Consider the following 144,179-nt stretch of genomic DNA (forward strand, 5'->3'; position numbering starts at 1 on the left):
AGGCAATTTATTTCTTGTTACAGGCATACTTTTAACTCAAGCATATATTGTTTAGGTAAGAAATTGGGTTGTTGGTTGACTGGGGTGTGAGCACTGGTCAATCAACAACCACAGTCCCTTGCAGGGCAAACCATACAAAGTCACTTAATTGTCCTGTTCTTAACCCTGTTTATCTTGGTACAAAAAGCTGTCAGGCTTAGCTTAAAGGCAATGTGGAAAGTATTTGTTCAGCACACAAACAGTAATGAAGTGAAAACACAACACTAGAAAAATTACAACCTAATTTAGAAAACTAGAGTAAATTGTAATAAAAGATTTGACACCAAAATGATAAAAACCCAATCAGTAGAACCGGAGTTATGATTTTTTACATTTTTTTAGTAAACACTAGTGGCTAAAAGATCAAAGCACCAACCAGCGGGCATCTATCGCTGACAGCAGTGGAGTACAGTTCAAACACAAGAAGTGGATTGGGCCCGGTCAGCACTTATCTTCAGACTTGGAAACATTTCAGAGCAAAATGTTCTGAGACAGTACAGTTGAGCCGGGCAAGGCTGCAGGACGTGTCCGAGGAGGTAGCGTCGTCATCTTGTAGCCTTGGGTCGAAACCGCGGTGAAGATTTCTACATTTGAACTTAGTCTCTGAAATGGAAGTCAAAATTCTCCAACGGGACGAGGTAGAGGGATGTAGCCAAAGACAGTTCCACACGGCCAGATACCCCTTTGGCAAAGAACAGCTGAAACGGATGTGCTGCTGCAAAAAAGAATGTACCAGGAGAAGCTGCAAAGTGAATCCGTGCGGCATTGCACCTGGGGTGGATAGGCGAGCAGGTTGTTCTCGGTCTCCTCCTGGTTCTCTGAGCACTTTTTAGGCAACAAATTTCCAAGTCCCTGCTTTTGGATTTTGCCTATTGTGAATGCAAATTTTTTGCTAATAAATATTCATTTATTCTGAACGTTGATTGTAGCACGACCTAGAAAATGTGCATACTTGAGTGGTACCCAGTAATGACAAAGTGTCCTTATTAATTGCTTATTAATGTGATATGACGTGCTCATGTTTAGAGAAATGTAGTAGTAGGTTATATTGATGATTATGTATTTGCTTTATTAATTGTAGCCCTTAAGTTAGCAAGGTCTTGGGCCGAGTTGCACAGCCTCATGTTAAGTTGCACTGTTTAAATAATTCACATAAAATGGCTGGCTAGAGAAATGAATACTTGCATTGTTCCACTGTGTTGACCAAACTCATGTAAATGCTTTCTTTCCAATGAGAACTGCTTGCTAGAATATGCTGTATTATCTATCAATACATTGTAGAATTTAGTGTGTGTGAAAGCATTGTTCCCAGGAGCTAACAATGGATGCATTAACTGAAGGACAGAGAGATATAAAATTGTTACCTGACGAGTCCGACGATGAGAACAGGAGAAGAGGAGCCAATCATCGACATGTGAAAAACAGTTTAGTTATATCTTAGATTTTAAGTTCTATTTTCATTGGACTAAATGTAAACATGCGATTCTTTGACCAATAGCAACATGGAAAGAGTTCATGAGAAATTTTTTAGCCCGACTGCAGAGAGAGAGAGGAGAGCTTATTTTTCTCTTTAATCCTTTGCTGAGAAGCGCCATCATGATTATTTTCATCTTACACACATTCCGTTTCGTTCTTCACCGATGGGGTGTACTCGTCTTGATTCCTATACTTAGAGAATTCAATCTTTAACTTTATTGCTTAGATCTTTTAATGCTGAATGCTGATCCTTAGACTTTGCTTTTGAAAATGGTTCAGATAGTTAGAGTACACTGTTCTGAACCATTCCCTTTCATGGCCCGATGCTGATACTGACCGAACATATGTCCAATTGACGAAGATAATTGCAGCTTGCTGATCCATACTGAGGAGAGGTATAACAAAATGTTATTGTTCTTGTTGTATTTTGTCTTTTGTTCCTAAGTACCAACTGCTATTTTATAGAAGCCATAGTTAGATGTTTTCCAAATTTATGTTGACTAAATTGACTAAATTGTTTTGCATGAAGCACAAACATGCTATTCTAATCAGAAGGTTAGGAGACTCACAGAAGATGTTTGCTAATTATTAACAATAGTTGATGGAGTTTCTTTGCTGAATCTAAGTGCATGCTATTTGTATTGCACTGTTATTCTTGCTATTGATTTGTACTGTAATCCTAGAATGCGTAACCATACATGCTTTGATTAAATTGAGATTCTTTAGAAGATTTGGTCAACCAGTGTTGTTTCTGTATGTATATCATTTGATTTTGAGATTAGGTTACGTGATATTAGCATTGTTAATATAGGGAAATAAACATTATAACTTTTACTTAAAGGTGTGGTTATTCATGGCCGAAGGGATCATGGTGTGTGGAAATTACTGACTTCCAAGATTATTGATTCTATTGATTGATAATGAAATTGAGTGCGATGGTGGGATTTACTCTAAGCGCAGTCAAAAAGTGCATCGAACCTCTAATGCGTCCCCTAATAAACTAAAGATAAGAAACCAAATAAGGTCAGATGCACTAACAGAGATGGTAGCAGAGTATGATGGTTAGTCTCCTTAAGAGCCCATCATAAAGTTCAGACATAGGTAGAAGAGTAACATGGTTACGTTTCCACAAAAGTTTCCCCTTTGGAAAATAGATGGTACCCAGAGATTGTAGTAGGGTAATGGTTAGTCCCCTAAAGAGAGAAAATAATTCGCATATTGGTTAAGAGAAATTGGTGAAAGTTCAGATTTCTAGATTCGATGATACAAAGTGGAGAGGAAATGTGTCCTTAAGAGCCTAGAATGACTTTCCCAGAACCTTGAAGCTTGCCAATGATTGTTTGAAGATGTTCTCGCCATTCTAGTGACAATGTGAATGGAACAGGTTTTGCGCTTGAACAGCTTAAGCAAATCGCAGGTGAATTGTGATGTTTGAGAGGGTTTACGAGGTCTGCGTACTCCAAATTAAGTTGTTGAAGAAGCTTGCGTACTCTAAATGAAGTAGTTGAAGGAGTTTGCATACTTCGAAATGTGATAGGAGGGAAGACGGCGAACTTCACATGTGTGTGGTGCTTTGTGCTTAAAAATTGTCCATGTGGTTGTTGGTATACCGGCCCGGCACTCCGGAGTATACTGAAAAGTGTATGAGACACTTGGTTTTTGTTGTAATTTGTCTGGTTTAATAAGTCAATGGGGCGTGGTTGAAAAACTCGAGAGTGTGTGTTAAAATGAGTAAAAGGTTTTTCGACTGAGATCTGGCGAGTCCTATATGCACCATGACAGACCCACTGATCAGTTGAGAGTAACATTTCGGGTCAAATTGTGTTTGCGAATCAGGGCAACTGAGAAAGAAAGACTAGCTGCTAGAGCAAAAGGCCGTCAGAGAAAAATCTGTAAGGTTTCTGAAGCAACTGTGTTACCCTCCCTGTAGTAAACAGACAAATTGGGTTTTGATTTTTAGTGCTCGCAATAATTTTGCATTAGTTTAGTGTGAATCGGAGTTGAGGGGGACAGGCTGAAAGACTTTGTCAGCTGCTGTACATATGAGTGTGACGTCATTAGAGCCATGCTGGAATAGGTTGCTTGGTGAGAACGGTCCTGCACGGATTGGCGGACTACCATGAGGCGTCATTGGTTGAGAAGGTCGGCGAAAGGGATTTTGGGATTGAAAGTCACTTCCTGATTGGATTAAAAGTAGTGTAAAATAACTGAAGATTACATTTTTCAAAGCTTTAAAGATCGCCTTTATGTGAGATCTGTATATCTCAATGAGTATAGGAGAAATTACACCACCAGAAGATACACCCACATACATTGTATTAGAAGAGAAGGGTGCTGCACCATGCCTTTGGCTGAAAGAATTGTGCGAAGTGACAGAGAAAGATGGGAGTTTAGCGTTCCCTTCTCATGGAACATTTAATTTGAGGAGCTTAGAGACTTTGAGGAGGGTACTATATGATTTGAAACCTCCTCAGAGACCAGCACAGTTCGAGGCTTTAGCAATTTGGGAACTAGTGGCTTGACAGCAACAGCAAATAAAATTTGAGAGGAGAATTCGAAAAGCTGTGAAGACACTAGCGGAGGCTAGATGGGACAGTGACCAGAAATTGTGGAGAACCAAGACTTTACAGGGAATTACATTGTTTCCTACAATTACACAGAAGAATGAGAATGAAGCTAGAAAGAGCACTAGAAAGAGGGATTCGTATCCTTCTAATACACAGAGTAGAAATCTGCAGGATCTAGGAAATCTTTGACACAAAGTAAAGAGACAGATGATGATGAATTCATTTTACAGTTATTGCGAAATCGTCCCCTGCCACATGCAGCACATGAGAGAAGCTCAAACACCAGTGTAGATCCTACAGCCCCGATATCAGTTGAATCAACCCAGAGCCAGATACAGGTTAGCCATAATTCTCCAGTTACTTCGGCAATTAAAAGGCCTATGCCACAAATTGATATTCCAATAATTTACCCAGATGTACCCATTGTAGATACTGCAACAACCATGATAGTGCAGAAAGGACAGGTTTACCAAAAGCCAACATTGGTCCAAATAGAGTCCACCCCGAATTTGATTTCCCCGATACAGTCACAGACAGTTCTGAGATACACCCCTATCCCTATGTTTGCCCAGGGAAATAATGAGAACAGTGAGCAGAAGTCTCTGAACCCGAGTGTAGAAAGGGAGAGATACAACGCAAATGCTAGAATGACAACTCCCATGAGACCAATATTTGATGGAACAGGTCTGGTAATTGATTTAAGTCCATTCAGGACTCCTCCAAACAATGAGGAGAGATCATACATAGGTCCAAATCCAAGCATGGTGACACGAGAAGCCATGAATCTGACAGTACAGCAAGTGCCAGGTGTGAGTCACAATAATGTTACTTTACAGGGTTTGACAGCTCAGCAATTAACTGAATGGTTAAAGAGATTCAGTAGTACTCAAGGAGATCCTAACAGAGGAAGTGCCCTGAATTTGACCAGACTTAGACTAGAGGCAGAAGACGTAATTGAGCAAACAATAGAGTTAGACAGGATTGATACATTCAAGGAAGATGAGTTGCGTTACCTATGGAAGCTGATTACTAACAAAGCAGGAATAGTGCATCAGAAATTAGCAGACCTAGTAGAGAAATATGACATAGAGGTTGAGAAAAGAAAGCACTTGAAGAGGAGTTACAGATTTGATTTTGATTCGAAAGATTTTGAGAACATGAGTAAACCAGGAATGAAAATTCACCCTAGGGAATCAATACAGAGTATCCAAACATGGGGAGCATTAGACAAATGGGAAGGCACATAAGTGAAGAAGCGACAAGAAGAACAGGGACTCTGCAAATGTGTAGCAGAATGAGGACCCAGTGAAAATTCTACCAATGAGAGAGATTCCAGAAGGGAATTTTGTCCATGTCCCTTGGAGCAGAAATGATATTCTGTCATTTACAAATGATGATCCTAGGTTGAGAGAGAAGCCAGTAGAATGGTACCAACAGACCGACAGGTTTGTGAAACTCGCAAAATCCCTGTGGAGGATTTGAACACCCTGTTAGAGATAGTAGTTCCAGGAGTCTTATGGGTTGAATGCAAGAGGAGCGTAGATTGGCCAACAAGAGAACCTCGGAGAGATCCAGCAACAGGAGCACCATCCCCTGAAGTAATGAAATAGTACTACCAGGTGATTGGATTTTTTAAAATGAGAATATCACCCAAGAACATTGACTGGCAGTGAATAGACAGGACAGCCCAGGAAGCAAAAGTGTCAACAAATGCATATTATGAAAGATTGTTGCAGGTGTTCAAGCATTACAGTGGTACAGAAACAATTGAGCCGAAAGACATTAATCATTTTGTGTTCAGATTTGTTGAAGGATTGAGTCCTGAAATTAGCCAGATGATTAAGAGTAATTTGATTTGCTGGTAAGCAAAACTGATTGATGAGGTATTGCAGTATGCAAAGTAATGTAGTGACGAGACTGAATCGAAGCAGAGAAAGTTGAAATAAAAGGCAATGGTGATGCAGATTAAAGCAGCACAAACAGGAATACAGGGAAATTGTATGCAGCAACAGCAGCAGGGAAATGTGTTTCAGAATCAAGCAAGAGGTAGAGGTCGAGGAGGAATTGGAAATGGAAATCGTAGTCCTGATTTTAATACTGTAGTGGTTCAGAATGATGTGCAGGGAATGAAGAGATTGTTGCCATGTCATGCTTGCGGAGAGCTCGGACATTGGAAGCGGGAGTGTCCGATGTTAGTACAGGAAAGAATTGTTCAGCAAACAAGCAACATTAATTCTTTGCAAAACATGAGAGGACCGAGAATGAGAGGTTATAATCCAAATTTTCAAAACAATGTGAATCAGATGCAAGGTTTTCAGCCCATGCAACAGGTGCCGATGCCCCACTCGCAGTCAATGCAACAGCAAGTTCAAGTGGTACCTAGACAGCAAATTCAAATACCTTAAGCCCAAATGGAGCAGTAGCATGTGATGCTTCCTCAGTGGCTCACAGGTCACAAGTCAAAGGTTTAATCAGAGTAATAACACAGTGCACCAATTTCAGCTACACAGTGAGAATGGAATGTACGATGATTGGGTGAGTGAGAGTTCAGATGAGGAAAAATGTGTGCTTGCAGCTTCCCTAGAAGTAGATCAGAAAGGTCCTTATTTAAAGGGAAAAGTAATGGGTCACAAAATGTCATTTTTGATTGATGCAGGAGCTACATGCTCTACAGTAAGAACTGCAGAAGTTCCAAATTTGGCCCTTTCATGGAAAACCATCCAGATTGTAGGAGTTGTGAATCAATATTTGACCAACCCGATTACAGAACCGGCTTAGGTTAAAATTGGCAACTTTAAAGGATTAGACAAATTAATAGTTTGTGACTTGAGTCCAGTATCCTTACTGGGAAGGGACTTGTTGTGTGAAACAAGATGCTCAATTACTTGATCAAATTATGTAATTGAAATTCAGACAAACGGTGATGATGAAGATTACCCAACTCCAGAAACAGATTGTGACACAATAAATTAGGTGTACGCTTTGATTAGCTTCTTTCCAGTTTTCACAGTGAGAGATCTTCCTTCTGACTTACAGGGAACAGTTAAAATGAAAGTATGGGATTTGACAGGAAAAGACATAGGTCTAATAAAAGGAGTTGAGTCAGTTAAGGTCCCAGTCAAGCCAAACTCGATTTTTCCCCAGATTCCTCAATACAATATGACACAGGATACCATTGAAGGGATTGCACCCATAATTTAAACCAAGGCGTTTTCAAAGAAGTGTTGAGCAGTCCATGTAATTTACTGGTAATGGGATTGCGAAAGCCCTGTGGGAAATTTCGAATCATTCAAGATTTGAGAAAAGTGAATGATATTGTAATTAAATGTTCTCCCGTAGTGCTAAACCCAGCAGTGATTTTGTTTCAGATCCCATGAGATGCTCAATGGTTCACCGCAATAGATTTGTCACAAGCATTCTTTTCTGTTTCAAATTTTTGGATCAGGTCTACTGTTGGTGTAGAATTCCTCAAGGGTTTTCAGAGTTACCTTCTATTTTCAACCAGCTCTTGAAAAAGAACTTGGAGTCACTGGAAATGCCTTTCCAATCGACATTGGTACAGTACATTGATGATTTGTTGATTGCATCCAAAACAAGAGAAGAATGCAAATATGATACAACTGCATTGATGAATCGTTTAGAGAAGAATGGACATAAATGGCCCTCATTACGACATTGGCGGGAAATGATGCTTACCGCCATGCTGACAGCCACCAACTTACCGCCGCGCTGGCAAATATCCATTCACCATATCCACACACAAAGCAATCCAACAGAATACAGCCACATACACAAACCCGCCAGACCAAAGGTCAGTGATAAACTGGCTGTCTCAAAACCCACACCGTTAGGCCAACAGAACAATGCCCATGACATAATCACCACGGCGGACATTCAATGGCGGTAAACCATTGGCGGTACATACTGCTGCGCTCCCAATGGACACCCACAGACAAAACAACACCACATTGGACAATTCAAACAACACACACCTGACACCCATACACACACCACACCCACACCACTATAAAACACACACCCACATTACCCAAGACCCTTTACGAATACAAATCATTGCCACCAGACAGACACCAAGACCACTGTGACAACTAGACACACACACCACTCACACCCCTCATACACTCTACATCACACACTCCAACATATTAACCAACACACCCTCACCAACACACATCACATAACACCTGTGGCACCACAAAGGCACCCCCGTTTTACTGAGGAGGAGTTAAGGGTCATGGTGGAGGAAATCGTCAGGGTAGAGCCACAGCTCTTTGGAGCACAGGTGCAGCAGATATCAATAGCAAGGAAGATGGATCTATGGCAGAGAAACGCCGTGGGACAGCACCCAAGAACAAGGGACAACATGAGGAAGAGGTGGAACAACCTACGGGGGAAGGTGCGTTCAATAGCACCAAGACACCAGCTCGCTATACAGAGGACTGGCGGTGGACCCCCACCTCCTCCCCCACAACTCACAGCATGGGAGGAGCAGGTACTGGTAACACTGTATCGTGAGGGCCTGGCCGGAGTTGGAGGGGGACCACACACTGGTAAGTCTACTTTTAACAATTATCACCCCACATACCTGCATGCCATTGAAGGAGGCTGGCCTGGCTTATAGTGGGTACCTGATGGTACTTACACCTTGTGCCAGGTCCATTTATCCCTTATTAGTAGATTAGTAGTGTTCTAGCAGGTTAGGCTGATAGAGGTAGCTATAGAAGAGCAGCTTAGGCTGAACTAGGAGACATGCAAAGCTCCTACTATACCACTTATATCATATCATATAGCACTATATCATAAGAAACTCAATACTCAGAGTTCCTAAAAATAAAGGTACTTTATTTTAGTGACAATACGCCAAAGTATCTCAGAGGATATACTCCCTTAGGAGGTAAGCAAAATACACAAAATATACACACAAACTAAAATCAGGTAAATAGAACACTTAGAAAAGTAGTGCAAACACTGTAGAACACAATAGAATGCAATAGGAGACAATAGTTCTAGGGGCAACACAAACCATATACTCCAAAAGTGGAATGCGAACCACGAATGGACCCCAGGCCTAGTGAAGTGTGTAGAGGGTCGCTGGGAGTGTAAGAAAACACTAAGGGTGTCCAAGATACCCCACCCCAAGACCCTGAAAAGTAGGAGTAAAGTTACCCTACTACCCCAGAAAGACAGTAAAGTCGAGATAGGGGATTCTGCAAAGACAACAAGCACTGAAGATGGATTCCTGGACCTGAGGACCTGCAAAGGAAGGGGACCAAGTACAAGAGTCACGCAAGTGTCAAGGGGGGGCAGGAGCCCACTAAACCCCAGATGAAGGTGCAAAAGGGCTGCCTCTGGGTGGAAGAAGCCAAAGATTCTGCAACAATGAAAGGTGCCAGGAACTTCTCCTTTGGCCAGAAAATGCCCCACGGCGTGCTTGATGATACAGAGTAGTTTCCACATATAAAGACCACAAACAAGCCTTGCTAACTGCAAGAGTTGTGGTTGAAGATAATGGGTGCTGCCAGGGCCCAGGAAGGACCAGGAGGTCGCCCCTTGGAGGAGGAGACAGAGGGGGCACTCAGCAATAGAGGGAGCTCATGCAGAAGCAGGCAGCACCCGCAGAAGCACTTGAACAGGTGTTCAAGAATCTGAGCATGACGGTTGTCTCAACACTACAAAGGAGGGTCCCTCGAAGCCTGTGGTCAACTCAGCGAGTTGAGCAATGCAGGACGGAGTGCTGGGGACCTGGGATATGCTGTGCATGAAGGATTCCTTGCAAAAGTTCACTGAAGCCCTAGCAGCTGCAGTTCACGCAGTACAAAGGAAGTTTGGTGCCTGCGGTAGCAGGGTAAGATTCTGTCGACCCACAGGAGATTTCTTCTTGGCTTCCAGTGCAGGGTGAAGGCAGACAGCCCTCAGAGCATGCACCACCAGGAAACAGTCGAGAAAGCCGGCAGGATTAGGTGCTACAATGTTGCTGGGTGTCTTCTTGTTACAGTGTTGTGGTTTTGCAGGTGTCCTGGAGCAGTCAGCGGTCGATCCTTGGCAGAAGTTGAAGAGAGAGATGCAGAGGAACTCTGGTGAGGTCTTGCATTCGTTATCTGAAGAGAAACCCACAGGAGTCACCGTAAATAGCCCTCAGAGGAGGATGGGCTACCTAACCACGTAAGGACCTATCAGGAGGGGTCTCTGACGTCACCTGCTGGCACTGGCCACTCAGAGGTCTCCATTGTGCCCTCACACCTCTGCATTCAAGATGGCAGAGGTCTGGGACACACTGGAGGAGCTCTGGCCACCACCCCTGGGGTGGTGATGGACAGGGGAGTGGTCACTCCCTTTTCCTTAGTCCAGTTCCGTGCCAGAGCAGGGGCTGGGGGCTCCCTGAACTGGTGTAGACTGCTTTATGCAAGGAGGGCACCATATGTGCCCTTCGAAGCATTCCCAGAGGCCAGGAGAGGCTACTCCTCTCAGGCCCTTAACACCTATTTCCAAAGGGAGAGGGCGTAACACCCTCTCTCAGAGGAAATCCTTTGTTCTGCCTTCCTAGGACTGCGCTGCCCACACCCCAGGAAGGCAGAAACCTGTCTGAGGGTTGGCAGCAGCAGAAGCTGCAGAGAAAACCCCAGAGAGCTAGTTTGGTAGTATCCGGGGTACATGCTGGAGCCCCAGGGATGCACAGGATTGGCAGATTTGGCTTGGGGGGACAATTCCATGATCTGAGACATGTTACATGCCCATGTTCGGAGTTACCATTGTGAAGCTACATATAGGTATTGACCTATATATAGTGCAAGCGTGTAATGGTGTCCCCACACTCACAAAGTCCGGGGAAATTGCCCTGAACAATGTGGGGGCACCTTGGCTAGTGCCAGGGTGCCCTCACACTTAGTAACTTTGCACCTAACCTTCACCAAGTGAGGGTTAGACATATAGGTGACTTATAAGTTACTTAAGTGCAGTGAAAAATGGCTGTGAAATAACGTGGATGTTATTTCACTCAGGCTGCAGTGGCAGTCCTGTGTAAAAATTGTCTGAGCTCCCTATGGGTGGCAAAAGAAATGCTGCAGTCCATAGGGATCTCCTGGGACCCCAATACCCTGGGTACTTAGGTACCATATACTAGGGAATTATAAGAGTGTTCCAGTGTGCCAATCAGAACTGGTGAAAGTAGTCACTATCCTGCAGTGACAATTTAAAAAGCAGAGAGAGAATAAACACTGAGGTTCTGGTTAGCAGAGCCTCAGTGATACAGTTAGGCACCACACAGGGAACACATATAGGCCACAAACTATGAGCACTGGGGTCCTGGCTAGCAGGATCCCAGTGACACAGACAAAAACAAAGTGACACACAAGTCAAAATGGGGGTAACATGCCAGGCAAGATGGTACTTTCCTACAGCCATTACACACCCTCACCCTCAATCCCATCACTCCACTCCATCCCACACACTCCACTATCACATCACACTAATCCCAATGCTAAACCCTGCATGCTGTACCAATGCATGGACACCCCTCCCAGCCCTGCACGGACACTCATCACTAAAGCATGCACAACATAGGGAAACTAACAATCCCACAATACACCACCATACACAAGAAAAAGCTGGATGGGGAACACCAATCAAAGAGGGGAAGCTAGGGAAGTACAAATGTCAGACACCTGAAGCATAATACATCATTTACATCCCCACAGGTACCCCAGCCAATGCACTGGAGAGGAGGTGCCATCACTATCCATTCCCCCAACAGAAAAGGCCCACAGTGATGACAGTAACTCTGGACTTCTGGATCGGGACTATTTACCTGGCCCATCAGGGACCACTGGACAGTCGGTCACCCAAGCCCAGTCACAGACCACCACAGAGTCTCCCCCATCAGGAACCAACACCACAGCACCCACCCAGCATACCCACACCCCTGTCCCCAGGACACGTCAATCAGCAGTGTGTCCACCTGCACAGGGACCCCAGTCCACACCTCAAACACAAGACAATTAGGGACCTGGGGTCAGTGGCAGTGGGCACACCGTTCAGGGGACAGAGGCAAAGGCCAACAGGGACACTGGGAGGACTGGTGTGTGCCAGGGGGAGGACAGGACCAGGGAACCGACTCTCCAGGAGGCACTCTCCGAGATCTTGGGAGCCTACCAACATTCCCAGGACACGATGGGCCAGATCCTAGACAACATGCAGGAGAACAGGCGGCTGCAGGAGGGACAGTATCAGGGGATCAGGGAGGACTTGGCGGCCATTAACAACACCCTGATCTCCATAGCAGGGGTGCTGGCAGACATGGCCAACATCATGAGGGAAGCAACAACACACCAGCGGGCCCCTGTCACTAGCCAGTCATCTGAACAGCCCTCTACTTCTGCTGCTGCTAGTGGCCAGGAGGTCCCGCCACAGGACCAACATGCCACCGGCATCCCTACCCCTGAAGAAGGTGAACCACCCCACAAATGTTCCCTGTGAACCAGACAGAAGTTAGAGACACTTGCCAAGACCACTGCAAGGAAATGAGGCTCTCCTGATTGTCACCCTTGTGTCCTTCAGTCACCTTGTCCACCTTGAACTGCCATTGCTCCCCTTCCTATGTCCCCATGAACAATGCACCTGTGCTACAAACAGACTGGAACAATACCCTGGACTTTCCTCCATCGTCACCCCATTCCATTGCACTTTCCCTTCTATATTTTAGCACTACAATGAACACCCTTATATAAAAATCGACTACTAGTATTTCATGTATTGCAAAATTGTATTGATTGAAACAGCTACAACCATTGCAAATGAACTCTACATAGAAGGAGCAAGAATATCCGTAGGTAACAGTAAGTAGGAAAAGAAGTGGGAAATGCCAGCTTGCCAATGCCACACAGAATACAACCAAAGTCATAGAAATGTAAAGTTGCACTGTCTCACCTGTGTGTCATTGGAAGAACTGACATATCACAGATATTCTGTTGTCCACATCCTCATCCTCTGCCTCCTCATCCTCACTGTCCTCAGGGTCCACTGCTGCCACAGTGGCATCTCCAGTCTCCTCCTCCTGCAGAAGGAGGGCCAGGTTGTGCAACATGCAGCATGCCACTACTATCTGGCAGACCTTCTTGGGAGAGTAGCCCAGGGATCCACCTGTTAGATGGAGGCACTGGAACCTGGCCTTCAGGAGGTCAAATGTCCTTTCAATTATCCTTCTGGTTCACCCATGTGCCTCATTATAACATTCTTCTGTCCTTGTCCTGGCATTCCTCACAGGGGTCAGCAGCCATGATAGGTTTGGGTTACCAGAGTCACCTGCAAATATTGAGGGACAACATTTAGCCACACACTATCCTATATGGCCAATACCATAGGCATACACCAACATATACTTCGTGGGAACCAGGGCTCACCTATTGGCCACACCCTGTGCCTCTGTAGTTGTGCCCTCACATTTGGGATGCTGCTATTCCTCAGGACAAAGGCATCATGCACCGACCCTGGATACTTAGCATTGACGTGGGAGACGTACTTGTCCGCCAGGCACACCATCTGCACATTCATGGAGTGGCAACTCTTACGATTCCTGAACACCTGTTCATTCTGGTGGGGGGCACATATGCAATATGTGTTCCGCCAATCTCACCAATTATATTGAGGACATGTCCCATTGCATAGAATCCGGCCTTTACAGTGCCCAAATCCTCAACCTGGGGGTATGCAATGTAGCTGCACATGTTCAGACAACACTCTTGTTAGAACGTTTGAGAACATTGGTTGTGACATTCCTGCTGCCAAGCCCACTGTCACTTGGAAAGAACTAGTTGCCAGGAAATGGAGAACTGATAGCACTTGCACAAGAGGGGGGGATCCCAGTGGGGTGACGGATAGCAGATATAAGGTCAGTCTCCAATTTGGCACACAGCTCTGTGATTGGGGCCATGTCCAGTCTATAGGTGAGTATTATGTGCCTGCCTGTCCTCCAGTGTAGTCAAGTCCACCAGGGGTCTGTACACGGGGTATGTCTCTATCTCCTATTCATCCGCAGCGGTAGGTATCTAAGGGACACAAGAGTGAGTAGGCTGTCACAAGATGAACAATGGATCCACAATAGCAGTCCGCAATGTGCAAACATGTTATGGGACAGTGTAATTTGTGAAGTATGTGCCTATTTATCCTGTGATGCAGCAAAAATTAATAGGCCTGTTCCACCCCCCCGAAATGGCGTCCGCCTGTCCTGTGTGGAGGGACAGGTGGAAGAGAGGTAATGCCACTGACGTTGTGCGCTGTGGCGGTAGGCAGTCGTGAACCGCTGTGCAATTCCTCATTGGTTATTATTGGGCCCTATGGGGTACAGTGGCCAATGGTGATCTACGCTGGTGGTGACGGTATGCACCTCCGCAGACGTGACCGCCATTATTTATCAAATTCCTCACTTGTTTCCTGTCCTTCCATAGAAGAGGACCTACACTGCATGTGCTGCTGTGAACTGTGTCTGGAACCTACCATGGCCCGTATGACTGGGGAAAGGGCCCCAGCCTTCACTTCGTAGGAGTTGGAGCGACTGGTGGATTGGGTCCTACCCCGGTACGGACTGCTGTATGGGCCTCCAGACCAACAGGTGAGTACACCTTGTGCACGATGCATGTGGCATGAATGTTTGGAGTTGTGTGTGAAGGCCTCGTGTAAGGGGGGTGGTTGGATGTCCTCTTGGCAGTGTACATGTTGTGGGCTGGGCTATGTGTGTGCCAATGGTGATGGAAACGGGTATGGTGGGCCATTTGTGTGACAGGCTGGACGGTTTTTCTAATGGTGTTCTCCTGTCTGTATTGCCTCTGCAGGTCAGCACCCATCAAAAGAAGGGAATATGGCATGCCATCGCCAAGGACGTGCAGACCCTGGGGGTCTATGGCAGGCGGAGCACCCACTGTCAGAAACGATGGGAGGATCTGAGACGCTGGGCACGGAAGACCGCGGAGGCCCAGCTGGGGATGGCCTCCCAATGAGGAAGGGGTGCCCGTCGGACCCTGACCCCCCTGATGAACTGCATACTGACGTTGGCTACCCGGAGCTGGATGGGCGCTTGAGGGCATCACAGCAGCCACAAGGGGGTGAGTACAGTGGCTATCATTACAACTTAAGGCTGTGGTAGGGGTGGTATTCCGGGTGGTGGTTGTGTGTCAGTGGGTGTCCCTAGGCCAGGCCAGACATAGCAGCGTAGGTCCTCTGGTGGCTAAGGGTTTGAATGTGAAATACTGCTTATCTAGCTTGTAAGTATTCAGTCCTGGTCAGGGCTGCATGGGTCCCGGGTGTGATGCAGTTGGTGGTGTGTGCCCCTCCTCATTCCTTGGTGACTAGCCATTTCACTGGTAGTGCCATGCATAATGTGTAGCCCTGTTCCCTGTCTGTGAGGGTGCTGTGTACGTCAACGGTCGTGTTGGTGCAGTCATCGACCCTGTGTATCCTTTGTCTCTCTCCCCCCTTTCTTGTTTTGTCATCCTGTCCTTATGTGCATTAGCATCATCTGGTGGAGGAGCAGAGTCCACCGACGCTGAGGACACCAGTGGGACGGAGGGCGAGGGGAGCCCCACGGCGGAGACTGGAGGGGACAATACACACTCTGATACCTCCTCCGATGGGAGCTCCTTGGTGGTGGCGGACACCTCTGTGACCACCCCAGCTGTAGGTACAGCCGCCACCCCCTGTACCAGCACCGCTCTCCCAGTAGCCCCTCAGCGAGTTGCCCATGCCCTATCACCTAGGAGGGAGGGCATCTCCTTCGCCCCAGGCACCTCAGGCCCTGCCCCATTGAGCCCTGCTGCCCTGTGTGAGGAGGCTATTGACCTCCTGAGATCCATCTCTGTAGGGCAAACAACCATTGTGAATGCCATCCTGGGGCTGGCAGCCCAGATGCAGCAATCAACTGCATTCCTGGAGGGCACTCACAGTGAATTGGCAGCGCAACAGAGATCGATTCAGGCTCTGGCCTCCTCTCAGATGGCAGCCATTGTCCCTGTTTCAACTGTCCCCCCTCCAACTTCCACTTCCCAGTCCCATTCTCTTATTCCCCAACCCATCCCAAGCACACAGCCAGACGAGCATGCACACAAGACAACATCCAAGATTGACAGAGGCAAACACAAGCACCACACTTTATCCCACAGGCACTCACACAAACACCATTCAGTTGCAGACATGACAACATCCACCATCTCCACTGTCTCCCCCTACTCCTCCTCCTCTACCTCCCACCCAGTTACATCCACACTCACACCTGCATGCACTACATCAATATCCACTACCAGCATCATCACCATACCAAGCAGAACACACACCTCACTGGCAGACTCCTCCACAACATCCATGCACGCGTCCCCTGTGTCCTTTCCCACTGTGTCTGTCCTCCCTCCTAAAGTACACAAATGCAGGCACTCAGACACCCAACAGCCATCCACATCACAGCAGCATACAGCCTATGCACCTGCACCCAAATCCAGCAGATAAACACCTCCAACACCCACTCCCTCATCCTCCACTCCCATTACTCATCCCTCCTCCCACCCCGACGTCCCTACAAAGCTTTTTCCTTGCCCAACTTGACCTCTTCCCTACCCCCCATCCTGCACGTATGGGCAGGGTAGCAAGGAACCAGCCAAGCACCTCAGCCAAACAGTCTACGGGCCCACTGGTAGCACCATCCACCCGTGGTGGAAAGGATTCCAGGACAACAATACTGAAGGGGAAGGAGCCTGCAGCAGCTGCAAAGAAGAGGAAGGAGCCTCCACCAGCTGCTAAGAAGGGGAACGAGCCTGCAGAATCTGCAAAGAAGGGGAAGGAGCCTGCACCAGCTGCAAAGAATGGAAAGGAGCCTGCACCAGCAGGCAGAGGAGGGAAGAGCCCATCCACCAGTGCCAGGAAGGGTAAGGGATCCTCTGTTGTGTAGCCATTTAAGCAATATCTCCATGCACGTTAGTTTAATACATTAGGCCACTGTGAACCTTGACCTAGATATATTTTATTCAGCTTTGATTTTGTTATTTTTACAATAACCAGTTTTACGGCCTTGTTTTAATTTCTTCTATCTAACTGTTTTGCTTAGTCCAGCACTGTGTTCTCAAACCACACATTCTTGATCACTCTGTGCTTCAGTCAAGGCCAGGGTTTGGTACATTGCCGGTGAATGTGGTAGAAATTTAGTCTCCAACATTCGTAGAAAATACACATCCTTACGTAGGGACATTTTCTTAGAACATCAGCTATGTTATTATAAAAACACTTCCTAGTCCCATTACACGTCAAGAGGAAGATTCCAGCCCTGGAACCACAACTGTACGCTGAATGCTTCGCTGCCGATGCTAACACAGACTACAGGCCTGTGCTCAGGTATGAGGGTTGATGTCCTCCCGGGGGAACCTGAAAGGCACGATTAGAGCTTAACATGCCGTGCTCAAAATATGATATAGATAGAAAATAGTCCATTGATTCTAGTGCCCATTTGATAGCATTGTTCTTATGCTTCACTCTCATCGTCACCATTTTAATATTGTTCTGTTGTCATTCTGGTTATTGCAGCTCACGCTTTGCTATCTAAAATGCAGTAGTTTATTAAACCAATCTTTAAAACTTATACTACTTTTATTGTCGTTTATATATGCGACCAAATTGTGAATGAGCGAACCGGATGCGACCTGAGTGACCACGACTTCCCTGAGAAGTATGATATGTCATGCGCTCAGCTGCCCAATCATCTCCACCTTTCGGGAGAGATGAGGCACTGCTAGTTAGCCGGAGCAAAACCTGGATTTTGAGTGACAGGTGTCACCCACCGTGGGTCAGACTCAGTCTCCCACACTGTGCATGATCTTGCTCCTCAAAATCCAGCAGTCTCATTAGAATAATGAGAGCCTACGCGACATGGCACCGCCAACGTTTGGTCAGGCTCTAATTTGCGGGTCCTCCGGAGTATCTCTGTCTCATTATATATAATGACACCTCAATACCGAATGCGGAGACGTCTGTGGTAGTGAGGATTTCCACCATAGCTGTGTAGATAATCCTATTACAACTGGCGGTTGTTCAAGCTTGAACTTTAAAAGGAAACCCCATTTTGGCGTGCCTTCTCTGAACTCATAGTTTTACTATCATGGCAAATCCCCAACATGTACAAATAGCTGTTAATATGAGACAACCTCTCACAGCACACTTACTAGCAAATGGCCTAATGGCCCAGGGAGGTCCAGTCACATTCGTGTTGGACGCCCACGCAGCTTATAGAACATAACATTTTTACTCTTGGGTCACATTTCCAGCAGTTGATGGGAACACAAATACATTTCACCAATACACACCTGCGAACGCGCCTGGACAATCCAGAGCGTACGCATATTTAGAGATAACTCTATGTTATCAAGAACATAATAATTGGCTTGATGGCGCCCTACCCCATACAATATTACCAGTAAGGTTAGGTCCACTAAGTAATGACGGTCCTACCTGGCCTTTATTGGCCACCTATACACCACATCCTGCGGTTGGAAATTTAGCAGTAGCTGAGGTTCGTCGCTTGTACATTGAGTTAATAGCAATATATAGAAGATCAGTACAATTCGTGATTCAAACATTAAATACAAACCCATCACGTGCTGCTCCGGCACACCCACATGCAGTAACGCCAGGTATAAATCCTGCGACTGTACATTCGATTATGGGTAAAGTACCCGCCAAACGAGAAGAAACTCCGTTTTGGTTAGCACAAAAAATTTATACGCTGGAGGCAGCATTTCCCCATACGGGACCTCAGGATAAACATAGAATATTAACGATGTGCTTGCCCTTTGGCATGGTCCCTACAGTAGAAAACTGTAATACCTGGGCTACGGTATTTGCCGCACTCTACAGCACAACTGCACACGGTACACCAACACTTGCCAATCTACCGGAAGTGCTGAAACTAATTCAGGATGAATAGGGGGCTGCTCCGGCCCTAGATTTAGGGATGCAATTGATGACCAATTTTGCCACAGTGTCCTCAATAACTTTAAGTAACCTTAAAGGGGAAGCAGTCACACTAGCAGTGCGCATGCAGCTTCGTGACATTCCGCAACAAGACCAAGAACGGGAGCTGCCTAAAATAATAGCGGAAACATATTCCTCAGGTATGAGGGTTGATGTCCTCCCGGGGGAACCTGAAAGGCAGAATTAGAGCTTAACATGCCGTGCTCAAATTATGATATAGATAGAAAATAGTCCATTGATTCTAGTGGCAATTTGATAGCATTGTTCTTATGCTTCACTCTCATGTCACCATTTTAATATTGTTCTGTTGTGTCATTCTGGTTATTGCAGCTCACGCTTTGCTATCTAAAATGCAGTCGTTTATTAAACCAATCTTTAAAACTTATACTACTTTTATTGTCATTTATATATGCGACCAAATTGTGAATGAGCGAACCGGATGCGACCTGAGTGACCACGACTTCTCTGAGAAGTATGATATGTCATGCGCTCAGCTGCCCAATCATCTCTACCTTTCGGGAGAGATGAGGCACTGCTAGTTAGCCGGAGCAAAACCCAGATTTGGAGTGACAGGTGTCACCCACCGTGGGTCAGACTCAGTCTCCCACACTGTGGATGATCTTGCTCCTCAAAATCCAGCAGTCTCATTAGAATAATAAGAGCCTACGCGACATGGCACCGCCAACATTTGGTCAGGCTCTAATTTGCGGGTCCTCCGGAGTATCTCTGTCTCATTATATATAATGACACCTCAATACCGTATGCGGAGACGTCCGTGGTATTGAGGATTTCCACCATAGCTGTGTAGGTAATCCTATTACAACTGGCGGTTGTTCAAGCTTGAACTTTAAAAGGAAACCCCATTTTGGCGTGCCTTCTCTGAACTCATAGTTTTACTATCATGGCAAATCCCCAACATGTACAAATAGCTGTTAATATGAGACAACCTCTCACAGCACACTTACTAGCAAATGGCCTAACGGCCCAGGGAGGTCCAGTCACATTCGTGGTGGACGCCCACGCAGCTTATAGAACAAAACATTTTTACTCTTGGGTCACATTTCCATCAGTTGATGGGAACACAAATACATTTCACCAATACACACCTGGGAACGTGCCTGGACAATACAGAACGTACCCATATTTAGAGATAACTCTATGTTATCAAGAACATAATAATTGGCTTGATGGCGCCCTACCCCATACAATATTACCAGTAAGGTTAGGTCAACTAAGTAATGACGGTCCTACCTGGCCTTTATTGGCCACCTATACACCACATCCTGCGGTTGGAAATTTAGCAGTAGCTGAGGTTCGTCGCATGTACATTGAGTTAATAGCAATATATAGAAGATCAGTACAATTCGTGATTCAAACATTAAATACAAACCCATCACGTGCTGCTCCGGCACACCCACATGCAGTAACGCCAGGTATAAATCCTGCAACTGTACATTCGATTATGGGTAAAGTACCCGCCAAACAAGAAGAAACTCCGTTTTGGTTAGCACAAAAAATTAATACGCTGGAGGCAGCATTTCCCCATACGGGACCTCAGGATAAACATAGAATATTAACGATGTGCTTGCCCTTTCGGATGGTCCCTACAGTAGAAAACTGTAATACCTGGGCTACGGTATTTGCCGCGCTCTACACAACTGCACACAGTACACCAACACTTGCCAATCTACCGGAAGTGCTGAAACTAATTCAGGATGAATAGGGGGCTGCTCCGGCCCTAGATTTAGGGATGCAATTGATGGCCAATTTTGCCACAGTGTCCTCAATAACTTTAAGTAACCTTAATGGGGAAGCAGTCGCACTAGCAGTGCGCATGCAGCTTCGTGACATTCCGCAACAAGACCAAGAACGGGAGCTGCCTAAAATAATAGCGGAAACATATTCCTCAGGTATGAGGGTTGATGTCCTCCCGGGGGAACCTGAAAGGCAGAATTAGAGCTTAACATGCCATGCTCAAAATATGATATAGATAGAAAATAGTCCATTGATTCTAGTGGCAATTTGATAGCATTGTTCTTATGCTTCACTCTCATGTCACCATTTTAATATTGTTCTGTTGTGTCATTCTGGTTATTGCACCTCACGCTTTGCTATCTAAAATGCAGTCGTTTATTAAACCAATCTTTAAAACTTATACTACTTTTATTGTCATTTATATATGCGACCAAATTGTGAATGAGCGAACCGGATGCGACCTGAGTGACCACGACTTCCCTGAGAAGTATGATATGTCATGTGCTCAGCTGCCCAATCATCTCTACCTTTCGGGAGAGATGAGGCACTGCTAGTTAGCCGGAGCAAAACCCGGATTTGGAGTGACAGGTGTCACCCACCGTGGGTCAGACTCAGTCTCCCACACTGTGGGTGATCTTGCTCCTCAAAATCCAGCAGTCTCATTAGAATAATGAGAGCCTACGCGACATGGCACCGCCAACGTTTGGTCAGGCTCTAATTTGCGAGTCCTCCGGAGTATCTCTGTCTCATTATATATAATGACACCTCAATACCATATGCGGAGACGTCCGTGGTATTGAGGATTTCCACCATAGCTGTGTAGGTAATCCTATTACAACTGGTGGTTGTTCAAGCTTGAACTTTAAAAGGAAACCCCATTTTGGCGTGCCTTCTCTGAACTCATAGTTTTACTATCATGGCAAATCCCCAACATGTACAAATAGCTATTAATATGAGACGACCTCTCACAGCACACTTTCTAGCAAATGGCCTAACGGCCCAGGGAGGTCCAGTCACATTCGTGGTGGACGCCCACGCAGCTTATAGAACATAACATTTTTACTCTTGGGTCACATTTCCATCAGTTGATGGGAACACAAATACATTCCACCAATACACACCTGCGAACGCGCCTGGACAATACAGAGCGTATGTATATTTAGAGATAACTCTATGTTATCAAGAACATAATAATTGGCTTGATGGCGCCCTACCCCATACAATATTACCAGTAAGGTTAGGTCCACTAAGTAATGACGGTCCTACCTGGCCTTTATTGGCCACCTATACACCACATCCTGCGGTTGGAAATTTAGCAGTAGCTGAGGTTCGTCGCTTGTACATTGAGTTAATAGCAATATATAGAAGATCAGTACAATTCGTGATTCAAACATTAAATACAAAACCATCACATGCTGCTCCGGCACACCCACATGCAGTAACGCCAGGTATAAATCCTGCGACTGTACATTCGATTATGGGTAAAGTACCCGCCAAACGAGAAGAAACTCCGTTTTGGTTAGCACAAAAAATTAATACGCTGGAGGCAGCATTTCCCCATACGGGACCTCAGGATAAACATAGAATATTAATGATGTGCTTGCCCTTTGGGATGGTCCCTACAGTAGAAAACTGTAATACCTGGGGTACGGTATTTGCCGCGCTCTACACAACTGCACACGGTACACCAACACTTGCCAATCTACTGGAAGTGCTGAAACTAATTCAGGATGAATAGGGGGCTGCTCCGGCCCTAGATTTAGGGATGCAATTGATGGCCAATTTTGCCACAGTGTCCTCAATAACTTTAAGTAACCTTAAAGGGGAAGCAGTCGCACTAGCAGTGCGCATGCAGCTTCGTGACGTTCCGCAACAAGACCAAGAAACCGGAGCTGCCTAAAATAATAGCGGAAACATATTCAAGTATCGGTCGAGATAGCCTAGGAGCCAGACCACAAAAACCTCAATTCCAGGGTAAATCAAATAAAGATAACTCCAAACAACAACCTGAGGGTAATAAGAAGCTGAGATAAAAAGCAACAAACGCCTAAAAAAGAAAGGGGAGAATCTCCACGTACGGAGACCCCACAGAATAGGTATAATCTCAGAAATAGAGATAATATCAAAACGCCTGAGAGATATCAATATACTGATACACGCCAATCTCGTTCCTTTCAGGACTCATTGGAAAAGAGAAAAATGAGATAGGTGGGCGATCAGAGCAAAGAACAGAGTACGTGAAACCGAGACAGGAATCACAACGCTCTTCGGAGGTTTCTGTTAAAAAGGAAGAGAAACCTGGCCAACAAAAACAACAATTTAAAAAGAAAAAAGTGCCAGCAGTCACAGTCTGACATGCCACACAGGAAGAGGGTCCTCTTGAAGAACAAGAATTGGGCTCTAGCATTGCTAGACAGCGCGGCAGAGGTCACAATAGTTCGCCGGAATCTTCTAGAGCATCTGGAGGTGAAAGCAACTGATGATTTTATACAAGTAGAGACAGCGGACATGTGTGTCACCAAGCCTGATAGGGTGTACAAAGTAATGCTGCAATTAGAAGGAAACATTGAACGCACAATTGACGCAATCTTTTGGGATCGCATAGTAAAAGTGTATGATGTCTTGTTGGCCGAACAAGATTGGCCGCCTGACTTTGTCCGTACCTGCCCAAATGGAGAAGATGTCATTAAGCCTTCCTTCTCCCCCCTTGTTCCAGAGGAACTAGCTGAATCCTATTCCATTGAATGGGCTCTAGCACAAGCGCCTGCATTATACAGAAATCACATAGGATTGGACAAAGACTCCCCCTACCATGTACTTCCCATTAAAAGTGAACCTCAGCCACAACCGCAGTATCCAATAAAACATGAAGCAAAAGCAACAGTGAGAGAAATACTCACGCAATTAGAGTACCAGGATATGATTGAACCCTGTGTCTCGCCAATGAACAACCCTTTATTCCCCATAGCTAAACTGGACCATTCATACAGAATAGTCTTAGACTACAGACATCTAAACAGTCATACACGCACTTATGCTATACAAAATTCACATAGCACTGCACTAATGAGCAACATAGTGCGTAAAAAATACAAAACAAAATTAGACATTACCAATGGGTTTTTCTGCCAGAATATAGCGCCTGAAAGCAGAGACTTAACAAGCTTTAGCGCATTAGGCTCTCATAAAAAATTCAGTTGTTTACCTCAGGGGTATAAGAACAGCCCAGGACTGTTTGCGGCTCGTGTCACTGCCATCTTACACGAGATCGACCCTGAAGCATTGTCCTATGTAGATGATATATATCTCATGGATGATGAGTTACTACAACATTTAAGACGGGTAGCCCGCATTGTTGTAGGGTTTGCCGAATTTGGCTACAAATTTTACTTAAAACAAACAAAAATTGCCTGCCTCTGCATCCTGTTTCTAGGATATGAGCTGTCAAGTGAAGGAAAGAGCCTACCAACACAATTCTTGAAAAAGTGCGCACAGTTACAACCACCGAATACGATAAAAAAAACTCCAATCATTATTGGGTTTCTTAAACTTTGGCAGAACCTACATTCTAGATTATGCTACGCACATAAAACCTTTATATGACTTAATACGTCCCGATTTTTCTAGTAAATTCTCCTCACTGAGGGCAGCAGGGGCTGAGGTGCCTGGGGCGAAGGAGATGCCCACCCTCCTGGGTGAGCGGCCATGGGGCAAACGCTGAGGGGCTTCAGGGAGGGCGGCAGGGGGGGTGGCGGCTGTGCTTGTAGATGCGGGGGCACACGGGCGACGGGCAACCCTTCCACGTTGGAAGGCCATCCCCAGCTGGGCCTCTGCCATCTTCTTGCTCCAGCCGTAAATGTCCTCCCATCTTTTCCGGCAGTGGGTGCTCCGTCTGTGGTAGACCCCCAGGGTCCAGACTTCCTTGGCGATGGCACGCCAAATATCCTTCTTCTGGTGGGCGCTGACCTACACGAATAGTACAGGGGAAAAGGAGAAGATATAAGCGCCCGCACCGTCACAGTCATTGGCCTGCATCCCTACCCTTGCCATGTTGCACATGCACTCACCGTCGTTTCAAGCACACCTCATTCTCCCCCCCCCATTTGTCATCCACACCACTCCAAACAGGCATTGCCCATACAGCATGCTCAGAGTGTACTCACCTGTTTGTCTGAAGGACCGTAGAGTAGCGTATACTGGGGGAGGACCCCATCCACTAATTTGTCCAACTCCTCCGTGCTGAAGGCAGGGGCCCTTTCCCCAGACACACGAGCCATTGTCTCTTCCAGACTGAGGTCACAGCAGCACCTGCAGTGTAGGTCCTCTCCTGTCGAAGATCAGGTATCAAGTGATTGAACAGAGAGAAAATGGCGGTCACGTCCGCGGCGGTGCGTACCATCACCGGCGGCGTACATTGCCATTGGCTCCTGTGACCTATAGGGTCCAAGGCTAACCAATGCAGGTTTGCGCAGCGGTCTTCGACCGCCTACCGCGACAGTGTACAACGCCGGCGCAATTACCTCATATCCCCTTGTCCCACCTTACAGGTCAGGCAGCCGCCATTTCAGGGGGCCATATGGCATTAATTTAAATGCATCACACATTTCTAGGCCTTGATTGTACACTAAGACAGCCATATGTTGATTTGAACAATTTTTCATGTAAAGTTGTGTTTACGTACCTCAGTGTTGGTTGACTCTCTGCTCGCTGTTCTCCTCCATAGAGCACGTCCGCTGGGGCAGGTGAGGAGATGGTGGCATCCTCTGGTGTTCAGACCGCTGGTGGACCTGTCGACAATGGAGGAGCTACATGTGATCATCACCTACAGACTTGATCGTGCCACAATCCAGGAACTGTGTGCCCAGTTGGAGCCAGAGCTGATGTCAGCTATCTGCCATCCCACAGGAATCCCCCCTCTAGTGCAGGTGCTGTCAGTACTCCATTTCCTGGCAAGTGGGTCTTTTCAAACAACAGTGGCCATAGCATCAGGGATGTCCCAGCCTATGTTTTCCAACGTGTTGTCCAGAGTGTTGTCTGCCCTGCTGAAACACATGCGGAGCTACATTGTTTTCCTTCAGGTGGAGGATTTGCCTACATTGAAAGGTGACTTCCATGCTCTGGGACATATCCCCAACATCATAGGTGCCATTGATGGGACACATGTGGCCTTGGTCCCTCCCCGCAGGAGTGAACAGGTGTACAGAAATTGGAAGAGTTATCATTCTATGAATGTGCAGATGGTGTGTTTGGCCGACCAGTACATCTCCCATGTGAATGCCAAATTTCCTGTCTCAGTGCATGACGCTTACATTCTGAGGAATAGCAGCATCCCTTATGTGACGGGGCAACTCCAGAGGCACCGTGTGTGGCTATTAGGTGAGGACATGGACCCAATGCAGTGTGACTAGGGGTCTCGGTCTGGGGATGTCCCTAAGAGTTAGTGTGTGTCTAACAGTTGTCCCTCGATCTTTGCAGGTGACTCTGACCCCATTAAGGAATCGCAGGACAAGGGCAGAGGAATGCTATAATAAGGCACATGGTCGAACTAGGAGGATTATAGAGATGACCTTCGGCCTCCTGAAGGCCAGGTTCAGGTGCCTTCATATGACAGGTGGTTCCCTATTCTACTCACCAAAGAAGGTGTGCCAGATCATCGTGGCCTGCTGTATGCTTCACAACGTGGCTTTGCGATGACAGGTGCCTTTTCTGCAGGAGGATGGTCCAGATGGAGCTGTTGTGGCAGCTGTGGAGCCTGTGTACAGTAAAGATAAGGAAGCAGAAGAAGAGGACATAGACAACAGGAACACGGTCATCCAACAATACTTCCAGTGAGACACAGGTAAGAAGACAACACTGCCTGCTACATCTGTTTGATTCTTCTACCTCTCATCTGTCTGTCATTTTCACACAGTGTATGGACCCTGAGTTGTCACTTTCCTTTTCCATTTCACAGATGTGGGTCCCACTGTGTGACATCTGCTTTGTTTCCTCATGGACTAGAGCTGTGTGACATAGGTATGTTGACAATACAATGGATATAGCATTTTTCCACAGTTATTGCAAATACACATTTTCAAAAGCACAGACTGACTCCAGATAGTTTTGTGATTTAAGGGTGTTTATTTAAGTGCAAAATAGTGGAGGGGTTGTAAAATGGCCAGGGGTGATGGTGGAGGAATGTCCATGGCAGAGTCCAGTCTATTAGTCTCACATGTGCATTGTCCAAAGGGGCGTAGGAAGTACAGCTGGGGCAGTTTTAGCATGGACAGGGTGACAAAGTGGGACAGAAGGATGACAATCAGGGTGGTCTCATTTCTTGGCAGGGGTCTTGGAATTGTTCTCTGTCTTTGTCCTGGATCTCATGGACCGCTTGCGGGGTGGTTGTCCATCTGCAGGGGGTGGGGTGCTGGTGTGGTGGTCCTGTGGCGGTGCCTCCTGTCCACTAGCGCCGGCGGAGGTGGTGGGCAGTTCATCGTCCAGGCTAGTGTCAGGGGTCCCTTGTTGTGCCACAGTGTCCCTCATGGTGTTGACGAATTCCTTCAGCACCCCTACAATGGGGCCCAGGGTGGAATTGATGGACTTGAGTTCCTCCCTGAACCCCAAATACTGTTCCTCCTGCAGCCGCTGGGTCTCCTGAAACTTGGCCAGTACCGTTGCCATTGTCTCCTGGGAATGGGGGTAGGCTGTTGGAGAGGGCCTCGTGGAGAGTGGGTTCCATGGGCCTGTCCTCCCCCTGTCGCACAGCAGCCCTCCCAGTTCCCCTGTTTCCCTGGGCCTCTGTCTCCTGAACTGTGTGCCCACTGCCACTGCCCCCAGGTCCCTGGTGTTGTTGGGGTAGTGGGTTAGCCTGGGTTCCCTGTACTGGTGGACACACTGCTGCTTGACGTGTCCTGGGGACAGAGGTATGGGCCCGCTGGGTGGGTGCTGTGCTGGTGTTTCCAGAGGGGGGAAGCTCTGTAGTGGCCTGTGCCAGTGTGAGGGGAACCGACTGTCCTGGGGTCCCAGATGGGCCGGGCTGGTCATCTGGATCCAGTTGGACAGAGCTGCTGTCATCACTGTGGGCTTCTTCTGTGGGTGGAGTGGACATGTCTGGAACCTCCTGTCCAGTGACGTTGGTTAGGGGTCCTGCAGGGGTGTAAAGGCATGATTATTGCATCTGTGTGTGCCATTGTGTGCAATGGATTGGTGACCCTGTACCCCAGTGCTTGCATTCCTGTGTAGGACCTTGTGTGATAATGGTTTAGGGGGGTGTATGGGTATGGGCAGTGGTCATGCTTTGGTGATGGGTGTCCATGCTTTGGTGTTACATGCAGGGCTTGGGTTTGGGATGTGTGGTTTGTGATATTGGGACATATGTGAGGAGACTGAGTGATAGGGGTGAGGGCCAGGGTGGGGGTATGTGATAGTATGCAGGTGGGTGGGGGATGAAGTAATTAAAGATTTGACTTACCAGATTCCATTCCTCCTGCTACTCCTGCGAGGCCCCTCAGGATACAGTATAGCCAAGACCTGCTCCTCCCATGTTGTTAGTTGTGGGGGAGGAGGTGGGGGTCCGCCGCCAGTCCTCTGAACCGCAAGGTGGTGTCATGATACCACGGAACGCATCGTCCCCCGTAGGTCGTTCCACCTCTTCCTGATGTCATCCCTAGTTCTTGGGTGCTGTCCCACAGCGTTGACCCTGTCCACGATTCTTCGCCATATCTCCATCTTCGTAGCTATGGTGGTGTGCTGCACCTGTGATCCGAATAGCTGTGGCTCTACCCGGATGATTTCCTCCACCATGACCCTGAGCTCCTCCTCAGAGAACCTGGGGTGTCTTTGCGGGGCCATGGGGTGGTGTGGGTGATGTGTGGGGTGGTGTGTATTGTGATGTGTGGGGTGATATTTAGAGGTGTGTTCTGTGAGGTGCATGGATGTTGTGTGGGTGATGGTGTTGTGTGCCGCTGTATGGTGGGGTCATCTTTGCTGTGCTGTCTCTCTGGCCTTCGTCTAAATTTCTGGTCGTAAGGGTTTGTGGGTGATATGGGTGTGTGTTTTATATTGTATTGGATGTGTGGGAGTGGTGTGTGTATGTGTATCAGGTGTGTGTATTTTGATTTGTCCAATGTGGTTGTGTTTTGTAAATGTGTGTGTATTTTGAGCGCGGCGGTGTGTACTGCCAATGGAATACCGCGGTTGAAAGACCACCGCATGGATTCGTGGGTCATGATAGTGTGGGCGTATTCCTGTTGGCGTGACGGTGGAGGTTTTGTTATTGCCAGTTTATCACTGACCTTTGGTGTGGCGGACTTGTGTGGGTGTCTGAATTTTGGCGGATTCCGAGCTGTGGGTCATAATGACCGTGGCGGAATTCCATGGCCGTGGCAGTGTGTTGGCGGTCTTCTGCACGGCGGAAAGCGGCTTTTACCGCCAATGTTGTAATGACCCCCACAGTGTAGGGAAATTATGCCAACAGTGGCTAAAATCATCCTCACTAAATGCGGTTAAAGAACACCCCAATCTCTTGTCTAACACCAGTTACTTACAAGATTTCTTGTTAGGCCCAAGAACACCACATAGGAAGCGTTTCTTATATGCAGTATACAATGAAATATGGAAACTTTCCCAACAAGATGCTGCTGCCCTGTTTAGGCAAATAGATCAGGAAAATCTAAGAAAGGCATTGGCTGTTGTGGATAATGGGATTAACACCTTGTCCGACCAGATTTATATGATTAACAACATTGTCTCTTCTGCTATAGACATTATACAATCTGATATGTCGGACCAGGTCCATTATGCAGTTGGGTTCGACGCTTTAAACATTGAAGGCGGGTCGTGTTCCATGGCAGCACGTCAGTGCAAGGGAGATATTTTCTTCTTTTAATCTAACGCAACAACAACAACTAATGGCTAAGAAAGAAGCGACTTATGTTATGCTTAACATCGAGAAATTAGAAAAGTTGCCTTTTACTGTGGTCGAAATACCATCGGCAGAGTGGTTAATTCATGGGGTTCTTAATTTGCCTATTTCAACACTACAATTCACCTCTTGTTTGAAACACATGCCGGTAGGTAGATACGAAAAACTGGGAGATAGTTACATCCATGAGGTGTGGGAGCTTCCCTCTAAATGCTTCAATGGCATGAAAGAGGTCTTTCTTAGCGGTAGTGAATGCGAGACTTCCGTCAGCCGATGATTTGTAAACAGCTGTCCTTGCATGGAGCGTGTAACGCCTCGGCTGCAAACTTGGCTTGTTATCTTAAGGGAGTTCCAGTCCCCGTGATTAGACCCACATTCCAGGTGCTTTCAAATGGCAGCTACGTCCTTCTCAATAGTGAAGACTGTTGTGGCATGCGAGCCGGAACAGTTTACGTTGTTTCGGTCTCTAAAGTCGTTACATGCTGCGGGAACGTATTGTTTCCCCCCACTAAATTTAAGGAGGTAGCTGACATCTGGCCTTACATTGCTACTTCAAATGTGAATTTTGACAAGTTAAGTAGATTCAAGGCTTTATTGTTTCAAAAGCATGTGGCTCTTACATCTGCACGCGAGACCTATGCACTTCAGGTGGCAAGGTCATCAGCAGAAATACAGTCCCTGTTAAATACGAATTTTCCGAGACACTTTGGTGAACTCGTGGGACAAATATTTAATGCATCCAGCACGACTGGAATAGCAAATTTTTTCAAAGCTGTTGGTTCTGGTTTTGTTCACACCTTCTCCTCCATATTCGGTCTGATATCTTCAGCTATCCACTCAATTTTCTAAATTATTTTTGGGAGATTTCCGATAACTTTGGCTTTATTAGCCGGCACCCTGCTGTTGCTGTTGTTTATGCGTAATGGCTGTCCTGCCGCAACAAGGGCAAATGATGGCGCTCCCATCAGTGCAGCTGTGTCGTGAACGTATGATGCAGCATTTTGGAGCAACACTCCTGGAGCATTTGGAGTGTGACTGGTCTTTGTCATTCAGACCAGTTTTGTATTGTGTGCAGCCCGTGTTCCGGTGCCTTTGGTGCTCTTTTGAACATGCACTGGAAGTTTGTCTTTCACATCAGCGCCCCCCAGCAATAGATGCTGATCTGTTAATGTTCTCGCTGAGGGTTCATTACCAAACATGCGCACTGAAGCTGCGTTTGCTATGTGAAGCTAATTATGAGTTACCCTTCCTGGAGGAAGTTGCCATCAACTCATCAATGGGCACTCCACGGGATGCCGCCTTGGTTGATACTGGGGCTATGGAACACACATGCTCCTTGATCATTTTTGGTGCGGACTTTCCAGTTCTGTCATCTGCCGAAGTGACTCGTACTTAATTTGGAACGTTTCTAAATTGACGTTTTGATTGAATTTGGTTGTAAGCCACATGCTCATGTTTTAAATTGCTAAGTAGTGTGCTTGTGTGTCCTTTTAACTTGTCAAAATTGAGTAGGGTTTTATATGTATCTTAGGTTGAGAGATTTTATTTTCGGCTTGAACCACTTTCTACCGACAAGGGGAGGGTGTTGTGTAGCCATTTTAGCAATAGCTCCATGCACGTTAGTTTAATACATTAGGTCACTGTGCACCTTGACCTAGATGTATTTTATTCAGCTTTGCATTGTTATTTTTATAATAACCAGTTTTATGGTCTTGTTTTAATTTCTTCTATCTAACTGCTTTGCTTAGTCCAGCACGGTGTTCTCAAACAACACATTCTTGATCACTCTGTGCTTCAGTCAAGGCTACGGTTTGGTAAATTGCCGGTAAACGTGGTAGAAGTTTAGTCTCCAATATTTGTAGAAAATACACATTCTTACGTAGGGACATTTTCTTAGAACATCAGCTATGTTTTTAGGGAGATTCCAGCCAGGGAACCACAACTGTACGCTGAATGCTTTGCTGCAGATGCTAATGCAGACTGCAGGCCTTTGTTCAGGTATGAGGGTTGATGTCCTCCGGGGGGAACCTGCAGGATTAGAGCTTAACATGCCGTGCTCAAAATATGATTTAGATAGAAAATAGTCCATCGATTCTAGTGCCAATATGATAGCATTATACTCATGCTTTACTCTCATCGTCACCATTTTAATATTGTTGTGTTGTGTTGTTCTGGTTATTGCAGTTCACGCTTTACTATCTAAAATGCAGTTGTTTTATTAAACCAATCTTTAAAACGTATACTGCTTTTATTGTCATTTACTGTATATATGAGACAGAACTGTGAATGAGAGAACCGGAAGCAACCTGAGTGACCACGACTTCCCTGAGAAGTATGATATGTCATGCGCTCGGCTGCTCGGCTCCTCAATCATCTCTACCTTTCGGGATAGATGAGGCACTGCTAGTTAGCCAGAGCAAAACCAGGATTTGGAGCGACAGGTGTCACCCACAGTGGGCAGACTCAGTCTCCCACACTGTGGACGATCTTGCTGCCCAAAATCCAGTAGTCTCATTCGAATAATGAGAGCCTACTCGACACTTCAACCCATGAGCAGGAGGAGAGGAGGCAATCTACGCCAGCGGAAGCTGCCAGCTAAACACAAGCCACCTCTAGCAGCTGTCACTGGGCCCCCACCGCCACCGCCAGCCGTGGTTGTGCAGCCATCAGAGAGTGCAGGGGCTGAGCAGGAGCCTCCCACAACCACCACCACAGTGCAGCCATCAGAGAGTGCAGGGGCTGAGCAGGAGCCTCCCAAAACCACCACCACAGTGCAGCCGTCACCGCAGGTGGACACCGTATAGTCCAGCCTCCAAGGGCTGCTGTGTGGCCTGCCCCCGCCAGAACCAGTGGGCAAGAGACCCACTTGAGAGACTGTGGCCTTGCACTCCCCACTCCCCAGGACGAAGAGCACCGGGCATGTTGCCCCCTCCAGAACCAGTGGGGAAGACACCCACTTGAGAGACTGTGGCCTTGCACTCCCCAGGACAAAGAGCACAGGGCATGTTGCCCCCTCTAGAACCAGTGAGGAAGACCCCCACTTGAGAGACTGTGGCCTTGCACTCCCCAGGACAAAGAGCAATGGGCACGTTGCCCCCTCCAGAACCAGTGAGGAAGACCCCCACTTGAGAGACTGTGGCCTTGCACTCCCCAGGACAAAGAGCAATGGGCATGTTGCCCCCTCCAGAACCAGTGGGGAAGACACCCACTTGAGAGTCTGTGGCCTTGCACTCCCCAGGACAAAGCACAGGGCATGTTGCCCCCTCCAAAACCAGTGGGCAAGATGCCCACTTGAGAAACTGTGGCCTTGCACACCCCAGGACAAAGAGCAATGGGCATTTTTCCCCCTCCAGAACCAGTGGGGAAGACACCCACTTGAGAGACTGTGGCCTTGCAGTCCCCAGGACAAAGAGCAATAGGCATGTTGCCCCCTCCAGAACCAGTCGGCTTGTTACCGCATCCGGCTGAGGTGCCCCCGCTCCCCCTGAGGTGCATGGCTATTAGACAACTGATGCCCCTGCAGTGTTCTCTCCAGATTGGTGCAGGATTTGAGTGGGGTCTTGAACTGTGCCCTGTGGCCATGTGGGCCCTGTGAACCATGAACTGGGCAGTGTCCCCTTTTTATACACGTGTACAGATCTGTTTAATGTGTAAATCGGATTTTTCATTTTATTGTTGGACTGATTACAATCATTTTCATAAATTCCTGTTGCCTTTGCATTATTCTGCATATTTTTGTGGTCAAATTGTTTTTGTAATGGATATGGTTATGTGTATGGTGTGTGTATGTCGGGTGTGTGTGGTGCGTGTGTGTGTCACTCTCGTAGAAGATCATCGGAAAGACTTGCAGTTCTGGTTCATGGTGGTGTGGTTCTTCCCTGTGTCTCCAATGTTGAGTCCTTTCTCTTTTGTGGTGTGTTTCCGCCAGGCTTTTGATGGCGTTGGTACCTCCCCAGAAAAGGTGGCAGTTTTGTGAGTCAAAATATGGTGGGCAGTACTTCGTTTTCTGCCTGACTATAGGTGGCTACCACTGTGGTGACTGTTGTTGCAGCCCTGGTGGTCGGTGTGGTACATTGGCTGTCTATCGGAGATATCACCGCCATGGCCATAATTTGGTGGTAATTACCGCCAGTCTGTTTGCGGTATTACTGCCACTTTATCACCGACCTCCAGGGTTTTAATGAGGGCCAAAGTGTCCTCGGTGAAATTACAGTACTGCCAGACAGAAGTGAAATATTTGGGTCACCTAATTGAGAAAGGAATTAGGAAAATATCCAGAGAAAGGATCACAGCCATGTTGCAGATGAATCCCGCAGCAACATAGGATGTTTTTGGGAATGGTAAGCTATTGTCGCCAGTGGATTCCCAACTTTCAGTCATTTTGATGCCATTGCAGAAGCTGACGCACAAAAAAGTTACTGATCCCTTTGTGATAGATCAAGCCTGTATGAAAGCATTTTCTGAGCTGAGAGAACGTTGTGCAAAGCCCCAGCTTCGGGAATGCTTGACTACACAAAACCCTTTACGTTGTTTTGTCATGAGTGTGATGCATGTTCATTGTCTGTCTTGACTCAAGTCCATGGTGGTGTAAACCACCCAGTATCTTATTTTTCAGCTACTTTAGACCCAGTTGCAGCAGCTTTACCAGGCTGTCTGCATTCAGTTGCTGCGGTTGGACTGAGCCTCACTCAGACAGAGAGCATTATGATGGGCCATCCCATGACAGTAATGGTCCCTCACTCCATCAAAGTTTTACTTACACAAACTAAAATACAGTACCTTACTCCCAAAAGAGAATGTTGAAATTGAAAAATTGGAAGAAGTTGAACAATATGCGGTGTGCATAATTTCTGGTGTACTTGAAGCGTTTTGCCTCTGAGGAGTATATTCGGTACAAGTGGCGGAACTGGTAGCCCTTACTAGAGCATGCCATGTTCCTGCACAACTTAAAGTTACCATCTATACGGACAGCCAGTATGGATTTGGAATAGTCCATGATTTTGGCCAGCTGTGGTCACAGAGAGGTGTCCTGACCTCTTCTGGGTCATCAATCAGAAATGGTGAGAGAATTGTTACAAGCTATTCAAATGCCTGAGAAGACTGCTGTGGTGAAATGCACTGCACACCTGAAATCACAAGATTTTGTGTCGATGGGAAATGGAGATGCAGGTCAAGTCGCAAGGTTTTGTGCATTGAACTGTATATCGTTCAAAGATAAATGGGAATTGCTATCTGATGAAGACAATATGTGCCCACGTTCTGCATCACATGTTATAGATACCTTAGAAGAATTGAAAGCATTGCAGGATAATGTTGAAAGGGAAGAGAAAAGGTCATGGGTCAAATTGAAATGTGTTCAGTGTGAAGATGAACTATGGGTTTCAGAAGAGGGTCAGCTAGTGTTGCCAAATAGTTTGATGACTCAACTGGCTAGGTATTATCATGGTCAAGCACATGTTGGGAGGGATGCTATGATTCCAGTGTTTAAACAAAATTGGTTCAATCCAAAGTTTAGACAGGTTTCCAAAGCAGTTTGCCATTGTTACGTCATTTGCCAGCAAATGAACGTGGGCAAATGGTAAGCGGTCAATTTGAGCCACTTTGGAAGACCAGGAGGTCCATTCAGCAGAATGCAGATGGATTTTATTGAGATGCCTGTGTGTGGAAGATTGAGATTTGTGTTGGTGATTGTTTGCATTTTTAGCCATTGGATTGAAGCTTACCCTACATGAAGAAATGACAGCCTCACAATAGTGAAGTTACTGTTTAAGGAACTGATACCACATTTTGGGTTTCTGGTCTCTTTAGAATCGGATAGATGAAGTCACTTCAACAAGGAAGTAATTAAATTACTATGTTCAGCTTTAAACATTAGGCAGAAGTTGCATTGTTGCTACCGCCCTGAAGAATCAGGACTTGTGGAATAGATGAATGGTACTTTGAAATCAAGAATGTCGAAAATGTGTGCGCCCACGAATCTGAAATGACCCGACTCACTACCGTTAGTTTGATGACAACGAGGAACATGCCTGACAGGAAGACAGGACAGGACTGTCGCCGCATGAGATCAAATTGGGCAGAGCGTTGAGGTTGCCAGCAGGTCCTCAAAATGCTCTTGTGAACATAATAGATGATATAGTGTTGGAGTACTGCAGAGGTCTGGCTGATGTGGTTCGCTCTCTCATCAGGTGGAAGCTACCACACTGCAACCATCTCAAGATCAAGGACACATCCTGAGAGCAGGTGACTTGGTTGTGATCAGAAAGCACATGAGGAAGAAGTGTTTGGATCCTTGGTTGAAGGGTCATTACCAGGTAGTGCTGATCACTACCAGAGCTGTGAAGTGCGCTGGAGTTCCGAACTAGATCCACACAAGCCATACGAGGAAAGTGGCATGTCCGTTGGACAATGAAGAGGAGTTGTTGAGAGTACCAGCAACATCAAGACCAACTCCACAACTGGAGAGGAGAGAAGCAGAGACAGAGACTGAGGTGGTCATTCTGACTTTGGCAGTCTTTTCCGAAGACCGCCGTGTAAGCGGGCGTGAAAAACCGCCAGTGATGATGGTCGGAAGACCGCCGTATTGCGAGTCACCAAACAACACCGCCAATAAATTACCAAAAAAAGACACCTTCGGCCTAAATGATGGAGTGAAGGAGGCTTCTGCACCACCAGAACGTCCCGCCCGCCAAATCATGAATCACAAATCAGCACTACGGTTTTAGCATGGTGCCATTCCACTGGTGGTCTGAACCACAGCGGGAAAAAAGCACCTCCACCAGAACACTGCACCATATTGGATAATACCAATACCACACACCGATACACATACACACACCTGATCACAGCACTACAAAACAACCCACATACATACCCAGAACCCTCTGCACCCAGAAAGTTTGACAGAGCGAGGCAAGAGCACACTGAAGGCACTGTACCTAGACATCACAGGCACCATCACACTGAACAAGCATCACACAACACACAAAGTCAAGAGAAACACAACATGCATCTCACCCCTGCACACAAACCCCACAAACCCCACGCACATTCTATCATCCAAACTCACACCAACAAACAGCACACCCAGCATCCCTGCACAACACACACCCCATCACCCATAACACAACCACCATGGCACCACAAAAAACCCTATGATTCACAGACGAGGAGCTGAGGGTCATGGTTGACAAAATCGTCAGAGTGTAGCCACAACTGTTTGGAGCACAGGTCCAGCATACATTCATAACCTGGAAAAACGACTTAGGCAGAGGATCGTCATCAGGGTGAGTGCTGTGGGAAGCATCCATGCACAAGGCAGGACATTAGGAAGAGGTGGAATGACCTACGGGGAAGGTACGGGCCATGGCTTCCAGGCACCAAATCGCCGTCATGAGGACTGGTCGTGGGCCCCCACCACCTCCCTCAGAATTATCATCGTGGGAGGAGAAGGTCCTGGCCATCCTACACCCAGAGGGGCTGACGGGAATACCTAGTGGACTGAACACTGGTATGTCAACTACACTCCCTGTCTAACATGTCCCCATGCACAGCATATACTCCCACCACCCTCTCACCCCGTCACACCAACCTAACATGCACAAACCCACCATGGACCCTATACCCACCTTGCATGCCACAGCTCCCTACTAACCCTACTAACACCATTCCCTCACAGGCACACCTAGTGCATGGATACCCCACACTGCAGCAAGTACTACAACTACTACAATGCAACACTCCCTACCCTTGCATGACTCCTACATCCACTTCACATCTCTGCACTTGCACGTTAAACCCTGTCACTCCCCTTCACCAACAAGTAATTGGAATGCACATCAGTACATGACAATGACAGTGGCAAGACAAATACAAACTATTCCCCAAAATAGGACCTTTGCAACACTCCACTGTTGAAAACACAAGCAGTAGTCAAGGAACTGTCAATGCCATTACTACCCTGGAAATCCAGGCAATGTTGGCATACAACCATGTGTATCACTTGTACAATACCATCATGTGACACAATACCTCTCATTCCACAGATCTCCCAAATACTGCCACACAGCAAAGGATGCCAATGACAGAAAGCCCAGGCCTGGAAGCAGGTCCAATAGAGGAGGAATCCACTTGGTGTCCGGATATGGATGACGAACCTAGCCCATCAGGCATGAGTGGTCAGTCCACCACCACCAGCCTCAGCCTGCCCACAACTGAAACCACCTCCCCTGTGGCATCCATTGCACAGCAGAGCCCACCTTCCCAAACCTGTGTACCAAGGTCACATCAATCATCAGTGTGCCCCCACAGGACAGGGGCATGAGTCAACAGTGCAATCTCAAGACAATGATGGTCCTGGTGTCATTGGGAGGGGGCACACTGCACCAGGGATGCAGACACGGGGACAAGGACCAGTGGGAGGGCAATCGTGGGCCAAGGAATGAGGCAGCAACAGGACAAGACTGGCCAGGAGGCCACCTCCAGAATCCTAGGAGCCTACCAGCAATCCCAAGGCAAGCTGGGCAGATACTCACCACCTTGCAGGAGACCCAAAGGCTGCAGGGGGAATACCACCAGGAGGCCATGCAGCAGTGGCAGGTACTCAATGCCACCATGGTCTCCATGTTAAAGTAGTTCAAGGAACTCAACAACATCCTGCAGACATCCTCCACTGCCCTCTACATCAGTATCTTCTACTGGAATGGAGGCCCAGCAGGGAGATCCACAGGCCACCAACACCGCTACCCCTGCAGCTGAGGGAACCCCCGTAAAAGAGGTTGGCCATCCAGACATCCTGCAGGACCTGAGGGAAACACCAATCCTCCCATCAGGAAGTGATTCCTCTCCTGAACTGTCACCCTTGTATGCCACTGTTACACCCTGTTGGCTGTCCAATGCCAAGTTCCCATCATCCCAAGGCAAATGAATGCAGGACCTGTGAAACTGGTTCACCTAAACCATGTCCCCACTCCTCTGGACTGTTCTGGACTGTGATGTAAAACACTCAATAAACACCGATTTGCACAAGTCATGGTGCATGTGTCTTCATTGTTTAAAGTGGCAATTCTATTTACAAGCAACAATCAAATACATGTATTGGCACCTCAATAATGTCAAAGTGACAGATGTAGTAGGAATCTCCAGCAGGTGTAGATGTACATCCATATTGTAGTAACATCCAGTGTCAACGATGCCAACAGGCAAATCAGTAGGCAGCTTGTAAACAGATATGTTACCTGAAGAAGAAAAATTACATGGAATTAGGCACAATGTTGTAAGGCATGTACTCCATAGTCATACATCAACAGAAGTTGAACACAAACACAGGATGACTGCCCCAGCAGCTAAGATACCACATATGTAAGGGCCTGCATTGTCACTCACACACATGTGTAGGAAAGTGAAGATATCACATAGGTAACATCCTCTACTGCTCACCTGCCTGAGGAGTCAGGAACAGGTAGTTGCCACACCGCAGCTGACAATGCAGCATGATAGGCCTATACAGCAGGACAAGACTGGTAAGTCCCCCATACATTTACCCAAACAGGAAGACTGAGGATTCAAAACCTTTGGTACAACCAAAGGATGTTCCGTTATGGCACCAGCATTTCACAAGTCATTAGCAGCAATGCATTTCCACTACCCCTCATGTTAAGTCAGCTACCTTTGAGGGTCAGAAACCAAGATGGAAGGCAGTAGTCCCCACACACACCTCGAGTCGCTGGCCCCAAACACTGCTCCAGCATCAATGTCCCCCTCCTCCAACAGTGGGATGTGCCTTCTGAGGCCAGATTATGCAGCATGCAGCATGCAACAAAGATCTTGCAGACCTTCCCTGGTTGGTATTGTAGGGGACCACCAGACACATGGAGGCAATTAAATCTAGCTTTCAAGAGGCCGAAAGTCCTCTCAATCACTCACCTCGTCCTGCCATGTGCCTCATTGTACCTGTTCTCCCCTCCTGTAGTGGGATGTCTAACAGGTGTCAGGAGCCAAGGCAGGTTGGGGTATCCGGAGTCACCTGTGTTGAAAAGGAAATATGACGAAAGGTAACAATGCTAGGCAGAATGCAGACTGTGTAGGGAGGGGTATCAAACGTCTGACATGAAGAGAATTACACATACCTATTAGCCAGGCCCTTTCTCATTGTAGCTGTAACATTAATGCAGGGACACTGCTGTTCCTCAGGACGTAGGAATCATGTACTGATCCAGGGAATTTTGCCTTTACATGTGATATGTACTCGTCTGCAAGACACACCACTTGTACATTGAGCAAATATGCACTCTTCCGGTTTCCGTAGACCTGTTCATTGGCCCTCGGAGGTACCAAGGCAATGTGAGTCCCATCAATGGCCCCTATTACTTGTGGGAGATGTGATATATTGTAGAAGGCTGCTTTAACAGTGGGCAATGCAGCATGTTGTGGGAACCTAATGTACCTGTTCACATGCTTGAGTAAGGCATCCATCACATCCAGTAACACCTTACTGAACGTGGGCTGTGACATCTCTGCAGCCAGTCCCACAGTCACCTAAAAAAAGAGCCACTCGCTAGAAAATGCAGGACTGCTAACACCTGGACTGTTGGAGGGCTGGCATGGGGATTTCTCAAAGCTAGCAGGAGGTCTGGCTCCAACTGGGCGACCAGTTTCCTGATGGACACACGGTTGAGTCGATGTGACGCTCCTCCATGGTTTCAAGATCTACTAGTGGCCGGTAAACTGGTGCATTCCTCATGACTCCATTTTGGCGGAATCTAGGCAGGGAGACACACAACAATCTGGTGCATCTCTCACAATGTTGTGCACCAAGTATGACATACGACAATCACGAAATATTGGTCATGTAAGTTGGCTGTCATGTTGTGCAAAGACACATTATTCCACACTCCATTACTAGCCAGACAATGCCACATAATCCCTGTGACAAGGGGCGTGTACAGGACATGTAAAAATACACCTTCCATGTGTTCCACCATACAGAGTGCCAATTCAGACATATGTAGTGACAAGTGTGGTGATGTCACCTGACACTTACTACATATGTGATTATCCACAACATGTAACCTAAATGAATAAATGTGTGACAATATGCAGCCAATGACTCAGTGTAAAACCAGGACAGTCATGTAACATACTAAAATGGCATCCGCTTGTCCTGCATGCATTGAACAGATGGAAGTAGCCTCATTCTACTGGCAGCAGTCGTCATGACGGAAGGCGGTCGGAACCGCTGGTCAACTCCTCATTGGATGACATTGACATCTATGGAAAACTGGGACCAATGACGATCACCGCCGGAGCTGATGGTCACAAACGCTGCGGTCGTGACTGCCATTTTGTATGAGCAAGCTCACTTGACTCCTGGCATTCGGGCATGGAAGACCTCCACTTGGTGTGCTGCTGTGCCTGAATCTTGGAGCAACAATGGCACGCACTGGAGGGTATACGGCCCCAGCCTTCACAGCTGAGGAGCTGGAGAAACTGGTAAGAGGGGTCCTACCCCTGTATTGATGTTTGTATGGGGCTCCAGGGCAACAGGTCAGTACAACGTCCTTTGTCCCACATTTCGGGTGGTGTGTGACAATGAATCTGTGTGCAAATTGACATGTGATGACTGATTTGAGGTTTTGCATGCACATGATGTGTGTGGTATATTAGCAGTGTGCATGGTCTGTGTATGTTGTGTGTCACCAAAGGTTGCAGCTGTATTCGTATCATTTACGTCATGTCCCCCATTTTCAGAATGTTTCCCATGCAGGTCAGCTCCCATCAGAAAAAAGGGCTGTGGAGAGCCATCGCCAGGGAAGTGAGGACCCTGGGGGTCCATAGCCGGCAGAGCACCCACTGCAGGAAGTGGTGGGAGGACCTGAGACGCTGGATCCGGAATACTGCAGAGGCCCAGCTGGGGACGGCCTACCAATGTGGAAAGGGGGCCGGTCGGACCCTGACCCCCCTAATTGCCTGCATACAGGCGGTAGCCTACCCAGAGTTGGATGGGCGCTTGAGGGCAGCACAGCAGTGTAGACTGTTAGGTAACTTCTGCATAGTTGTCTACTGTGACCCTCACTGGATTTGGGATTTAGGGGGTTAGGTGAAATTTGGGCAGTGTACAGTCCTGGTTGTCACACCAATCATGTTGGAGAGTGACACGTTAGCTATGTAGATCCAAGCAGGAACAGAAGTGGTGGTACTGTAGCACACACTCTACTGTACATATTGGTTGCTCAAATGTTCAGGCATTTCACTGGCTGCATACTCCATCTCATCTCTGCGTATACTGTAGTAGTACAAGGTGATCTTATTGGCATGGTATTTGGGTAATCACGGATGTTTCGTTAACATTGCAATTTCTTCAATTGCAACATCAGTGGACCTCTGTACGAAATGTACTCCACACATTCCGTCATTTAGTTTGTGTACACAGTTCCTCTGAAGTCAGATTTGTTTCATCCTGCCATGACTGACATGTGGTTGGGTATGTTAATGGGTTGAATTGTTGGATCAGTCATTTAGCCAGTTGACAGTCATGTGGGACTTTTCAATCAGGTGTCTAGGCTGCTGGGATGAGGTGTTTGGTGATAAGTTTGGGTATAACTTGTAGGACTCTATTGTTCATGACTGGAAAATGGTCTCTTGTGTTCCTGACAGGGGCAAATTTATGTGTGGTTGGCATGTGAAGTGGATGTGTGGGTTATTACAATTTCCTCCTTTTCTGTTTATCCCACCCTTCTTCTCTCTCCACTTCTGTCTATGTGTGCATTAGCATCATCTGGCAAAGGAGGAAGGGCACCGGCGAGTGGGGATGCAGCAGCCCACGGGACCCAGAAGGCTGGCACCAGCAAAGCCAAAGGGACCAGTACGATGGAAGGCAAGGGGAGCACCACAGGGGAGACTGGAGCTACCACCACATCTGATTCTAATTCCTCCTCTGATGGCGGCTCCCTGGCGCTGGCGGACCCATCTGGGACCACCCCAGCAACATCCTTGTCCACCACCAACCTTACCAGCACCGCCCTCCCTGTAGATCCCCACCCAGTTGCCCATGCCCACTCACCCATGAGGGTGGGCGTCTCCTTCGCCAAAGGCACCTCTGCCCCTACCCCTGTCAGCACTGCTGCCCTCAATGAGCAGGCTATTGACCTCCTGAGGTCCATTTCTGTGGGGCAGACAGCCATCATGAATGCCATCCAGGGACTGGCATCCCAGATGCAGCAGTCCAATGCCTACCTGGAAGGCATTCACAGTGCCTTGTCTGACCTACAGAGATCATTTCAGGCTCTGGCCTCCTCGTTAACGGCAGCCAGTGTCCCTTCCTCTTCTGTCCCTCTTCAAGCTACCTGTTCCCAATCCACAACCCCTCTCCCTATACCCGTCCAGGGCACACCTACAGACCAGCATACACCCACTACAACAGACAAGGTGCGCAAAGACAAACATAAGCACCACAAACTAACCCACAAGCATACACACACACACAGCACACATCTGTATATACAACAGACATTTCCCACACTGCCTCCCTTACAGTCACATCACCACTCACACCTGCCAGCACTGCATCATCACACACTGGTCCTGCTAGCATTCCTGTCATACCCTCAATCACCATAACAGCAGACTCACAGACACCCACCACACACACCACATCTGCACTCACCACGACCACCTTCTCTGCCACCCCCAGCACATTCGCCTCACATGCACACACCACCCCAACATTCACTCACACACGTCTTCCATTCCCTCTCCCCGCATCTCTAACCCCCTCCTCCTCCAAAGATATGCACATGCACCCACTCACCCACTGCACACACAGCATCCATGTACAGCACACCAACACGTCACACGAGCACCCCCTCTGCCTCCACTCCCATTCCTCATTCATGTGTCCGCCCCGTGTACCAAAAAATGTCTTCCTTGCCGCCCTTGACCTCTTTCCCACTCCTTCCCCACTCCTCTCCCACCCCGTGTCACCCCTAAACATCATGTCCCCCTGTGCCTCCTAGGCCCTTCCACCCCCCATTTCATGGGTCCCCCTCTGCTGTTTCCCCTGCTCCTCCACCCAGCAAGAAATCCACCCCTCACAGAGCCAAAGTGCCCCCTCCCAAACCCAAACAGAGAGGCACTTTACCACTGCTATCCAGTGTGTTGTGAGGGAAATGATGTATTTGACCTAAGTAGTGGCCTATGCAATGTAATTAGAATGTAGGATTTGTGGAATGCGGGATGGTAGAGATTTGATGTTGGCGGTTGGGACGGGCAAGAGCAAGACGTACTGTGCGTTCTGTGTTGGGGCTGTTTCTATTAGGAAATAAACTTATCAACTACAGCAGATTTGTGGATTTCATCATAACAAATTTGGCAACAATTACTTGGCAGCCCCGGCATCATTCCCACGCATTTACTGAGTACGTGTTTTCGGCGCTTTGCATAAAGAACTTGTTTTTTTACTTATAGACCAGTTCAGCGGAAGATCAGTAAGTGGATGAGCATTTGTTTTTATTCATCTTCCTGGATGCGTAAAGTATTCACCTTCACCGTACGTTTGTCACAAGCTGTGTGTGTGCTCGTGCCGCTGCAACCCTTGTGTGCTTGTACCGCTTTCACTGCAGCAGGCAGCGTGACTATGAGCATTACCTAATCCGACGTGTTTATGCGCCTTGATGTCTAAAAACAACTAGAAAGCTCACTGTCATCATCGTGTATGTAAATTATACTGTTTCCTACTTCGAGAACCAACCAGGAAGCTGCACCATTGCGATCGTGCAATACTACATTAAACATATCGTTCAAATTCTAATTAAAAAAAAAGAGGCAACAAATAAATAGTACTCTATTGTTCTTCAAAAGTCAATATTGATCCTCAAGTCAAGAACACAAAGTATGGCATCAACTAAATTGAATTTACCACCACCACAACCATTTTTCCCAGGTATTGGTGATTCCTCAATGAAATGGCAGGAGTGGGGACAATAGTTTCTAAATTATATTTCTACTTGTGATGAAGACAATGATTTCGCTGCAGAAAAAAAAAAGATATTGTTACATTGCTTAGGTCCTCAAGGACTGAAAACGTATAATCGCATTTAAAAAAAACAAAGGGAACAAGGTGATGTGTTTATACATGCTTTAGAGGATTTGGATAGATACTATGCTCTCACAGTTTGTGTTGGGATTGATCGTTACAAATTTTATCACAGGAAGGAGGATAAAGATGAATCAATCGAAGATTACATTTCTGCTTTAAAAAAATAGGCATTGACATGTAGATTTGGCACTTTACATGATGAACTGATAAGAGATCAAATAGTTATGCATGCTACAAACCAAAATATACTGGATTGCTTGTGGGCTAAAGGGGAGGCACCTTTACAAGAAGTAATAGAGGTAGTCAAAAAAGCTGAATTGACTGGGAGGTGTGCAAAAGCAGTGTTAATAGGAAATAAAAAGGAGGATGAACCCAGAACTGAGTCTAATGATCTAGTTAACAAAATAAAAAAGGAAGAAAAAGTTTGAATGTTATGGACAATAAATCCATGAAACAAAACTCCTATAAACTGAGGCTTAAAAAAGAAGAGGATTACAAGACTGAGGTTAAGTGTTTCAGGTGTGCAATTTCAGGTCACTATGCACATGATAGGAAGTGTCCAGCTTGGATTCAGAAATGTTCCGGTTGTGGAATTATGGGACATTTTCTTAAAGTCTGCAGAAAAAAGAAAGAGTCTGCTATTAAATTGTTAGAAAGTGCCACTCATTCGGGGTCAACATCGGATAGTGACGACAAGAATATGTGTGGCCTTAATATAAAAAAACACAGTGTTCAACCTCATGCAATTAACGGAAGAAACTGAAATGTGAAATATCTATTGAAGGTGTTACAATTACAATTACTGCAGACTCAGGGTCACTGTACACAATTAAAAATAAAATGATCTGGTTGAAGAAACTCAAACACATTGTGGGAGGAGCTCTATATACACCTGATATTTCTCCAAAAAGTTTTACTGGTGAACCAATTTATTTGATAGGCTACAGGAAACTATTGTTTGTATTTAAGGATAGGTAAGCAGAATGTAAAATGTGTGTTTCTAAATCAGGTCCTTCTGTTTTAGGTTGGTGGGATCAAGGTGCACTGGGTATGATCCTTGATCCCAATAGTACGGAACCTATTTCTGTGATTCAGGATGAGGACATCAATGAGGAATCCATAAAATGTTTATTTGTACATGTGTTTTCTGTTCTATTGGTAATTTGAAAAAATTCCAACACAGAATTTTGTTAAAGGATAATGCTATACCCATGGTTCATAAAGAAAGAAATATACCTTTAAGTATTAGGAGTGAGGTTTCCAATTAATTGGATAAATTACTACAGGCTGGCATTATTGAACAAATTGAAGCGTCAGACTGGATTGCAATATTAGTGGTTGCTAGACATTCTAATGGTAAATTGAGGTTGTGTGTTGATTTGAGAGCTCTTAGTAAGAATGTAATGGTAGACCGCTTTCCCTTACCTAAAATAAATGAAATTGTGTCTTTAACTAAAGGCAAGGAATGGTTTACCACAATTGACCTAACCTCAGATTACCATCAAGTGTCTGTACATCCGGATAGCCGTAGGCTGACTGCTTTTGTCACCCCATTTGGTTGTTGTCAATTTGTTAGGGTTCATTTTGGTCTAGCTTCTGCGGCTGCTATTTTCAAAGATTATTGTTTAAACTGTTTAACAGAATACATGACACGGTCTTTTTCAAGATGATATCCTTATTATGGGTAAATCGGAAAAAGAATGTGATGCCAAGATAAAGGAAGTACTACAAGTATTAAACGACAGTGGGCTCACAGCTGAATATAGTACGTGTAAAATTGCTAAACGATAGATTAATGCGTAATGGTAGGCTCATTCCCCTAGAAGCACTTAGGAACAAAATACTGAATATCTGCCATGATGGTCATTTAGGTATTTCAAAGACAAAAAGTAAAATTAAAGAGTTGTATTGTTGGGCAGGAATAGATGTGGCTATCGAAAGAAAAGTGAGGGAATGTATTCTATGTAATGAGTCGGAGAAAACCTTATCTACATTTAAACCACTGTTGTGTCCTATTAGGTGTCCTGACATGTCTTGGGAAAAAATAGGCCTAGATATAACAGGACCTATACATGTAGAGGAAGGATCCAAATACATAGTGGTAATGATTGATCATTTCTCTAAATGGCCAGAAATAGAGATTATGAGTAAGGTTGACTCCCAGGCCATTGTTAAATGTTTGGATAACGTTTTTTTGAGAGAGAGGTTGCCTAAGGTCATTGTGACTGATAACAGGCCGCAATTCCTATCTGACAAATTTAAAGCATTTTTGTTAAGGTGTGGTATAAGACATGTTACTACTTCTAATTATCATCCAGCACGTGATGGTGCTGTGGAGCGTTTTAACAGGGAACTGAAGAACAGTTAGCAGAAAGTGCGAAACTGTTTTGGGAAAGAGAAGTGTGGAGAATAGTTTGGTCATATAGGACTACACCTTGTAGTTCCACTGGTTACAGACCTTTTGAAATTATGAGAGGAAGGATTCCATTAAGAAAAGATAATGTTGGCTGGATGTTTAGTGGTAGGAAGAGTGAGTGGACAGCTGAGGCTGTCAAAAAGAATATTATGGTCACACGAACATGGTAAAAAAAATATTATGATACAATTCACAAATGTAAAGAGGTAAATGTGCAGGTTGGTGATTGGGTAAAGGTGAAAGTACCTTGATTTAAAAAATACAGAAAAGGGAAATTCTATCCACCTTTAAGGTTGTGAAAGTACTATGTAATGCCGTGTTGCTTGTGGATGGAAAGTACTGCATTTGAGCCGTGTCATACCGAACAAAGGGAGGAATAATATCAACGTGAATAAGGCTACATGGTTGATGGAGGAGGCAACCAGAAAAGATGAGAATATGCAGTATGAGAATAACGTTCCAAGTCAAGTTGTTGATGTTACACAAACACTTAGCCATAACAAAGATTCTGTGCAAGACAGTTGTATAGCTAATAGAGTGGATAAATTTAGTAGGTGTGGAAGGAGAATCACTAGACCTGGGAAGTTTAGTGACTTTGGCGGTCATTCTGACCCTAGCGGTAAAAACCGCCAGGGCCGTGGTCCGCGGGAGCACCGCCAACAGGCTGGCGGTGCTCCTTTGGGCATTCTGACCACGGCGGTACAGCCGCGGGCAGAAACGGAAAGTCGGCGGTGTACTGCCGGCTTTCCGCTGCCCAGGGGAATCCTCCATGGCAGCGCAGCTTGCTGCGCCGCCATGGGGATTCCGACCCCCATACCGCCATCCTGTTCCTGGCGGTTTCGGCCGCCAGGAACAGGATGGCGGTATGGGGTGTCATTGGGCCAATGGCATGGGCACTGCAGGGGCCCCCGTAAGAGGGCCCCACTTAGAATTTCAGTGTCTGCTTAGCAGACACTGAAATTCGCGACGGGTGCTACTGCACCCGTCGCACCCCTTCCACTCCGCCGGCTCCATTCGGAGCCGGCTTCCCCGTGGAAGGGTGTTTCCCGCTGGGCTGGCGGGCGGCCTTTTGGCGGTCGCCCGCCAGCCCAGTGGGAAACCCAGAATGACCGCCGCGGTCTTTTGACCGCAGTATGGTCTTCTGGCGGTTCCCGCTTGGCGGGCGGCGGGAATGACCCCCTTTGTGTGTATCTGTTGAAAAATATGTTTCAAGTCAAAATGTTGAATTGAGAAAAATTTATTTATAAGTGTTTGTGGTAATAGTTGTATGTGATTGCTAAAACCACAGCCAACATCTTTTGGTATAAATCTTGAAGCATAATTTGTTGTATATATGTTGTAAAAAAATATATAAATGTAAGGGGGGAGATGTGTTGTGATGGATATTATGTCCCTGCCCTATGAAGTGGCCTACGCAATGTAATTAGAATGTAGGATTTGTGGAATGTGGGATGGTAGAGATTCGAGGTTGGCGGTTGGGACGGGCAAGAGCAAGGCGTACTGTGCGTTATGTGTTAGGGCTGTTTCTATTAGGAAATAAACTTATCAACTACAGCAGATTAGTGGATTTCATCATAACACCCTAATAAAGTGCAAGTGCACCTATGTAAAATGAATGTGGAATTGGCTTTCCATGATTAGCATATTTGATTTACTAGTAAGTCCCTAGTACAGTGCCCTAGAGGTGCACAGGGCCTGTAAGTCAAATGCTACTAGTGGGCCTGCAGCACTGGTTGTGCCTCCCACATGACTAGCCCTGTAAACATGTCTCAGACCTGCCACTGCAGTGTCTGTGTGTGCAGTCTTGAACTACCAATTTGACTTGACAAGTATTCACACTTGCCAGGCCTAAACCTTCCCTTTTTATAAATGTAAGGCACCCCTAAGGAAGGCCGTAGGTAGCCCCATGGGCACGGTGCGGTGTATGTTAAAGGTGGGACATGTACTTATGTGCTTATGTGTTTTATATGTCTTGACAGTGAAATACTGCCAAATTCGGTTTTCACTGTGCAAGGCGTATCCCTCTCATAGGTTAACATGGGGGCTTTAAATATTATTAAAGTGCAGATTCCCTTTGGGAGCAGATAGAAATTTGGAGTTTAGGGTCTCTGAACTCACAATTTAAAAATACATTTTTTAGTAATGTTTGTTTTCGGATTGCATGTTTGAAAATGCCACTTTTAGAAAATAGGCATTTTCTTGCTTAAACCATTCGGTGACTCTGCCTGTTTGTGGATTCCCTGTCCGGGTCAGTTTCACAGTTGGGCAGTTTGCACCTCTCCTCTAAACAGTGAAACAAAGGGAGCTGGGGTGTAGCCTGCATATCCTGGTGAGCCATCTGTGCTTGGAGGGAGGAGTGATCACTCACACCTGAAAGGGCTGTACCTGCCCTCACACAATGAAGTCTCCAACCCCCTGGTGTGTGTCTGGGGCCTGGCCTGCAAAAGGCAGGATCTTACAAACAAGAGACACTTTCCTTTAAAGTTTGCCTACTTCAAAGGCAGAAAGGGGCAAAAGTAGTAGACTCAAAACCCCTGAAGATTAGATCACTTCTGGAATCAAGAGGAACCTCTTCAAAGGAGAATAGCTGAGGAGCTGAGGAGAAGCGCTGCCCCTGCCTGTGACTGAGCTGTGTTGGGCTATGCTGCAGTTGCTGCTTCTGCCTGTGAAAGGGGACAAAGACTGGACTTTGGTGTGCATTTGTTGTGAATCTCCTAGGGATTGAACTGAGCTTGCCTCCTGTTGTTGAAGTTTCGGGGCCATCACAGCACCTGGACTGTTTGCTGAGACTTCTGCCCTGCCAAGTGGTGCCCTATCCAGTCCAGAAATTATGACTCACCTTTCGCAATGTGGCTGATAAATGATGCGCCGCCAGCTTCGCGGCCGAAATTGACGCTCCGTCTGCATCACGGCTGGGAGATCGACGCATCGTGGCTGGAGAAACGACGTGCAACACCCGCTTACGGAGGCTGATAACGATGCAAACCCCACAGTTTTCTAACACTGTGCAACTGGATTTTCGACGCATCGTCCCTGGGTGTCCAAGTCAAACTGACTGCGCGGATCTGAGGTGCCCGGTCCTGAAATCGACGCATCGCTCTCTTGCAAGGGAGAAAAACAACGCATAGCCGACCCACCCGGAGAAGGAAACAACACACGGCCTCACTTACGAGTAAGGAATCGACGCATCCTACCCTTTTCCGACGCACGCCTGCCCATGCAGCTTTATTTTTGAAGCATTCTCACTGTTTTCTAAGGATTAAGACTCTTAGGCCTTCATTACAACCCTGGCGGTAAATCCCGCTTTCCGCCGTGCAGAAGACCACCAACATACCGCTGCAGCAGCGGAATTCCGCTACAGGTATTAAGACCCACAGCTCGGAATCCGTAACAATATAGACACCCACACAAGTCCGCCAAACTCCAAAGGTCAGTGATAAACTGCCGATAACAAAACCGACACCGTCATGCCAACAGGAATACGCCCACAGTATCACGAGCCACGAATCAACGCGGCGGTCTTTCAACGTCGGTATTCCATTGGCGGTCCACAGCGCCGCGCTCAAAATACACACACATTTATAAAACACAACCACTTTGGACAATTCGAAATACACACACCTGATACACATACACACACCACTCCCAAAGACCCAATCCAATATAAAGCACACACCCACATCACCCACAAACCCTCATTACCAGAATTTTGAAAGAAGGCCAGAGAGAGACACTACCTAAAACAACACCAGCATCCACAGACACACAACACCATCACTTACATAACATCCACGCACCTCAAACAACACACACGAACACACCCCCTCACACATCACAACAGACACCACCTCACACATCAAACACACCACATCATGGCACCCCAACGACACCCTAGGTTTTCTGAGAAGGAGCTCAGGGTCATGGTGGAGGAAATCGTCCGGGTAGAGCCACAGCTATTCGGATCACAGGTGCAGCAGACATCCATTGCACGGAAGATGGAGCTATGGTGGAGAATCGTCGACAGGGTCAACGCAGTGGGACAGCATCCAAGAACACGGGATGACATCAGGAAGAGGTGGAACGACCTACGGGGGAAGGTACGTTCCGTGGTATCCAGACACCAGATTGCTGTACAGAGGGCTTCCGGTGGACCCCCACCTCCTCCCCCACAACTAACAACATGGGAGGAGCAAGTCTTGGCAATTATGCATCCTGAGGGCCTCGCAGGAGTAGCAGGAGGCCAGACTCTGGTAAGACATATCTTTACTACTTTATCCCCCACACCCCACCTACATGCCATCACATACCGCCACCCTTAGCCTCACACCCATTACCCCAACAAACCACAGATACCCCACTAACACAACCCACACATCCCAAAATCAAGCCCTGCATGTAACACCAATGCATGGACACCCATCACCAAAGCATGTCCAGTACAGAGACTCACTCATGCCACAAAATCACCAATCACACAAGGACCAAGCCAATAATGCAAGTACAGGAGTAGAGGGTCACTCACCCATTGCACAAGATGGCACACACAGATACAATAACTATGCATTTACACCCCAACAGGACCCATACCCAACTTCACCGGACAGGAGGGGCCAGCAACATACTGTCCCCCCACAGAGGAGACTCACAGTGATGACAGCAGCGCTGCACGCCTGGATCAAGATGACCAGCCCGGCCCATCAGGGATCTCGGGACAGTCGGTTCCCCTGACACAGTCCCAAATCACCACAGAGCCTCCCCCCTCAGGAAACACCACCACAGCACCCACCCAGCAGGCCCATCCCTCTGTCCCCAGGACACGTCAATCAGCAGTGTGTCCACCACTACAGGGAACCCAGGCAACCCCACTAACACAGGACGATCAGGGACCTGGGGGCAGTGGCAGTGGGCACATGGTTCAGGGGACAGAGGCACAGGATAACAGGGAAGCTGGGAGGACTGCTGTGCGACAGGGGGAGGACAGGCCCTGGGAACCCACTCTCCACAAGGCACTCTCCAAAATCATGGGAGCATGCCACCATTCCCAGGAGACCAGGGGCACGGTACTGGCCAAGTTTCAGGAGACCCAGAGGCTGCAGGAGGAACACTACCTGAGGATAAGGGAGGACTTGAAGTCCATTAACACCACCCTGGTCACCATTGCAGGGGTGCTGGCAGACCTTGTCAACACCATGAGGGACACAGTGGGACACAAACGGGCCCCTGACACTAGCCTGGACGATGAACAGCCCTCCACCTCCGCCGGCGCTAGTGGACAGGAGGCATCGCCACAGGACCAACAGGCCACCAGCACCCCACCCCCTTTAGAAGGAGAACCACTCCGCAAACGATCCCTGAGATCCAGGAACAAGACAGAGAACATTGCCAAGAACCCCACCAGGAAATAGGACCCTCCTGAATGTCACCCTTCTGTCCTACTTTGTCACCCTGTCCACCTTAAACTGCCATTGCTCCCCTTCCTATGCCCCATTGGACAATGCACCTGTGAGACCAAGAGACTGGACTCTACCATGGACATACATCCACCATCACCCCAGCCCATTTTACAACCCCCTCCACTTATTTGCACAGGAATAAACACACATCAATCACAAAACAATCTGGAGTCAGTCTGTGCTTTCACAAATGTGTAATTGCAATATCTATGGAATATAGCAATGTCAATTTACTTGTTCACATACCAATGTAACAGAGCTGTAGGCCAGGAGTAAACATAGCAGAGGGCACAAAGTGGGACCCAGATCTGTGAAATGGAAAGTCAAAGTGATAAGTCAGTGTCCATACACTGAGTGAAAATGACAGACTTATACTAGCTCCAACAATAGTATGAGATGTGGGAAGCAGTTACATCTTCTTACCTGTGTCTCACTAGAAGTATTGCATGATGATGTTGTTTCGGTTGTCGCTATCCTCTTCTTCTGCCTCCTCTTCTTCACTGTCCACAGGCTCCACAGCTGCCACAAGATCACCATCTGGCCCATCCTCCTACAGAAATGGCACGTGGCATCGCAAAGCCAGGTTGTGCAGCATACAGCAGGCCATAATTATCTGGCACCCCTTCTTCGGTGAGTAGTATAGGGAACCACCTGTCAGAGGGAGGCACCGGAATCTGGCCTTCAGGAGGCCAAAGGTGCGTCCAATTATCCTCCTAGTTCCCCCATGTGCCTCATTGTAGCGTTCCTCTGCCCTTGTCCTGGGATTCCTCACTGGGGTCAGTAGCCATGACAGGTTGGGGTAACCAGAGTCACCTGCAAATGTCGAGGGAAAACTGCTAGACACACACTAACCCTTATGGACAACTCCATACCCAGACACCTATGTCAACTGTATTGGGACCTTGGCCTCACCTATTAGCCACACACGGTGCCTCAGGAGTTGCCCCATCACATAAGGGCTGCTGCTATTCCTCAAAATGTAAGCGTCATTCACAGAGCCAGGATACTTGGCATTGACATGGGAGATGTACTGGTCTGCCAAACACACCATCTGCACATTCATCGAATGGTAGCTCTTCCGGTTTCTGTACACCTGTTCATTCCAGCGGAGGGGGGGACAAATGCCACATGTGTCCCATCAATGGCACCAATGATGTTGGGGATATGTCCCAGGGCATAGAATTCACCTTTCACTGTGGGCAAATCCTCCACCTGAGGGAAAACGATGTAGCTGCGCATGTGTTTCAGCAGGGCAGACAACACTCTGGACAACACGTTAGAGAACATTGGCTGGGACATCCCTGATGCCATGGCCACTGTTGTTTGAAAAGACCCACTGGCTAGGAAATGGAGTACTGACAGGACCTGCACTAGAGGGGGTATCCCAGTGGGATGGCGGATAGCGGACATCAGGTCTGGCTACAACTGGGCACACAGTTCCAGGATTGTTGCACGATCAAGTCTGTATGTGATTATGATGTGTCTCTCTTCCATTGTCGACAGGTCCACCAGGGTTCTGTACACCAGAGGATGCCGCCATCTCATCACCTGCAACAGCAGACGTGCCCTATGGAGGAGAACAGCGAGCAGAGAGTCATCCAACACTGAGGTATCACAATGTGTTATTTGCAGAAACGTTAGTAATCCGCTATGTGCCGGTATCTGTCTGTATTCCCGGCCTAGATAGGTGTGACACCGTTTTTTTCCATGCCATGTGGCCCCTTGAAATGGCGGCTGCCTGACCTATAAGGTGGGACAAGGGGATATGAGATAACTGCGCTGGCGTTGTACAACGTCGCGTTGGGAGGTCGAAGACCGCGGCATAATTCTGCATTGGTTAACATTGGGCCCTATGGGTCCCAGGAGCCAATGACAATGTACGCCGGCGGTGACGGTACGCACTGCCGCAGACGTGACCGCCATTTTCTGTCTGTTCACTCACTTGATACCTGACCTTCAACAGGAGAGGACCTACACTGCAAGTGCTGCTATGACCTGTGTCTGGAAGTGATGATGGCTACAGTGTCTGGGGAAAGGGCCCCTGCCTTCACTTCGGAGGAGTTGGAGAAACTAGTGGATGGGGTCCTACCTCTGTACACGCAACCGTATGGTCCTCCAGACAAACAGGTGTGTACACTGTGAGCATGCTGCATGGGCAATGCCTGCTTTGAGTGGTGTGGATGGAAGATACGGGGGCTGAGGCCTGCACGTGAGGATGGGGAGTGTATGTGCATCAGGGCATGGGTGGGAACTGTTTGGGCAATGACTATGATGGTCCAAACGGGTTAGCAGTTTCCTTTCCCCCTGTACCATTCCTCTAGGTCAGCGCTCACCAGAAAAAGGTTATTTTGCGTGCCCTCGGGGTCTATCACAGACGGAGCACCCACTGCCGTAAAAGATGGAAGGACCTGCATCGCTGGAGCAAGAAGACGGCGGAGGCCCAGCTGGGGATGGCCTCCCAACGTGGAAGGGGTGCCCGTCGCACCATGACCCCCCTGATGTCCCAGATCCTGGCGGTGGCGTATCCAGAGTTGGATGGGTGCTTGAGGGCATCACAGCAGCCACAAGGGGGTGAGTACACTCTCCTTCAGCTGACTCTGCACGCATTATGAGGTGTCTGGGTGGGGGAGGTGGGCAGTGGGTTCCCCTAGGCCAGGGTGAACTTGGTAGGCAAGGTCCCTTGTGAGGCATGCTGTGTGGCACCCCAACCCCACTAGTGGTAAGAGCCATCTATACCTAGTCAGGCTCCTGTGAATTCCAGGTGTGCAGCAATTGGGCTTAGGCCTCATACCCCATGGCATGGTGAAATTTCTAGGAACTGTTAGTGCGTGGCGTAGTGCAGAGGGCTGCTCCCTGTGTGTTGTGTCCGCCAACGGTAGTGGTGTTGCATGCACTGAACATGTTTTTCTTCCGTCTTCCCCCCCCTTTTTGTGGTCTCCCTGTTCTTGTGTGCAATAGCATCATCAGGTGGAGGAGCACTGGCACTGTAGCAGGAGGGAGCTGCATCCACTTGGCCCTGAAGGGTGAAGCAACGGAGTATGAAGCCACCAATGGGATGGAGGGAGAGGGGAGCTCCACGGCGGGGACAGGAGCAGACATCAGTGACAGCGACTCGTCCTCTGATGGGAGCTCCCTTGCGGGGTGGGCACCTCTGTGCCCACCGCATCGACAGGTACAGCCGCCAACCCCTACCAGCACCACCCTCCCAGCAGCCCCTCAGCGTGTGTCCCGTGCCCGCTCACCCAGGAGGGTGGGCATCTCCTTTGCCCCAAGCACCTCAGGCCCTGCCCCAGTCAGCCCTGCTGCCCTCAGTGAGGAGGCTATTGACCTCCTGAGATCCCTCACTGTTGGGCAATCTACCATTTTGAATGCCATTCAGGGTGTTGAGAGGCATTTGCAACAAACAAATGCATACCTGGAGGGCATTCATTCTGGGCAGGCGGCCCTACAGAGAACATTTCAGGCTCTGGCCTCAGCACTGATGGCAGCCATTGTCCCTGTGTCCAGCCTCCCCCCTCCAACTTCCTCCACCCAGACCCAATCCCTTGTACCTCAGCCTATCCCAAGCACACCATCAGACCAGCATGCACACACATCAACACACAAGAGTGCCTCAGGCAAACGTAAGCACCACACATCCCACAGGCACTCACACAAGCACCATCCCCATGCAGACACAGCAACATCCACTGTCTCCACTGTGGCCCCCCTCCATATCCTCCTCCTCCCTCCCTGTCTCGTCTCCACTCACAACTGCATGCACTACATCCTCAGCCACTACCTCCATCACCAGCACACCACACACAGCTCACGTGCAATCACCACCCCCACTACCATTCACACATCCCCTGTGTCCTCTCCCAGTGTGTCTGTGAGCCCTCCTCCCAAAGTACACAAACGCAGGCACACACCCACCAACAGCCATCCACCTCACAACAGCCTCCAGCCCATGCACCTTCACCCAAATTCAGCAGACGTACACCTCCTACAACCACTACCTCTTCCTCCACTTCCAAACCCCCTCCATCTTCCCGTCCCAGTGTGTCTAAAAACCTTTTCCTGGCAAACTTTGACCTCTTCCCTTCACCCCCCGTCCTTCCCCTAGGGCCAGGCTTTCCAGGTCCCAGCCCAGCACCTCAGCCACCAAATCCCCAGCACAGTGGTGCCAGCAACTGCGGGGTCATCGATTGCGCCACCCATCAGGGCTGCCAGTGTGCCACGTAGTGAGGCCAAAGAAATTCCTCCACCAGCCAAGGTGAAAAATGTGCCCACATCCCAGAGGGAGAAGCCGAAACAACCAGCCATCAAGGGCTCAGCAAAAATAAAAGGGGATAGTGGCAAGACAACTGCGGCACCATCAAAGGTGGGGAAGGGCCAAAAGCAGAAGAGCAGGTCAGGAGAAGGCGTGGTGGCACCGACTGAGGGACCAGTGTCACACCTTCTGTCCACGACCACACCAACCTGTACGGCGTGAACACCGCTAGCTGCCCCGACACCACAACCGCCACCTGCACCGCCACCTGCACCGCCACCTGTACCGCCACCTACACTGGCACGTCTACAGCCCCCAGCCTCTTTCCCAGTGGGCAGCCGTTCGAGGCTGCAGGAGACATCCTGCTGTGTCCCTCAGCAGGTGCTGACCCATGCACAGCTGCCAGCACTGCCGCCACAGACACCGCTGCAAGCACCGCCGCCACAAACACCGCCGCAAGCACCGCCACCGGCCCCGCGCCGTACTCGGACAGTGGCACCACGTCTGACATGTCTACCATCCCCAGTGGTCAGTCGTCCGAGGCTGGAGGAGAGTTCCTGGACCCTGGGCAGCTTCCATGAGGCATGACTTCCATCACTGTTTGCACCTGCAGGTGGAAGGCGAAGCCGCAGCAGTGTGGGGTATGTCTCTGCCTCCATGGCACATCATGCTACCTGTACGTCGCCAATCTTGTGGCACACACACCCAGGTGAGGGAATTGTACCGGCCACACTGCACATGGAGCACTCTGGGCACCATGTCCCCTCCCGAACCAGTGGAGAGATACATCCACTACCTCAGTCCTTGGCAGGATGAAGCACTCTGGGCACCATGCCCCCTCCAGAACCAGTGGAGAGATACATCCACAACCTCAGTCCTTGGCAGGATGAAGCACTCTGGGCACCATGCCCCCTCCAGAACCAGTGGAGAGATTCATCCACTACCTCAGTCCTTGGCAGAATGAAGCACTCTGGGCACAATGCCCCCTCCAGATCGAGTGGAGAGATACATCCACTACCTCAGTCCTTAGCAGGATGAAGCACTCTGGGCACTATGCTGCCTCCAGAAACAGTGGAGAGATGCATCCACTACCTCACTCAGGATGAAGCACTCTGGGTACAATGCCCCCTCCAGAACCAGTGGAGAGATACATCCACTACCTCAGTCCTTAGCAGGATGAAGCACTCTGGGTACAATGCCCCCTCCAGAACCAGTGGAGAGATACATCTACTACCTCAGTCCCTGGCAGGATGAAGCACTCTAGGCACAATGCCCCCTCCAGAACCAGTGGAGACTGTTATCCACTTGAAAGACTGTGGCTTTGCACTCCCCAGGATAAAGCAGTGGGCAAACCACCAACTTGAGAGACTTGAGAGACTGTGGCTTTGCACTCCCCAGGGTAAAGCAGTGGGAAAACCACCCACTTGAGAGACTTGAGAGACTGTGCCTTGCACTCCCCAGGATAAAGCAGTGGGCAAACCACCCACTTGAGAGACTTGAGAGACTGTGGCTTTGCACTCCCCAGGATACAGCAATGGGCATGGAGCCCCCTCGTGCAGCAGTGGCGTCGTGATTTCATCTGGCTGAGGTGCCCCCCCTTCCCTTCCCCCTGAGGTGCCTGTATATTTTCAGTCTGATGCCCCAGCAGTGTTCTCTCCGTTTCGAGTCAGGTATCTATTGTGGGCTTCGCCCATGCATTTTGGGCCCAGTGGTCTACGGACAATGATTGGTACACTATCCGGACTTGTGTAGTTGGTGTACATATTTGTATATACTGAATTTTGAATTTTGAATATCTGATTTTTGATGATTACACTGGTTACAATCATTTCCTTTTGTCCTTGCGTTCCTCCAGGTGGAGGGGTGTGTATGTAATGTTGCTGCATGTATTTGTGTTTATGGTGTTGTGGGTGAGGGTGGGGGTGGGGGTATTGCGTGTTGCGTGTGTATGTCACTCTTTTTTTCCCCCACTCCCCTGTGTTGTAGGTGCAAATCTCACAGTGGTCGTCACCGCCACCGTTCATACTCCTGGTAGATGAGACAATAAACCAACATTGGTAACACCTGTAGTTCGGGCTCCATGGCGTCCTGGTTCCTCATTGGGTGTCGCGAGGTGAGTGTTTTCCCTTCTGTGCACTGTTTCCGCCATGCTTTTGATCGCGTTGGTTCTGCCCCGGAAATGGTGGCGGATAGGCGTCTTGAAATACAATGGGCGGTACTTTGTCTTCCGCCTGTCTGTTGGCGGTGACCGCCGCTGTGTTTGTTTCTGCTGCCATGGCAGTCGGAGTGTTAAAGTGGCTGTCTATGTTGGCGGTTTCCGCCATGGTCGTGATTTCAGTTTATTTTTTTCGCCTGCCTGTTGGCGGTATTACCACCGCTTTAACACCGACCGCCAGGGTTGTAATGAGGGCCCTATTCTTTGGGAAATTCATATTGTGACTTGTGTATGTTGGATTTTTTTCATTTTGGTCTTGTTTGATTTAGATAAATGTTACCTATTTTTCTAAACTGGTGTGGTGTCCATTTTGTAGTGTTCTCACTGTACTACTGTGTGCATTGGTACACATACTTTACACATTGCTTCTGAAGTTAAGCATGCCTGCTCATGCCAAGCTACCAAAGGGGTGAGCAGGAGTTAACTGAGGGTGATTCTCCTTTACTCTGACTAGAGTGAGGGTCCTTGCTTGGACAGGGTGTAACCTGACTTCCAACCAAATACCCCATTTCTACCAGAATTGCACTGTCTTTATCACAGTTTTTGCACCAGGCCATAACTATGGTTACAGTTTTTGTAATTATTTTAAATGGATTTACATCAGCTGCATTACACGTCAGTTCTACTTATAGATGTACACAATCCAGACTTTGGGTCTGTTTTTACTTTCCTCTGAGCATTATTTCAGTCTGGTCTCTATGTTTATTCACTGATGTCACGTTGGCAACTTAATTTGGTTTGGCGGTTTGCAGCAGGGTATATTTCAGGCACGGCTGTTCAGCAGTTCTTTAACCGCACCGCAGACCTTGACATGTTGGGACAGCACTGAAGTCGATAAGGGCTGACTGATTATTATGACAGGACGTTCACTTCACATACAAACGTTCATGAATAGAACTTGTTTTTTTTTATTTTTATGTTTGGTAGGAGTATCGCTACTTTGAACTGAGCGGCTTTCAATGCATGGTGTTTATCTGATTATCAGGATTGAGACCAATGCCCTCTTTTTAAGTAAATACATGTGTGAAAGCACCCTTCCCATGAAGGATACCAATATTTCATTTATTCATGATCTCAATCGGAGGTCATGGAGCTTCCACACTCATCTTACAGGACGCAAGTGTATGTGCCTTTGTTACAGTATGTAGGCCTTTGGTTGGTGTCTTAAGGCGGGTAGTGGCCCTGAAGGTAGAAATCAATGTGCTGCATTATTGATTGAACGTATTGGTGCACTTGGTGCTGAAGATATATATGTGACTAGGGCATGTCGCAGATGAAGACTTGCCGCAAACAGTTTCTTGTGTGAAGGGCCTTGGTAAAGGATGGACTCTCATCAAGGTAATTGTATTGGTTCAACATGGTTGATGCAATGTCTAGTGTTGTAGTGCTCCAACTCCTGATAAGGCTGCAAAGCGCTTCGATAATCATTGGGTACCAGAGGCCCTAGTAGAGTACATGGCTGAAATTTAGTGGGGTTGTAGTGTTGTCTAGATGGGAAGCATAGGGTGCACAGAGTGAGCACGGTAGGCATGATCCTTCCTTGATGTAATTGCTTGTAGCTGTGTTTAAACATAAGTTGTTGCAGAAAGGTACGAGTGTTGCACTAGACACAATTGGAAGTTGTTTAAACTGACCATGGCTCTACTACAGCATGGGGACTCAAGTGATTCTTAACAAAAGTTAATGTTCTCGTTTAGATATACTGGCGCTGACTTAATGTTCTTAAGGCACATGAAAATGAAATGCGCTTTTTGCAGCAATCGTATGCAGACATAGGGGGTCATTCTAACCCTGGCGGTCGGTGATAAAGCGGCGGCCAACCCGCCAACAGGCCGGCGGTCCAAAAAATGGAATTCTGACCCTGGCGGGAACCGCCAACAGAGACCGCCACATTAACACTCCGACCGCCACGGCGGTACAGACAAACAGCGCGGCGGTCACCGCCAACAGGCAGGCGGCAGACAATGTAACGCCCACACTATCATAACTCACCAATACGCCACCTCTTCCGGGGCGGGAGCACCGCCGATAAAAACACGGCGGAAACAGACCACGAACGGGAAAACACTCACCGAAACACACTCCACGAGTACGGAGGACAGCATGGAACCCGAATTAAACATCCTACCTGCTCTCGTCTACCTGCTCATCTACCACGAGTACGAACGCCGGCGCAGACGTCAACGGTGAGTACTGCACCTACGACACACGGGAGGGGGAGGAGGAAAGGTTACGGGCACACACATATGCGACCCCCACCTCCCCAAACTATGTACACGCCAATGCAAAGCAACAAGTCACAGTGACACCACCCAAAGCCCCTTGAAAAATGCAAAGACATAATTAAATTGTGAAGAAAAATGTATGTAATAAATAGGCTCTGACAAATATAGGTCAACTATGCAAAATATTCATACCAAAATAATACTATATACACTGCAATGGATAACCGAGGCAATTAGTTCCGTACATCAAAAGTAAATCGAAGTGTCCGTGGGCCAAAGTGTAACAACACAAGGGCAAAGCCCACACAGGAGACCTGAGACCTTTGAGAGAACACTGCAGGGGCCTCTGATGAAAAAACTACAGGCACTTCAGGGGGAAGGGAAGGGGGGGCACCACAGCCACATGAGTCCACGACGGCAGATCCACGAAGGGGCCACCATGCCCACTGTGCCATCCTGGGGAGTGCAAAGCCACAGTCTCACAAGTCTCTACAGTGGGTGGGCTGCCCACTGTGCCATCCTGGGGAGTGCAAAGCCACAGTCTCACAAGTCTCTACAGTGGGTGGGCTGCCCACTGTGCCATCCTGGGGAGTGCAAAGCCACAGTCTCACAAGTCTCTACAGTGGGTGGATTGCCCACTGTGCCATCCTGGGGAGTGCAAAGCCACAGTCTCACAAGTCTCTACAGTGGGTGGGCTGCCCACTGTGCCATCCTGGGGAGTGCAAAGCCACAGTCTCACAAGTCTCTACAGTGGGTGGGCTGCCCACTGTGCCATCCTGGGGAGTGCAAAGCCACAGTCCATCAGGTGGATTACAGTCTCCACTGGTCACGGAGGAGGCATGGTGGGCACAGTGAACCGTTAACATTGCTTGAGATAAAGGGCCCAGCGGAGCGGTGCTTGACAGGAAGGGCCCAGCGGAGCGGTGCTTGATACGGCGGTGCCCAGCGGAGCGGTGCTTGAGACGGCGGGGCCCAGCGGAGCAGTGCTTGAGACGGCGGTGCCCAGCGGAGCGGCGCTTGAGACTGCGGGGCCCAGCGGAGCGGTGCTTGACAGGAAGGGCCCAGCGGAGCGGTGCTTGAGATGGCGGTGCCCAGCGGAGCGGTGCTTGACAAGAAGGGCCCAGCGGAGCGGTGCTTGAGATGAAGGGCCCAGCGGAGCGGTGCTTGAGATGGCGGTGCCCAGCGGAGCGGTGCTTGACAGGAAGGGCCCAGCGGAGCGGTGCTTGAGATGAAGGGCCCAGCGGAGCAGTGCTTGAGATGAAGGGCCCAGCGGAGCGGTGCTTGACAGGAAGGGCCCAGCGGAGCGGTGCTTGACAGGAAGGGCCCAGCGGAGCGGTGCTTGAGACGGCGGTGCCCAGCGGAGCGGTGCTTGAGACGGCGGGGCCCAGCGGAGCGGTTCTTGACAGCAAGGGCCCAGCAGAGCGGTGCTTGAGACAGCGGGGCCCAGCGGAGCGGTGCTTGACAGGAAGGGCCCAGCGGAGCGGTGCTTGACAGGAAGGGCCCAGCGGAGCGGTGCTTGACAGGAAGGGCCCAGCGGAGCGGTGCTTGAGATGGCGGGGCCCTGTTCAGCGGTGCCTATCTTCACGGCGGGGCCCTGTTCAGCGGTGCTCTTCTGCACGGCGGGCCCTGTTCAGCGGTGCCTATCTTCACGGCGGGCCCTGTTCAGCGGTGCCTATCTTCACGGCGGGGCCCTGTTCAGCGGTGCCTATCTTCACGGCGGGCCCTGTTCAGCGGTGCTCTTCTGCACGGCGGGCCCTGTTCAGCGGTGCCTATCTTCACGGCGGGGCCCTGTTCAGCGGTGCCTATCTTCACGGTGGGGCCCTGTTCAGCGGTGCTCTTCTGCACGGCGGGCCCTGTTCAGCGGTGCCTATCTTCACAGCGGGGCCCTGTTCAGCGGTGCTCTTCTGCACGGCGGGCCCTGTTCAGCGGTGCCTATCTTCACGGTGGGGCCCTGTTCAGCGGTGCTCTTCTGCACGGCGGGGCCCTGTTCAGCGGTGCTCTTCTGCACGGCGGGCCCTGTTCAGCGGTGCCTATCTTCACGGCGGGGCCCTGTTCAGCGGTGCTCTTCTGCACGGCGGGCCCTGTTCAGCGGTGCTCTTCTGCACGGCGGGCCCTGTTCAGCGGTGCCTATCTTCACGGCGGGGCCCTGTTCAGCGGTGCTCATCCAGTAAGTCAAGGGAGCCAGACCTGGGCTGGACTCCCTGCTCAGTCCCCCTCCGACCGTGATGTTTCTGGACCCTTCGGTGACGGAGTCCTGGGCCCATGGGTGTCCTCCCTTACAGCTGGGACGTGGCATGTGGGGCCCACCTGCTCCGCGCTCCTGCTGCCTGACTTCTCCGCCCTGCTGCCCTTTCGCTCCTTAGATGTGGCTCTCGGGCCCTTGCCTCCCATAGATGTTGTGGCAGGTGAAGTGGGCGAACTTTGGTCCTTGGGGGCAGCTGTGTCAGTCCTCTCACGGCAGCCCTTTTGTTTCCTGGTCCTCTTCCCTGGGGGGGGCTGGATGTGTCCTTGCTGCTGATTGAAGTGTCACTGCTGGCAAAGGGTGGACTCCAGAACCCATGCACAACAGTGACACTCGTAGCTGGGCTGGTGGTGGCTGAGGTGCTCTTGGGACTCTTTGCAGATGGAGGGGGTGGGTCATCGGAGGGAAAGAGGTTAAGATTAGCGAGGAAAAGTTTTTTAGGACCAAGGTAAAGGGTAGGAGAAGTGGTGATGGGAGTGGAGGAAGAGGATGTGGTTGTAGGAGAGTCAGGTGTGCTGTCATTGGGTGAAGGTGCTGGTGCTGTAGGCTGTCGTGAGGTGGATGGCTGTTGGGTGGGTGGCTGCCTGCGTTTGTGTGTCTTGGAAGAGGGGGTGACAGACACAGTGGGAGAGGACACAGGGGACGTGTAAATGGCAGTGGGGGTGGTGACTGCACGCGTGCGGACTGTACTGGAGGGTGTGGTGGTGATGGAAGCACTGGCTGATGTTGGTGTGCATGCAGGTGTGAGTGTAAACGTCACAGGGAGGGAGGAGGGAGACGAGGAGGAGGGGGACACAGAGCTGGTAGTGACTGTTGGAATGTCTGCATCTGGGTGTTGCTTGGGTGAGTGTTTGTGGGATCTGTGGTGCTTGTGTCTGGATGAGCTGCCCTTGGGTGTTGAGGTGTGTGCAGGCTGGTCAGATGGTGTGGATGGGATAGGCTGAGGAACAGGAGACAGAGACAGGGTGGAGGAAGTCAGAAGAGGGAGGCTGGAAACAGGGACAATGGCTGCCGTCAGTGCTGAGGCCAGAGCATTGAACGATCGTTGATGGGCAGCCTGACCCGAATGAATGCCCTCCAGGTAGGCATTGCTCCAATGCACCTCCCTTTCTACCCCCTGGATGGCATTCAAAAGGGTAGTCTGCCCAACAATGAGCGTCCTCAGGAGGTCACTGAGCTCCGCACTGAGGGCAGCAGGGGTGACAGGGGCAGGGGCTGAGGTGCCTGGGGCGAAGGAGATGCCTGCCTTCCTGGGCGAGCGGGCACGGAGCGTAGGCTGAGGGGCTGCTGGGAGGGCGGGGCTGGTGCGCTAGGTGGCGGCTGTACCTGTAGAGGCGGGGGGCACGGATGTTGCCGCCACCGCTAGGGAGCACCCATCCGAGGACGTGTCTGTGTCGCTGGTCTCACCACCGGTCTCCGTTGTGGTGCTCCCCTCGCCCTCCGGATCACTGGTGCCCTCGGTGTCTGTTCCTGGGCCCACCGGGGCCTTGTGACTTGCAGCTCCCTCGTGCTCCGATGCCAAATCTCCTTCGCCTGATGATGCTAATGCACACATGCACAAGAAGATGAAGAAGAAGGGTGTGGGGAGAAAAACGAAGACCAGGTTGAGTGCATGCAATGTCAACACCGTTGGCGGAGAGGACAGACAGAGGAGCCTCATGCACTACGCCGCGCATTCGGGGTACACTACTCAGTACTCCTGACTAGGACAACAGGTCTAGAGACGACAAACGCGCACATGTGTGATGCTGGACCATCAATAGCTGTACTTGTCACCCTACAGAGGTGGGGGCCGGGAGCACAGGGCCATGCCTAAGGGAGGGGACTACACTACAGAAAGCGCCCTGGCCTAATGTCACCCACAGCCCTCCTCCCCCACCCAGACGCCTCCACTGCGCAGAAAGATAGGAGAATGTGCTGATACTCACCCCCTTGTGTCTGCTGTGATGTCCTCAAGCGCCCATCCAAATCAGGGTAGGCCACCGCCAGGATCCGGGACATCAGGGGGGTCATGGTACGACTGGCACCCCTCCTAGGTTGGGAGGCCATCCCCAGCAGTGACTCGGCAGTCTTCCTGGTCCCGCGGCGGATGTCCTCCCACCTCTTGCGGCAGTGGGTGCCCCGTCTGTTGTGGACCCCCAGGGTCCGGACTTCCTTGACGATGGCACGCCAAATGTCGACTTTCTGATGGGCGCTGACCTATTTGACATGTACAGGGTGGGAAGGAAACATTCATCAATGAACTGCATGTTAGATGTGATTGGCCCCCCCTCACCAACTTTGCCAAATGGCACATGCTCTCATCTGTTGTGCGTTGCACTCCTCATTCGCCCCCCACCCCACCAACTTACATCCACCCCACTCCACACAGGCATCGCCCATTCCATGTGCACCCGGTGTACTTACCTGTTGGTCTGGAGGACCGTAGAGTAACGCATACTGGGGGAGGACCCCATCCACGAGCTTCTCCAACTCTTCAGACGCGAAGGCAGGGGCCCTTTCCCCAGTCGCAGCAGCCATTGTCACTTCCAGACCGAGGTCACAGCAGCACTTGCAGTATAGGTCCTCTCCTGTGGATGATCAGGTCTCGAGTGATTAATCAGCTAGAAAATGGCGTGGGTGATTCTTACCTGTGTGCTACTGAAAATACTGTTGGATAACTCTGTCCCTGTTGTCTGTGTCGTCCTCTGAGTCTTCCTCCTCTTCACTCTCCGCAGGCTCCACAGCTGCTTCAACACCACCATCTGGACCATCCTCCTGCAGGAAAGGCACCTGACGTCGCAATGCCAGATTGTGAAGCATACAGCAGGCCACGATGATCTGGCACACCTTCTTTGGTGAGTACATCAGGGATCCCCCTGTCATATGCAGGCACCTAAACCTGGCCTTCAGGAGGCCTAACGTCCTTTCTATGATCCTCCTAGTTCGCCCAATAGGCCTCATTGTACCGTTCCTCAGCCCTGGTCCGGGGATTCCTCACTGGGGTCAATAGCCAAGGCAGGTTGGGGTAACCAGAGTCACCTATTAGCCACACACGTTGTCCCTGTAGCTGTTCCATCACATAAGGGATGCTGCTATTACGCATCACATACGCGTCATGCACTGAACCAGGGAACTTGGCATTTACATTGGAGATGTACTGGTCAGCCAAACAGCTTTCACTAATGATGTGTCCCTACATGTGTTACAATCATCCGAAGCCCTCACAACTGCGCTTTTTGAGGCTTTACCGAGCTCGCCTCCTTTGTTCAAAGCTTGCAGTGTTAATCATTGCACAAGTCTACTAATTAACAATTCCCTCTGTAAATCCATTTCAGAAAGTTTTGACATTTTATACCAGCATCATCTTTTACAGCACCACCATTTCCGGGAATCTTTTAACTGCTTTGTGCGCCAAAGCTTGAATCCTTCCTTGTCTACGGGCTTGAAGAAAGTGTATTTTTACTTATCTGTTCATGAGGGGTCTATTTATATAATGCTTTCAGAGAAAATAACAGCGCCATAAATCCTTACTAATGGCAATGCAGTACTATATAAATCTGAAGCATTTCTAATGAGCTGTAACACTTCTTCCCACAGCACAAGAATTTGTGGACTCTTCAAGATTAAGGCCCAGATTTATACTTTTTTTGCGCCGCATTTGCGTCATTTTTTTATGCAAAAGCGGTGCAAACTTACAAAATAATTATTTTCTAAGTTTGCACCACTTTTGCATCAAAAAATGACGCAAGTGCGGCACAAAAAAAGTATCGATCTGGGCCTAAATGTCCTCTCTTATTCCCTATATGACAACATCCTGGGAGATTGCGCCCTACCTGTAATTTTCCCATACCCAAAGTGACAAATGCATGAAGATAAGATGTTAAGGGGCATATTTATACTCCGTTCGTGTCGGAATTGCGTCGTTTTTTTTGACGCAATTTCGACGCAAAACTAACTCCATATTTATACTTTGGCGTTAGACGCGTCTAGCGCCAAAGTCCATGGAGTTTGCGTCATTTTTTTGCGTGGACACCTACTTTGCGTTAATGAGATGCAAGGTAGGCGTTCACGTCTAAAAAATCGACTCCGAGGCATGTGCGTCGGATTTATACTCCCGGGCAAAATTCACACCCGGGAGTGGGCGGGTCAAAAAAAATGACGTACGGCCGCTTTTGCGCCGTTTTTTAGCGCCTGCAAAAGGCAGGCGTTAAGGGACCTGTGGGCTCTGAAGGAGCCCAGAGGTGCCCTCCCATGCCCCCAGTGACACCCCCGGTCACCCTTGCCCACCCCAGGAGAACACCCAAGGCTGGAGGGACCCATCCCAGGGACATTAAGGTAAGTTCAGGTAAGTGTTTTTTTTTTTTTTTTTTGTGGCATAGGGGGGCCTGATTTGTGCCCCCCTACATGCCACTATGCCCAATGGCCATGCCCAGGGGACAGAAGTCCCCTGGGCATGGCCATTGGGCAAGGGGGCATGACTCCTGTCTTTGCTAAGACAGGAGTCATTTCAATGGGGGTTGGGAGTGAAAAAAAATGGCGCAAATCGGGTTGAGGCGAACAAATTGCCTCAACCTGACTTGCCCCATTTCTTGACGCCCAAGCTCCATTTTCCCCTACGCCGGCGCTGCCTGGTGTACGTCGTTTTTTTTAACGCACACCAGACGGCGCCGGCGGCTAACGCCGGCTAACGTCATTCAATAAATACGGCGCCCGCATGACGCTTCAGAATGGCGCTAGCCGGCGCTAATTTTTTTGACGCAAAACTGCGTTAACGCAGTTTTGCGTCAAAAAGTATAAATATGGGCCTAAGTTTGAATCCTTGAAGCTATAGTTCTTGAAGTTCTTAGCCTTCATCCACCTCTTCAATGCTATCCTTACCTAAGACACCCACGTTTTGTTGGAATTTTACTTGGGTGTGTCATAATACCAGGAAAAGCTAAACTGAGTTAACAACCCCACCACTGCACAACGCTACAAAAAAAAACCCAGCTTATTATTAATAACATAGGTGAAACCAAATACATTTACCAATGCTTGTTATATCCTGGTGCCTTCCTTCTGGAAGGTGGGAGAAACGTCTATACAGTGGCTTTGAAGTGCATGGAATTTCCTGACTCCCCTGCGCTGGCTCCAACCTGGATTGGTCTCACGCGCACATATCAAATGTCAAGTATCAAACTCTTAAATCAATTAAATTTGGACTTGCAGATATTTGGAGAAAGTAATATGATCTACAAAGGACCTACATGTTTTTGGTAGTCCACCTTATCTCTACTATTATTTACTTACCACCAGGCATGTAGGGCACTGTCTGTCTTGGGCACTTTTCTGTATGGTGCCCAAGTTGTGGTTCAGGGTTTTAATTTCTGTTTCCACAGTTCGCCTTCAGGTTTTTTTGGCCTGCTTCTCTTCTGTTTGCATCCTGGGGTCCAGTAGAGAGCAGTTCTTGTTAGGGAGTCTTGTACTCTTCTGATAGTGTGTGCTATCCATCTTCATCTTTTTTTCCTAGTGGTGGTGTCCAGGCTCTCTTGCTTGCATATGATGAGCAGTTCCATCTTCCTAGATGGAGATGGTTCGCGGCCAGAGAATGTGCACAATTCTTTTCCGTTTACTGGTGTGGATGGATGACAGTTTGGTGATGTTGCTTTTTGTCACCGGCCTGCATTCTGAGCCATACAAGAGTGTGAACAGAACACAGGTCTGGTAAAGTCTCAGCTTGGTACCAGTGCTGTACTGAGATGATCTCCACACACACTCCTACAGATTAGTTTTTAGCATTCCCTAATCTTATATCTTCTGCTCAGGCATTATTTAATCACATTTCACACTTAAAATCTGTAATTCCCTAAAAGCCAAGCCAGAGTGGATATTTTAAAGAACCCCATTATAATGTGTGTAATAATGTAATTATCATGTGTCATTCATGCAGAAGGTAAAATTCTTGATTAGTTGGCTACTGCAAAAGCTGATGTTAAAATTGGCATCAACAAGTTCTTTGTTGCAGCGCAAATTCCATTGTGCTAAGTATTTTGAAGCCGATCTGTGCTCCAGCAAAGTACTTTCTGTGCTTTCGAGACAGGGTGAGGATGAAGCATACATTACTTCCACCTACAATCAGTATAACCAGCTAGTCAGGATGAGGAAGCATCATGGATGCTTTTAATCATTCGAACAAGTATTGTATCAGGGTGATCCTTGTAAAAAGCATATGCCTTTCTGACATTCATCCTGCAACTCTTGCATATGTGGAGATCATGGCTCTGGCTCAAAGAGTAAAAGTGGCTGATCTATCAAAGGCTATTTTTAATTTTCTGGCTAATAAAGCTGTTGGTCCTGCAGGTATCATACTTAGGACTTGGCGATGCCTCTTCAAAACAGTGCAAAATCTTTGCAAGTCATTGTGTCTGCCCAGAGGGAGGGGATAATCTACATTACAAGGGAACAGGCCATTATACCTGTATTCTTTTAACAAGAGAAAGGCCAGAACAGGTGTTCATCATATAGACCTATCTCTATCTCTCTTTTGAAAGAATCTGGCAACATTTTCACCTAGGTATTATTGCTCAATTGACCCCATTTGATATTAAACTGGTCTTTTCAGCATGGATTTTGTCCACGGTGGAAATTTAGCTCTGTGGCCCTAGTTCAACTACACTTCTAGGAAGTAACCACATTTGGCAGCCTTCTCTTCAAATACAGAAAATGCTTTTAATAGGGTAAAACAATAATTGGGTAGCTGTCTAGCAAACGCACATTCAGAATGTACAGTTATAGGGTCTTGTACCTATTATGACCTATAGTAAATGGTGGTGCTCACATGGTATCTACAGCATGCTACTATATGGTATACAGAGATCATGAACCAAAAGATTTATAATCACAAATTATAAATATTGATACTGAAGCACACAAACATAAAGTCCAGTATACAAAAGTCTGTGAGCTATTAGGGTTGAAGATTCCAGATGTATTTATTTCAAATATAGGGCCTCATTATGAACTCGGCGGGTTTCGCTGGCGGTCTACAAAAGACCGCCAGCATGTTGAAAACCCCACCGGCCCCATTACTAACATTCCGCTGGGCAGGCGGGCAGAAACAGTGTTTCCGCCAGATGGCCCAGCAGAATGCAGGGCCTGTACATTGATGCTGGCTCCACATGGAGCCGGCGGCAATGTAGCAGTGCAGTGGGTGCAGCAGCACCCGTCGCGCATATCACTGCCCGTAAATCGGGCAGTGACATGCGCGACGCGGCTGTGCTCAGGGGGCCCATGCACTGCCCATGCCAGGTGCCTGGGCAGTGCAGGGGCCCCAAGGGGAGCCCCGAGGCACCCTTTCCGCCAACTTTTCCCTGGCGGGGTAAACCGCCAGGGAAAGGCTGGTGGAATCAGGTACATTATCCGGCGGGCAGCGCTGCTTGTAACGCTGCCCTGTCGGATATGTAACTCCGCCATTGCCAGGCTGCCTGGCTGCAGTAGCATGGCAGTGGCGGAGTTACGGCAGTGGCAGTTCTGCCATGTATATGATATGGCGGTCTGGGCAGCCATGCCGGTGGCTCCGGCATGGCGGCCCAGACCACCATGTACATAATGAGGGCCATAGTCTGTAATTTAATCCAAATTTGCACAAGCAGTTTGTTTGTGAGCTTTGTTACACCTCAAATGGCAGCTGGCTTGTGTTTCGTCACAACAGTGAGTTTTTCAAGGCTGCAACGGTTATCAAGAAAAAATAATAATACATTTTACAAACTCATTTCAATAGCATAACCACATATAAAGCTCAAACATTATCAGACAGAATAAAGAGACAAGAACAAAGTAGTAAACAAATGTGCACCAGCACCGAAGACGTGCATGTGGGTATCATGTAGAAAAGGATCAAGAAAGCGCAAGTGTTATCACTCAGTGTGTGTTACAGGAGATATATATTTGTGTGTGTTCACAAATATATCTCAGAGTAGGTGAACATGTAACACCACTATTGTCCATTATTTTAATTAAGTTGTGTCAAGGACCTGATAGTGCTTTAGCCCAAAGTTTAACAAGTGAATTAAAAGGAAGATACCCAATGGGTGATCGTCCTTTTAGCCGCATTCCATAAATAAAAGGTAATCCCGAAAATTAAATCTCGTAGTCCGGTACCTTCATGTAAATCATTGAATGTGCCTGAAACAGAGGTCTGGAAATCAAGTTCCGTCCCCTGGGAAAATGTAAAAGACGAAGTCAGTGATAAATGTGAAAATCACCACAAAATACATGGATGATAGTAGGCAAGAACATCACAAGTATTGCTCCCGGATTTGTTGAGATGCAAGCTCTGAGTATAATTCTTATAATAAAAGAACAGGTAGCCATGATAACCCTCCAACTGTAGTATACAAATACAAAGTACAGATAAAAGTTAGGAATACACCCAGTGTTATAGTTTAAAAGTAAGTATTTGAGTACTATAAAATGACTGTCCCAAGGTAAAAGGACATTTGTGTATGTTGAACGTCCAGGTGTGAGAAAGTAAACCAAAACAATATGGTCCCAGACGCTAAAATAGCTTGCTGATCAAAAATAAAGGAAGGACACTACGTAATAGACCTTCTAAACAATTGCCGCCATCTTGGGACAACATATATGCATCTGATGCGGTTAATTTACTAAAGTGTCTTAGACTACCATCAATGGTTCCTATAGACACACACAACTAGATTACCCGAAATCTCATATCCATATTCAATACATGCTTGTCAAATCAAAGTAAAAAGAGCCTGGAGTTTATAGTAACCACAAACGTGTTGCCCAACACCCATGCCCATATTTAGAAACATGCTCATCAAATAAAGATAAAAACAGCCTAAAGATTTTATTAACCACATGTGTGTACTACTCAAGAAATGCCACCTTCCCATGGCACAAAGAGAAACCTTGTGTATTAGTATCAGGAATTAGGCCTTTTTGTTTAGTCTGTAAGGAAAACATGTAGGGGGTCATTATGAACATGGCGATAAACACCGTTCCCCGCTGTGGCGATGCTGAACAGAATCCCGCCACTGTTGTGAACAGAAATCCGCCATATAAAGATTCAAAATTCAGAATCTGACATAAATATCTGTACCACCAGTCACCACCAGGACCTTGTCGGCGAAAATGCTGGACATCCCACCCCCCACCGCCGAGCACCCAAACTCTCCGCCCATATTTAATGATGCACAAATCACAGCGGCGGTCAGTGGAAGTTGAACGACCATTGGGGGTACAGACCGCCATGGCCAGCAATGGGACCCAACAGTAAGAATTGCACACATTGGCAAGTTTGAAACCCACACACCTGACACACAACCACAACACTATAAAACACTCACAGACACAACCCACAATCCTTTCCACCACCAATAGGACAACTGAGATTGAGAACTCCACAAGCAGACACTGAATGCCACAACACACGAATCACACACCCAACCTCACAACAGCACCTTCACCCACTCACAACACATATCATGGCACCCCCCAAGCACCCACGCTTCACAGAAAGGGAGCTAAGGACCATGGTGGATGAGATACTGAAGGTCGAGCCACAATTTTTCGGGGCACAGGTCCAGCACACACCCATTGCCAGGAAGATGGAGTTATGGCAGACCATTGTCCTCAAGGTCAACGCAGTGGGACACCATCCATGCACGAGGGACGACATCTGCAAGAGGTGGAACGACCTGTGCGGGAAGGTGAGGTCTATAGCATCCCGGCACAACATTGTGGTACAGAAGACTGGGGCAGGACCTCCACCAACACCACCGGACTACACTGACTGAGAGGAAAAGGTACTGCCCATCCTGCACCCTTAGGGCCTCACTGGACTCACTGAAGGAATGGACTTGGGTAAGTCATCTACAGTTACCCCATATCCATCACACCTGTAATGCATGCACCACCCAACCCCTCCAACAGCCACCAGGACCACTACCCCACCCAGGCCACAATCACAAAATCCAGTCACCCTGCATGCCCACAATTCCACCAACAGGCCCATATCCCTCCCCCTGTGCACAGCCACCTACCCCTGCAAGGAATCACAAAGGCACTACACCACCCACAATGAACCTCCACATCCTAACCAAAATGCAATGGCAACCTCACAAAGGCACCCTGCATGGCCCAAAAGTGGACAACCTGCACAAAACAGCCCAGCCCTGTCCCCCCATCTGATAATGCAATTGTAACAGACATGTCCATTCCCCCCAACAGGCACCACCACCCATGCCACCCTGACAAACAGGACAAGGAGTGGCAGTGCCCCACATGGAGACAGAGGCACCAGCCAGGACACTGGAGAGGGAACCCTGGACAGTGAGGAATACCCTGGCTCCTCACACAGCCCTGGACTGTCACCATCCAGCAGCTCCACCCAGGACACCACTGACACCCCTACCACACACCCACCAACATCAGGCCAGGGCAACTGGCCCCACACCTGTGTATCCAGGCCACAGACTGGTAAAACACAAGGACAGAGGCCACAGTCACCACCTACCAACAGGCAGGAAGACGATGGTCCCAGTACAAGTGGTGCCGCCAAACCTGTGCAGGGGACACAGGGGGCTAGGCCTAGTGGAGGGCATCAGTGGCCCAGGGGGGAGGCCACAGGATGGATGCTGCAGCCCAGGACGTGATCTCTGAGGTCCTGGGAGAATAACACCATACCCAGGACAGATTGGCCCAGATTGTGGCCACCCTGGAACAGAGTCAAAGGCTGCAGGTAGCCCAACACCAAGAGACCATGGAGCAGTGGAAACTGCACAATACCACCATGGGCACCATAGCAGGTGCACTGCTTCATCTTGTCCCAACCCAGCCTGAGACCCCCACTGACCAGGAAGCCCCTACTACAGGTCAAGATACAGACCCGCCAACAACAACAGCAGCAGCAGCAGCATCAGCAGCAGGACTTGTGCCACCATCTGAGGACACACAGGAGACCAGCCCCTCAGCCTGTAGAGGCCAACACCAGACACTCAAACGGTCCCTCAGGCCCAGATATGGCACTGGAACACCTGCCAAGACCAAGGCACCCTCTAAGAAGTGACTCTGACAAGAACGGTTCCCTAAGTGTGCCACTGAACCAACATCCACACCGTGCAGTAACAACCCCAAAACTTGTAAATAACAGATGGACATATTACCACTGCCAACAATCGCTGAGACAATGTAGCCAATATGGACATCCACCAGTAGCCCACTCCCATCACTGTAAAGAGCACCATGGCATCCCTGACACCAAATAAAACACCTGTTCACCAATGGAAATGTCCCCTGTCATTATGTTGAATCAAATCGAAGTGTGCATGTAATTGTCATTGTAATCATTTATTCATATCTTTATTGCAGGAATGGCACACCACGCATAACATGGGGTGGTGCCAACAAAAATGTCTAACAAGTTGTCCATAATGTCACATGTCCCATGCAAACCTGGTCCCGGTGACAATGTCTATAGTCCCAAAAACCTTATACAGGATAAGGCATACCGACAGTATGCAGCACAGACAACCGCAGCATCAAATAGTGCCACTTAGTAACTCGACGTACAGTTGTATCAGTTGGTTCCTGGAGTGTACATCTTCCCCCTCCTCATCATCACCATCACTCTCATCCCCTTTCACAGGAATCTGGTATGGATATACAGCCCCCTCCTCCTCCAAGAGGGGAATAGATGTCCTCACAGCCACATTGTGCAGCATGCAGTAGGCCATCACTATTCTACACACCTTCTCAGGCTCATAGGCCAGGGATCCCCCAGAGATATGGAGGCAACAGAACCTAGCCTTCAGGAGACCTATTGTGCGTTCTATCACACTCCTAGTACATCCATGGGCCTTATTGTAATTCCTCTCTGCATCTGTCCTAGGATTTCTCACTGGTGTCAGGAGCCAACGCATGTTGGGGTAGCCAGAATCACCTGAAAAAGGGGGCAAAACAGGACTGTCACTGAGAATCCTCAGTTGCAGACAGCCTGGCTGTCTGCTATGTGCCAAAAAGTGTCAGACACACTTACCTATGATCCATCCTCTGTCCCCTTGTAGTTGTTCCATCATGTGTGCCACACTGCTGTTCCTCAGCCCAAAGGAATCATGGATTGATCCAGGTAACATGGCATTTACATGTGAGATGTACTGGTCTGCAGTACACACCAATTGCATGTTCATGGAGTGAAAGTTCTTCCTGTTTCTGTACACCTGTTCATTTACTCTTGGGGGGTGAGAGCTATGTGGGTACCATCGATGGCACCTATCACATGGGGAATGTTGGCAAAGGCATAGAAGTCTGACTTGATGGCAGGGAGGTCAGCAATTTGAGGAAACTTCACATAGGACTGCAGGTGTTGTACACATGCATTCAGGAATCTGGACAGTATAATGCTAAACATTGGCTGTGAAAAACCAGCACCCATGACCACAGTCACCTGAAATGAGCCCGTGGCAAGAATATGGAGTTCAGAGAGCACTTGCCCTTCAGTAGGGATGGCATGCTGATTCCGATTAGCCGGTCTCAGTGCTGGATCCAGTAATGCACAAGGTTCATGAATTGTAGCATGGTTGAGTCTGTAATTGATAATGATGTGATGCTCCACCATGGCCTCCAAATCAACAAGTTGTCTGTACACCGATGGGGCCCTCCCTCGCCACATGGGTCTGTACCTAGGAGGAGTTGAGAACACATGTGAGGAACACACATACATCTGGCCAACATGTTAAATATTCAGCACTGATGGCATACAAGTCGATGAGACATATGCATAGTAGGATGTTAAACTGGAGTGACATGTCCTCAATGATACATCAGGACTGTTGTGGTGAGTAAATGTATATTTGTTCATGCCTATGGGGTTTGGGGACAATAGGGCCTGCATGGGGCAAATGAGAAATAATAACTGCATAGTAATGGCCAAAATGTCTGCTCCCTGTAATCCAGAAATGTTGTAGTGGAAGTGACCTCATAACGCTAGCGGTTGTCGTAATAGCGCAAGGCGGTGTTCACCGACGTGCAACCATTCATTGGTTAACATGGTTGTTGATGGGGAAAATGAGCGTATCATGATAGCATCTGGCGTTGACGGTGCACACCGCCGCGGAGCGTACACCATTTCGTCACCCCAACTTCACTTGACTCCTGGATTACGTGCATGCAGGTATTCCACTGAGTGTGCTGCTGTGTCCTGACTCGGCACGAGTTGCAGGGGAAAGGGCCCCGGCCTTCACTGAGGAACTGGACAAGCTTGTGGATGGGGTCCTACCCCTGTACACCAAGCTCTATGGTCGACCAGAGAGAGAGGTGAGTAGGTGGATTGGGGGGCATGGATGTGTGTAATGGTGGTAGATGTCTGTAAACATGTGTGCACGTTTGACACTGTACAGTCGTTGGATTCATGACATGCTGCGTGTGTGAGGTCCTTTTATGCTATTGTGAGTGTCCGCCCCATAGGGATGTATAGCCAGCTGTATCTAATGGGCATTGTCTGACCTCTGTGTTACTTTTTCTGTGTGTCCCATAGAGGTCAGCGTCCATCAGAAGAGGGAATTCTGGCATGCCATCGCCAGGGAGGTGTGGACCCTGGGGGTCTACGACCGGCAGAGCACCCACTGCAGGAAGCGGTGGGAGGACCTGCGGCACTGGGCGAGGAAGACCTGTGAGGCCCAGCTGGGGAAGTCCTCCCAACGAGGAAGGGGTGCCCATCGTCCCTGACCCCCCTAATGCGCCGCATTCTGGCAGTGGCGTATCCGGACCTGGATGGGCGCTTGAAGGCTGCACAGCACACAAGGGCGTGAGTACAGAAACCATTGTATGCCTCCTTGATGGATGTGTGAGTGTGCTGTAGTATGTATGCTGTCGATTGGCAGGGACTCTGACTGATTTCATTTTACATAATGGCCCGCAAGGGAAGTTAGGTTGTGATGGTGGAAATGGTGCTAGTCAGGGGCATAGCCATGTGTATAGCAGTAGGTGCTGTATGGTGGAATATTTGCAGGGTGGGAGTATGTGTGAACCAGTTATGGACCTCCATTCAGCTATTTACAAGTGTCTCTCCTGTTTTGTCTCCCCATCCATGTTCTCTTGTGTTGTCTGTGTAAATCAGCATCATCTGGCGAGGGAGCTGTGGCACCGGTGAGTGGGGATGCAGCGGGCCACGGTTCCACCGAGGCAAAGTCGAGCGACGCCAAGGGGACGAGTGGGTTGGAGGGCGAGGGGACTACCATGGGGGAGGCAACTACCACTGGAGGTAGTGACTCTGATACCTCCTCCAATGGGAGCTCCCTGGTGGTGGTGGACCTTAGTGGGCCTACCCATTCTGTGTCATCTTCCACCACCCCCCATGCCATCACTGCCCTCCCATTCGCTCCCCACTGAGTTGTCCGTGCCCGCTCACCCAGAAGGGTGGGCGTCTCCTTCGCCCCAGGCACCTCATCCCCTACCCCAATCAGCCCTGCTTCTCTCACGGAGGAGGCTATTGACCTCCTGAGGACCATCTCTGTAGGGCAGACAACCATAGTCAATGCCATCCAGGGGCTAGCATCAGAGGTGCAGCAGACCATTGCCTACCTGGGTGGCATTCACGGTGCCGTGTCTGGCCTACAGAGATCTTTTCAGGCTCTGGCCTCCTCTTTGACAGTAGCCAGTGTCCCTGGTCATTCCGACACGACCCCCCTCCAACCACCTCTACCCCTTCCAGCACCCCACTCCCTTCACCCATCCCAAGCACACATTCTGACAGCCATGCACACACCTCAGCACACAAGAAGCACACTGAAAAACACAACCACCACACTTCCCACCACAGGCATACACACAGCTAACATACAAACGCACACACACCACCATCCACTTCCCCCAGTGTGTCCACCTCTTCTGCCTCCCTGTCTGTCACCTCTACATGCACACTCACAGGCACTGCACCCTCATTCACTGTTGCTGACCCCATTCTGGCAGTCACCACAAAATCAGACATCCATTCATGCACCCCAGACACCACACCTGCACTCACCACAACGACTTTGGTTGGCACATGCAGCACACTCACCAAACTTGCAGACACACAGACAACATACATTTACACTGGCAGCCTGTCTTGTCCCACTGTGTCTACCCACCTCCTCCCTAGACACTCAAACATTCCAAAACACCCACCCAACACATACCCACCACCTCAGCATACTGTACAGTCACCTGCACCCACGTCACACACACCTACAGCTGTCACGACCACTCCCTCTACCTCCACTCCCACACCTTCCTCCAGGTCCACCCCGATTGCCCCTAAAAAATGTTTCCTATCCCGTGTTGACCTATTCGAACCCACTGGCCAACCCCATCTCCTTACCCTGTCCAAACCTCCCACGCCACAGCCCGCCCGTGTCTGCCCTTCCCATTCCCGTGCTACCTCCCCTGTGAGCAAGAGACCCCGTGCTGGCCCAGGTACATCTGCCGCACCCCAGTCCAAGGCCGCTCCACCAGCTTCAAAGGCTAGACCTAAGCCCCTTCTACCTCCCAAACGTAAAGCCAAGCCCCCCCAGTTGTAAGTCACCACCCCCACCACCCCTTGCCCCTGTTCCCTGAGGTGCCTGGATGCCCCATTATTGCCCTCTTAGGTGGAGTACCATTTGCACTTGTGGGAGTCAAGTTGGGGCCATTTGGGCCCATCGGACTTTGAAATATGGACTTGCCATTGGCCTTCTGTTGGACTTCTATTGCTCCTGGAGCTTAATAAAAAGTTTGTGTGGCCAGTGTTGGTTTTGGCACACTCTGGATCCGTGGTTCATAATTTCTTTGTGGGGGGGTGTTGTGCACATGTGTGTACTTTGGGAAGGTTTAATTTGCCTTGTGTCGGGTAAGTACCTCTTGCTCTGGGGTGTATGGCTTGTGCTGGTGTGAGGGGTTGTGGGTGCGTTGCGGGGTGGGCGGAGTGGGTGGGTATGTAACTGTGCCCTTTCTTTCCTTTTTTAGTAGGTTGCGGTACTTACCATCGTCGTCTTCGGCGGTGGTCTCGGCCGTGGAGGCATATGGCAAGCCAGGACTGCCATGATTTGCAACTCTCTTTCCATGTCTGCTTCGGCGTGTTGTGTGAGCCTCCGGTGAGTGTTTCCTTATATTTGGTTCGTTTCTGCCTGGCTTTGCGTGGCGGAGGTTCCCGCCCAAGAATTGACGGCGGTCTAGTGCTTCATTATTTGATGGGCGGTTGGGCCTTTCCGTCGGCCTGTGGGCAGCCTCTGCTTTCGTTGTCGGCACTCCTCTGCTGGCGGTGAGTGGTTTTCAGGCTGCCTGTTTTTCAGGTGGTTCATAATTTGGCGGGCCAGACTACCTGACTGTTGGCGGTAGTTACCGCCACCACGGTTCATAATGAGGGCCGTAGTTCCCTGTCTGTATTAAGCCCATTATTCACAGCTCTCAGTCTGACAATCCATTTTGTTTCTAGTATTCTTAGGGCTAAAAAGCTGTCCCCCCTCCTTGAGTTGGGTTGCAAAGCCGCAATGCCATGAAATCTCAAGTTAATTTTTTTCAGCCTGGGCATGTACAGTATTTTAATGGAATGCTAAAGGATAATTTGAATTCTCATTTCTTATTGCCTTTATGTGTTCTTGGTTTCTGCCTTTTAAAGATCTAACAGTGCTACCTAGATTGATCTTGGCAACGCTCACATATAGTGCAATACAAACCAAATTTAGGCCCTCGTTACAACCCTGGCGTCGGTGTTAAAGCAGCGGTAATACAGGCCGGCGGAAAAAAAAATGGGATTACGACCACTGCGGAAACCGCCAAAATAGACAGCCACTTTAACACTCCGACCGCCACAGCGGTACAAACAAACAGCGCGGCGGTAACCGCCAACAGACAGGCGGAAGACAATGTACTGCCCACCATATCACAAGATGCCAATCCGCCACCTTTTCCGGGGCGGAACCAACGCTATCAAAAACACGGTGGAAACAGTACACAGAAGGGGAAATCACTCACCTCTCCACACCCCATAAGGAACCAGGATGCCATGGAGTCAGAACTTCACATCCTGCTGGCGATCATCTTCCTGCTTCTCTATCAGGAGCTCCAGAGACGGAGGCGATGACCACGGTGAGTACTGCACCTACAACACAGGGGAGGGGGGAGGGAAAAGATAATGACACACACACGCAACACGCAACACCCCCACCCTCACCTACAACACCATACACACAAATACATGCTGCAACATTACATATACACCTCCCAACCCCCCTTCAATAACGCAAGGACAAAAGGAATTGATTTGAATGAATGTAATCAGTAAACATCCAGTACTCAAAACTCTAAATACAGTACATACAATTATGTACACCAACTACACAAGTCCGGATAGTGCACCAATCATTGTCCGTGGACCACTGGGCCAAAAATGCATGGGCGAGGCCCCCACTCGATGCCTTACTCCAAACGGAGAGAACACTGGAGGGGCATCAGATGGAAAATAAACAGGCATCTCAGGGGGAGAGGCGACACCTCAGCCTGATGAACGCACAACGCCACTGCTCCACGAGGAGGCTCGATGCCCACTGCTGTATCCTGGGGAATGCAAAGCCACAGTGTAGGAAGTTGGCTTTGTATGTGCTATTTCAAAGTAAGGAATAGCATGCACAGAGTCCAAGGGTTCCCCTTAGAGGTAAAATAGTGGTAAAAATAGATAATACTAATGCTCTATTTTGTGGTAGTGTGGTCGAGCAGTAGGCTTATCCAAGGAGTAGTGTTAAGCATTTGTTGTACATACACATAGACAATAAATGAGGTACACACACTCAGAGACAAATCCAGCCAATAGGTTTCGTTATAGAAAAATATCTTTTCTTAGTTTATTTTAAGAACCACAGGTTCAAATTTAACATGTAATATCTTGTTTGAAAGGTATTGCAGGTAAGTACATTAGGAACTTTGAATCATTTCAATTGCATGTATACTTTTCAAGTTATTCACGAATAGCTATTTTAAAAGTGGACACAGTGCAATTTTCACAGTTCCTGGGGGAGGTAAGTTTTTGTTAGTTTTACCAGGTAAGTACGACACTTACAGGGTTCAGTTCTTGGTCCAAGGTAGCCCACCGTTGGGGGTTCAGAGCAACCCCAAAGTTACCGCACCAGCAGCTCAGGGCCGGTCAGGTGCAGAGTTCAAAGTGGTGCCCAAAACGCATAGGCTATAATGGAGAGAAGGGGGTGCCCCGGTTCCGGTCTGCTTGCAGGTAAGTACCCACGTCTTCGGAGGGCAGACCAGGGGGGTTTTGTAGGGCACCGGGGGGGACACAAGCCCACACAGAAATTTCACCCTCAGCGGCACGGGGGCGGCCGGGTGCAGTGTTAGAACAAGCGTCGGGTTCGCAATGTAAGTCAATGAGAGATCAAGGGATCTCTTCAGCGCTGCAGGCAGGCAAGGGGGGGCTTCCTCGGGGAAACCTCCACTTGGGCAAGGGAGAGGGACTCCTGGGGGTCACTTCTGCAGTGAAAGTCCGGTCCTTCAGGTCCTGGGGGCTGCGGGTGCAGGGTCTTTTCCAGGCGTCGGGACTTAGGTTTCAGAGAGTCGCGGTCAGGGGAAGCCTCGGGATTCCCTCTGCAGGCGGCGCTGTGGGGGCTCGGGGGGACAGGTTTTGGTACTCACAGTCGGAGAGTAGTCCGGGGGTCCTCCCTGAGGTGTTGGTTCTCCATCAGCCGAGTCGGGGTCGCCGGGTGCAGTGTTGCAAGTCTCACGCTTCTTGCGGGGAGATTGCAGGGTTCTTTAAAGCTGCTTCTTGAAACAAAGTTGCAGTCTTTTTGGAGCAGGTCCGCTGTCCTCGGGAGTTTCTTGTCATCGTCGAAGCAGGGCAGTCCTCAGAGGATTCAGAGGTCGCTGGTCCCTTTGGAAGGCGTCGCTGGAGCAGAGTTCTTTGGAAGGCAGGAGACAGGCCGGTGAGTTTCTGGAGCCAAGGCAGTTGTTGTCTTCTGGTCTTCCTCTGCAGGGGTTTTCAGCTAGGCAGTCCTTCTTGTTGTTGTTGCAGGAATCTGATTTTCTAGGGTTCAGGGTAGCCCTTAAATACTAAATTTAAGGGCGTGTTTAGGTCTGGGGGGTTAGTAGCCAATGGCTACTAGCCCTGAGGGTGGGTACACCCTCTTTGTGCCTCCTCCCAAGGGGAGGGGGTCACAATCCTAACCCTATTGGGGGAATCCTCCATCTGCAAGATGGAGGATTTCTAAAAGTTAGAGTCACCTCACCTCAGGACACCTTAGGGGCTGTCCTGACTGGCCAGTGACTCCTCCTTGTTATTCTCATTATTTTCTCCGGCCTTGCCGCCAAAAGTGGGGGCCGGGGCCGGAGGGGGCGGGCAACTCCACTAGCTGGAGTGTCCTGCGGTGCTGTGACAAAGGGGTGAGCCTTTGAGGCTCACCGCCAGGTGTTACAGCTCCTGCCTGGGGGAGGTGTTAGCATCTCTACCCAGTGCAGGCTTTGTTACTGGCCTCAGAGTGACAAAGGCACTCTCCCCATGGGGCCAGCAACATGTCTCTAGTGTGGCAGGCTGCTGGAACTAGTCAGCCTACACAGATAGTCGGTTAAGTTTCAGGGGGCACCTCTAAGGTGCCCTCTGGGGTGTATTTTGCAATAAAATGTACACTGGCATCAGTGTGCATTTATTGTGCTGAGAAGTTTGATACCAAACTTCCCAGTTTTCAGTGTAGCCATTATGGTGCTGTGGAGTTCGTGTAAAACAGACTCCCAGACCATATACTCTTATGGCTACCCTGCACTTACAATGTCTAAGGTTTTGCTTAGATACTGTAGGGGTACAGTGCTCATGCACTGGTACCCTCACCTATGGTATAGTGCACCCTGCCTTAGGGCTGTAAGGCCTGCTAGAGGGGTGTCTTACCTATACTGCATAGGCAGTGAGAGTCTGGCATGGCACCCTGAGGGGAGTGCCATGTCGACTTACTCGTTTTGTCCTCACTAGCACACACAAGCTGGCAAGCAGTGTGTCTGTGCTGAGTGAGAGGTCTCCAGGGTGGCATAAGACATGCTGCAGCCCTTAAAGACCTTCCTTGGCATCAGGGCCCTTGGTACTAGAAGTACCAGTTACAAGGGACTTATCTGCATGCCAGGGTCTGCCAATTGTGGATACAAAAGTACAGGTTAGGGAAAGAACACTGGTGCTGGAGCCTGGTTAGCAGGCCTCAGCACACTTTCAATTGAAAACATAGCATCAGCAAAGGCAAAAAGTCAGGGGGCAACCATGCCAAGGAGGCATTTCCTTACACAACCCCCCCCCCAAACGAAAGAGGATGAGACTAACCTTTCCCAAGAGAGTCTTCATTTTCTAAGTGGAAGAACCTGGAAAGGCCATCTGCATTGGCATGGGCAGTCCCAGGTCTGTGTTCCACTATAAAGTCCATTCCCTGTAGGGAGATGGACCACCTCAACAGTTTAGGATTTTCACCTTTCATTTGCATCAGCCATTTGAGAGGTCTGTGGTCAGTTTGAACTAGGAAGTGAGTCCCAAAGAGGTATGGTCTCAGCTTCTTCAGGGACCAAACCACAGCAAAGGCCTCCCTCTCAATGGCACTCCAACGCTGCTCCCTGCGGAGTAACCTCCTGCTAATGAAAGCAACAGGCTGGTCAAGGCCATCATCATTTGTTTGGGACAAAACTGCCCCTATCCCATGTTCAGAGGCATCTGTCTGCACAATGAACTGCTTAGAATAATCTGGAGCTTTTAGAACTGGTGCTGAGCACATTGCTTGTTTCAGGGTGTCAAAGGCCTGTTGGCATTCCACAGTCCAGTTCACTTTCTTGGGCATTTTCTTGGAGGTGAGTTCAGTGAGGGCTGTCACAATGGATCCATATCCCTTCACAAACCTCCTGTAATACCCAGTCAAGCCAAGGAATGCCCTGACTTGAGTCTGGGTTTTTGGAGCTACCCAGTCCAGAATAGTCTGGATCTTGGGTTGGAGTGGCTGAACTTGGCCTCCACCTACAAGGTGGCCCAAGTAAACCACAGTTCCCTGCCCTATCTGGCATTTGGATGCCTTGATAGAGAGGCCTGCAGATTGCAGAGCCTTCAAAACCCTCTTCAGGTGGACCAGGTGATCCTGCCAGGTGGAGCTAAAGACAGCAATATCATCAAGATAAGCTGTGCTAAAGGACTCCAAACCAGCAAGGACTTGATTCACCAACCTTTGGAAGGTGGCAGGGGCATTCTTTAAACCAAAGGGCATAACAGTAAACTGATAATGCCCATCAGGTGTGGAGAATGCTGTTTTCTCTTTTGCTCCAGGTGCCATTTTTATTTGCCAGTACCCTGCTGTCAAGTCAAAGGTACTTAAGAATTTGGCAGCACCTAATTTGTCTATGAGCTCATCAGCTCTAGGGATTGGATGAGCATCTGTCTTGGTGACAGAGTTGAGCCCTCTGTAGTCCACACAAAACCTCATCTCTTTCTTTCCATCTTTGGTGTGACGGTTGGGGATTAAGACCACTGGGCTAGCCCAGGGGCTGTCAGAGCGCTCAATTACTCCCAATTTCAGCATCTTGTGGACTTCCACCTTGATGCTTTCCTTAACATGGTCAGACTGTCTAAAGATTTTGTTTTTGACAGGCATGCTGTCTCCTGTGTCCACATCATGGGTACACAGGTGTGTCTGACCAGGGGTTAAGGAGAAGAGTTCAGGAAACTGTTGTAGGACTCTCCTACAATCAGCTTGCTGTTGGTCAGAGAGGGTGTCTGAGTAGATCACTCCATCTACTGAGCCATCTTTTGGGTCTGATGACAGAAGATCAGGGAGAGGTTCACTCTCTGCCTCCTGATCCTCATCTGTTACCATCAACAGATTTACATCAGCCCTGTCATGGAAGAGCTTAAGGCGGTTCACATGGATCACCCTCTTGGGGCTCCTGCTTGTGCCCAGGTCCACCAGGTAGGTGACCTGGCTCTTCCTTTCTAGCACTGGGTAAGGGCCACTCCATTTGTCCTGGAGTGCCCTGGGAGCCACAGGCTCCAGAACCCAGACTTTCTGCCCTGGTTGGAACTCAACCATTGCAGCCTTTTGGTCATACCAAAACATCTGGAGCTGTTGGCTTGCCTCAAGGTTTTTGGTTGCCTTTTCCATGTACTTTGCCATTCTAGAGCGAAGGCCAAGTACATAGTCCACTATGTCTTGTTTAGGCTCATGAAGAGGTCTCTCCCAGCCTTCTTTAACAAGAGCAAGTGGTCCCCTTACAGGGTGACCAAACAGAAGTTCAAAGGGTGAGAATCCTACTCCCTTCTGTGGCACCTCTCTGTAAGCGAAAAGCAGACATGGCAAGAGGACATCCCATCTCCTTTTGAGCTTTTCTGGGAGCCCCATGATCATGCCTTTTAATGTCTTGTTGAATCTCTCAACTAAGCCATTAGTTTGTGGATGGTATGGTGTAGTGAATTTGTAAGTCACTCCACACTCATTCCACATGTGTTTTAGGTATGCTGACATGAAGTTGGTACCTCTGTCCGACACCACCTCCTTAGGGAAACCCACTCTGGTAAAGATACCAATGAGGGCCTTGGCTACTGCAGGGGCAGTAGTCGACCTAAGGGGAATAGCTTCAGGATACCTAGTAGCATGATCCACTACTACTAGGATGTACATATTTCCTGAGGCTGTGGGAGGTTCCAGTGGACCAACTATGTCCACACCCACTCTTTCAAAGGGGACCCCCACCACTGGAAGTGGAATGAGGGGGGCCTTTGGGTGCCCACCTGTCTTACCACTGGATTGACAGGTGGGGCAGGAGAGGCAAAACTCCTTAACCTTCTGGGACATATTGGGCCAGTAGAAGTGGTTGACTAACCTCTCCCACGTCTTGGTTTGTCCCAAATGCCCAGCAAGGGGAATATCATGGGCTAAGGTCAGAATAAACTCTCTGAACGACTGAGGCACTACCACTCTCCTAGTGGCACCAGGTTTGGGGTCTCTGGCCTCAGTGTACAGGAGTCCATCTTCCCAATAGACCCTATGTGTTCCATTTTTCTTGCCCTTGGACTCTTCAGCAGCTTGCTGCCTAAGGCCTTCAAGAGAGGGACAGGTTTCTTGTCCCTTACACAGCTCCTCCCTTGAGGGTCCCCCTGGGCCTAAGAGCTCAACCTGATAAGGTTCAAGCTCCAAAGGCTCAGTTCCCTCAGAGGGCAGAACTTCTTCCTGAGAAGAGAGGTTCTCTTTTTCTGACTGTGTTGCAGTTGGTTTCCCAACTGACTTTCCTTTTCTCTTGGTAGACTGGGCCATTTTTCCAGACTCCAGCTCTACTTTTTCACCCTGTGCCTTGCATTGTGCTCTTGTTTTTACACACACCAGTTCAGGGATACCCAGCATGGCTGCATGGGTTTTTAGTTCTACCTCAGCCCATGCTGAGGACTCCAGGTCATTTCCAAGCAGACAGTCTACTGGGATGTTTGAGGAGACCACCACCTGTTTCAGGCCATTGACCCCTCCCCATTCTAAAGTTACCATTGCCATGGGATGTGCTTTAGTCTGATTGTCAGCATTGGTGACTGTATAGGTTTTTCCAGTCAGGTACTGGCCAGGGGAAACCAGTTTCTCTGTCACCATGGTGACACTGGCGCCTGTATCCCTCAGGCCCTCTACACTTGTCCCATTAATAAAGAGCTGCTGCCTGTATTTTTGCATGTTAGGAGGCCAGGCAGCTAGTGTGGCTAAATCCACCCCACCCTCAGAGACTAGAGTAGCTTCAGTGTGGACCCTGATTTGCTCTGGGCACACTGTTGATCCCACTTGGAGACTAGCCATTCCAGTGTTACCTGGATTGGAGTTTGGAGTGGAACTTTTCTTGGGACAGGCCTTGTCTCCAGTTTGGTGTCCAGACTGACTACAGTTTCGACACCAGGCCTTTTTGGGATCAAAGTTTTTACCCTTGTACCCAGGATTGTTTTGTGAAGAGGCTCTGGGCCCACCCTCCTGTGCAGGTTTTTGGGGGCCTGTAGAAGACTCTTTACTATTTTTATTTTTTGGCTGTCTCACCACCCTTCCCCTGGGGAGGTTTTGTGACCCCTTTCTTTTGGTCACCCCCTGTGGAAGTTTTGGACACCCTTGTCTTGACCCAATGGTCCGCCTTCTTTCCCAATTCTTGGGGAGAAATTGGTCCTAGGTCTACCAGATGCTGATGCAGTTTATCATTGAAACAATTACTCAACAGGTGTTCTTTCACAAATAAATTGTACAGACCATCATAATTACTTACACCACTGCCTTGAATCCAACCATCTAGTGTTTTTACTGAGTAGTCTACAAAGTCAACCCAGGTCTGGCTCGAGGATTTTTGAGCCCCCCTGAATCTAATCCTATACTCCTCAGTGGAGAATCCAAAGCCCTCAATCAGGGCACCCTTCATGAGGTCATAAGATTCTGCATCTTTTCCAGAGAGTGTGAGGAGTCTATCCCTACACTTTCCTGTGAACATTTCCCAAAGGAGAGCACCCCAGTGAGATCTGTTCACTTTTCTGGTTACACAAGCCCTCTCAAAAGCTGTGAACCATTTGGTGATGTCATCACCATCTTCATATTTAGTTACAATCCCTTTGGGGATTTTCAACATGTCAGGAGAATCTCTGACCCTATTTATGTTGCTGCCACCATTGATGGGTCCTAGGCCCATCTCTTGTCTTTCCCTCTCTATGGCTAGGATCTGTCTTTCCAAAGCCAATCTTTTGGCCATCCTGGCTAACTGGATGTCCTCTTCACTGGAGTTATCCTCAGTGATTTCAGAGTTGTTGGTCCCTCCTGTGAGGGAACCAGCATCTCTGACTATTATTTGTGGAGTCAGGGCTTGAGAAGCCCTGCTCTCCCTAAGTAGGACTGGAGGGGGGGAATTTCCCTCCAAGTCACTATCTTCATCCTCTGAGTTGCCATCCTCAGAGGGGTTGGCCTTTTCAAACTCTGCCAAAAGCTCCTGGAGCTGTACTTTGGTAGGTTTGGGGCCCATTGCTATTTTCTTTAGTTTACAGAGTGACCTTAGCTCTCTCATCTGTAGATGGAGGTAAGGTGTGGTGTCGAGTTCCACCACAGTCACATCTGTGCTAGACATTTTGCTTCTAAAAGTTGGAATACTTTTTAAGAATCTAAAACTGGTTCTAGAATCTAATTCAAACTTTTACAAACTTTTAAACTCTAAAAGAAATGCTAAACAGGATCTAACACAAGGCCCTAGCAGGTCTTTTAAGAATTTAGAAAACTTTTCAAATTGCAAAAATCAATTTCTAATGACAATTTTGGAATTTGTCGTGTGATCAGGTATTGGCTGAGTAGTCCAGCAAATGCAAAGTCTTGTACCCCACCGCTGATCCACCAATGTAGGAAGTTGGCTCTGTATGTGCTATTTCAAAGTAAGGAATAGCATGCACAGAGTCCAAGGGTTCCCCTTAGAGGTAAAATAGTGGTAAAAATAGATAATACTAATGCTCTATTTTGTGGTAGTGTGATCGAGCAGTAGGCTTATCCAAGGAGTAGTGTTAAGCATTTGTTGTACATACACATAGACAATAAATGAGGTACACACACTCAGAGACAAATCCAGCCAATAGGTTTCGTTATAGAAAAATATCTTTTCTTAGTTTATTTTAAGAACCACAGGTTCAAATTTAACATGTAATATCTTGTTTGAAAGGTATTGCAGGTAAGTACATTAGGAACTTTGAATCATTTCAATTGCATGTATACTTTTCAAGTTATTCACAAATAGCTATTTTAAAAGTGGACACAGTGCAATTTTCACAGTTCCTGGGGGAGGTAAGTTTTTGTTAGTTTTACCAGGTAAATACGACACTTACAGGGTTCAGTTCTTGGTCCAAGGTAGCCCACCGTTGGGGGTTCAGAGCAACCCCAAAGTTACCGCACCAGCAGCTCAGGGCCGGTCAGGTGCAGAGTTCAAAGTGGTGCCCAAAACGCATAGGCTATAATGGAGAGAAGGGGGTGCCCCGGTTCCGGTCTGCTTGCAGGTAAGTACCCGCGTCTTCGGAGGGCAGACCAGGGGGGTTTTGTAGGGCACCGGGGGGGACACAAGCCCACACAGAAATTTCACCCTCAGCGGCGCGGGGGCGGCCGGGTGCAGTGTTAGAACAAGCGTCGGGTTCGCAATGTAAGTCAATGAGAGATCAAGGGATCTCTTCAGCGCTGCAGGCAGGCAAGGGGGGGCTTCCTCGGGGAAACCTCCACTTGGGCAAGGGAGAGGGACTCCTGGGGGTCATTTCTGCAGTGAAAGTCCGGTCCTTCAGGTCCTGGGGGCTGCGGGTGCAGGGTCTTTTCCAGGCGTCGGGACTTAGGTTTCAGAGAGTCGCAGTCAGGGGAAGCCTCGGGATTCCCTCTGCAGGCGGCGCTGTGGGGGCTCAGGGGGGAGAGGTTTTGGTACTCACAGTCGGAGAGTAGTCCGGGGGTCCTCCCTGAGGTGTTGGTTCTCCACCAGCCGAGTCGGGGTCGCCGGGTGCAGTGTTGCAAGTCTCACGCTTCTTGCGGGGAGATTGCAGGGTTCTTTAAAGCTGCTTCTTGAAACAAAGTTGCAGTCTTTTTGGAGCAGGTCCGCTGTCCTCGGGAGTTTCTTGTCGTCGTCGAAGCAGGGCAGTCCTCAGAGGATTCAGAGGTCGCTGGTCCCTTTGGAAGGCGTCGCTGGAGCAGAGTTCTTTGGAAGGCAGGAGACAGGCCGGTGAGTTTCTGGAGCCAAGGCAGTTGTTGTCTTCTGGTCTTCCTCTGCAGGGGTTTTCAGCTAGGCGGTCCTTCTTCTTGTTGTTGCAGGAATCTGATTTTCTAGGGTTCAGGGTAGCCCTTAAATACTAAATTTAAGGGCGTGTTTAGGTCTGGGGGGTTAGTAGCCAATGGCTACTAGCCCTGAGGGTGGGTACACCCTCTTTGTGCCTCCTCCCAAGGGGAGAGGGTCACAATCCTAACCCTATTGGGGGAATCCTCCATCTGCAAGATGGAGGATTTCTAAAAGTTAGAGTCACCTCAGCTCAGGACACCTTAGGGGCTGTCCTGACTGGCCAGTGACTCCTCCTTGTTATTCTCATTATTTTCTCCGGCCTTGCTGCCAAAAGTGGGGGCCGGGGCCGGAGGGGGCGGGCAACTACACTAGCTGGAGTGTCCTGCGGTGCTGTGACAAAGGGGTGAGCCTTTGAGGCTCACCGCCAGGTGTTACAGCTCCTGCCTGGGGGAGGTGTTAGCATCTCCACCCAGTGCAGGCTTTGTTACTGGCCTCAGAGTGACAAAGGCACTCTCCCCATGGGGCCAGCAACATGTCTCTAGTGTGGCAGGCTGCTGGAACTAGTCAGCCTACACAGATAGTCGGTTAAGTTTCAGGGGGCACCTCTAAGGTGCCCTCTGGGGTGTATTTTGCAATAAAATGTACACTGGCATCAGTGTGCATTTATTGTGCTGAGAAGTTTGATACCAAACTTCCCAGTTTTCAGTGTAGCCATTATGGTGCTGTGGAGTTCGTGTAAAACAGACTCCCAGACCATATACTCTTATGGCTACCCTGCACTTACAATGTCTAAGGTTTTGCTTAGATAATGTAGGGGTACAGTGCTCATGCACTGGTACCCTCACCTATGGTATAGTGCACCCTGCCTTAGGGCTGTAAGGCCTGCTAGAGGGGTGTCTTACCTATACTGCATAGGCAGTGAGAGGCTGGCATGGCACCCTGAGGGGAGTGCCATGTCGACTTACTCGTTTTGTCCTCACTAGCACACACAAGCTGGCAAGCAGTGTGTCTGTGCTGAGTGAGAGGTCTCCAGGGTGGCATAAGACATGCTGCAGCCCTTAGAGACCTTCCTTGGCATCAGGGCCCTTGGTACTAGAAGTACCAGTTACAAGGGACTTATCTGGATGCCAGGGTCTGCCAATTGTGGATACAAAAGTACAGGTTAGGGAAAGAACACTGGTGCTGGGGCCTGGTTAGCAGGCCTCAGCACACTTTCAATTGTAAACATAGCATCAGCAAAGGCAAAAAGTCAGGGGGCAACCATGCCAAGGAGGCATTTCCTTACACACAGTCTCTCAAGTCTTTCCAGTAGGTGGTTTGCCCACTGCTTTATCCTGGGGAGTGCAAAGCCACAGTCTCTCAAGTGGATGTATCTCTCCACTGGTTCTGGAGGGGGCTTTGTGCCCAGAGTGCTACATCCTGCCAAGGACAGAGGTAGTGGATGTCTTTCTCCACTGGTTCCGGAGGGGGCTTTGTGCCCAGAGTGCTACATCCTGCCAAGGACAGAGGTAGTGGATGTATCTCTCCACTGGTTCTGGAGGGGGCTTTGTGCCCAGAGTGCTACATCCTGCCAAGGACAGAGGTAGTGGATGTCTTTCTCCACTGGTTCTGGAGGGGGCTTTGTGCTCAGAGTGCTACATCCTGCCAAGGACAAAGGTAGTGGATGTCTTTCTCCACTGGTTCTGGAGGGGGCTTTGTGCCCAGAGTGCTACATCCTGCCAAGGACAGAGGCAGTGGATGTATCTCTCCACTGGTTCTGGAGGGGGCTTTGTGTCCAGAGTGCTACATCCTGCCAAGGAAAGAGGTAGTGGATGTCTTTCTCCACTGGTTCTGGAGGGGGCTTTCTGCCCAGAGTGCTTCATCCTGCCAAGGACAGAGGTAGTGGCTGTATCTCTCAACTGAAAGTGATGCATCATTGAAGCTGCTCAGGCTCCTGGAACTCACCACCAGCCTCGGACGACTGACCACTGGGGATGGCAGCCATGTCTGCGGTGGTGCCACTGGCTCAGGATGTCGCGGGGGCACTGGCGGTGCTTGCGGTGGTGTCAGTCGCGGTGGTGCTTGCGGCTGTGTCAGTCGCGGCGGTGCTTGCGGCTGTGTCAGTCGCGGCGGTGCTTGCGGCTGGCTTTGTGGCAGCGGTGCTTGCGGCAGGCTCTGTGGGAGCGGTGCTGGCGGTGGACTCTGTGGGAGCGTTGCTGGTGGTAGGCTCTGTGGGAGCAGTGCTGGCGGCGGGATCTGTGGCAGTGGTGCTTGCGTCAGGCTCTGTGGGAGTGGTGCTGGCGGCGGGCCCTGTGGTGGTGGTACTGGTGGCGGGCTCTGTGGCGGCAGTGCTGGTGGCAGGCTCAGTGACTGCGGTGCTGGTGGCGTGCTCAGTGACTGCAGTGCTGGTGGCGGGCTCAATGACAGCAGTGCTGGTGGCGGGCTCTGTGGCGGTGCAGACGGCGGTGCAGGTGGCAGTCTTCTCCGCCGTACAGGTTGGCATCGACGTGGACAGAAGGTGTGACACTGGTCCCTCAGTCGGTGCCACCATGCCCTCTCCTGACCTGCCCTTCACTTTCTGGCCCTTCTCCACCTTGGATGGTGGCGCTGCTGTCTTGCCACTATCCCCTTTCGGTTTCCCTGAGCCCTTGGTGGCAGGTGTTTTCTGCTTCTCCCTCTGGGATGTGGGCAACTTTTTAAGTTTTGTGGGTGGCGGAATGTCCTTGCCCTCGCTCCTGGAAAGCCTGGCCCTAGGGGGTTGGCAGGGGGGGGTGTAGGGAAGAGGTCAATATTAGCCAGGAAAAGTTTTTTAGACACACTGGGACAGGTAGATGGAGGGGGTTTGGGAGTCGAGGAAGAGGTAGTGGTTGTAGGAGGTGTACGTCTGCTGAATTTGGGTGAAGGTGCATGGGCTGGAGGCTGTTGTGAAGTGGATGGCTGTTGGGTGGGTGTGTACCTGCGTTTGTGTAGTTTGGGAGGAGGGCTCACAGACACACTGGTAGGGGACACAGGGGATGTGTGAATGGTAGTGGGGGTGGTGAGTGCACGTGAGCGGTGTGTGGTGATGGGCGTGCTGGTGATGGAGGTAGTCGCTGAAGATGTAGTGTATGCAGGTGTGAGTGGAGACAAGACTGGGAAGGAGGAGGGAGACGTGGAGGAGGGCGACACAGTGGAGGCAGTGGATGTTGGTATGTCTGCATGGGTATGATGCTTGTGTGAGTGCCTGTGGGATGTGTGGTGCTTATGTTTGCCTGAACCACTTTTTTGTGTTGTGGTGTGTGCATGCTGGTCTGATGGTGTGCTTGGGATAGGCTGAGGTACAGGGGATTGGGTCTGGGTGGAGGAAGTTGGAGGGGGGAGGCTGGACACAGGGACAATGGCTGCCATCAGTGCTGAGGCCAGAGCCTGAAATGCTCTCTGTATGGCTGACTGGCCACAATGAATGCCCTCCAGGTATGCATGTGTTTGTTGCAAACGCCTCTCAACACCCTGGATGGCATTCAGAATGGTAGACTGCCCAACAGTGAGGGATCTCAGGAGGTCAATAGCCTCCTCACTGAGGGCAGCAGGGTTGACTGGGGCTGGGCCTGAGGTGCCTGGGGCGAAGGAGATGCCCACCCTCCTGGGTGAGCAGGCACGGGACCCACGCTGAGGGGCTGCTGAGAGGGCGGTGCTGGTAGGGGGGGTGGCGGCTGTACCTGTGGATGCGGGGGGCACAGAAGGGCCCGCCACCGCAAGGGAGCTCCCATCAGAGGAGGAGTCGCTGTCGCTGCTGTCACCTCCTGTCCCTGCCGTGGAGCTCCCCTCGCCCTCCGTCCCACTGGTGGCTTCAGACTCCATTGTTTCGCCCTCCAGGGCCAAGTGGGATGCAGCTCCCTTCTGCTCCGGTTCCACTGCCTCTCCGCCAGATGATGCTATTGCACACAAGAACAGGGAGACCACAAAAAGTGGGGGGAAAGACAGAAGAAAGACATGTTCAGTGCATGCAATACCACTACTGTTGGCGGACACTAGAGACACAGCAGACCTCTGCACTACGCCATGCACTAACAGTTCTTAGATTATTCACAAGGCCATGGGGTACAAGGCCTATGCCCGATTGCTGCACACATGAAAGTCACAGGAGCCTTACTAGGTGTAGATGGCTCTTACCACTAGTAGGGTTGGGGTGCCATATAGACTGCCTCACAAGGGACCTTGCCTACAAACTTCGCCCTGGCCTAGGGGAACCCACTGCCCACCTCCCCCACCCAGACACCTCGTTATGGGCGCAGAGTCAGCTGAAGGAGAGTGTACCCACCCCCTTGTGGTTGCTGTGATGCCCTCAAGCGCCCATCCAACTCTGGATACGCCACCGCCAGGATCCGGAACATCAGGGGGGTCATGGTGCGACAGGCACCCCTCCCACGTTGGGAGGCCATCCCCAGCTGGGCCTCTGCTGTCTTCTTGCTCCAGCGGCGAATGTCCTCCCATCTTTTCCGGCAGTGGGTGCTCCATCTGTGGTGGACCTCCAGGGTCCGGACTTCCTTGGCGATGGCACGCCAAATATCCTTCTTCTGGTGGGCGCTGACTTAGAGGAATAGTACAGGGGAAAAGGTAAATCTTTCATCGTCCAGACCGTCATAGTCACTGGCCCACGTTCCCACCCTTGCCCTGACGCACAGACACTCACCGTCCGCTCATGCAGGGCTCAGTCCCCCCCATGTATATTCCATCCACACCACTCCAAACAGCCATTACCCATGCAGCATGCTCACAGTGTACTCACCTGTTTGTCTGGAGGACCGTAGAGTAGCGTGTACTGGGGGAGGACCCCCTCCACTAACTTCTCCAACTCCTCCGAAGTGAAGGCCGGGGCCCTTTCCCCAGACACATGAGCCATCGTCGATTCCAGACTGAGGTCACAACAGCACTTGCAGTGCAGGTCCTCTCCTGTTGAAGGTCAGGTATCAAGTGAGTGAACAGAGAGAAAATGGCGGTCACGTCCGCGGCGGTGTGTACCATCACCGCCGGCGAACAACGTCATTGGCTCCTCGGACCCATAGGGTCCAATGTTAACCAATGCAGGATTGCGCTGCGGTCTTCGTCCGCCTACCGCGACGGTGTACAACGCCAGTGCAGTTACCTCATATCCCCTTGTCCCACCTTACAGGTCAGGCAGCCGCCATTTTAGGGGGCCACATGGCAAGAATAATAACTGCGTCACACCTATGTAGGCCTTGCATACACACAGTAACAGGCACATTGCGGATTAATAAATGTGTGCTAATGACAATTAGTGATACCTCAGTTTTGGGTGACTCTCTGCTCGCTGTTCTCATCCATAGGGCACGTCCGCTGGGGCAGGTGATGAGATGGTGGCATTCTCCGGTGTACAACCGCTGGTGGACCTGTCGACAATGGAAGAGAGACATGTAATAGTCACCTACAGACTTGATCGTGCAAAAATCCATGAACTGTGTGCCCAGTTGGAGCCAGACCTGATGTCAGCTATCCGCCATCACACAGGGATCCCCCCTCTAGTGCAGGTCCTGTCAGTACTCCATTTCCTGGGAAGTGGGTCTTTTCAAACAACAGTGGCCATTGCATCAGTGATGATCCCAGCCAATGTTCTCTAACGTGTTGTCCAGAGTGTTGTCTGCCCTGCTGAAACACATGCGCAGCCACATAGTTTTCCCTCAGGTGGAGGATTTGCCTACAGTGAAAGGTGACTTCTCTGCCCTGGGACATATCCCCAACATCATAGGTGCCAATGATGGGACATATGTGGCCTTGGTACCCCCCCGCAGGAGTGAACAGGTGTACAGAAACAGGAAGAGCTACCATTCAATGAATGTGCAGATGGTGTGTTTGGCCGACCAGTACATCGCCCATGTGAATGCCTGGTTTCCTGGCTCAGTGCATGACGCTTACATTCTGAGGAATAGCAGCATCCCTTATGTGATAGGGCAACTCCAGAAGCACGTGTGTGGCTAATAGGTGAGGACAAGGACCCTATACCCTGTGAATAGTTGTCTGGGTCTGGGGTTGTCCCTACGGGTTAGTGTGTGTCTAACAGTTGTCCCTTGACAGTTGCAGGTGACTCTGGGTACCCCAACCTGTCATGGCTACTGACCCCAGTGAGAAATACCAGGACAAGGGCAGAGGCACACTACAATGAGGCACATGGGCGAACTAGGAGGATTATAGAAAGAACCTTCGGCCTCCTGAAGGCCAGATTCCGGTGCCTCCATATGACAGGTGGTTCTCTCTACTACTCACCAAAGAAGGTGTGCCAGATCATCGTGGCCTGCTGTATGCTGCACAACCTGGCTCTGCGACGCCAGTTGCCTTTTCTGCAGCAGGATGGTCCAGCTGGAGGTCTTGTGGCAGCTGTGGAGCCTGTGGACAGTGAAGAAGAGGAGGCAGAAGAAGAGGATATCGACAACAGAAACATTGTTATCCAGCAATACTTCCAGTGAGACACAGACAAGAAGATATCACTGCCTCACACATCTCATACTATTGTTTGAACTATCATAAGTCTGTCACTTTCACCCAGTGTATGGACCCTGAATTGTCACTTTGCCTTTCCATTTCACAGATGAGGGTCCCACTGTGTGACCTCTGCTATATCCTCATGGACTAGAGCTGGTTACATCGGTAATGTTGACAATAAAATTGACATTGCTATATTCCATAGTTATTGTAAATACACATTTGTGAAAAGCACCGACTGACTCCAGACTGTTTTGTGATTGATGTGTGTTTATTTTTGTGCAAATAAGTGGAGGGGGTTGTATAATGGTCAGGGGTGATGGTGGAGGAATGTCCATGGCAGAGTCCAGTCTATTTGTTTCACAGGTGCATTGTCCAAAGGGGCATAGGAAGTGGAGCTAGGGCAGTTTAAGGATGGGCAGGGTGACAAAGTGGGACAGAAGGATGTCATTCAGGGGGGTCTCATTTCCTGGCGGGGCTCTTGGCAATGTTCTCTGTCTTGTTCCTGGATCTCAGGGACCGTTTGCGGGGTGGCTCTCCATCTGCAGGGGGTGGGGTGCTGGTGTCATGGTCCTGTGGCGGTGCCTCCTGTCCACTAGCGCTGGCGGAGGTGGTGGGCTGTTCATCATCCAGGCTAGTGTCAGGGGCCCCTTGTTGTGCCACAGTGTCCCTCCTGTTGTTGACATGGTCCTGCAGCACCCCTACAATGGTGACCAGGGTGGTGTTGATGGACTTGAGTTCCTCCCTGATCCCAAGATAGTGTTCCTCCTGCAGCCGCTGGGTCTCCTGAAAGTTGGCCAGTACCGTTGCCATTGTCTCCTGGGAATGATGGTATGCTTCCATGATGTTGGAGAGGGCCTCGTGGAGAGTGGGTTCCCTGGGCCTATCCTCCCCCTGTCACACAGCAGTCCTCCCAGTTCCCCTGTTTTCTTGTGCCTCTGTCCCCTGAACCGTGTGCCCACTGCCACTGCCCCCAGGTCCCTGATTTTCTTGGGGTGGTGGGTGTGCCTGGGTTCCCTGTAGTGGTGGACAGACTGCTACTTGACGTGTCCTGGGGAGAGAGGGATGGGCCCGCTGGGTGGGTGCTGTGCTGGTGTTTATTAATGGGGGAGGCTCTGTGGTGGCTTGTGCCTGTGTCAGGGGAACCGACTGTCCCGAGGTCCCAGATGGGCCGGGCTGGTCATCTTGATCCATCTGTACAGAGCTGCTGTCATCACTGTGGGCCTCTTCTGTGGGGGGGAGTGGACATGTCTGGTACCTCCTGTCCGGTGACGTTGGGTAGGGGTCCTGCAGGGGTGAAAAGGCATGATTATTGCATCTGTATGTGCCATTGTGTGCAATGGGTGAGTGACCCTGTACTCCAGTGCTTGCATTCATGTCTAGGTCCTTGTTTAATATTTGGTTGGGGTCTGTGTGGGTATCTGTAGTGGACATGCTTTGGTGATGGGTGTCCATGCTTTGGTGTTGCATGCAGGGCTTGGTGTTGGGATGGGTGGTTTGTGATAGTGGGACATATGTGAGGTGTTGGAGTGATGGGGGTAAGGGTGGGGGTATGTGATGGCATGGAGGTAGGGTGGGGGATATAATAGTTAAGAGTTGACTTACCAGAGTCCATTTCTCCTGCTACTCCTGCGAGGCCCTCAGGATGCATGATTGCCAAGACTTGCTTCTCCCATGTTGTTAGTTGTGGGGGAGGAGGTGGGGTTCCATCGCCAGTCCTCTTTATTGCAATCTGGTGTCTTGAGACCACGGAACGCACCTTCCCCCGTAGGTTGTTCCACCTCTTCCTGATGTCATCCCGTGTTCTTGGATGCTGTCCCACTGCGTTGACCCTGTCGACGATTCTACGCCATAGCTCCATCTTCCTAGCAATGGAGGTGTGCTGCACCTGTGATCCGAATAGCTGTGGCTCTACCGGGATGATTTCCTCCACCATGACCCTGAGCTCCTCCTCTGAGAACCTGGGCTGTCGTTGTGGGTCCATGATGTGGTGTGGGTGATGTGTGGGGTGGGGTGTATTGTGATGTGTGAGAGGATGTGTTTGTGTGTGTTGTCTGTGGTACGTGGATGTTGTGTGAGTGATGATGTTGTGTGTCTGTGGATGCTAGTGTTGTTTCTGGTGGTGTCTCTCTCTGGACTTCTTTCACAATTTTGGTAGTAAGGGTTTGTGGATGATGTGGGTGTGTGTTTTATATTGGATTGGGTGTGTGGGAGTGGTGTGTGTATGTGTATCAGGTGTGTGTATTTCGAATTGTCCAATGTGGTTGTGTTTTGTAAATGTGTGTGTATTCTGAGCGCGGCGGTGTGTACCGCCAATGGTTTACCGCGGTTGAAAGACTGCTGCGTGGATTCGTGGGTCGTGATAGTGTGGGCGTATTCCTGTTGCCGTGACAGTGGAGGTTATGTTATCGCCACTTTACCACTGACCTTTGGTGTGGCGGACTTGTGTGGGTGTCTGGATTTTGACGGATTCCGAGCGGTGGGTCGTAATAGCTGTAGCGGAATTCCGCCACTGCAGCGGTGTGTTGGCGGTCTTCTGCAAGGCGGTAAGCAGGATTTACCGCCAATGTTGTAATGAGGACCTTAGTGTAACAATTTAGAAATTGTTCCAAGGTATATTTTCTATTTGTGTTGTATTGAAAACAAGTCATTTTGTCCTTAGTGAATAGGCATACATTGGAATGCCCACATTTGTAAAACCCTTAGGATGTTCAGTTAATCATTTATTATTGGTAAAGTTTGACTGTGGTTCATAAAACTGTGACACAGTATGTTTCATAGTGTTTTGCCCCTACTGTACTTCACCAATGGTTTTTCAGATATGATGCTGGCAAAAATGGTGTCCATTCTTAGTAAATGCCAGTATTTGTATATGATTCTGTGCACAGAATGGCAGTGAGAACTATGTGGGGAAATGAATGCAGTCCTATTATGGTTAGTTTGTTTGTGTTTCTTATTAAATAGGAGAGCGTCTTGTTTCACATTCATTATTTTGTGTTTGGTCTTAGTTAATAACTCTTTAGTGTAATCCCTTAAATCTTTGGCCCACAACGTTTAAAATGTGAGCCTAACTATAACATCCCTGTGACCTTTGTTTTTTTAAGTGAATTTCTATGTTTTTTTAAATTCTATTTTCTAACTGTAATGTCCCTGTAACCTTTCGCTTTTGCTGTGAGTTTCTATGTTTTTTTCAACATAAAGGCCCTCATTATGACATTGGCGGTAAATCCCACTTACCACCACGCTGACTGCTGCCAACATACAGCCACGGCGGCAGATATCCGTTCTCACCATATTATGACACACACATACCAATCCAACACTATTCAGCAACAGACACAATTCCGCCACACCAAAGGTCAGTGATAAACTGGCGGTATCAGTAGCAACACCGTTACTCCAACAGAACAACGCCCATCATATTATGACCCACGAATCACCACGGCGGACATTCAATGGCGGTAAATTATTGGCAGTACAGACCGCTGTGCTCAAAATACACACACACATACAAAACAACACTACATTGGTCAATTTGAATGACACACACCTGACACCCATACACACACCACACTCACACACCCACACCACTATAAAACACACACCCACATTACACACAACCCCGTACGAATAAAAACCATTGGCATGAGACAGACACCACGACTACAGACAAAACCAGAGACACACACCACCTACACCTATACACCACCCACGCACCCCACATCACACACCCCAACACATCACCCTGCACACCCTCACCTACACACCTCACACAACACCCTTGGAACCACAAAAACACCCCAGATTCTCAGAGGAGGAGCTAAGGGTCATGGTGGAGGAAATCATCAGGGTAGAGCCTCAGCTATTTGGAGCACAGGTGCAGCAGATATCCATTGTTAAGAAGATGGAGCTATGGCGGAGGATCGTGGACAGGGTCAACGTCATGGGACAGCACCCCAGAACAAGGGACGACATCAGGAAGAGGTGGAACGACCTACGGGGGCAGGTACGTTCCATCGCAGCAAGACACCAGCTCGTCATACAGAGGACTGGCGGTGGACCCCCAACTCCTGCCCCACAACTAACAACATGGGAGATGCAAGTCTTGGCAATCATGCATCCCGAGGGCCAGGCCAGAGTAGGAGGAGGACTGGACTCTGGTAAGTCAACTCTTTACTACTATCACCCCCCCTACCTGCATGCTATCACATACCTCCACCCTCACCCTCACTCCCAACACTCCACCACCTCCCACACACCCCACCATCACATCCCACCCATCCCAATGGCAAGCACTGCATGCACCACCAATGCATGGACATCACTCACAGCCCTGCATGGACACCTGACACCAAAGCATGCACACTAGAGAGAATCAGCTAGCCCACTACATACCAACCTACACAAGTTAGAGCTGCCAGGGCAAATACAAACAAATAGGGCAACCCACAGATGCACAATATGTCACACACAGAAACTATAACACAGCATTTACATCCCCACAGGTATTCCATCCAATGTCAGCGGAGAAGAGGTGCCAGCACTATCCAGTCCCCCAAATGAAGAGGCCCACAGTGATGACAGTAACTCTGGTCGCCTGGATCTGGATGACCAACCTGGCTCATCAGGGACCTCTGGACAGTCGGTTACCCAGGCCCAGTCACACACCACCACAAAGCCTTCCCATCAGGAAACACCACCACAGCACCCACCCAGCGTACCCATACCTCTGTCCACAGGACATGTCAATCAGCAGTGTGTCCACCACTACAGGGACCCCAGGGCACACCTCATACCCAAGACAATCAGGGACCTGGGGTCAGTGGGCACACAGTTCAGGGGACAAAGGCACAGGACAAAAGGGAAACTGGGAGGACTGCTGTGCACCAGGGGGAGGACATGCCCAGGGAACCGACTCTTCAGGAGGCACTGATGGAGATCCTGAGAGACTACCAACATTCCCAGGATACGCTGGGCCAGATCCTGGATAACGTGCAGGAGAACAGGCGGCTGCAGGAGTGACAGTACCAGGGGATCAGGGAGGACATGCAGGCTCTAAACGCCACCCTGATCTCCATTGCAGGGGTGCTGGCAGACATGGCCAGCATTATGAGGGAGGCAGTCTCACAACAGGCAGGGCCCTGCCACTAGCCAGACATCTGAACTGCCTTCCACCTCCGCTAGTGGACAGGAGGCCCCGCCAAAGGACCAACAGGTCACCAGCACCCCTCCCCCTGCAGGAGGTGAACCACCCCGCAAACGTTCCGTGCGATCCAGGCTGAAGCCAGAGACTATCGCCAAGACCCCGCCAGGAAATGAGACTCTCCTGATTGTCACCCTTATGTCCCACACTGTCACCCTGTCCACCTTGAACTGCCATTCCTCCCCTTCCTATGTCCCCTTGGACAACGCACCTGTGCTACAAATAGACTGGAACAATACCCTGGACTTTTCTCCATCATCACCCCATCCCAGTGCACTTGCCCCTCTTCTTCTTAGCACTTCAATAAACACCCTTGGAAAAATACAAGTATGTAGTATGCAAAAGATTTTTAAGTATGTATTTGTTTAACTAGGTTCAAACATTGCACTTCAACTGTACAGTAATGTTCACATATGAAAGACCTGTAGTTTCCTGCAGTGATCACACAGGAGCGATAGTGGGGCACCAACATCTGCAAAATGAATTGCCAAAGGGTACAGTGTGTGGGCATAGAAGTGGGAAATAACAGCATGCCAGTGCCAAAGATAATCTAAATAATGACAATGAAATGTGAATAACACTGTCTTACCTGTGTGTCATTGGAAGTATTGCCGTATCACTTCTGTTCTGTTGTCCTCATCCTCATCCTCTGCCTCCTCATCCTCACTGTCCACAGGGTCCACTGCTGCCACACAGCCATCTCCAGCCTCCTCCTCTTGCATAAAAGGCACATGGCGTCTCAGGGCAAGGTTGTGCAGCATGTAGCATGCCACTATTATTTGGCAGACCTTCTTGGGTGAGTAGCACAGGGATCCACCAGTTAGATGGAGGCACCGGAACCTGGCCTTCAGGAGGCCAAAGGTTTGTTCGATTATCCTTCTTCTTCACCCTTGTGCCTCATTGTAATGTTCTTCTGCCCTTGTCCTGGCATTCCTCACAGGGGCCAGTAACCATGATAGGTTGGGGTAACCTGAGTCACTTGCAAATATCGAGGGACAACATTTAGCCACACACTATCCTATATGGCCCACACCATACCCATACACCAACATATACTGGGTGGGAACCAGGGCTCACCTATTAGCCACACCCGGTGCCTCTGTAGTTTAGCCATCACATTTGGGATGCTGCTATTCCTCAGGAGAAAGGCATCATGCACAGACCCAGGATAGTTAGCACTGACATGGGAGATGTACTGGTCCGTCAAGCACACTATCTGTACAGTCATGGATTGGAAACTCTTACAATTTTTGAACACCTGTTCATTTTGTTGGGGGGGGGACAAATTCAATATGAGTTCTATCAATCGCCCCAATTATGTTGGGGATATGTCCCATTGCATAGAAGTCAGCCTTCACTGTGGCCAAATCCTCCACTTGGGGGAAAACAATGTAACTGCACATGTGTTTAATCAGGGCTGACAACACTCTGGTCAGCACTATTGAGAACATTGGCTGTGACATTCCTGCTGCCAAACCCACTGTCCTTTGGAAAGAACCAGTTGCCAAGAAATGGAGCACAGATAGGACTTGCACAAGAGAGGGGATCCCAGTGGGGTGACGGATAGCAGATATCAGGTCAGGTTCCAGTTGGGCACACATCTCTGAGATTGTGTCCCTGTCAAGTCTGTATGTGAGGATAATGTGCCTGTCCTCCTTTGTTGCCAAGTCCACCAGGGGTCTCTATATGGGGTTATGTCTCCATCTCCTATTCTTCTGCAGCGGTTGCAGTCTAAGGGACAAAAGAGTGAGGAGCCGGTCACAAACTGAACATTGGAGCCACAACAGTACAATGCATGATGTTAATTTGTAATGGTTAAGTGGGATTGTCTTGTATGTCCAATTTTTAACTGTGATGCAGTTATTATCCAGGGCCTGCCCCCCTCCCAAAATGGTGTCCACCTGTCTTGTGTGGAGGGACAGGTGGAAGTGAGGTAATTCCGCTGACATTGTGCGCCGTTGCAGTAGGCGGTCGGGAACCTCCTCATTGGTTTACATTTGACCCTATGGGGAATAGTGGCCAATGGTGATGCACGCCGGCGGTGACGGTATCCACTGCTGTGGAAGTGACCGCCATTTTCTATCTGATCACTCACTTGCTACCGGACCTTCAACAGGAGAGGACCTACACTGCATGTGCTGCTGTGACCTGTATCTGGAACCTACCATGGCCCGTTTGACTGGGGAAAGGGCCCCTGCCTTCACCTCAGCAGAGTTGGAGAGACTGGTGGATGGGGTCCTACCCCAGTATGGACTGCTGCATGGGGCTCCAGACCAACAGGTGAGTACACTGTGGGCACGATGCATGTGGCATGAATGCATGGAGTGTTGTGTGTAAGGGCCTTGTGGCCATGTGTGTGTAAATGGTGATGTTAAGGGTATGGTGGGCCATCAGTGTAACAGGCAGGACGGTCTGACTGATACTATTTCCTGTGTGTATTTCAGCGCCCATCAAAAGAAGGCTATATGGCATGCCATCGCCAAGGACGTGCGGACCCTGGGGTCCTACGGCAGGCAGAGCACCCACTGTCGGAAACGGTGGGAGGACCTGAGACGCTGGGCACAGAAGATGGCAGAGGCACAGCGGGGGATGGCCTCCCAATGAGGAAGGGGTGCCTGTCGAACCCTGACCCCCCTGATGGCCCGCGTACTGGCAGTGGCTTATCCGGAGTTCGATGGGCGCTTAGGGGCATCACAGCAGCCACAAGGGGGTGAGTACAGTGCCCATCATTACAACTTACGCATGGTAGGGTGTTATCCGGGTTGGAGATGTGTGTCAGTGGGTGCCCCTAGGCCAGGCCTGGCATTGCAGAGTAGGTCCCATGTTGGCCAGGGTTCTGAAGTGATAATCCTACTACCTAGCTTGTAGGCATCCACAACTGGTCAGGGCTGGGTGGGTCCCAGGTGTGCTGCATTTGGGGGTGTGTGCCCCCCCCATACCTTGGTGGCTAGCATGATAACTGGTAGTGTGATGCATAGTGCGTAGGCCTATTCCCTGTGTGTGAGGGTGGTGTGTACGCCAACTGTGGTGTTGGTGCAGCCATTGACCCAGTGTATCCTTTGTCTGTGCCCCCTCTTTTTGTTTTGTCACCCTGTCCTTATGTGCATTAGCATCATCTGGCGGATGAGCAGAGGCACCGGCGACAGAGGGAGCTGCATCCCACAGGATCCAGGTGGCAGAGTCCACCGACGGTGAGGGCACCAGTGGGAGGGAGGGTGAGGGATGCACCACAGCGGAGACTGGCGGGGACAGTTTGGACATGGATCCCTCCTCCGATGGAAGCTCCCTGGTGGTGGCGGACACCTCTGTGACCACCCCAGCTATAGCCGCCACCCCCCATACCAGCACCGCCCTCCCAGCAGCACCTCATAAAGTTGCCCGTGCCCGCTCACCCAGGAGGGTGGGCATCTCCTTCGCCCTAGGCACCTCAGGCCCCGCCCCAGTGAGCCCTGCTTCCCTGAGTGAGGAGGCTATTGACCTTCTGAGATCCATCTCTGTACGGCAGTCAACCCTTGTGAATGCCATCCAGGGGCTGGCAGCCCAGATGCAACAGACTAATGCATTCCTGGAGGGCATACACACTGGCTTGGCAGCCCAACAGAGATCAATCCAGGGTCTGTCCTCCTCTCTGATGGCAGCCATTGCCCCTGTTTCCACCCTCACCCCTCCAACTTCCTCTTGCCAATCTCATTCCCCTCAACCCCAACCTATCCCAAGCACACAGGCAGACGAGCATGCGCACAAGACAACACTCAACACTGGCACAGGCAAACACAAGCACCACACATCATCCCAAAGGCACTCACACAAACACCATCCAGATGCAGACATACCAACATCCACAATTTCCACTGTATCCCCCTCCTCCTCCTCCTCCTCCTCCTCCTCCTCCTCCCTCCCAGTTCCGTCTACACTCACACCAGCATCACCACCACACCCACACCTCACTATCAGACACCTCCCCTACAGCCATGCACACGTCCCCTGTGTCCTCTCCCACTGTGTCTGGCACCTCCCCTCCCAAGGTACACAAACACAAGTACTGAGACACCCAACAGCCATCCACTTCACAACAGCATCCAGCCCATGCACCTGCACCCAAACACAGCAGACAGACACCTCCTACAACCACTCCCTCTTCCTCCACTCTCAAACCTTCTCCCTCTTCCCGCCCCAATGTCACTAAGAAGCTTTTCCTCTCCAGCATTGACCTCTTCAATACCCCTCTGTTCCCTGTCCTTCACATCTGGCCAGGGTGGCAAAAACCCAGGCAAGCACCTCAGCCAACCAGTCCACGGCCCAGTAGTCTCCACACCCACTCAAGGTGGCAAAGGATCCAGGGCACATGTCCAGAGGTTGAAGGGGCCTGCACCAGGCAGCCTCAAGGAAAGGGTGCCTGCCCCAGCTGCAGGCCAGGAAGGGCAACGAGCCAGCCCCAGCAGCTGCCAGGAAGGGCAAGAAGCCAGCCCCAGCTGCTGCCAGGAAGGGCAAGGAGCCAGCCCCATCTGCTGCCAGGAAATGCAAGGAGCCAGCATCAGCTACTGCCAGGAAGGGTAAGGACCCAGCCGGCAGGAAGGACAAGGGGCCTGGTTAGGGACTCAGACGGAGCCCCCACCACCAACCATAGTTGTGCAGCCATCCGAGGCTGCAGGGGATGGGCTGGAGCCTACCCCCACAAGCAGCAGCAGCACCACTACCACCACTGGGCAGCCGTCCGAGGCTGCAGGGGATGGGCTGGAGCCTCCCTCCACCAGCAGCAGCACCACCACCACCGCCAGTGGGCAGCCGTCCGAGGCTGCAGGGGATGGGCTGGAGCCTCCCCCCACCAGCAGCAGCACCACCACCAGTGGGCAGCCGTCCGAAGCTGCAGGGGATGGGCGGGAGCCTATCCCCACAACCAACAGCAGCAGCACCACTACCACCACCAGTGGGCAGCCATCTGAGGCTCTAGGGGATGGGCTGGAGCTTCCCCCCCCACCACCACCAGCAGCAGCTCCACCACCACCACCACCAGTGGGCAGCCGTCCGAGGCTGCAGGGGATGGGCTGGAGCCTCCCCCCACAAGCAGCAGCAGCACCACTACCACCACTGGGCAGCCGTCTGAGGCTGCAGTGGATGGGCTCGAGCTTCCCCACACAAGCAGCAGCAGCACCACCACTACCACCACTGAGCAGCCGTCACCGCCGGCGGACGGTATGTAGTCCTGCGTCCATGGGCTGCTGTGTGGCCTGCCCCCTGAAAATCCAGCGGGTATGACACCCACCTGAGAGACTGTGACCTTGAACTCCCCAGGATCAAGAGCACAGGCCACAATGCCCCCCCCCCCAGAACCAGTGGGTAAGACACCCACCAACCCCAGCCTCCCAAGGATCAAGAGCACAGGGCACGATGCCCCCTCCAGAACCAGTGGGTAAGACACCCACCAAACGCAGCCTCCCCGGGATCAAGAGCACAGGGCAACCAGTGGGCAAGTCACCCACTTAAGAGACTGTGGCCTTGCACTCCCCAGGGCAGAGCAATGGACATGTTGCCCCCTCCAGAGCGTGTGGGGAAGTCAACCAGTTGAGAGACTGTGGCCTTGCACTCCCCAGGATCAAGCAATGGGCATGTTGCCCCCTCCAGAGCCAGTGGGCAAGTCTCCCACTTGGGAGACTGTGACCTTACATTCCCCAGGATCAAGCAATGGGCATGTTGCCCCCTCCAGAGCCAGTGTGCAAGTCACCCACTTGAGAGACTGTGGCCTTGCACTCCCCAGGATCAAGCAATGGGCAGGTTGCCCCCTCCAGAACCAGTGGGCAAGTCACCCACTTAAGAGACTGTGGCCTTGCACTCCCCAGGACAGAGCAATGGGTATGTTGTCCCCTCCAGAACAAGTAAGTAAGTCACCCACTTGAGAGACTGTGGCCTTGCACTCCCCAGGATCAAGCAATGGGCATGTTACCCCCTCCAGAACCTGTGGTCTTGTTCCATCTGCTGGCTGAGTTGCCCCCCCATTCCCCATCCCCCTGAGGTGCCTGCCTATTTTCCAAATGATGCCCCTGCAGTGTTCTCTCCGTGTTGCTGCAGGTGACAGGTGGGGCATTGGACTTTGGCCTATGGCCCTGTGGCCCACGTACAATGAGGACTGGGCAGTGTCCCTTGAACTGTTCATGTGTAGGTAACAATTACATTGCATTTTCGTATTTCTACTGTGTTGATATTATTACACTTACTTTAGCACATTCCTGTGTCCTTGCATTATTCCTCAGGGGTATGGGCTTAACATGTTTTATTACTGCAGCTGTATGTGTGTATGTGTGTATGGTGTTGGGGGTGGGGGTTTGTGTGGTGTGTGTGTCACTCTCTTTTTCTCCCCCCCTCCCCTGTGTGCTAGGCAGCTGTACTCACCATGGTCGTCTTCGCCGTCGTTGGTGTTCGTGGTGGAGCAGGACGTAGAAAATCATTGGAAATATTTGCAGCGTGGACTCCATGGTGGCATGGTTCTTCCCTGTGTCTCCAAAGGTGAGTCCTTTCCCTTCTGAGGTCTGTTTCTGCCAGGCTTTTGATGTCATTGGTACCACCCCGGAAAAGGTGGCGGTTTCCTGTCTCATAATATAGTGGGCGGAACATTGACTTCTGCCTGGCTGTAGGCGGCTACCGCCGTGGTGTCTGTTGTTTCCGCCCTGGCGGTCAGAGTGGTAAAGTGGCTGCCTATCTGAGTTCTCACCGACATGGTCATAATTGGCGGTAGTTACACCACTTTATCACCGACCGCCGGGGTTGTAATGAGGGCCATAGTCATTTTCATTACTCTATGTTAATCCAACCACCGCTGGGTACGGCCTTTGGTCGTTTGCAGTTGCGATTGGCTGCACCCCTATAAGCACCCAACCTTGCGTTGTGCACTGTCTTCGCCTATGCGCAGCAGGGTTTGCCCATAAGTCCTGGCCTGTAGTCAGATCCTGCAGCCCACCCCCTAACCACCAGCCCCTCGCTGCTCACGGCCCATTGTCCATGCGCGGTGGGAGTTGGCCGCAGCTTGTCTCTTTGTGTGTGAGAATAGGTGTGAGAGAGTGTATCTGAAGGTGAGAGTGGCTGTGAAAGTCTCTGTCTGGGTGTGAAAGTGCATGCATCAGTGTCTTACTAGGTGCATCAATGTCTGTGCAGGTCTGTTAGTGGCTGCATGAGGGCTTTAGTGGGTCTGTGAGTGGGTCTGTGAGAGTCTTTGGCTGTGTGCGGTGGGGATTTGACTGTGATCAATGGAAGGACAGCAATCAAGCTATAGCATTCAATACTTAGTCCATGCTCCAGCCAAAAGAAGAGGAAGTTAGCCTGCACATGCTGGCAAATGAGAAGGCAGCAACTAAGTGTGCCAATGAAGCCAATGAATTTTAAGCAGTGGGCAGGCTGCAAGCCCCTCGTTATATACAATATCTCTTTCAAGCGAGAGCACATGTAGAGAAACCTAAAAAGCACACTTTCTGGACAATGATCTATCTTCTGCCAAATTTGGTGTAACTGTTCAGCTGTTTTCACAATATCTCTGTTCAATTTTCCTATAGCTAATTGCATGGAGAAAATGCATTTTTGGGCCTTCCTTTTTCTCAGCAGACTAATATTAGCTTGACTCTGGACTGGAATAGTACCACCTGTCAGGTGTCGTAGCAAAGGTGCCCTGGGTTCTGCTTCAAGCAAGGCAAATGGGTACTCTTTTGAACAGTTGTACAGCAAAATCAAGCCATTGTTTGAGTACACTTAGCCTCTAGTACCCTTGGGCCATGGTGTCACAGCTCTTGCTGCACTATTGATGGCTGCCATCTTACCATGACTAATATCCATAGTGAATAATGGAATGCAGTGCTTGATCACAATACATTGGGAAATGCAATCTTTAAAGTAATCTTTGAAATAAACAGGAAACACATTGGCCCTCATTACGACCCTGGTGGTTGGCGGAGAAGTAGTGGTGTTACCGCCAACAGGCTGGCGGTAAAAAAATTAGAATTATGACCATGGCGGTTACCGCCATGGTCATCCGTCACTTCTCCAATCCGACCGCCAGGGCGGAGACGACCGCTGGGCTGGAGACTTGGGTCTCCAGCCCGGTGGCCATCACAAGACCGCTGGTGATATCACGACCCGGCTGACTGCCATGAATTTCATGAGGTTGGGAACCGCCATGAAATCCATGGCGGTAAGCACTATCAGTGCCAGGGAATTCCTTCCCTGGCACTGATAGGGGTCTCCCCCATCCCCGCTTCCTCCCCCCACACCCCCCTGCCACCCTCCACAGGTGGCAGGACCACCCTCCCCACCCCTATCCCCAACATCGCAACCCAGACACACACCGTACACGCATGCATACACCACCAACACACGTACCCGCACACATATCACCAAACATGCCAACAGCCACACACACAGTCATACACGCGCACCCACATACAGACATACACGCATACATCCATTCAGACATGCAGACAGACAGACATGCACACATTTCCAAATACAACACACCCCAGCATGCAGACACGCACTCACACACCCCCTCTACATCCTCACATGCACACCTCCATTCACGCACACAACAGGCAACTCCACCCCACCCCCCTCCCCTAACGGACGATCAACTTACCTGGTCCATTGATCCTCCGGGAGGGGAACGGGATCCATGGGGGCTGCTCCGCTGCCAGCACCCCGTCAACAGAACACCGCCACGCTGAATCACGGAACGTGATTCGGTGGGCGGTGTTCTGTTGACGGGGCGGTGGAGGTGGAGCAACCTCCACTTCCCCACCGACCCCCAGTATGGCTGCTGACGGCTCTCCATCCGGAAAAGGACAGAGGGCTGCCAGTAGTCATAATTAGCCGAGTGGAAAATCACCTGCACTGGCGGTCTTCAGCACAGCGGTCCCTCAGCGGTCTTGCAAAAAGACCGCCGTGGTTGTAATGACCACTATTGTCTTTTTTCCTTTTTTTCCTAATCACTGTCCGTATTAAAAAAGTAAGTAAGAGAAGAAAGTAAGGGGCATATTTAAGAAAAGTGGCACTGCACACAGTGGAAGGCGTCTTAGAGCCACCCTAACGCCACCATGGGTTTGCCGTTTTTACAATATGTAGTTAGGGGACTAGCGTCAGTATCTTTTATGCTAGTCCATCGCTTTGCAGGATTAGCATCAAAATGTTGACGCTAATTCTGCAAAGCACCCTGAGGCCTACTGTAACCAATGGAAGCCTACTTTTAACTCCTGCTCTGAGCAGGCATTGAAAGTGTCGAAAAAATGATGTAATGAAATCTCTTAGATTTCTTTGCATCATTTTTTTGCCCCCCCTAATGGGGGAACGCCCCCTTTGCAGACATTATGCCTGGCGCAGGCATAATGTAGCGCAAAGGGTTACAAAGTGGTGCAATGCATGCATTGCACCACTTTGTAAATATGGCGTGGCATTTTTGGCCTTCCTATACTACATTAGCATTGAAAAAATGGCACTAATGTGGCGTTACAATTGACAGGGTTTTGAGGACAAAAATATACGACCATTTCAAATAGGCGCGATGAAGGAGAAATGCTTTTATTTTTATTTCTTTTCCGACCTTGCATGTGTGCTGCACTGTCCAGCATCCAAATAAAATGGGGAAAGTTTTCAAGTTAGTCTAAGCATGGAATTTTGTGCCTGCAGGTTATCGTTCCAGTACAAAACCTTTACTAGACTTATGCACCCTTGGATTATGGGGCAAAAGTTTGTGCATGTTCACAGCTTCCTGATTGTGTGCAGGCACTAGGAAGAGGGAAGGAGAGTGCCATACCTCTGTAAATATGGTGTTCTCCTGCTCTCTTCTATTCATGCAACTCAGCACAGCATTTTTGGCTGCTGCGCTGTGCTGCATGAGAATTTAGTAAATAGACTCAATAGTGTGTTAATCATTTCAAGTCCTCAGAAGTATTATGGATTCATGGCATTTAGATACATTGTCAGTGGTATGGATGTATGTGCTGTCAGCGTGTATTGATTTGCATGAGTTTCATTACCTACTGTGAGCTGGTGGTCGGTTTGCATAGAGTGTTTCACTTGTAGTGGGCAAGGTTGCACTTCCATCGCCTAACCTGCTTCAAACTGGAATTAATATCCAATGTAAGACACCTACGTTGTGTCAGGTGATGTGTAAAAGCAGTGTGCTGCTCTCCACATGATGCCGTGTGTTTCTGCAAAAAGTGCTGTCATGATGTCCACCTTCTGTTTACCACCAGCTTCCATCACTAGAAGAAGACACTGCATAAAGAAAAGCGTGAGGACAGCATTGATAAATTATAGCAGCCAAGGAAGTTTCACTAGTGTGTGCGCATGCAGGTCTAACTCGTTGCTTCCCTCTGCTTATTTAGGGCACAACTTCGGTTCTGCCTGGCATATCTCCTTTTCATCGATGCACACTTGCTGTAGCTATGAAGGCAAGTTCTTGACTCTTACTTATTCCTACTGTTTAGTGTGTTCTATCATCGTTATTCTAATTTCCGTTGTAGGCATGTACTAATTCGTCCCAGGTTCCTGCAATGGGTCTTTTACATAACCGTCACCTTTCCTCCCTACAAAGTGCTCTATCTTCCAGTTACATCCAATACACCACTTCTCGCCTCCAACTCTCTAACACAGGCAGCATGGCTGTCTTCCACCTCAGGGTTCAAGCCCTTTTGAGTAATATTAATGCATCAACCCATCTCACTGTGTCCATTATCAACCTTCCCACTAGCACATATCCATTCACCTGCAACCAAACACTCATCCACATGCCTTTTAAATCATCCACTCCACAATCATCCCACTCCACACTTTCATCCATCTACTCACCCTTCTGCCATTGTATGAACCTACTGTCACTCAACCATCTATTTATCTTTGTATACAACTAAAATGGAATACAACCAGCCACAAACACACTCACGCATCCAACATGTGTCCGCATGGTCTCATATGTGCGATTTCTGACTGCACATGCCTGTGTGTGTAATGCATTGTAACTATATGGATGGCAGTATGTATATTTTATGTTACTATATTAAAAAACACAACGCACGACAACTAAAACAAAGTACATTTACACTTGAAGCAAAGCAGACCTATTGGATTTGCCAATGCTTGTTTAAATTGCAGATTAAATTCAGTAAGAGGCCAGCAGACCGTGGCTCTTTTCTCTATTTCTACTGGAGACAACAGTCAGAGACTATTAGCAGCACATGGGTTACAATAAACACAACAGATTATATTGGCATTTACTAGCTCTCCGACAGGCTCATGATCTAAATTGTGATGGAATCCAGCTACCCACAATCCGCCTAAAGATGTGCATAGATTGTCATATCAGTCATCCTAGAAATTAAATTATGTATCCGATTTTTTGTACACTGACTTCACGTTTAATCAGTTTACTCATTAGGATACTACCAGAAGGTGACTGTAAACGTGCAGGAGCAGGAGGTATAGTGAATCATGGGTCTAATAGGCACGTCATATCACATGCATGCATGTCATTGCTTTCCATTTCTCCCACTCCATTTTGCTGAGCTGTGGCCTTTGCTCTGGACATGTGTTTCCCTCGCGCACCCTAGCTGGCGGCAGCGGCAAAGTGGGTACAGTGCCTCAGGAAGGTGCCACTCCTATTTGTTATTCATGGCCGTGCTGCCAAGGCAACCTGCTTCCTAGCAGCGGCAGATGGGCACCGCATTTCTACCCAGTGCCGGCCATCTTCAGAACCACCATGGCTGTTGTACCAGAGGCTAGTGCAGATCCATAGAAGGGCCGGTCGTCGTGTGTGAAGTGGAGGCTCCCAGTGCGCACTAATGAGTCCTGGCCTCTAGAACAGGAAATCCTACAGGACCCACTGCAACTGCGCCGTGGACATCATTTGGGGGCCACAAGCTGCCGCAGCTGTAGCTCGTGTCTTGCACCTTGCTTCGCTGGGCCCTATCCTTGGTACACCTCGCTGCAATGCTATGAAACTGTGGAAAATTATTTTCCCAACGTTAGATTCAAGAGCAGCAGCTCCCTGACTCAGAGCTTCTGCAGAAATGGCACAGTTCCTAAATTGTAACTGTTGCCACTTTAGCCGCAACTGATGTTACTTGGCAAGAAGTCTTCCAAGGCCTTCCTGATCCAAACACTGTGGCTTTATTTGCAAGTTGGTTGAATTGGTGGCTTGCAGCACAAAACATTCTTGGGCATCCAATAGAATGCATCCACTTTTGACAGATCGATTAATTGCAGCACCAGCCCGATATTCCTCCCAAGAATGCCCATCTCTTTTAATATAAATGACATATTTTTATTAAAGGGGTATTTAGCTCCTACAGAGTTTTCTTTTTTATGTCCTAGCTCTATTAAAATATTTTGAATTTGTTTTCCTGATTTGAGACTGTAGTTATTTTCTTTCTATTTAAACAGCATTTCATTTTAATTTTACCTGCCCATCACGTTTGAATAGAAGCTCTGGCCTCAGTCTGCTACCAAGGAACGATAAGTCAAGGTGAACGATTACCTCTTTCTATCTGACCAGTTAGGCCTCGTTTGGCAGGAGTTTTGGCAAAGTGTTAATCTGAGACCTTGCCTGTTCCCCTGTGAGGGTGTGTCAGAATGCACTTACATCCATAAACATACTGGCCTCCTGTTGGACTTGGTCCTCTTGGCAGGGTCACCCCAGACCCTTTGCTTTCACTCTCCTGTTTTCTGAACCGTTTTTGTTGGCTTTTAGTATTCTGTGCACTTTATCATTGTTACCAGTGCTAAAGTGTTTGTGGTCTCTCCCTTACACATGGTGAATTTGGCTTTCTCCTAGTTGGCACATTTAATTTACTTGTAAGACCCTAATAAAGAGGTACAACATGTATCCAGGGTCTGTAAATTAAATGCTACTAGGGGGCCTGCAGCACTAATTGTGCCACCTACCTAATTATTATACTTTTATACATGTCTCTGGCATGCCATTGCAGCATGTATGTGTAGTTTTAAACTTCCATTTCGACCTGACCTATAAACCTTTTGCCAGGCCTAAACCTATCTTTTTATTACATATGCCACCCCAGCCTAGGCACTAAACGGCCCATGGGGTAGAGTGCATTTTATTTAAAAAGTTGGACATGTAATTTTACGTTTTACATGTCGTGTAGTGAAAAATGTTCAAATTTGTTTTTCACTACTGCAAGGCCTGCCTCTTCAATAGGACAGCATTGGGTTACTTTATTACACCTAATAAGTGATAACTTTCAATCAGGAACAGATAGGAATGTTGAGAAATGAGTTTAGTGTCTAAAGAAGTGGAATTTAGAACCCTCTTTACTGGTAAATTTAAATGATAAGTCACAATTTTGAAAATTACACTTTTAGAAAGTTGGCATTTTCTTGTCCTAACCACTTGTGGCCTGCAGCATGTATCCCGGGTCACATGACTGTGTGACCCAGGTCTTTATGTATTGCTCCCGGACAGTGAGACAAAGGGGGATGAGGTTTTGGCAGGATAGGCCATTGCTGACTAGATGAGTGGGAAGAACTGTCACCTACCAGACTTGCACATCACAAAGCCCCTGTCTGGGCACACTCACAAAGGGTTTGACAGTAGTCTTTAGTGATCCCAAACAAGCTAGGGCAATGGCAGGGAGGCAAGAAATGCATACTTCAAAGTGGGTACCAGGTATAAATATTGGACCCTCAGACCCAACTCTTCACTACACATCTAGTCCTGAGGCAGACTCAGAAGGTCTGCTGTGCTGCTCTGCAAGAAGCACTGCTTCCCTGCTGACCTGATGCCCTGCTGCTGCCTGAGTGAAAGGACTGGACCTGCATCTTGAACCCAGGACCACCAAAGTGACTCCCAGGACTAGGTAACTGGTCTTCTAATCAGAGCCTCAGGAAAAGAAAAGACTCCAACCACCTCAGCATAGCACATGGATGCTGGCTGATGAGTCTTTTTTTGTTACTAGTATTTATTGACATTTGTTACATTTGTTTTTTAAGTACATATTCAGTGCAGCACCGATGGTACATCACAGTGATATATATAAAGCAAGGGATCAGACAGTAGAAGGATAATGTAGTACAATATTGTGGAATAGTACGGTAGGAAAGCTAGGTCTCACACAAATAGTTAATACAGAGTGAAAGCAATGGTACCAACAGTAGTAATGACAACTAATGCCTGCACAAAACATTATGAATGTAAATACAATGAAGTGATAAGGATGTGAATATGGAGTGTGTAGGAAGTTGGCTCTGTATGCACTATTTCAAAGTAAGGAATAGTATGCACAGAGTCCAAGGGTTCCCCTTAGAGGTAAGATAGTGGCAAAAAGAGATAATACTAATGCTCTATTTTGTGGTAGTGTGGTCGAGCAGTAGGCTTATCCAAGGAGTAGTGTTAAGCATTTGTTGTACATACACATAGACAATAAATGAGGTACACACACTCAGAGACAAATCCAGCCAATAGGTTTTTATATAGAAAAATATATTTTCTTAGTTTATTTTAAGAACCACAGGTTCAAATTCTACATGTAATATCTCATTCGAAAGGTATTGCAGGTAAGTACTTTAGGAACTTCAAATCATCAAAATTGCATGTATACTTTTCAAGTTATTCACAAATAGCTGTTTTAAAAGTGGACACTTAGTGCAATTTTCACAGTTCCTAGGGGAGGTAAGTATTTGTTAGGTTAACCAGGTAAGTAAGACACTTACAGGGCTTAGTTCTTGGTCCAAGGTAGCCCACCGTTGGGGGTTCAGAGCAACCCCAAAGTCACCACACCAGCAGCTCAGGGCCGGTCAGGTGCAGAGTTCAGAGTGGTGCCCAAAACACATAGGCTAGAATGGAGAGAAGGGGGTGCCCCGGTTCCGGTCTGCTTGCAGGTAAGTACCCGCGTCTTCGGAGGGCAGACCAGTGGGGTTTTGTAGGGCACCGGGGGGGACACAAGCCCACACAGAAATTTCACCCTCAGCAGCGCGGGGGCGGCCGGGTGCAGTGTAGAAACAAGCGTCGGGTTTGTAATGGAAGTCAATGGGAGATCTAGGGATCTCTTCAGCGCTGCAGGCAGGCAAGGGGGGGGTTCCTCGGGGAAACCTCCACTTGGTCAAGGGAGAGGGACTCCTGGGGGTCACTCCTCCAGTGAAAGTCCGGTCCTTCAGGTCCTGGGGGCTGCGGGTGCAGGGTGTCTCCCAGGTGTCGGGACTTAGGATTCAACGAGTCGCGGTCAGGGGAAGCCTCGGGATTCCCTCTGCAGGCGGCGCTGTGGGGGCTCAGGGGGGACAGGTTTTTGTACTCACAGTCTTAGAGTAGTCCTGGGGTCCCTCCTGAGGTGTTGGATCGCCACCAGCCGAGTCGGGGTCGCCGGGTGCAGTGTTGCAAGTCTCACGCTTCTTGCGGGGAGCTTGCAGGGTTCTTTAAAGCTGCTGGAAACAAAGTTGCAGCTTTTCTTGGAGCAGGTCCGCTGTCCTCAGGAGTTTCTTGTCTTTTCGAAGCAGGGGCAGTCCTCAGAGGATGTCGAGGTCGCTGGTCCCTTTGGAAGGCGTCGCTGGAGCAGGATCTTTGGAAGGCAGGAGACAGGCCGGTGAGTTTCTGGAGCCAAGGCAGTTGTCGTCTTCTGGTCTTCCTCTGCAGGGGTTTTTTCAGCTAGGCAGTCCTTCTTCTTGTAGTTGCAGGAATCTAATTTTCTAGGGTTCAGGGTAGCCCTTAAATACTAAATTTAAGGGCGTGTTTAGGTCTGGGGGGTTAGTAGCCAATGGCTACTAGCCCTGAGGGTGGGTACACCCTCTTTGTGCCTCCTCCCAAGGGGAGGGGGTCACAATCCTAACCCTATTGGGGGAATCCTCCATCTGCAAGATGGAGGATTTCTAAAAGTCAGAGTCACCTCAGCTCAGGACACCTTAGGGGCTGTCCTGACTGGCCAGTGACTCCTCCTTGTTGCTTTCTTTGTTCCCTCCAGCCTTGCCGCCAAAAGTGGGGGCCGTGGCCGGAGGGGGCGGGCAACTCCACTAAGCTGGAGTGCCCTGCTGGGCTGTGACAAAGGGGTGAGCCTTTGAGGCTCACCGCCAGGTGTTACAGCTCCTGCCTGGGGGAGGTGTTAGCATCTCCACCCAGTGCAGGCTTTGTTACTGGCCTCAGAGTGACAAAGGCACTCTCCCCATGGGGCCAGCAACATGTCTCTGGTGTGGCAGGCTGCTGGAACTAGTCAGCCTACACAGACAGTCGGTTAAGTTTCAGGGGGCACCTCTAAGGTGCCCTCTGTGGTGTATTTTACAATAAAATGTACACTGGCATCAGTGTGCATTTATTGTGCTGAGAAGTTTGATACCAAACTTCCCAGTTTTCAGTGTAGCCATTATGGTGCTGTGGAGTTCGTGTTTGACAGACTCCCAGACCATATACTCTTATGGCTACCCTGCACTTACAATGTCTAAGGTTTTGTTTAGACACTGTAGGGGTACCATGCTCATGCACTGGTACCCTCACCTATGGTATAGTGCACCCTGCCTTAGGGCTGTAAGGCCTGCTAGAGGGGTGTCTTACCTATACTGCATAGGCAGTGAGAGGCTGGCATGGCACCCTGAGGGGAGTGCCATGTCGACTTACTCGTTTTGTCCTCACTAGCACACACAAGCTGGCAAGCAGTGTGTCTGTGCTGAGTGAGAGGTCTCCAGGGTGGCATAAGACATGCTGCAGCCCTTAGAGACCTTCCTTGGCATCAGGGCCCTTGGTACTAGAAGTACCAGTTACAAGGGACTTATCTGGATGCCAGGGTCTGCCAATTGTGGATACAAAAGTACAGGTTTAGGGAAAGAACACTGGTGCTGGGGCCTGGTTAGCAGGCCTCAGCACACTTTCAATTGTAAACATAGCATCAGCAAAGGCAAAAAGTCAGGGGGCAACCATGCCAAGGAGGCATTTCCTTACACAACCCCCCCCCAAACGAAAGAGGATGAGACTAACCTTTCCCAAGAGAGTCTTCATTTTCTAAGTGGAAGAACCTGGAAAGGCCATCTGCATTGGCATGGGCAGTCCCAGGTCTGTGTTCCACTATAAAGTCCATTCCCTGTAGGGAGATGGACCACCTCAACAGTTTAGGATTTTCACCTTTCATTTGCATCAGCCATTTGAGAGGTCTGTGGTCAGTTTGAACTAGGAAGTGAGTCCCAAAGAGGTATGGTCTCAGCTTCTTCAGGGACCAAACCACAGCAAAGGCCTCCCTCTCAATGGCACTCCAACGCTGCTCCCTGGGGAGTAACCTCCTGCTAATGAAAGCAACAGGCTGGTCAAGGCCATCATCATTTGTTTGGGACAAAACTGCCCCTATCCCATGTTCAGAGGCATCAGTCTGCACAATGAACTGCTTAGAATAATCTGGAGCTTTTAGAACTGGTGCTGAGCACATTGCTTGTTTCAGGGTGTCAAAGGCCTGTTGGCATTCCACAGTCCAGTTCACTTTCTTGGGCATTTTCTTGGAGGTGAGTTCAGTGAGGGCTGTCACAATGGATCCATATCCCTTCACAAACCTCCTGTAATACCCAGTCAAGCCAAGGAATGCCCTGACTTGAGTCTGGGTTTTTGGAGCTACCCAGTCCAGAATAGTCTGGATCTTGGGTTGGAGTGGCTGAACTTGGCCTCCACCTACAAGGTGGCCCAAGTAAACCACAGTTCCCTGCCCTATCTGGCATTTGGATGCCTTGATAGAGAGGCCTGCAGATTGCAGAGCCTTCAAAACCTTCTTCAGGTGGACCAGGTGATCCTGCCAGGTGGAGCTAAAGACAGCAATATCATCAAGATAAGCTGTGCTAAAGGACTCCAAGCCAGCAAGGACTTGATTCACCAACCTTTGGAAGGTGGCAGGGGCATTCTTTAAACCAAAGGGCATAACAGTAAACTGATAATGCCCATCAGGTGTGGAGAATGCTGTTTTCTCTTTTGCTCCAGGTGCCATTTTTATTTGCCAGTACCCTGCTGTCAAGTCAAAGGTACTTAAGAATTTGGCAGCACCTAATTTGTCTATGAGCTCATCAGCTCTTGGAATTGGATGAGCATCTGTCTTGGTGACAGAATTGAGCCCTCTGTAGTCCACACAAAACCTCATCTCTTTCTTTCCATCTTTGGTGTGAGGTTTGGGGACTAAGACCACTGGGCTAGCCCAGGGGCTGTCAGAGCGCTCAATTACTCCCAATTCCAGCATCTTGTGGACTTCCACCTTGATGCTTTCCTTAACATGGTCAGACTGTCTAAAGATTTTGTTTTTGACAGGCATGCTGTCTCCTGTGTCCACATCATGGGTACACAGGTGGGTCTGACCAGGGGTTAAGGAGAAGAGTTCAGGAAACTGTTGTAGGACTCTCCTACAATCAGCTTGCTGTTGGCCAGAGAGGGTGTCTGAGTAGATCACTCCATCTACTGTGCCATCTTTTGGGTCTGATGACAGAGGATCAGGGAGAGGTTCACTCTCTGCCTCCTGATCCTCATCTGTTACCATCAACAGATTCACATCAGCCCTGTCATGGAAGAGCTTAAGGCGGTTCACATGGATCACCCTCTTGGGGCTCCTGCTTGTGCCCAGGTCCACCAGGTAGGTGACCTGACTCTTCCTTTCTAGCACTGGGTAAGGGCCACTCCATTTGTCCTGGAGTGCCCTGGGAGCCACAGGCTCCAGAACCCAGACTTTCTGCCCTGGTTGGAACTCAACCAGTGCAGCCTTTTGGTCATACCAAAACCTCTGGAGCTGTTGGCTGGCCTCAAGGTTTTTGGTTGCCTTTTCCATGTACTCTGCCATTCTAGAGCGAAGGCCAAGTACATAGTCCACTATGTCTTGTTTTGGCTCATGGAGAGGTCTCTCCCAGCCTTCTTTAACAAGAGCAAGTGGTCCCCTTACAGGATGACCAAACAGAAGTTCAAAGGGTGAGAATCCTACTCCCTTCTGTGGCACCTCTCTGTAAGCGAAAAGCAGACATGGCAAGAGGACATCCCATCTCCTTTTGAGCTTTTCTGGGAGCCCCATGATCATGCCTTTTAATGTCTTGTTGAATCTCTCAACCAAGCCATTAGTTTGTGGATGGTATGGTGTAGTGAATGTATAAGTCACTCCACACTCATTCCACATGTGCTTTAGGTATGCTGACATGAAGTTGGTACCTCTGTCAGACACCACCTCCTTAGGGAAACCCACTCTGGTAAAGATACCAATGAGGGCCTTGGCTACTGCAGGGGCAGTAGTCGACCTAAGGGGAATAGCTTCAGGATACCTGGTAGCATGATCCACTACTACCAGGATATACATATTTCCTGAGGCTGTGTGAGGTTCTAGTGGACCAACTATGTCCACACCCACTCTTTCAAAGGGAACCCCCACCACTGGAAGTGGAATGAGGGGGGCCTTTGGGTGCCCACCTGTCTTACCACTGGCTTGACAGGTGGGGCAGGAGAGGCAAAACTCCTTAACCATGTTGGACATATTGGGCCAGTAGAAGTGGTTGACTAACCTCTCCCACGTCTTGGTTTGTCCCAAATGTCCAGCAAGGGGAATGTCATGGGCCAATGTTAGGATGAACTTCCTGAACAGCTGAGGCACTACCACTCTCCTAGTGGCACCAGGTTTGGGGTCTCTGGCCTCAGTGTACAGGAGTCCATCTTCCCAATAGACCCTATGTGTTCCATTTTTCTTGCCTTTGGACTCTTCAGCAGCTTGCTGCCTAAGGCCTTCAAGAGAGGGACAGGTTTCTTGTCCCTTACACAGCTCCTCCCTTGAGGGTCCCCCTGGGCCTAAGAGCTCAACCTGATAAGGTTCAAGCTCCAAAGGCTCAGTTCCCTCAGAGGGCAGAACTTCTTCCTGAGAAGAGAGGTTCCCTTTCTTTTGCTGTGTTGCAGTTGGTTTCCCAACTGACTTTCCTTTCCTCTTGGTAGGCTGGGCCATTCTTCCAGACTCCAGCTCTACTTGTTCACCCTGTGCCTTGCATTGTGCTCTTGTTTTCACACACACCAGTTCAGGGATACCCAGCATTGCTGCATGGGTTTTTAGTTCTACCTCAGCCCATGCTGAAGACTCCAGGTCATTTCCAAGCAGACAGTCCACTGGGATATTTGAGGAGACCACCACCTGTTTCAGGCCATTGACCCCTCCCCATTCTAAAGTAACCATTGCCATGGGATGTACTTTTCTCTGATTGTCAGCGTTGGTGACTGTGTAAGTTTTTCCAGTCAGGTATTGGCCAGGGGAAACCAGTTTCTCTGTCACCATGGTGACACTGGCACCTGTATCCCTCAGGCCCTCTATTCTAGTCCCATTAATTAAGAGTTGCTGTCTGTATTTTTGCATGTTAGGCGGCCAGACAGCTAGTGTGGCTAAATCCACCCCACCCTCAGAAACTAGAGTAGCTTCAGTGTGGACCCTGATTTGCTCTGGGCACACTGTTGATCCCACTTGGAGACTAGCCATACCAGTGTTACCTGGATGGGAGTTTGGAGTGGAACCTTTCTTGGGACAGGCCTTGTCTCCAGTTTGGTGTCCATGCTGTTTACAGCTATGACACCAGGCCTTTTTGGGATCAAAGTTTTTACCCTTGTACCCATTGTTTTGTGAAGAGGCTCTGGGCCCACCCTCCTGTGCAGGTTTTTGGGGGCCTGTAGAAGACTCTTTACTATTTTTAGTTTTGGTTGTCTCATCACCCTTCCCCTGGGGAGTCTTTGTGACCCCTTTCTTTTGGTCACCCCCTGTTGAAGTCTTGGACACCCTTGTCTTGACCCAATGGTCCGCCTTCTTTCCCAATTCTTGGGGAGAAATTGGTCCTAGGTCTACCAGATGCTGATGCAGTTTATCATTGAAACAATTACTTAACAGGTGTTCTTTCACAAATAAATTGTACAGCCCATCATAATTACTTACACCACTGCCTTGAATCCAACCATCTAGTGTTTTCACTGAGTAGTCAACAAAGTCAACCCAGGTCTGGCTCGAGGATTTTTGAGCCCCCCTGAACCTAATCCTGTACTCCTCAGTGGAGAATCCAAAGCCCTCAATCAGGGTACCCTTCATGAGGTCATAAGATTCTGCATCTTTTCCAGAGAGTGTGAGGAGTCTATCCCTACACTTTCCAGTGAACATTTCCCAAAGGAGAGCACCCCAGTGAGATCTGTTCACTTTTCTGGTTACACAAGCCCTCTCAAAAGCTGTGAACCATTTGGTGATGTCATCACCATCTTCATATTTTGTCACAATCCCTTTGGGGATTTTTAACATGTCAGGAGAATCTCTGACCCTATTTATATTGCTGCCACCATTGATGGGTCCTAGGCCCATCTCTTGTCTTTCCCTTTCTATGGCTAGGAGCTGTCTCTCTAAAGCCAATCTTTTGGCCATCCTGGCTAACAGGAGGTCATCTTCACTGAGAGCATCCTCAGTGATTTCAGAAATGTGGGACCCTCCTGTGAGGGACTCACTATTTCTGACTAACACAGTTGGAGACAGGACTTGAGGGGTCCTGTTCTCCCTATTTAGGACTGGAGGAGGGACATTGGCCTCCAAGTCACTAATTTCTTCCTCTGTGATGTCATCATCAGAGGGGTTGGCTTTTTCAAACTCTGCCAACAGCTCCTGGAGCTGAATTTTGGTAGGTCTGGAGCCAATGGTTATTTTTTTGATATTACAGAGAGACCTTAGCTCCCTCATCTTAAGATGGAGGTAAGGTGTGGTGTCGAGTTCCACCACATTCATCTCTGTATCAGACATTATTTTGCTAAGAGTTGGAAGACTTTTTAGAGAATCTAAAACTGTTTCTAGAATCTAATTTCAAACTTTTAACAAACTTTTAAACTCTAAAAGACAATGCTAAACAGGGACTTAACACACAAGGCCCTAGCAGGACTTTTAAGAATTTAGAAAAATTTCAAATTGCAAAAATGAATTTCTAATGACAATTTTGGAATTTGTCGTGTGATCAGGTATTGGCTGAGTAGTCCAGCAAATGCAAAGTCTTGTACCCCACCGCTGATCCACCAATGTAGGAAGTTGGCTCTGTATGCACTATTTCAAAGTAAGGAATAGTATGCACACAGTCCAAGGGTTCCCCTTAGAGGTAAGATAGTGGCAAAAAGAGATAATACTAATGCTCTATTTTGTGGTAGTGTGCTCGAGCAGTAGGCTTATCCAAGGAGTAGTGTTAAGCATTTGTTGTACATACACATAGACAATAAATGAGGTACACACACTCAGAGACAAATCCAGCCAATAGGTTTTTATATAGAAAAATATCTTTTCTTAGTTTATTTTAAGAACCACAGGTTCAAATTCTACATGTAATATCTCATTCGAAAGGTATTGCAGGTAAGTACTTTAGGAACTTCAAATCATCAAAATTGCATGTATACTTTTCAAGTTATTCACAAATAGCTGTTTTAAAAGTGGACACAGTGCAATTTTCACAGTTCCTAGGGGAGGTAAGTATTTGTTAGGTTAACCAGGTAAGTAAGACACTTACAGGGCTTAGTTCTTGGTCCAAGGTAGCCCACCGTTGGGGGTTCAGAGCAACCCCAAAGTCACCACACCAGCAGCTCAGGGCCGGTCAGGTGCAGAGTTCAGAGTGGTGCCCAAAACACATAGGCTAGAATGGAGAGAAGGGGGTGCCCCGGTTCCGGTCTGCTTGCAGGTAAGTACCCGCGTCTTCGGAGGGCAGACCAGTGGGTTTTGTAGGGCACCGGGGGGGACACAAGCCCACACAGAAATTTCACCCTCAGCAGCGCGGGGGCGGCCGGGTGCAGTGTAGAAACAAGCGTCGGGTTTGTAATGGAAGTCAATGGGAGATCTAGGGATCTCTTCAGCGCTGCAGGCAGGCAAGGGGGGGGTTCCTCGGGGAAACCTCCACTTGGTCAAGGGAGAGGGACTCCTGGGGGTCACTCCTCCAGTGAAAGTCCGGTCCTTCAGGTCCTGGGGGCTGCGGGTGCAGGGTCTCTCCCAGGTGTCGGGACTTAGGATTCAACGAGTCGCGGTCAGGGGAAGCCTCGGGATTCCCTCTGCAGGCGGCGCTGTGGGGGCTCAGGGGGGACAGGTTTTTGTACTCACAGTCTTAGAGTAGTCCTGGGGTCCCTCCTGAGGTGTTGGATCGCCACCAGCCGAGTCGGGGTCGCCGGGTGCAGTGTTGCAAGTCTCACGCTTCTTGCGGGGAGCTTGCAGGGTTCTTTAAAGCTGCTGGAAACAAAGTTGCAGCTTTTCTTGGAGCAGGTCCGCTGTCCTCGGGAGTTTCTTGTCTTTTCGAAGCAGGGGCAGTCCTCAGAGGATGTCGAGGTCGCTGGTCCCTTTGGAAGGCGTCGCTGGAGCAGGATCTTTGGAAGGCAGGAGACAGGCCGGTGAGTTTCTGGAGCCAAGGCAGTTGTCGTCTTCTGGTCTTCCTCTGCAGGGGTTTTTTCAGCTAGGCAGTCCTTCTTCTTGTAGTTGCAGGAATCTAATTTTCTAGGGTTCAGGGTAGCCCTTAAATACTAAATTTAAGGGCGTGTTTAGGTCTGGGGGGTTAGTAGCCAATGGCTACTAGCCCTGAGGGTGGGTACACCCTCTTTGTGCCTCCTCCCAAGGGGAGGGGGTCACAATCCTAACCCTATTGGGGGAATCCTCCATCTGCAAGATGGAGGATTTCTAAAAGTCAGAGTCACCTCAGCTCAGGACACCTTAGGGGCTGTCCTGACTGGCCAGTGACTCCTCCTTGTTGCTTTCTTTGTTCCCTCCAGCCTTGCCGCCAAAAGTGGGGGCCGTGGCCGGAGGGGGCGGGCAACTCCACTAAGCTGGAGTGCCCTGCTGGGCTGTGACAAAGGGGTGAGCCTTTGAGGCTCACCGCCAGGTGTTACAGCTCCTGCCTGGGGGAGGTGTTAGCATCTCCACCCAGTGCAGGCTTTGTTACTGGCCTCAGAGTGACAAAGGCACTCTCCCCATGGGGCCAGCAACATGTCTCTGGTGTGGCAGGCTGCTGGAACTAGTCAGCCTACACAGACAGTCGGTTAAGTTTCAGGGGGCACCTCTAAGGTGCCCTCTGTGGTGTATTTTACAATAAAATGTACACTGGCATCAGTGTGCATTTATTGTGCTGAGAAGTTTGATACCAAACTTCCCAGTTTTCAGTGTAGCCATTATGGTGCTGTGGAGTTCGTGTTTGACAGACTCCCAGACCATATACTCTTATGGCTACCCTGCACTTACAATGTCTAAGGTTTTGTTTAGACACTGTAGGGGTACCATGCTCATGCACTGGTACCCTCACCTATGGTATAGTGCACCCTGCCTTAGGGCTGTAAGGCCTGCTAGAGGGGTGTCTTACCTATACTGCATAGGCAGTGAGAGGCTGGCATGGCACCCTGAGGGGAGTGCCATGTCGACTTACTCGTTTTGTCCTCACTAGCACACACTAGCTGGCAAGCAGTGTGTCTGTGCTGAGTGAGAGGTCTCCAGGGTGGCATAAGAGATGCTGCAGCCCTTAGAGACCTTCCTTGGCATCAGGGCCCTTGGTACTAGAAGTACCAGTTACAAGGGACTTATCTGGATGCCAGGGTCTGCCAATTGTGGATACAAAAGTACAGGTTTAGGGAAAGAACACTGGTGCTGGGGCCTGGTTAGCAGGCCTCAGCACACTTTCAATTGTAAACATAGCATCAGCAAAGGCAAAAAGTCAGGGGGCAACCATGCCAAGGAGGCATTTCCTTACAGAGTGCAAAACCATTTCTGAACAGTAGCTTAACTGGATATATAAGAGAAAAAAGGGGGGGGACTTTAAACAATAGGTGCACTCAATTATAGTGATAGGGCATTGCAACACATACATCACCAAGTCGACCTGGGCAGTCAGGGGCAAATGGAATACATTCCATGTAGTGCAGGGGGTGAGGAGAAGGAGAAGAATATTATCTGAACCTATAGTCATGTAATGGGCTGAGAGGCCGGAGTACACTCACAGAACATTTCAAGGAAGGAGTCCCAATTCTCACATAAGGGATATTTATGGAAACTCTTGACCTCTTCTCAGCGCAATAATGCACTCTCAGCCTGTACCCATGACATCATACAGAGTACCCATGCAGAGGCCACCAGAGGACTGCCGCCTTCCACTTCTGGGTAATTAGGCATTTCGCCAATAGGAGGGCCAGGTCAGTGAATCGCATTGCAGCTTTGTGTTTTTTGGTATACTGATAAAGTCCCAGAATACATACTTCCCAAGTATGAGAGGATAGTGCCTGTGCAGTGTGTGAAGAGCTTTGTGTCTTCTTTCCACTATATGGCCAGTGAGGGACAGGACCAAAGCATGTGCATTAGTCTCACATTTGGCATTAGGCAACTGAGACATGCAGCATTGGTACGGTGACAATTTCAGGTATCGTTACTAGGAGTCAAGAGGGCTCGATGCAAACTATAAAACTGAATCATTTCAAAAGGAGCATTACTGGACATCATCACCATGGAAGGATATATTAAAATAGTCTGCCATTCACCGTCTGTATAAGCTCGTCTAAGATCTTCATCCTAGTGTCTGCGCAGTGTAGTGAGGGAAAATGCTGCGCTTGCTGCTGTGGGTCTTGCCCCCAAGTGGTGCCAACTCAGGCCTTGACCCTTGAGAGTGCTCCTGAATATCTTCTACCAGCCCAGCCAGAGACCTGTAAGCAGAATCGATGAAGAGTGACACATCTCCCTGCAGCATCACTGGTCAGACCAGGCGTTAAAATGAGCCCCACACAGCACTACTTAAGGAAAACACACAGAAGCAACATTACCAACCCACAGGACAAGATGGAAGTGCTACTGCTCCAGCTTAGGAGACAACACAGAGGACAGCAACAACCGCAACCACCACCACCACAACAGGGCCCACAAAGGCAATGCAGACAACAGGAGAGGATATTCCGAAATAGTACAACCCTCCTTGGCCTCAGGGAAATGACATCATTAGGACATACAGACTCAACCGGCAAGCCATACTACACCTGCTGCACCACATTGAGCCACAGATCACATCCAGCCTGCAGACCCCACATAATATTCCACCTGTGACAAAGCTGCTAGCTGTCCTGCCCATGCTGGCAAGTGGCTCATTTCATACAATGGGTGCACTGGTTGCTGGTGTGTCACAGCTGTCTTTCTCGGTGTTCCTTCCCGAAGGTGTTAGACACAATTATCTCTCTGACACCCCGCCACATCAGCTTCCCCAACACCCAGCAAATGCAGCAGGAGTTAAAACAGGGGTTCTACCAATTTGATGGGTGTCCACATGTGCTTGGTGCAATGGATTGCACCCAGGTCCAACTTGTTCCACCTACAGCAACAGAGCATTTATACAGGAATCACAAACACACACATTGCATAAATGTGCAGGCCATAGTGGACCACCGGGGACTATTGACAAACATTTTGGCCAAGTATCCTGGGAGCGCCCATGACGCCTACATATCCAGGCACAGAAGGATCAACAAACACTTCCAGGATGGCCAATATGGAAATGGCATACTTGTGGGTAAGTCAACAAACCTAACAATATACACACAACACACCAACCCTGTAGGACACACAAGACATACAACACTTCAAAAACACATGGCCAGGGTAACACAGATGTGCAGGTAACAACACATATGCACCACGCTGTTGTAGAGCACAATCAGTGCACAGCATAAACACATACACCCGCATGTACGTAACACACCCACAACTTGGCAGGCACAGCACGTGAAGGACAGGTGCAGATATGTACCCTTTGCTAACAGAAGATGTACACAAACCACTACAAGCGCCCACAGGTTGCCTACTATATACACTTCACACACACAGTAGACCAAACAAAGAATAGCCCAGCAATGTCAGTGACAAATACCATGCTCATGTAATGTAAGTCACACAGACCCCTTAAATCATGCCATGCAAGTCTCTGCCAGAAGAAACATCAAATGCTAGACAACTGGGGCCAATACCAACTACATCTCATCAACACATACCTGACTTACCTGTAGTGTGCATATACATTTGCCTGATGAATTGGGTCATACATGTAGGAATACAACATCAATGGCCATCACATACCATGTGCCAGATTTGTGAGTAGTGGTAACACACCTACTGTTGTGCCACCTCGCATGCACCACTTACTGACCCACAACACCATCATGTCTGTACCGTAAACAATAAATGGTCCACCATGGGGCAGAGTCACTGTTAGACTGTGCAGATCATGGATGCCACAGTGGGACGTTTGGAAATGGCCTTTCTGCAGGGTCACCCCCAAACTTTTAGCCTTCTTTATTTTCTCTTTCTGACCTCATTCTTGCTGGCTTTAGGACTCTGCACACCTTACCACTGCTAATCAGTGCTAAATTTCATATCCTCTCCTTAAAAACATGGTGACATTGGCTCATACCCAATTGCCTTATTTAATTCACTTGTAAGTCCCTAGTCAAGTGCACTACATGTGCCCAGGCCTGTAAATTAAATGCTATTAGTGGGCCACAGCAGTGGTTGTGCCACTCACATACGTAGCCCCTAACCATGTCTCAGGCCTGCCACTGCAGTGCCTGTGTGTGCAGTGTCCATGCCACTTTGACTTGGCATTTAAAAGTACTTCCCAAACCTCAAACTCCCCTTTTTCTATATATATAACACAGCCCTAAGGTAGGCCCTAGGTAGCCCATAGGGCAGGGTGCTATGTAGGTAAAAGGCAGGACATGAACATGTGTGTTCTATATGTCCTGGTTGTGTAAAACTCCTAAATACGTTTTACAATGCTGTGAGGCCTGCTCCTTTCATAGGCTAACATTAGGGCTACCCTCATATACTGTTTGAGTGGTAGCTTCTGATCTGAAAGGAGTAACAAGGTCATATTTAGTATGGGCAGAATGGTAATACAAAATCCTGCTGACTAGTGACGTTGGATTTAATATTACTATTTTAGAAATGCCACTTTTAGAAAATGAGCATTTCTCTGCACTTAAATTCTTCTGTGCCTTACAATCCAGGTCTGGCAGGGTTAGTTGACAGCTCCCTTGTGCATTCACTCAGACAAACTCCAAACACAGGGTGCTGAGTCACAGTTGCACACATCTGCATATTGAATGGGTCTTCCTGGGCTGGGAGGGTGGAGGGCCTGACACATACAAGTCAAAGGACTGTAGCCTGCCCTCACACAAAGGACTGCCACACACCCTACTGGGACCCTGGCAGACAGGATGGAACTGAAAGGGGACCTGGTGGACTTCTAAGCCACTCTCTGAAGTCTCCCCCACTCCAAAGGCACATTTGGGTATGTAAGCAGGGTCTCTGAGCCTACCAAATCAGACACTTCTGAGGTAGACACTTCTGGACATGATACCACTGGAGAAGAAACTCTGAACCAGAACCAGCAACCTGCCAAGAAGAATGGCCTGGCTGCCCAAAGGACTCACCTGGACTGCTTTTCTAAGAAGGACTGCTGCCTTGGTTTTGCCCTGCTGCATTGCTGCTCTCTGGCTGTGCTGAGAAGTGCTCTCCAGGGCCTTGGATAGAGCTTGCCTCCTGTTCCCTGAATTCTCAAGACCAAAAAGACTTCCTTCCTGCAAAAGAACTCCTTGTGTGGCAAAAATTGGTGTACAGCCTGCAAGAAATGACGCACAGCCCGCATCGCGGTGAGAAATTCACTGCACGCCGAACTGGAATGATGCAGCCCGACTTCGCAAGGAGAAGATTGACGCAGCGCCTGCCTTGCGACCTGAAATTTGACACACGGCCCACTGGATTGATGCACAGCTGAGCTGGAATGACACAGCCCAACTTCCTTAGAGGAATCGATGCAGCACCTGCCTTGTGGTAGAAATGGCCACGCATCACCCACCGGATCAACGCAGCCCCTGTGACTTCATTCTGCAAGCACCGGATTTCAATGCATCATCCCCGGGACATCCGAAAACTCCGCAACCCAAAGAGGATTCAAGTCCGCACGCCGGAAATCGACGCAAAGCCTTCCCTGCATGAAAAATAACGATGCATCGTCTGTGTGCGCCCGGAGAAATCGACACACACCTCCCTGTTTTCCATGCATCTCCTCCTCTGCGATTCCTCGCGGAGATTTTGAACGCAAACCAGGTACTTTGTGCTTGCAAGAGACATTTGCTGCTTTTAAGAGACTAAAGACACTTTGGGTGTCATTACAACATTGGTGGTAAAAGCCACTTACCGCTGTGCAGAAGACCGCAAACACACCGCAGCAGCTGCAGAATTCCGCCACGGTCATTATGACCCACAGCCCGGAATCCACCAAAATCCAGATAACCACACAAGTCCGCCACACCAAAGGTCAGTGATAAACTGGCGAAAACAAAACCTCCACCATCACACCAACAGGAATATGCCCACACTATCATGATACACGAATCCACGCAGCGGTCTTTCAACCGCGGTATTCCATTGGCGGTACACACCGCCGCGCTCAAAATACACACACATTTACAAAACACAGCCACATTGGACAATTCAAAATACACACACCTGATACACATACACACACCACTCCCACACATCCAATACAATATAAAACACACACCCACATCACCCACAAACCCCTACGACAAAAAATTGAGAATGAAGCACAGAGAGAGACACTACAATCTACAAACAAGCATCCACAGGCACACAACACCATCACCCACATAACACACCACTAAATATCACCCGACATATCACAACACACGTTCCCCACACATCACCCACACCACCCCATGGCATGGCAAAGACACCCCAGGTTCTCTGAGGAGGAGCTCAGGGTCATGGTGGAGAAAATCATCCGGGTAGTGCCACAGCTATTAGGATCACAGGTGCAGCACACCTCCATAGCTAGGAAGATGGAGCTATGGCGAAGAATAGTGGACAGGGTCAATGCAGTGGGACAGCACCCAAGAAATAGGGATGACATCAGGAAGAGGTGGAACGACCTACGGGGGAAGGTGCGTTTCGTGGTCTCCAGACACCACATAGCGGTACAGAGGACTGGTGGCGGACTCCCACCTCCTCCCCCACAACTAACAACATGGGAGGAGCAAGTCTTGGCGATTCTGCATCCTGAGGGCCTCGAAGGAGTAGCTGGAGGAATGGACTCTGGTAAGTCAAACCTTAACTACCTTATCCCCCATCCTACCTGCATGCTATCACATACCCCTACCCTCGCCCTCACCCTCATCACTCCAACTCCTCACACATGTCCCACTATCACAAACCACACATCCCAACACCAAGCTCTGCATGCAACACCAAAGCATGGACACCCTTCACCAATGCATGGCCACGGCACATACCCATACACCCCCCTAAATCATCATCACACAAGGTCCCACACAGGAATGCAAGCACTGGGGTACACGGTCAACCACCCATTGCACACCATGGTACACACAGATACAATAATCATGCTTTTACACCCCTGCACGACCCCTACCCAACGTCACCGGACAGAAGGGTCCAGACATGTTCACTCCACCCACAGAAGAGGCCCACAGTGATGACAGCAGGTCTGTCCAACTGGATCTAGATGACCAGCCCGGCCCACCTGGGACCTCGGGACAGTAGGTTCCCCTCACACTGGCACAGGCCACTACAGAGCTTCCCCCCTCTGGAAACACCAGCACAGCACCCACCCAGCGGGCCTATACCTCTGTCCCCAGGACACGTCAATCAGCAGTGTGCCCACCACTACAGGGAACCCAGGCTAACCCACCACCCCAACAACAACAGGGGCCTGGGGGCAGTGGTAGTGGGCACACCGTTCAGGGGACAGAGGCTCAGGAACACAGGGGAACTGGGAGGGCTGCTGTGCGACAAGGGGAGGACAGGACCAGGGAACCCACTCTCCACGAGGCCCTCTCCAACATCATGGGAGCATACCATCATTCCCAGGAGACGATGGCAACGGTACTGGCCAAGTTTCAGGAGACCCAGCGGCTGCAGGAGGAAATGTATTTGGGGTTCAGGGAGGAACATAGATCCATCAATTCCACCCTGGGCACCATCGTAGGGGTGCTGAAGGAAGTCCTCAACACCAGGAGGGACACTGTAGCACAACAAGGGGCCCCTGACACTAGCCTGGACGATGAACTGCCCACCACCTCCGCCGGCGCTAGTGGACAGGAGGCACCGCCACAGGACTACCACACCAGCACCCCACCCCCTGCAGAGGGAGAACCACCCCGCAAATGGTCCCTGAGATCCAGGACAAAGACAGAGAACGACGCCAAGAAATGAGACCGCCCTGAATGTCATCCTTTTGTCCCACCTTGTCACCCTGTCCATCATCAAACTGCTCCAGCTCCACTTCCTATGCCCCTTTGAACAATGCACCTGTGAAACAAAGAGACTGGGCTCTGCCATGGACATTCCTCCACCATCACCCCTCACCCCTCACCATTTTACAGCATTCTCCAATATTGAGCCCTAAAATAAACACCCTTAAAGCACAAAACAATCTGGAGTCTGTCTGTGATTTCCAAATAGTGTATTAGCAATTACAGTGACAAAATGCTCTTTCAATTGTAATGTCAACATACCTATGTCACACAGCTCTAGTCCATGAGGAAACAAAGCAGATGTCACACAGTGGGACCCACATCTGTGAAATCGGAAGGGAAAGTGAAAACTCAGTGACCATACACTGGGTGAAAAGGACAGACAGTAGAGAGGAAGTAGTGTTAAATTACATGTAGTAGGCAGGTTTGTCTTCTTACCTGTGTCTCACTGGAAGTATTGCAGGATAACCGAGTCCCTGTTGTCGATGTCCTCTTCTTCTGCTTCCTCGTCTTCACTGTCCACAGGCTCCACAGCTGCCACAACACCTCCATCTGGACCATCCTGCTGCGGAAAAGGCACCTGTCGTCGCAAAGCTAAGTTGTGAAGCATACAGCTGGCCACGATGATCTGGAACACCTTCTTTGGTGAGTAGAATAGGGAACCACCTGTCATATGGAGGCACCTGAACCTGGCCTTCAGGAGGCCGAAGGTCCTCTCTATAATCCTCCTAGTTCGCCCCTGGGCCTCATTGTAGTGTTCCTCTGCCCTTGTCCTGGGATTCCTCACTGGGGTCAGTAGCCATGACAGGTTGGGGTAACCAGAGTCACCTGAAAAAGGTGAGGGACAACTGTTAGACACAGACTAACCTGTAGGGATATCCCCAGACAACTATTCCCACTGATTTGGTTCCAGGTGCTCACCTAATAGCCACACACGGTGCCTCTGGAGTTGCCCCATCACATAAGGGATGCTGCTATTCTGCAGGATGTAAGCATCATGCACTGAGCCAGGGAATTTGGCATTGACATGGGAGATGTACTAGTCTGCCAAACACACCATCTGCACATTCATTGAATGATAACTCTTCTGGTTTCTGTACACCTGTTCACTCCTGCTTGGGGGACCAAGGCCACATGTGTCCCATCAATGGCACCTATGATGTTGGGGATCTTTCCCAGTGTCACCTTTCACTGTAGGCAAATCCTCCACCTGAGGGAAAACGATGTAGCTCCGCATGTGTTTCAGCAGGGCAGACAACACTCTGGACAACACGTTGGAAAACCTGATCTTCGACAGGAGAGGACCTATACTGCAAGTGCTGCTGTGACCTCAGTCTGGAAGAGACAATGGCTCGTGCGTTTGGGGAAAGGGCCCCTGCCTTCACATCGGAGGAGTTGGAGAAACTTGTGGGTGGGGTCCACTACACGCTACTCTACGGTCCTCCAGACAAACAGGTAAGTACACTGGGAGCATGCTGTATGGGCTATGCCTGTGTGGAGTGGGGTGGATGAAAGATAGGGGGGGAGAATGAGGCGTGCATGAAACGACGGTGAGTGCATGTGCCACATGGCAAGGGTAGGGATGCGGGCCAATGACTGTTACGGTGCAGTTGGTAATAACTTCTCTTTTTCCCCTGTACAATTCCTGTAGGTCAGCGCCCACCAGAAGAACGATATTTGGCATGCCATCACCAAGGACGTCCGGACCCTGGGGGTCTATCACAGACGGAGCACCCACTGCCGTAAGAGATGGGAGGACATTCGCCGGTGGAGCAAGAAGACGGCGGAGGCCCAGCTGGGGATGGCTTCCCAACGTGGGAGGGGTGCCTGTCGCACCATGACCCCCCTGATGTTCAGGATCCTGGCGGTGGCGTACATGGAGTTAGATGGGCGCGTGAGGGCATCACAGCAGCAACAAGGGGTTGAGTACACTCTCATTCTGCTGATTCAGCACACAGTGGAGGTGTCTGGGTGGGGGAGGTGGGCTGTGGGTTCCCCTAGGCCAGGTCGAGTGTGCTAGTTAGGTCCCCTTTGTCAGGCAGGCCCTGTGGCACCCCACCCCACCTGCGTACAATGCCAACTACACCTAGTCAGGCTCCTCCATGTGTGCAGATGTCGGCCATAGCCTTGCAGGCTATGTCCCAGGGATTGCATAGTGGACCCCAAGTGCGTGGCGTAGTGCAGGTGGCTTCTGTGTCTGTCATGTCTGCCAACGCTACCGGTAATGCATGCACTCAACATGTCTTTCTTCTGTTGTCCCCCACCATTTTGTGGTCTCCCTGTTTTTATGTGCATAAGCATCATCAGGCGGAGGAGCAGTGGCACCGGAGCAGGAGGGAGCTGCATCCCACATGGCCCTGGAGGGCGACACTACGGAGTCTGATTTCACCAGTGGGATGGAGGGCGAGGGGAGCTCCACGGCAGGGAGAGGAGCTAACACCAGTGACATGGACTCATCCTCTGATGGGAGCTCCCTTGTGGTGGCGGGCCCTTCTGTGCCCCCCCATCTATAGGTACAGCCGCCACCCCCCCTTCCAGCACCGCCCTCCCAGCAGCCCCTCAGCCTTTGCCCCGTGCACCTCAGGCCCTGCCCTAGTCACCCCTGCTGCCCTCAGTGAGGAGGCCATTGACCTCATCAGGTCCCTCAATGTTGGGCAGTCTACCATTTTGAATGGCATCCAGGGTGTAGAGAGGCAGTTGCAACAAACCAATGCATTCCTGGAGGGCATTCAATCTGGTCAGGCAGCCCTTCAGCAAGCTTTTCAGACTCTGGCCTCAGCACTGATGGCAGCCATTGTCACTGTCTCTAGCCTCCCCCCCCAACTTCCTCACACCCCTGTACCTCAGCCTATCCCAAGCACACCATCAGGCCAGCATGCACACACCCCAACACACAAAGGAAGCTCAGGCAAACATAAGCACCACACATCCCACAGGCACTCACGCAAACATCACACACATGCAGGCATAGCAACATCCACTGCCTCCACTGTGTCCCCCTCCTCCTCGTCTCCCTCCTCCCTCCCAGTCTCGTCTCCACTCACACCTGCATGCACTACACCTACAGCCACTACTTCCATCACCAGCACACACACCACCACACCCCGCTCACGTGCAGTCACCACCCCCACTTCCATTCACACATCCCCTGTGTCCTCTCCCAGTGTGTCTGTGACGCCACCTCCCAAGGTACACAAACGCAGGCACACACCCACCCAACAGCCATCCACCTCACAACAGCCTCCAGCGCATGCACCTTCACCCCAAGTCACCAAACGTACACCTCCTACAACCACAACCTCTTCCTCCACTCCCAAACCCCCTCCAGCTACCCGTCCCAGTGTTCCCAAGAAACCTTTCCTGTCCACCCTTGACCTCTTTCCCTCACCTCCCCCACCCCGTCAGTCTCGTAGGGCCCGACTCTCCAGGTCCCAACCTAGCACCTCAGCCACGACATCGGCGGGATCAGTGGTGCCAGTAGTCACAGGATTCTGGAGTGCACCAGGCAGCAGGGCAGCCAGTGTGGCAAGGAGCCACAGCACGGACAGTCCCCCACCTGTCAAGCATCAAAAGTTGGCCAGTGCCCGGCGGGAGAGGGGGAAGACACCAGCCACCAAAGCCGCTCCCAGGGGTACAGGTGGGAGTGTGGATTCAGCTGCAACACCTTCCAAGGTGGGGAAGGGGCACAAGAAACACAGCAAGTCTGGGAAGATCGGCACGGCGGAGAAGACCGCCATCAGCCCTGCTGCCCAGGAGGTGACCGCCATCAGCCCGCTGCCCAGGAGGCGACCGCCATCAGCCCCGCTGCCCAGGAGGCGACCGCCATCAGCCCCGCTGCCCAGGAGGTGACTGCCATCGCCCTCGCTGCCCAGGAGGCAACCGCTATCAGCCCCGCTGCCCAGGAGGCGACCAACATCAGCCCCGCTGCCCAGGAGGCGACCGCCATCAGCCCCACTACCCAGGAGGTGACCGCCATCAGCCCCGCTTGCCCAGACAGGACCGCCAGCACCAGCCCCAGACAGGACCGCCAGCACCAGGCCCGCTGGCCCAGACAGGACCGCCAGCAGCTGAGTCGCTGCCAAGGACACCGCTGCCACAAGCACCGCTGCAAAGGACACCGTTGCCACAAGCACTGCTGCCAAGGACACCGCAGCCATAAGCACTGCTGCCAAGGACACCGCCGCCACAAGCACCGCTGCAAAGGACACCACCGCCACAAGCACCGCTGGCCCATGAGCGCCAAGAGTACTGACGCTACTGAGTCCGCCACGAGCAGGATGAAGCACTCTGGGCACAGAGCCCCCTCCAGAACCAGTGGAGAAAGGCATCCACTACCTCTGTCCTTGGCAGGATGAAGCACTCTGGGCACAAAGCCCCCTCCAGAACCAGTGGAGTATCACATCCACTACCTCTGTCCTTGGCAGGATGAAGCACTCTGGGCACAAAGCCTCCTCCAGAACTAGTGGAGAATGTTATCCACTTGAGAGACTGGCTTTGCACTCCCCAGGATTGAACAGTGGACAAACCACCCACTGTAGAGACTTGAGAGTCTGTGGCTTTGCACTCCCCAGGATAAAGAAGTGGGCAACCCACCCACTGTAGAGATTTGAGAGACTGTGGCTTTGCACTCCCCAGGATTGTTTAGTGGGCAACCTACCCACTGTGGAGACTTGAGAGACTGTGGCTTTGCACTCCCCAGGATTGAACAGTGGGCAAACCACCCACTGTAGAGACTTGAGAGACTGTGGCTTTGCACTCCCCAGGATATAGCAGTGGGCAACCCACCCACTGTAGAGACTTGAGAGACTGTGGCTTTGCACTCCCCAGGATTGAACAGTGGGCCTGGGGCCCCCTCGTGGATTTGGCGTCGTGCACTCAACCGGCTTAGGTGCCCCCCTTTCCCTTCGCCCTGAGGTGCCTGTTTTATTTCTAGTTGATGCCCCTGCTGTGTTCTCTCCGTCATGTTCGGGTACCTTGTGTGGGCCTCGACCATGCAGTGTGGGCCCAGTGTTTCAAGGACTTAAATGGAGCAATACCTGGACTTCTATTGGTGTATATATTTGTTAATAGTGTATATATATTTTTGCGTACTGGATTTTAATAGATTACAATGGTTACACTCATTTCCTTTTTGTCTTTGCATTCTTCCGGGGGGGTTGGGGGGTGTAACTGTAATGTATCAACATGTACTTGTGTGTGTGTTGTAGTGGGTGAGGGTGGGGGTGGGGGTGTTGCATGTTGCGTGTGTGTGTCCCGTTTTTTTCCCTCCCCCCTCCCCTGTGTCGTAGGTGCAGTACTCACCGTGGTCTTCGCCGCCGGCGTTCGTGCTCCTGGTAGAGGAGCAAGAAGATAAAGGTTGAGAAAATGTGAAGCTCTGGCTCCATGGCGTCCTGGTTCCTCGTGGGGTGTGTAGAGGTGAGCGTTTTCCCTTCGAAGTCCAGTTTCCACCGTGTTTTTGTTCGTGGTGAATCCGCACCGGAAAAGGTTGCAGATTGGTAGGTTGTGATACTGTGGGCAGTACATTGTCCTCCGCCTGTCTGTTGGCTGTGACCGCCGCGCTGTTTGTTTGTACCGCCGTGGCGGTCAGAGTGTTAAAGTGGCTGTCTTTGTTGGCGGTTTCCGCCACGGTCGTAATTCCAATTTGTTTAAGGCCGGCCTGTTGGCGGTCTTACCGCCGCTTTAACACCGACCGCCAGGGTTGTAATGATTACCTTTATATCATTTTAACAGTGATATTTCAACATATAATTATTGCATCTTGATCGTTTTGACCTGAATCTTACCAGATAAATATATATTTTTCTAAACACTGTGTGGTGTATTTTTGTGGTGTTCTACTGTGTTATTGCATGATTTATTGCACAAATACTTTACACATTGCCTTCTAAGTTAAGACTGACTGTTCAGTGCCAAGCTACCAGAGGGTGGGCACAGGATAATTTGAATTGTGTGTGACTTACCCTGACTTGATTGAGGGTCCTTGCTTGGACAGGGGGTAATCTGACTGCCAACCAAAGACCCCATTTCTAACACCCCATTTCTAACAGGGACCCAGTTGGAATATAGAGGACATCACTGACCTTACATGCACTGTGCCAGGGGACACATTTGCTAAGTAGCTGGATTCCATTCCATAGACTGCACTGTGCATGTGTTAACAATACTGATACAGGTATTGGAAGACAGGAGAGACACTGGTAGTAATGTTGATCATCCTGAAACAATGGGGTACACACCCTTAGACACCTGATGGCTAGCACAAACATCAGCTGCCACTCAAGATCACAAAGGGACCTATATAAGAGCCCCCAGTGCCACGGCCTGCACTGTATGTACAAGTTGGCGGATGACCACTCTTTTGTGACTTGATGCCACGTTGTAAATCGGGCACCATCCCATGCAGCACTTAGCGTAGAAGGGGCATGGAATATGTGTTGCTGTAGGTCTGTCACCACAAGATACATAGCATGATGACGCTGACTCAGATGTAGGTGTCACCCAAAAGCTGAGGCAGTGCCAACATCAAAATGTTGCAATAAGGAAATAGACTGTGATTTGACCTCATATGAATGTGCCACCTATGCATGCTGCATACTGCTGCACACACAGAAAGAGCCAATTGTCCATCAAAACAGTATATGTATAGGAAGGTGCCCCTTCCTGCGCAGAGACATCCACCTCCACAGGGCAGCTAGCCAAGCACACTGGTGCAAGGTTGGCAGTGTGTTGATGCATGGCTGCATATTAGGCACCGATACAGGGAACGACACAGGGTTGCCTTGTAACATATCACAATGGTGCATTCCTACATAGTGAAAATGATGCAGCACAGCGTTGCCAATGTCAGAGCTGTGTTGTGCATTGTCGCTTACTCATTAAAAATGGCTTAAGTGTTGCACTTCATCTGTAATGACACATGTCAAAATGGCTGGGATGTTCAGGCTCTGTAGGGCTACCACATTGTCACCACATCTGACCCCATTGTGTTGCGAGGATGTGTCATGTCCCCTCTAGTGACAGCACACTGACACAAATGTGCGTTACACAACACATAGTACATATATACTGAGCATCAGTCAGTAATTCTAATGATATGTCCCAGGTCCTTGAGCCAATACCCAAGATTGTCATGTCCAACAACACAGTACCAGTAAAACTTAGCACAAGGCCAGGAACTCACACCATACCACAAACACGTGACATACTGAAATCAAGATTCAAGTGCCTGGACCTGACAGGAGGCAGCCTCCTTTATGCCCCACACATTGTGTGTAAAATCATCCTGACATGTGCCATCCTGCACAACATATGTGTGTGAATGATCGATCCAATGTATGACCAGTTTGCTGACCTGCCTGAGGAGGAGGAGGATGAGAATGATGCTGATGATATGGAGGGGGAACAGCACAACACAGCTGTGGGGGTACGCCAGAGACTTCAAATTGTCAAGAACTTTTTCACATAAAAATCACTGAAATCACCATGCTCTATATGTAAATAAACACTTCACATGAACAACCAATCCTGTTTTGGTCTATTCAATCTCCACTACATATACCATAGGAATATGAGTCTCACCTCATGGAGTATGTAACAGTTACTAATCTGACAAGTGATGTTGTGACATCATATTTGATATGTAACATTGTACTGCCACCATCACACACATCACTTACAGCCTGATCACTGGTATGTGACAGCAGAAAGAAACAATCCATGGACCAGAACACATATTGTACAACCACATTGCCAACTTGCTAATCAATAGCTCATCACACCCAGCCACATCATGTCCCAATAGGATGTATGCAAGGGGCCCACACCTGAGGTTGGGGATGTTGAAAAATAGAAATTAAGTTATGTTGAGACTTAACACTGTCACAACTCAGTGTGAGAGTGGCAATGGCTGCATGGGACATGTGTGACGAGGGGGGACATCATTGGTAACTATGGTCATCATGACTTGCCCAGGGATTGTAACCAATTTGTAACATTTGTTGCTTTTAAGAGACTAAAGACACTTTATATGATTTTTACAGTGATATTTCAAAATATATTTATTGCATCTTGATCTTTTGACCTGCATCTTACCAGACAAATATTATATATATTTTCTAAACACTGTGCAGTGTATTTTTGTGGTGTTCTACAGTGTTATTGCATGATTTATTGCACAAATACTTTACACATTGCCTTCTAAGTTAAGCCTGACTGAGGTTGGGGATGTTGAAAAATAGAAATTAAGTTATGTTGAGACTTAACACTGTCACAACTCAGTGTGAGAGTGGCAATGGCTGCATGGGACATGTGTGACGAGGGGGGACATCATTGGTAACTATGGTCATCATGACTTGCCCAGGGATTGTAACCAATTTGGAAGAGGTTGAACCTGCACAGTCTATCCATGGTAATCTATCCTGACACTGCCATGGGGCACAAGCTTGACACACGGTAAACATGACCTCACTCATTGCACGGACACATCAGTGGTATTCACATTAGTATGGATGAGAACATATGCAGCTAGGACTGCAGGTCCACCATACAAAAAGCAACAACCATTGGTAACTGCAATGACTGAAATACAAAATATTGATCCTACCATATTCTGGGTGGAATGTCACACACAGTATGTACCAAAGATGTATACATGTCAAGCATATGTGCTGTCTTTACACAGCTCTCCCTAAACTCTAAATCCAAATCCAAAGACAGATGTTGGGTCGCATTTTCTAGGTAGCAATAGTCTGCCCATCATCATCAATGCCTGACCTGCGTATGCACCTCCAAAATAGTATGCTTTGTATGACAACATCACACATCACATACCAATTCACAATACACAATCAAATATCAGAAGTATTGCATTGTACTGAATGCCAAACATATGTGGATACACTGTTGTCACACATGAACATATATATATATGCAAGACGTGCAACAATTTGCATGATGTTGACTTTGTAACACAAACATTGATGGAACAAACTAATCACACCCTTACCGAGTTGTTGCATGGACTACCACATGTTGTTGCCAATCAGTAGCAATTAGATTAAGCATTAGCAGAAGACATCTTGTATTTAGCAACTATTGTGAACATTTCGCGGAATCCATTTTGTATTCATGGCAGCCATTTTCTCTGCCACATGCTGCCATGTGCTCTCCATGTGCTCTGTCCTACCTTTGTGTTAACTACTCTTGAAAATCTGTCTATCGACAAGTTATATTTAGCATCTCCCACTTTCACACATGCCCAGTAAGATCTGCAACTGTTAGTAATCAGTAACAGACAGTAATGTGTCAACTATTCCTTGAAAACTGTTAGCCCCTCCTACCTGTCGACTGTGCATTTCCATATGACCTTATATGTATATAAGTCTTGCTTCTATAACTGTACCACCTTCTTTTAGCCCCTGCGTGGGTATAAAAGGACCATGCTCTCTTAGTTCAGTGTGCTACTTCAAACATTACCAAAGGGTGCTGTTTGAACTGTAGTACCACCTCATGAGGTTTAATAAACTTTGTCTTTTATTTTAGTTTCTGTGCCAACTTGTTCCTATATGGTCTGAGGACTTTGTGCAGAGAAGGGCGAACCCCTTGCATTAAAAGGCCTTGCTGAGGCTTACTTCAACAAATTGGCGCCCGAACAGGGACTCATCGGCGACTCGGACGCCCGACAGATTGGTCGCGACAAAGGATTGAGATCTCGCTGCGGACGATCAATGCCTGAGGAGACACGAGTCTTGGCAACCACAGCGTTTTTCCCTTCTTTCTGATTTGACCATCCAGGTTGTGACGGTCCTCGACTGAGATCCTTTTTGTTCATTCGTCATGCAGTGACCATTTGGTCGATTTTAGAACTTGGCAGTTGGAACCTGGACGTCCTGTGATTGGTAAGAGCCGTTTTACGGCATTTGCTGTGGGTTTTGATGCCTTTGTATGGTAATGAAGTTTAGCACCACTTACTGTGGCTCTCGTGTTTTGGGTGACTAGTCAATTTGTGTCCTTTGAATTGATATATAAATTGCAATTTATATAGGCAGGTAATGAGGAGAATTTTCTCCAATTTAATTTTGATTTGAACGGCACCTTAAGTGCTACTTTGATTATAATATTGCATATTCTGCACTATTTATGGCATGCCTGTTTTTAGTGCACTTCGTAGGATGTGTTGCTTTTGTTATGGTACCAATTTTAGACTGGAAGAATCGCAACCGGCACCCCCAGAGGGGATGCCCAATAGAGATATGTATGTTAAACATGGTCTTTCTTCTATAATATACAGCACATTATGGAATAAATACACTCGTGTGGATCCTGAGTTATGTTGGCCTATGCATGGGTCATTTGATTTGCGAAAGATTGAGTATGTGGAACAATGTATGTGTAAGCGAACGTCTAGGCAATATATGTTTGACTGTGTACGAATGTGAGAGAAAGAAGTGCGTACACGAGTGAAGCGTGAGCAAGCCTTGCTTGAGAAAGAGCAGCAGAAGAATGTATATGTGAAAGCATTGGAAATGAGAAAGAAAGAAATAAATGACTTAAAGGAGCTAGAAGAGAAAGAACGTAAATTACAGGCAACTGGTCAATACACTGTTAGGCAACCTCTCTATTTTATCCTTAATAAACCACACAATGATTTTTTGTTACTAGATCGCCCTCCACCTCTGTATGTCGTTCCTTCGGCCCCTCATGAGTTAGCTGAGGTCTCCGGTTCGGAGCAACAGAAGATACGAGACAGTCGCTCTATGTTGCCTGCTGACCGTGCATCTGAGCTTAGATCTATTGCTCGTAAAACAATTTGTAGCATTGTCTTTGCTTCTGAACTTTTAGACAACATGAAAGGGTGGACGGAAAAGGAGC

This window comes from Pleurodeles waltl, chromosome 3_1, assembly GCF_031143425.1.
Source record: "Pleurodeles waltl isolate 20211129_DDA chromosome 3_1, aPleWal1.hap1.20221129, whole genome shotgun sequence".
Classification (NCBI taxonomy): domain Eukaryota; kingdom Metazoa; phylum Chordata; class Amphibia; order Caudata; family Salamandridae; genus Pleurodeles; species Pleurodeles waltl.